Source organism: Molothrus aeneus, chromosome 3, assembly GCF_037042795.1.
Source record: "Molothrus aeneus isolate 106 chromosome 3, BPBGC_Maene_1.0, whole genome shotgun sequence".
NCBI lineage: Eukaryota > Metazoa > Chordata > Aves > Passeriformes > Icteridae > Molothrus > Molothrus aeneus.
The window spans coordinates 64518107-64662285 of record NC_089648.1 but is presented as its reverse complement, the minus strand read 5'-3'; the positions used below and the strand labels follow the sequence as shown (position 1 = coordinate 64662285).

The following is a 144179-nucleotide window of genomic DNA, read 5'->3' as shown; positions in this document are numbered from 1 at the left end:
TGTATTTCTGTGGCCATGGGGAGACCATTATTTCTATATTCAGTTATGTAGTTAATTAACAGAAGTGTTAAAGAATTTGCACTCTGGTGGTGGAAACTCTTTTTGTTTATTCTGTTTGAGCTTTATTGTGATTCTTTAATGATTGAACTCACAGCAGCATGAGAAGAACTGTTTTACAGTGGGTTGTAATTTGATATTATTTGGTGGTAAAGGCTTTGAAGTGTGTCTTGCCTCACACTCAGCTGTTTCAGAAAAGAAGGAATTAATTGTCAGCTCTATGGATAGTCAAAGCTCAGCTCTTACCTAAGACATGAGCATTTGTTATGAGGCATGTTTGCCTAATCAAAACTGCCTGAGGCTGCTTTGAGATTATTGAAGGTGCTGGAGAAAGCTGTCTGAGGCTGGCAGGCACAGGAGATACAGATCCTTTCCTGAAGCACTAGTGTGTCAGGTCGTCAAAAACATCTTTAGATTAATACTGGAAAAAGTTATGGATTGGATTGAATGTGCCACTGAGGGAGATGTGCATGTGCACTCACTCCTGATGTATATTGCTGAAGTAGACTAGAGCTAAAGAGGGAGGAATTAGAGTTGTGATTTTTTTTTTCCCTTTCTTTACCATCATCTTATCATCTGACAAAAAGGCTGGTACCCCAAAATCTGTATCTCCATCCCCTTTCATCTTTGGGTGGTGGTCCCCCTCTTCCCCAGCCCAGGTATCCAAGCCATTTTCTTACCACTGAGTAATCCTATACATAAGGGGGATTTTGGCATTAGCCTGTTTACCTTTTTCTCACTCAGCCCTACACTGGAAGGATTAGAGTGAAAATGAACTGCGAGTGCAAAGTGACAAAATGGGTCTCTGGCTTACAGTTTCAGGCTGTAGCTCAGGCTCAGCACACACAATGCAGTCCATTGGGTATGTTTTTGTTTTCTTTTTACTTTTTTTTTTTTTTTGCTCACAGACAGCACAAGAATTTTAAGAATATGTAGAATGTCAAAATTGGCACCTCTAAGCCTTCTCAGACAAGGGAAATGGTTTTTCTGCAGCTCCCCATCCTCCTCTGCCTGGATTAACCACGGACAAACAAAAGCAGTGGATTTTCTCCAAGGCTGGATGCCTAAAACAGGGTGGGTCACACACAAGACAGGCCAGGTGAGTTTAATGTTTTGTCTATTGATGCCACTGTATCTTCAAAGGCACCATGTCACTCAGCCCTCAGAGGGCTCAGTGTTCTAAAGATCTGTAAGTAGTTTTAAGTTAAAATAAGACCACATTGACAAAGAATATGTGTTTCACAACAGCCTTGATCCCCCTCTCCTCTGTCAGAGTGTGTGAGGATTTCAGACCTACACAGCTCTTTTCAAAGATGTGCCCAACTCAAGCTGGGTGCTTGGAAGCTTTTCATCTCAGAAGTTCATAACCGTAGTTGGGAACCATTTTTCCCTTCTGCATCTTGTGCTTATCTGGGACAACATCAGCTGATACAGCAGCAAGAACCACTTGACAGCCACCATGACCAACAGGACTCAGCCATGGCTTTCCATGTCTTCCCTGCATCACATGGAGCTTTCCACCTCTTGTGTTCTCATATGAGTAAAACTGCACATTATGATATTCCCAAATATTTTTATTAGCAGGTGTCTTCATTGCAGGTATTCAGCAGCTTTTCTCAGGGTGGACAGAGGACAAGGACTTGATCCAGCAAGGAGAATGTGTGCCCTCATTTCCCAGGCTCAGAGTGGCTGCAGTGCCTGAGAGTGATAACAATTAAAGCTGTTATGGAGTAATTAAACTGTCTCATATCTGAGAGATATGCCAACCCACTGTCAGGTCTGCAATTTGGTGCCAAAACACAAAAGCATTTTTTGTGCCAGTGATATACTCTGGGTGAGTTCAGAAACAGAGAACATTGCTGGTAAATTCTTTTGAGGAACTCAGAAATGACTGTGGAAGTACCAGATTAGCTGAGTGCTTGCTGTATCTCTTGTACTTGGACAGCTGTACACAGCCTCCTGGTGACAGAAAAGCTCCCAGCCTTGGTTATTATAAATCTATTGATTTATAATATATAATTTATCATTTATAGATTATATATTTATAATTTATATTATATTATATTAATGTATAATTTTACCTTCCAGAGGTACTGGTACACCAAGATACCACAGAACTGAAAGTGGCAGGACACTTAAGGACTTAATTTTAAACCTTTTTTTTTTTTTAAACCACTCAAGTTGCAGTGGTTCTATTCTTTTTGCATACATCAACCAGTTTTAGGACAATTACAGCAAAGTTTATCTTAGGCAGCCATCTCAATTGCACATATAATACTTTTACCTTGACTATCATGACCAAAAAAGAATTAGATTTTTAAGAGATCTTTAATGAGAGCCACATTTTACCAATGGAAAACAGCACTAAAATGTAAAATCAGTTGCCCAGTAAAATATTTTTTGATTAGAATAGAGAAATGAGAAAAGACAGGGCATCTTTTAGGTACAGGATTAAACAAACAGAAAAGCTGAATGCATATCTGTATATATATATATTTGTATGCATATTTGCATAAATTAAAGACTTTAAAAAGAACAGTTATTTATAGAGAAAAACAAACTAAAAACTGCACAAAAATTGTGATTTCTTCATTTTTTAACCACAGTTCTTCATTATGTCTCTATTAAAAACAGTCACCGATAAGCACAAGTAAGTAATATGGTCCACTGCCTGTAATGTGAGTGAAAAATCAATATTTTTTTCCTTATTCTTCAAAGACTTTATATGAAGATGATGAATCAGTGTCTGATGTTAAAGGTTTTGCCATTTTACTGCCTGATTGTGAAGTATTACAACAAGTAGAACTAAACTGCAGTTGTCCAGCTGCATCAACATAGAACATTTTGGGATGTGCTATTCTTGTTTTCTAATTATCATAATTGGCCAGAAGCCAGAGTTTTGCAGGTTGTTAGGCACTAGTCCTCTGAAAGTCCTGGATTTTAGGAACCTACATCAGTAAAATATGTCAAGGAAAGAGAGGGCATACAAATATATATTTTGAAATCTGGAACTAATTGATTTCTAAGTTTTCTCCACACAGTGTCTTCTAAATGCAGAGAACATCTACATAGCCAGAACATTAGGGCCTGTGCTCAGCAACCTGCCTGTGCACTGGGTCAGTCCCTTTGCAATAACATCCAGGAAAGTTCTGGGAAGATGCAAGGCTTGCATCTGTCATACCAGTCTCCAGATCAGCTTCACAAGCTGCCTTGTCTCTGGGCATAAGAACAATTCCTGATGAACGTGGACCAAGTCTGCCTTTGCACTTGGACACATAAAACTGTCCTTGCTCAAGTCATAGTCACTTAGCTTGTTTGCACAAAACCAGGGTCAGTGCTCACAGGTAAGCAAAGCACTGAAGATGCTCTTGAAAAGGCTGAAGGGCTTAAGAACTTGTGGTTAAACCTCTGAACTGTCACAGAGGATGCTTGGTTTCATTTCTTATCATACACTGAGCTGCTTGATATTGAACAAGTGACTTTATTTTGCTATGCGTCTACCTGTAAATCAGAAATAACATCCATGGTCTTCAACCCAACAAGCTTTAGGCATGATCTCTGCAGAGGCAGGAAAATCTTTGTGCTGAGTATTTGAATACACCCTTGACTTTTTTCTAATGGAAGAGACAGACTTAATAGGTGGGGCTGGGAAATGACCCAAGACACACCTCACACAGCAGGGGAAACCATGTATCTTCACTTAACTCACTTTCACACCTGTCTCCCCTATTCTTTAGGCTCTTCTATGTGTAAGCAGTAAATTGGGGATGATTGGAGCCAGTAATATTTAACCTTCCCATGGCAGTTTGTGAAACAGCTTTCCAGGGTGCCACCTCTTGCAGTTCATCCCCTAGAGTGTGCATTTGACACATATTTGTTTTGAGGGGTTTTAAGCTGTGAAGATGTATGAATACTTGCCATCCACTTAATCTTGCTTGTCAGAGATGAGTTACCAGGCAGGAGGGATCTTGGGCTCTGCCCTACTAAGGCTGGCCAGACTTGCAACTTAATTGAATAGACCTGAGAAATGAAACAGCTTCTGTGAGTCACATGGAACACTGCATTTAGTCAAAAGAGGGGGAAAAAAACCCGGGAAGAGAGAAAATGTATCTGGTGATTATATTTAGGGGAGCAAGGAGCAAAGGGAAGAGACAGAGGACAAGAAAGGGGCAAGTGAAAAGCCATTGCTTCCTTCAGGATGCACAGTAATGTTTGCTGTAGAGGCAGGAACCAAATTCTTCTTTTTATAATCAGCATAATCCACCAGAAATAATATATAATTCCTTGTAACTGAACGGCTGTCTCACAGATGGATGGTGTAATATGTCCCTTGCTTCCCTCGCTTCCCTCCCTTCCTTTCTTTCCTTCACTGGAAGTTCCTGTAATTGTCACTTTGTAATGTATATTCCAGCACATGGACATGCAGAATGAAGTCTACATGCTCATTTTGCACCATAAATGATGTGTACTGCCTTGTGTCACAAACAGTAAACCCTTTATACCAAAAGTCTGTTCATTTTCACACCATTCACTTGTTCAGTAACAGTTGTCCAGATTTTTTAATTCAGCTCCTTCCACTAATCCAGCAACTGCTGGTCTTAGACAGGTGCAGGGATCAAACAGGCTCAATAAACTGAAACATCTGGCCTGGAAATGATAATAGGCCCTTTTACTTTCTAAAGCAGAGAAGGAATGCAAAGTTTTCAAATGTTAAATCATGCAATTAGCCCTTGTAATATACTTTTTTTAAAAATTGAAACAATAGTGTTTTCTATTCAGGGTTCCATCATTACTTATGTCCCCCTTTCCTCTCTGCTGCAGAAGATGCCAGGCCAAAGGGGTAAAAACATCATCTACTACTAATAAATTTTTTAAAAACCCAAACAAACCAGACCTGCTTCTCTCCCTTCACAATCAGTCATTTTAAGAGGCCCATCCATGCAATAAGCCAAAACCTTCAGCAGTGTTTGGGAAGACCTATGCCCCAGAGAATGGAAAAATCCCTGTACAAGCCCAGTTTCATGGAGATGAGTGATCTCCAGGGTGTGAAGGCTGCTAAGAGAACAAAGCTAGTTGCAGACAATCACCTCATTATCTGGATGACACTGGGAGACAGTTGTCCTCATACTCTTCTAGTGCTGAGACTAATATCAGAGCTAGACAAAACCTTTCAAACTCTGAAAATGCCACAGGAGTATTTCTGTTCAAGGCTGTCCAATTTTGGAGCAGCTCCTGCCACGCTGCTGCCTGGGTTTGGTTAGGCTGAGCCCATGGTAAGAAGGCTCATCTTGCTTTCTTCCAGGCATTGTTCCCAGGTGTCCCTGGCTTATATGTGGCTGCCTTTGTGCCCCATAGACCAGAATCAAAACCTTCTGCAGGAAAGAAGAGTTGTCAGAAATTTTTATGGTTATGACTAAGAGGATGTTGTCTTCTGGTAGACCCTGTATGTGACCAAGTATTAGGGACAGGTATGTCCCTTTACCTGTATTAGAAAATAAGTTTCTATTTCTTGTTCAGAAAGTTCTCTATCTTCTTGATTAAAATGCTTTGGCTTGACTAAATAAAATCATTTTTTACGAAGTTTCAAACAGGCCTCACCTTGACTACTGGCACTCATTAAATCTCATGTGAAGAGTTGGTATTTTAATCCAGCACCATTGCAAAGTACTTTGGTAACTTTGCACTGACCAAATTTTCCTTTACACTTGGAGCTTGACATGGCATGGTCTCTTGAGTAAACTGGAATGTTCATCTTGGGCCAGGGAAACTTGGAAGCCAGTCCTGGGTCCCACTCCAGCCTTTGCCTCAAGTTTCCTCTGAGGTCTGAATGCTGGACTTTCACAAGTGCCGCAAGCCTGGCTACAATTTGTTCGACACATTTGGGCCCAAGATTCCAAATGTATGTTCAGTTCTTCTTACACACAATCTAGCCTTATAAACCCTATTTGTGAATAGACTTCTCTTGAAAATACTGTCTTTAGACTCTCATAACTTCTGCTTTCAGGAAAGCTGGAATTGTAGCAGAAACAGAACATACAGGCTCTAGATTGCCTACAATACTGATCTCTTCTGTAAGGCAATGGTGTATACACAACCAATGTAGTGAAAACAGAGTGTTCCTCCTTATTTATGCAGGAAGAGATGTTGCAGTGTTCCTACACTGCTGGCTGTGGAGGTGCAGCCATAGGGCCAGAGGCTGAATGCATTTCACAGTCCATGCCATGGTCTGCATTTCACTGCATGACTTTCCTCAAAGGTCATGGGCCTTCAGCTAAAAACACCCTACATCACTGTAATGTGGATGAGCATATAGATTTCCCTCAGTCACTGTATGTTGACAGTCTCTGGCAGCTGTTGCAGATCTGTGTTCTCATCCTGGAGTCGGTAAAAGGGGGTCATGAGCCAGGCAACTCCTCAGTTTTCCTGAGTTCCTGCACAGATTTTCCTTAAGGGCACAAGGCTGTGACTACAGGCATCTCTAAACACATGCTAAGTGACTGTTCACCTGTGTTAATGGCGCCCATGTGATGTAAACTGTGAGACAGAAATTAAAACAGAGTTAAGTGAGTACCAACCTTGATTAGCAGTGTCCCAAGGTCAGGCTTAAAGTAGAGAGAGCAAGAGACTTTAGCTCAGACCAGGGCTCCTAAATGCTGAGTTCTTCTTTCATGATAGACCTTGCACAGTGAGGTTCACCGAGAAGAGAGAGGTGCTGTGCAAGAGTCTCCATGAGCCCCCCAAAGGCAACATCCCCACCTTGCTGCAATGGATATGTCAGACCCAGAAGCAGTTACTGCAGCTGAGGGAGTTTGAGTTAAACTCTAAAGGGCAGGATGGCAAAAGGCACCTCTCCCACCAGAGCAACAGGAGAATATGGTAGGCAGATATCAACCAGCTTCCTGTTGTACTCCATCCCTTAGGAATCAGAGGACCAGGAGCTTCTGACCTTAGAAAATAAGCTGGACTGAGATTTCTTTGCACAGGGCAGATGGTACATCCCTGTGGCACCTTTGCTATTCCCGGAAGCTAAAAAAATCATAATGATTTTTGAAGGAATGATGCAAGTAAGAGAAAAATTATGTATTGGTACACATACAGCTGATCTCTCAAAATATTCTACCTATAGAGTTGCTGATTAGAATTTTAAAAGTTTCTTAACTTGGTTCACAGTTACAATGTAATGATTTGTTTTAGAAACACATACAGATGAATAAGTCAGAATTGTGTATACCTTTTGTTTTCTGATTTTGAGATGTTTTAGCTTCCTGTAAGGAAGAGAGAAGTAGTCTCTAAAAAAACATCTTCTCCTACCAGAAAACGGAGACCAAGTCTAGTGACCATGGCTCCTACTGGCATGTACCAGCACTTGTACATAATTCTGTAATTTGCCACATGAACACAGCTTATGCACTGAGAATTTACTTGATTTCACTTCACTTGCATGGATGCAAAAAACTCACTCACCAAAAATAGCAAGATCAAGGTCATATTTATTATTGACTACTAAGTTTAGGTGTAAAATGAAACCAAGACAGAGATGTTTTTTGTTAGTATAGTAAAAAGCAGCTAAATTTGAGTGTATTTCATTAATTCAGTATTCTTTTTGACAGGTTAGATACTCTGGTTTTTTGAGCTCTACCCCAATGTCCTTACAAGTCATCAGTTCACATGCTCACTTCTGGTACACTAAATCCATCCTATATGTCTGTTATAAATAGGGTACTGCACATACAGCAAATGCAGCCCCCACTACACACCCTTGCATGATCTCTTCAAATAGCACACATATTCTCACGCTATATTTAGTGCTACATCCACGGTAACATATCACCACATCATTATATACAAAATGTCTTCATAAAAACAAACATTGGACCAGAGAAATGTGTCTCTTCAGCCTGCATTGAAGTCTGCCAAGCCACAAAGTCCTACCAAAACTTTTATTTTACTTAGTTTAATTCTGATTACATAAATTTCTAAAGCTTTCCTAGTTTTTGAAGCTCCCAAACAAATTCAAATGACAATTATCTGATGATATCAGTCCAGATAGTGCTTCTACAAGTGAGTCTAGCAACATTAATAAGCTGTTCAGATAATTTTTATGGCTGCATATTGCCTTCTGGTTTGAAATTTGGACTGTTGTGTGGATCAACATACTGGCAACTTGCTCATCTAGTAAAGATGGAGCAGTCCATAAAAATGGAGCAGTAACCTCCTTCCAACCCCCAAGTAAGAAATCCAGACCAAGGTGCTGCTCTTAGATATTGCATCAACATAAATTAAGTATTGAAAAAGATATGAGCATGAGAGGATGTACAGCAATGCTGGCTGACACAATAGTCTACAGGCTGAGCACACCAGCAATTTGTCATCTTTCTCTTTTTTTCCTGTTGTAGGTATCACAGAATAAAGGAATCTTAAGAGGAGGTCTCAGGGGAGATAATAGCAGTGATATGTAGAACGTGGATAACTGTGGTCAAGAGCATCTTGAAACTGAGCATGTGATGGCAGCAGGATACAAATGGAGAAGGAAGTTAATACTTGAGGGATTGATTAAGTTGTGATTATGAGTGATTAAGATCTGTTGAGGCAGGAAAAAAATGCCCAGGAAGGGCCCTGAGTTTGAGGCACTTAATGCAGCAGAAAACATGGGGAATTGTTGGAGGCTTCATAGGGAAGTGCTGTCCAGGGAACTTGACATGCCAAGGAATGGTCATTACAGCAACACTGATGAGACAGGACGGTCTCTCTTGGAGACCAGCTGTCCTGGTTCTGGCCAGGACTGGGTTCAGTTTTTGCAGTAGCCAGGAGGGGGCATGGCCAGGACACAGAGGCTACTCATGTCACACAGAAGAGTCACACAGCACAGGAGAAGAAGTAGTCAGCCTTTGTTGAGTGTTTTCCTTGGGATGTGAGCAATCTTGTTTGAATCACTCACTTTTTTTTCCATCTACACTCTGTCATTAGGATTGATACTGTTTCTGCTCATTTTTTCTTTTTATTTGCTGTTTCCAGTAAATCATTCTTATCTCAAGCCATGATCTTTCCCCTTTATGCCTCCAATATTCCTCTCCAGCCTGCTGCAGTGGGAGGAGGGAATGAGTGAACAGTGCATGCTTTGGAGAGGTTCAGTGGGAACACTAAATTGGGGAACACCATTCCTAAACAACGACACCAGCTAAGATAATTTTGCAGTAACAAACATTGCATTGTGAACAGGAAAGGGTACATTTTTGATGAATCATACAACAAATGCCATCAGCTAAGGTACCCCTCTGTAGCACCCTAACCCAGCTGAAGCCCTGATGCTCTCTTCCCGCAGATTGACACTGCAGTCCCTGAAACCTCATACTGAGGTTCTTCAGGGAACATACATAGCTGAAAACCAAATCTTCCAAAAACATCAGTTTTGTCTTGAAGCAGCAGAACTCACTGATGTGCCTGACACATTGCACCAAGCACAAACAGAGTAAGAGAGGGAGAAAGGACATGGAACTGGCATCAGGGTGGGCACACAGCTACCAGGAGACTCAGGGTGTGTCACCTTGAATTCACTCCTCTGCTAAAAGCTGAGAGAATGGAAGGCTGAGAATGGTTCTGACCAGAGGACAATATGTTGGTACAGTGTTAGAAAAAGGTATAGAAAGTAAAAGAGTCCTTTTTAGCTAAATAAATGCTGAAAGAGTGACTAAACATCCATTAAGTATTATAGGGGAGAGAAGACAATATTTGATTTGGGCAGAAGACAGGTTAAGAATTAAAGGTAGATCTGTATATTATTGTTTAAGATGTTACTGCCCTGAAAGTAACAGTCAGAAAGATGGATTTCTTAGCTCCTACTTGCAGTCCCTTGTCTTTATAACCATAATATTACCTTACCACATCCCATTAGTAATGTTTTCTTTAAAGCCTATTATGGAGAATGAGTTGAAAATCCCAAATTTCCTGTTACTATTGCTGTCATTTCTGCTCTTTGTTTTTTTCAAGAAGCCTGTTTTTTAAAATGCTCCAAAAACAACTTAAACTGGCCTTAAACTCATTCCTTCTGGTAGTTAATTCCACTCAGAGATTTCATCCAGTCATGCTTTTTCCTTAGCTACAAGGAGTTTTATTAGGCACCATTAATTTTGTTGGCTTAAAAGAAACTGCTCCAGCTGAGACAGTTTCTAAAACACTCTAAAGATTTTTCATGGAGGCTGAGATGAGGGCTTTAAATTTGCCTCAGAAACAAGGGAGCAAGTAGTTCTGTGGAATATACACATACTGTGGTCCCACTAAGAAGCCCAGCTGCTGGCTGCTGTGCAGATCATTACTTTGAAAAAATCCCAAGTGACTCTCAAAGTAACCCCCTAAACCAAAAAGTAAGTAAAGAAGAAATTAGATAATATGGGTATGAAGAAGTGTAGTGAGCAAACAGGAGGAATGCTTATAGTCCAAGATTGAAGCCTGATAAATGACTCACATAAACAAGTTTAAATTAAGATAATTGCAATTGCATGGGCTTCAAGATGGTATCTTCCCATCACGACAGAAGACGTTTTCACAATGCTAAATTAAAAGCAAACAAAGAAAACAAAGGCTTTGTAAGTAAAATATTGGAATTCTATTAACCTTTTGTCTTAGAAGAGACACCCACCACAAGCCTCTGACAGAGACGTGCTACTGCCCTGCCAAAGCAGTTCTCAGCCAACTACCCACAGCATAACCCACACACTCAGAGCTGGGCACAACACTTCTGCAGAGGACAGCATCAACCTACTTTGAGGTAGAAATCTTCTCTCACATCCCTCTTGTGACCTAGACTTGGCAGCTGCATCACTGACTTCAGCCCAGGAGGTGACCTCAGCCAAATGCATCTGGAGCAGAAAGCTGGTCTGAGGAAGACAATAGAGGGAAGCTCAACTGTTGGTCTCTGTATCAGCCTATGTGTACACAAAGCACACTGTACAAGCCTTATTTCAGTTTTCAGTAGCTGCACTAGCCCTAAGATGTTATTGCACTCTTGATAATTAGTTGCCATGTTCAATGCTGAGCATGTCTTGTGAAAAATCTGTCCTCTGCTTCAGGTCAAATTCAGCACATTCAGTAAGGATGTAATTAGCTCTTACTGGTGTCCTTCTTTGCAGGAAGAAGCTTGGGGTGCATGTGGTTTACATACAGTTTGGAAAGGGCTGCGATTTAAATTTTTAAAAAAAATCATGTCTAATAGGAAAAGGGCTGTAAGAAAACTGAGATATTCACAGCTTTTTTTTCAAATACATCTGAGTGTATTTTACAGACAAGGTTCTTCTGAACTGTAACAGTTTCTTTCATAAGTATATATTGTCAGACACCTGTACCCTGGCTCATAAGCTACCCTTGATCACCTGAAAAAGCAGTCTTATTAGTGACACATTTTAAGAGCACAGAAACAGATTTGTTTATCAAAAACTGACCTTCAGACCTTCACTCAGTCTATTTTTAGGACAAGGAAAATGCACTATAACTAACCCATTCATGCTGGGGAATAAATTCTGAGATTGTTTCTTGTGCCCTCTGGAAAGTCTTCTTATGTACATGCCTGAAATTGAAAGTAAAAGCTGAGCAGATTTCAGTAGCTGAAATCATGTTAAGAAGCTAGTCTGTTCCCTTTAATATCTGTAATCAATTTCTCCAAACAAAATGTAGAACACACATCACAGTTGTAAGCTTGTATTCAAATCTCAGTCTTTAAAAACTGGACTATCTGGCCACTAGCTCTCATTTATTTCAAGGGCATAATGTGACTTCTTTCCACTTTAGGGTCCCAGTGGACTGGATTATGAACCAGCTGTGCCTGGCAAGCAAGGACCTGGAGCAAAACAAGTGGCCTCAGCATCACCCCTCAGCTGTGGAAAGCACAGAAGTGCATGTGCAGAGAGGTGCTTCCCAGAGTCTCATGTTCAGCTGCAACAATTCCTCACAGCCCCTCTCTCTTTGTGTGTGTGTGTGTGTGTGTGTGTGTGTGTGTGTGTGTGTGTGTGTGTGAGACCTCCATTCCCACACAGCAAAACGCCTTTGCAGCCCGACAACATTAAATCTCTGATCTAACAGTGTCTAGATGGAGGTGGTGCATGAATCTGGCATGTCCTAGGGGGTATCCAAGACAGCTTTGTGGGGCCATCAGATTAAACACAGCATCAAGGCTGAGGACCTCCCAGTGTAAATGATTCTTCATTCTCTTGTTCAGGCTCCTGAGCATACAGGATACTGACCCAAAACCTCATCATCAGTAACTCCTGGAAAAATATTTTCTCTGGTTAAAAATTCAAATTCAGACTATCGTTTCACTTACCTTTTTCTTTTTCTTTTTTTTTCTTTTAACCTGAAGACAGGCTGGATGGGGAAGGAGAAGTGCCACGTGAAGAGACAGGCCATATTATCATCCTGGTGCAGGCATTGGAACATCCAGCCATGAGAAACAAAGTCCTATAAAATCAAACTTTATGATCTTGTCAGCTAAACATTTTACTCCAAGACTGAATCTAAAAGAGAAAAGTTTTGTTTTGCACTTACTATTACTACTTAGTGGGCCAGCATTCCCAATATAATTAATAATTTGACTTCTTCAATTTCAGGCCTCCAAATCAACCCCTGGAACCCTTCCTAGGGCTTTTCTTGACATGGACACTTGGAGTTTTGCTTCTTGACCATGATAACAAGCCACAGAGCACAGAGGGATGCTTTGTGCTCTATGATTTTGGGACCAAAGCGACGCATTCAGACTGCCTGCTGAGGCAGTCAGATTCATAAGGACTATTTCAGCTGCCAACTGTCTAAAGCTGCTGGGTGCTGGATGAAGAAAGAGGGAAACACCTCACATGAGTTACACATACAGAAATATGACCTTCAGGTACAGCCTGTCTCTTGCCACCAGTAACTGTGGTAGCCAGCCCACAGTGCTGGGCAGCTAGGTTTGTCTGCACATATGGTTGTCTCTCCTTGACTGGAGGCACATTTCTGGCCATTCCATTGTCTGTGTTAGGATGTCCATGGACAGCTACAGCAATTTTGGTAAAGTCACTCCTTGTCTCTATCCCTCATTCACATAACTCATGTCAAATATTCTTGGACCTGCAAATATAAGTAATGATTAATTAATTAATGAAAGCATTGTAGATCTTCAGTGAGAAGGAGCTGAGGGAGTCCAGCAGGATCATTATTATTACCACAAAGTCAACATCACATATTCAGTGATGAAAGCCTCTCCGAGGAGTATTGCAAACCTATTGCTGGAATTAACACTCCCGCTCAAATTTGATAGTACCCTTTGTAGAGGATTTTCATTTGTATTCACAGAAAAACATAAATAAGTGCTCAGGCTGGCCAATCTATTTCCTCTGTCACTGGCAGCATTCACAGTCACTTTATTGTATGAAATAATGTCTTGGGTTTTCCTCCCTCTATCTTGCTTGTGCCTGACCTTCCATTAAAAGTTGCTTGGAAACTGCTTAGAGAATAGTCAGTGGTGCTTCTTATTGATATCTTCCTTTTGTGGTTTCTTTGCTATTCTATCCTTTTGTATTCCTTCCCTGAAGCTTTTTATGCTAGATGAAGATGAAAAGAAACCCGAGAATCAAAGCCTAACATTTTTCTTTTTAAAAGGAACAGGAAAACCATCCTCCCTGTATACATTGACATGCTGAAGAATAAAGAAATGCTCTTCTAATAAATGCTCCAGCCAGTTTTTAACACACATGTTATTATCAAGCAGTTTACACATTCTTTTTAGCATCTTGGTAATTAGAAACAGGACATATAAATATGTTGTGCCCCTAAATACACCCTGCAATTGCCATTGTACAGAAATGATGGAAAGTGGGCACCACTATGAGAGCCATTTTACCAGGGAGGCTTTGTAAGGGTAGTTAGAGCTGTCTCCTAAAAGAAGGCTGGAGAAGTGGCTCAGAGGATTAGACACTGGACACCAGAGATCATGGTGGATAGTAGCAGCAGACCGTGGGAAGGAACTATTCTCCTCTGCTCATGGGAGTGTAGATATGGAATTGTCAGGGACCTCCTCTGGAACCAGGAGCAGTGAGGGCTCTCCTAAGGTGACAGGGAAGGACCTGGCAGCCAAAGCTGTTCCACAACCCCAGCCAGGAGCAGAGCAGCCTGGGAGTGGTTGGGTGCAGCCAGTCTGCAAATAGTCCAGCAAATAACTAGCAGAACAGTTAGGTGTATGGAGCATCCAAGAAAAAAGGAAAAACTGAGGGAGATGTGTTTTTCTGGCCTGGAGAAGACAAAGCAAGAGGTGAATCTAACAGCAGTCTTCTAGCATTGTATCTACAGTGGGCTGTGGAGATGATAGAGGCAGAGATAAAAGTGAAAGGACAAGAGGCGGCAGTCACCAGTCTTAGTGACAGAAGTGCTGGGTGGACTTGAGGAAAGTATCTTTTATGACAAGCACTGACATACTTGTCCAGAAAAGCTGGTGAACCTCCATTCTTGAAAATTTGGCTTGATAAATCTTGGGAAAGCTGTCCACACATGTGTTTAGGGACAAATCTTGAGAGTCATTTGAGAGAAAGTGAAGTTTTTGCATAGCAGTGTATTTCACTGTGCTTTGCATAAACTTTCAGCCTTCAGCTTTTGGCCACATGCTTGCACAATACTTCTACACTAGGCCCCAAAATATCTCCATACAGGGCTGAAAATAGTTTTTCAGGTCTAAATAGTTAAATAACAGGTCTAGGTAGTTTTTCTCCCATAAACATTTTGTTTTATTCACACTGAACTACATCAGAGGCAGGTTGGTGCTAGGGCTTGTGACTGTCTTAGGCAAATAGCATGGTATTGGAAAGAAGACACAGTAAAGCCTGAATCTGACTTTATTAAAATCCATGGAAAAATTCCACGTTTTGTCTAAACAACATTTCTGACCTTGGTCCCTAACTTCCATGTATAACTATTACTGGAAAGGGTAACACCAATGAAAATACCTAGACTTAATAAATTCAGAGGAAGTACTTATTCTTGAAGATCTGTTCCAATTTTCTCTATGAAGAGCAGTGATAATATAACTTTTATTAGTATAGTATTCTTCAAAATCACAGGATTTTAAAACTTTGATACCATGCCCATATTTCTTCATTTTCCTCATTTTCAAGGAAAAAGTGTCAAATATGATGTATTTGTAAATGACTCTGTTTTTTCCACACGCTTTTACTTTTTGGAACCATAGATACTGCTTTCTTGAAGATTTCTGACCAGTATACACATTTTAATATGATTTATCATTTAGAAATAAGACAGTAAATTTAACCAGGCAGCAGTCCTTCTGTAAAGGAGTCTGCAAATACCACTTCAATATATGTGAAACTTAAGTCAGATTTTTTTACTTCTTTTTCCCAAATTTAACTCATTGAATCCTTTATCTAAGGCTTTTGATCATGGTTCTTTGTTGATCACAGTCTGATCAGTTTGCAAACAAAAGGTTACATCAATTCACAGATGTCAACATGCAGCTCTTATCTGTTTCAGTCCAGAAATTCCAGGAAATTATCACATGGAGTTCTCTGCGTGCCCTTCCAGAGCACAATATTTCAGGCTAATCTGTAAGATAGTGGTTGGAGTCAGATCTACCTGTTCCACAGGTTATGGGACTCGTGTGCTTCCACGCAGCCACCCTTTCCCTGTGGGTGAACAATTTCTGTCCTCTAGGCCTTGTTTCCTTGGCTTGCTCAAGGTTCTTCAAACTTCAGATTTAGATATCCCTCCTAATTAATGATCATTTCATGCTGTCTTCAAAAGCCATTGGATTTTGATTAGCCAGCAAATAAAAATGGCTTCATTTTGTCCTCTGGGTACATGTTTCCTCTGTCTCCTTGGCAATTAATTGAGTAGGCGAATAATAGGCCGTGTGCTTTAACAGTCCCTGTGAGGAAGGCAATACCAGCCTGGTCACCAGGAGAACTTCACTACTATTAAGCACTTAGAAAATCTGATCCTCCAAAGGGAGAGAGAAGCTAGATCAGTGCACCCTGTTACGTGGAGCCCTGATGGCTCCCGTGCAGCTGGAGCATGGAAAACACACATGCAGCCTGCCTTTGTTGTGGATACTCACTCCTCCATGGAGATGTCAGTCTGGAGGCTGACAGGGGAATAAGAGGGAAACAGAAAACATATTCTTGTTTCTACTTAACCAAATGTGAAAATACTAACCTTTGGAGAAGTCTAGACTAATTCCGCTGAAAATGATGAAGTGCTTCTAGCATAGTTTGCGGACAGAAATCTGCAAATCAATGAGATATTCCTCCTTTTTTTTATTATTGCCCCTAAGATGTTGTGCATGTCAACAGCAAGTTTTTTCCAGGGCAGAATGAGGGCAGAAGAAGTTCCCCAAATGTTTTGCTATTCTCAGCACAGTGTTTAGGCAACACATATGTGAGAACAGTGCATGAATATGCCAACCATCTCATCGCAAATCAGGCAAAATGCAGCATGTGAAATCAAATAGGTATTAAATTTGTCCCGTGATGAAGATATCAAGAACACGGAGTACTGGATAGCCTCCAGTTCATCTTGATACATTGTGCCTTATTGAAATACTGCTAGCACAGAAAACTTGCTGTCATGCTTCCCAATGAGGTGCTGAGTTCAGAGAAACAAGCTGGAGGAAAGAAACCTTTCATCAAGTCCCGTTTTGTGAATTCTCTTGGCCTTGGAGTGTATTAAGGCATTGTATATATTAAGTGTAAGCAGATCCATGTGCATATAATCAAATTGACATCAAGAGGTGCTGAACTTGTTTCCACAGCACTTAAAGCAGGTCTTCAGCTTTCACAGGGATGAGAGGTGTTTCTGTCATTAGCTTCAGGCAAGACCTGAATACCAAACTCTCTGAATGCTGCAAAGTGTGTGCAATGATTCAACAAGCAGAAGTATTTTTAAACACATTCTGGAATCCTTTTTATTGTCCAGTCCTATTTGTTGGATTATAGTAGGAAACACCTAGAGTTTTCATGGGAGGTCAACAATCAGGAGATGCTTTGTTGCCAGTGACAGTTGTGCATCTCTTCAGATATATTAAAATACTAGAAACAAAATGCAGTGAAGATGCAGCCACCAGGATACAAGATTAATTGACACCCACTGGCATATCATGAGCATAGCCATGAACATTTCCCTTTCACATAGGCTCCCATCCGTACATAGGTGGGCACAGAAATCAGCACTTGCGTTTTTCCTCTCTTCTGAGAAAGGATCCCTGCAACATAAACTATTTATCTTCTCTGTAGCAGTGTAAAACTAATTAGTAACTTTTGCTTTTAAAAGTGTTGGCATTATGAAATTGATCTGGCAACACTGGTCTGCTTTCTACTTCATTTTTCTTCATAGAAACCTGAGTATATAATGAAATTAGAAGGTGACTCTAACCTTTTGAAAATTTTAGTTCAGAAGTTTTCACATGATGAACATAGCCAAGAAAATATTTAAGACCCTGATCAAACAAAATGTTTACCTCCTAGAGTTACAGTCTAAGTTGAATTCTTAAATACATTGTGGGCTAAACATGGAAGTGCTGAAAGCTATTTACAAGATGAAGCAAGGCCACAATGTTGCTGTTCAACATCCCAAACCCCACCAAGACTTTCTCTGGTTTTCAAGCTACTTTGTTGTGCCACAGAACTGTACCACAAAAATCAAAACAAGTAACCTAATACTGGTGGGTAGAAAAATAAGTAAAAAAATGAAAATTATCCCGATCGGTAGAAACTTTTTGTCACGATCTTTCTTGACAGAGTAACTGTAGTTGAAAAGTAGGAGACTTACTTGACATACACTCAAGTAAGTCTCTACCAGTTATGTCCATGAAAAAAACCTGCTCATGCATGTTGCCAGTCTCAGGACCTACCCTGTATTATCAATCCTTCAGGAGAAAGGCAGGCTTCCCTTTGTTTTGTGTTCGTCCCTAGCTGTATTACTAACAGCAGAAATTCAAACATAACCACACTCTGCAGCCAGTGAAAAATAGCTAGGAAGGTTTCAGCAGAAAAGTCACTGCTTTGTGCAGTCAACTCACCATGTTTGCCACAAGTGACATTTTTCTTCTGTATAATTAATTCAGCATCACAAGTTGCTCAATACTGAACAGTTCTGTGTTTTCACGCAGCACTGCTTTTAATTATGACCCCATAACTAAACTGGAGGTCTGAGAAGCTCAAACTGAGACAGAGGCCTCATATCTAGTCAATGGAGGTTGATGTTGATGAGAAAAGAAGGCACAGAGAAGGCAAACAAAGAGTTTAAAAGTTTAAATGATTTCTTTAGGGATATGCAGGAAGCATAGGTGTGTCACAGAGCAAAAATAAAATTAGCTGTCACCTGATGCCATGCTCTAATGGGACAAAGCAATACTGACTTTAGGAGGCAAGTGCAATCCTAGAGCATCATGGTTTTTATAGTTTAAAGGATTCATTTTTCATTAATTTCTGAACAATGCTGACTCAGTCCAAAAGTTCTGTATAAAGGCAAAAAGCTCAAGTATTAACTCTTTCAGCCCCATATTTTATCGCAATTGTGTGATCTCACCTGCAGAAATACATAATCTCTACCTTCTTCAACAACTACCATAACTTTTTTCCCTGAAAAATTTACTCCAGTGGATGATTCCTTATTTCCATATTACTGCTAATCTGAGAAAGGCAGCTGTAGGTGCTAACAGATCAGTGTAACTAGGACTGCCTTCTTTTCCCCAAGGCTATCTGAGACAAACCTTTGCTGACACACCCAACACTTTAGTCCAACAAAGGCATAGGGAATTCTTGTTGCTCTTCTATCACTGGGGTGACACCTTGCTTTGGTTTGAAATATTTGTTAGCATTGCTCACAGGTAAACAAGTAGATGATCATCTTGGCAATGGCTTCATTGCCTCAAGATTTGAAAAGATGAGAGGTGATTTTTTCCCAAAGTTTATTGACAGTACTATTTTTGGGAGTGCTTTCCATTAGGAAAAGACAAGAAGAAAGCAAAACTGTGACATGGCAAGATAAACTTATGTCCTGTGCTAAAGAGTTATCTTTACTTATTCTCATTACTAGTGGGCTCTTTCCCATTTTTTTTCCCTAGTATCATCATGTTCAGCCCCCATTGAGCTCTCCTGCAGCCTTACAGTTTTCCCTCCCCACCACGAGGCCGTGCTCCAGCGCCCAGCAGGCTGCTCTGTCCCAGTCCCCTGCCTGCCTGCTGGGAGCAGCTGTTGGGCCAGCAGATGCCTCTCAGACCTCTGAAAGCCTCCTCCCAGGCCCCAGCCACCCTGGCCAGGGGCCAGGAGCTGCTGTCACCACCAGACCCATGGGAAAGGAGGTATGTTCCCTGCTCGGCACACTGCCCAGCTCTGCACCAGGTGGGGCAACTGGGAAGGGGATGTCACAGAGGCAGGAGCTGGCTCCTCACTCTGCCAGCAGCAGAGCAGCCTTCCCCAGAGAAAATTTCATCCAGATTGTCCTATTTACCTATAAAATGTCACCAGATGCAGGGATGGGATGATAGATGCTTTTAAGGCAGAAGGTCTCAAAGTGTGTGTGCTGTTGCTGTTACCACTGCTGTTGCTGCTACCAGCTGAAGAAAGGGACATTGAGTCCTCAATACTGCCAGCTGCCAACAGGGCTGGGAGAGGAAAAGAACTGGAAGAATACCTGAAAGGAATGCAAGGAACACATAACAAGAGACTTGCCAAAATACAGGATGCATCACTGCCAGTAGCACTGCAGTAGATGCTTATGCATTTTTTTTGAGATAGAGTATGGGAAGCATTAAAAGGGACCGGGGTGCCATAATTAAAGTGTTCAGTTTGTATTTGTTTCATTGTAGAAACAGTGAGCAGCACCCTTCTTCAGCCTTTTATTAATGAATGGGCAAGAGCATCAACCATACAATACCCAGTTGTTAGAAGCAACTTAAAAGATGCTCATGAGAAAACTAGAAGAAAGTCTCAAAAAGCAGTCTCTGTTAAAACAAAAGTAATGGATCATTTAAAAAATAAAAAAGAAGGTTCTACTTTGTTGTAATTTATTCATCCATCTAAGGATTCTATGCCAACAGGGTAACAGATTTTGCTTGTGCCTGTGAAGGCAGTATCCAAATGGTTTGAAAAGAATGCCTGATCAGCTTCTGTTCCATTCACTGCTTTTATTGCTTTTTATGCTGGGAGCTGTCATGCCAGGACCTCACTCCATACCAGGGGTCGCATCAGCACTCGTGTCCAGCACCCGCGGTTATGGAGCTGAGACGTGACTGTGGTGCTGTGATACTGCAGGTGCAGCTCCCTGGGCCCTTCCAAGCATGGATCCTGAAACCAGTCACAACACACACCTGGGGCAGGAGCAGACAGATAGGAGCAGTGGGGTGCTGCAGCTTCTCTGATTTGTCCCAGTTTCCCTGCAGGTGGATGTAACCCTCATGGTTGGGGTGGTGAGAGGTGTAGACTGAGAAGCCAGGTTTGGGGGAAAGGAGAACACCTAAGTGTTTTGCTGAACTGAAGCATTAGGACTGTCAGGCAATGGAGAACATGTATGCTGCCTGAGTGTCTACAGGGCACACTGGAAGGAGGAACACCTGTGACTAAATTAGTGCTGTGGCCAATTGCCTGCCAGAGATGTAACGGGGGAGCTGGGAGGTGGCAAAGGATAGTGACAAGTGTGCACAGGTTTGCCCATTCATTGCAGAGAGCCTGCTCCCCATCCTCACTCCCCATCTTGCCTCTGCCAGCTCAGCGCATCCTGGGCACGCAAAGGCAAAGGTGCTGCCCAGAACCCAGAGCAGCCCCTTGTTAGCCCATTGGTTTCTCCACCTTTCCCGTGGGGAAGATCACATCCCTAGCTCCCACTGTCGCAGCCACATGCCCACTGGCACCAGGCTGGGCGCTGCCCAAGGCCTGCGCTGTAGCCGGCCCCCCACTGCTGGGGCTCGCTGCCTGCTGCTCAGCTGTCCCGTGCAGCAGCCCCAGGGCTTGGGTTACAGGACAGTTTCTAACTTTGTGCCTGTCCCAAGGCATCAGGGCAGAGGCACATGATTTTTAATTTATGAGGACACCCATAGAGCTGTCACTTTCAAGGCAGGTGTTGAGAAACTGGCAGGGGGCCCGAGCAAAGAAAAAGACTGACCTCACCCTGAAATAATGGTGGCCAACATGGTCATAGGACAGAGAGTATTGACATAAGCAGGCTTTAAAAATAACTAGGTCATCCCGCTAGACTAGCTCACTGTCTTATACAAAGAAGCCATGAGGTATCAATTTATAGTAAAAGTAGGAGTGTAAACAGCTATTCAAGGGGTTGAACAAATGTGTAGCATTTTGAGTCATTATTTTATTTAGCTTTTTCAATTCTCCTACCCAAATTGAGTGCTAAGTCACCACTAGACACAGCATCAGAATAAGGCAAGCTTTTGGGGCCCATGCGTGGTAGTAGCACCGGACAGCGGGCAGCTGTGGTTGTACGGTGGTCACTGTTCTGTGCTGTGGCTGCAGCCACCTCACTTCAGATCCAAGTCAAGGCAAAAATCTAAAATGGCTGTTGGACTAGATAATCCTCATAGGCCTCTTCCAGCTGAACTATTCCAGTCTGAAAATGAAGCAAAGGTCACAAACAAATAAACATTTTGTTGCAGAGGAAAGTCGGTGAATATGTGTTAATAGAACCTGGCCTTAGGAAAAAAGGAGAGGAAATCCAGAGAGGAAATTACTATTTCTTTACCTAATCCAAGCTTTGGAAAAAATCTTAAAGCAGACTGTTCTCCATTCAGATTTGAGGTGGGGCTGAGTGCTTTCAGACAAATGCTGGTTTGCAAAACACACTTCACACCTCCTGCGATCAGGGTATTTCACTGCAATTCCTAAGAGGGGAGGAACAAGATTTGGCTTAGACAGAAACCTCAAATAGTTCCAGTAATTATGAGAGTAACAAGGCCAATAGTGCCTTAGGTTTTGACATCTGCATCCACAATCACCTATTCCTGGATTTCTGGCACCCATTTAATTCCACACACAGTTGAAGAGTGCTGCTGCTCCTGCCCTCTTCATCTCTGTCCGTCATTGGAGAGAAAGTGTGATTTTCTTGTAGAAAACTCTTTTACAATAACTCTTTCATACCACCTGAACAGTGCAAAGGGAGAGGACAAGAACAGATTAGATACTTGGACTGCAGCTCTGTGAGAATACAGGCACCACATACTCAGGAACACAAAAATTAAATTCATGTACTGGTTAACATTATTGCTTTCATCAGCAGTATAAGTTGACAGCAAACTCTTCTCAGTCTTTTTTTCCCTAAAGGAAAACTGCTCCTCAGCAAGAGCTTACAGCACCCTTGCATTCAGCCAAACTGTTTTTCTCTGCCAGGAAAAGAGAAACAAATAATTACAACATGGAAAACACTTGCTTTTGCTTTGACCAAACATGCCTTTGAGTCAGCTGTTAAAGGTTTGTCACATGGTGACTGTTCCTCATCTGGGTAACTAGCGCGCTACCATAAAAAGTCCAGTGTCGTTGGCATTAGGTTGTTTGTCAAGCTGGTAAGGCGGTTTTCTAAATCAAGACATCATATTACCAGAGGTCAATAGATTGCAATTTCACGCTTGATTATTTTCCATGCTCCTTCTAAAAAGTACTTGTTAATTTTCAATTTCTCAACTAAGCCTTAAAGATATCAAAAATATTCTTGTTCCAGTAGGACACCTATTCTGCTGCTTTGCTTGCTCAGCTTTAGCATTATCAGCTCGTCACCCCAGGAAAGGGCAACACTCTGCCCCCTGTACCATGTTCAATTTAAATCTAATTTTTCCATTGCAACTTGGATCACAAGTGTAACTCCTATCTTTTCAGTTGTGGAAAACTTCTGTAGCTCAGCTCTGAATAGTGCAAATATTTAAGATTAACTGGGGGAATAAAAACAAGCATGTATTTTAATGCCTTTTTAAAAATCTTTTTTGGCACCCATTTTATAAGACAGACTGAGAACGGGCCCTAAGGAGTTTGCAGCATTTCATGACAAATTGTAATTGACAGGCCAATTAAAGAAGAAACACCCTCAACAAAGCAGAATCTGTGAGCCCAAACATCTTATTAAAGTGACAGGCCACGTAATTATCTTCAAATGGAATTAGGAGCTTGTTCCGTGTTTCTTTTCCAGTAACATGGCTCTCCCAATTATCTGTATCCTGTTTCATTCATTTTGACTGTAAACACCTTTCCAATATAACAGATCCTTTCTTAATCAGTGTACTGCAGATGAGATTTGACGAAGCCATGGTGCTGCTGTTCTCAGTTGGGGTATCCCTCTTTGGTGTTTTCCATGCTGCAGCACAGCTGAGAATTATGTTGACCAGCCAAATGACTATAATTTCTGGAAAAGTAATTGGGAAAAAAATGGCCATATAAAAATGGCATTACTAGGCATGTCAAGGAGCTATTATAGGCTGCCACAGAGCAACAGTAGAGTCTACAAAGGTGGAGACAATGTAAACTCTGAGATAGCTGTAATTTACCAATTCAGCCCTACCAGCCCTACTTTTCATAGTATCTGTTCCAGAAAGATATATATTTCAAATGATCTTTTAGTGGCTTGGTTTGCATGTGATTACATTCAGAGAAAGGAGACTAAGCTGGGCTTTGAGAGCTCAGCTGAAATAACCCCTGGTAAGTGTTTTTGACCCTGCAGCGAGAAACAAGTAAACAAGATATACAGAGTATATTAAAGTCTTGACTCTTCAAGTTACTGACACATTTGGTGGTGATGACAGTCTAAGGACAGGAAGATCAAATCTTGTACTTAATACTCATTAGTTCAAGGCTCCATGACAATCTTTTACCAAGCAGAAATGATATTATCTCTAGATAATATCCATCTGACTGCTAATTATACCACGTGGTCTGGTATTAACCTTACAAATATTGGATAAAAACAATATAAATGTTTTTAAATTCCAATATTTGGCTTACATCTGGTTGTGTAGTTTTCCCATGTATGTGTACTTAATAGGTTCTATACTCTTAGTTAAAGTAGAAGAATGAGCAGCCTGAGCCTCTCTAGACTTGTGCTGCTAAATTTCCTAGCAAAAGGTGAAATTAGCTATTTAGAATTTTGGGAGTAGGAAAAACTTTTCAAAATCATTTTCCTAAAATGCACAAGGGAGGGGTCAGTTAAGTAGTTCTCATAATAATGATCCATAGCTAGGAAAGCAACCCTGGGTCAGTGGGGACACAGGCTCTTTCCAGGCTCAACTTCATAATTTACTTATCAAGTCCTTAAGGAGAGAAGGACAGAATTCAGTGCTTCCAGTACTTAGTGAGACTTTCTTTACCTCATGTCCAGGGAGGAGGATAGCAGGGGTGTGAAATTTGGTTTGAACTGCTTTCTTAAATGGCCAAAAATTATTTCTGGGCAAATTCACTAAAAACCATACAAATAATAGCTCATTTTTGTTAAACACAGTTGGGAGTCAACAATAAGCCAACCAGACAAGTGGAAGCATTGCATTTTGGAGTTTTGTATCAGACTACCTAAACATAAATAAACAAGCAAACAATAGCCAGAGTTGCTGGGTAGCCACTTGATTCTTCAGTTATTCTCATTATGTTACAGGTTAAGCAGGTTACATGTTCAGAGGTAACCTACCAGCAGACATCTTGATTAGCTATTTCCAGGCTGAAATCACCCACACAGTTCACCTCTTGGTAATTAATTCTGTGCACCACATGCATTGTTGCAGTCACAGAAAAGTGGTTGTTATGATCCTGACACACTTGTTAAGATTATACCAAAATTTGTATGAAAGGAAGGATTCCATCTCTTTCTATTTTTATTGATAATATACATTTGCTACTCAAAGAGCAAGATATTTAATTTTGGAAGGGCATGGTATTCCCAAGCAAAGACGATAATCGTGTTGTTTGGTGGAAACACTAATATACCTCCAAGACTGTGTCAGGCATAAGAGCATCTGAATTATTTTACACATCTGCCATTTTCTAACTGCATGAGGACATAATGTTTATATATTGTGGGTATGTTGATTAAAATCTGTTGTACAAAAGTGAAAACCTACAGTAGCCCATGCTTATTTTTGCCTTCCACATCTAATTGACTGGCAGTGGAGAGATGAGAACAGGGCTACTGATTTAAAGAAAATTTTCCTACTTGCTCTTAAACATCTTTCCTTGCTATGAATGCAGTCGATGAAACAGTAATACTGTGTTTGAACCCAGTACAGGCTGCAAGTGTTCTGCTTGGAACCACAGATCCAGCTTCCCTAGTAGTGCTCCCAGTTTGCATTTAAGACTTCCCAGTGTATCCAATTCCCTGGTTGCTCCTGTAGTCACTGAAGCAACTTAGTCACTAAGGAAGAATTTTATGGAAGTGCTTTTCATAGTGAAAATTCCTTTGCTGGTATATCATATTTTTTTCCATACTCTTTCTTTTCTTCCCCTTATCTCTGCAATCAGGGATATATTCAGCTCAGATTATTATGAGGAGAAGGATAAAACATAAATATCAAAGGTGCTGTTTACCAAACTAGGTCCAGAAGATTTCTCCCTACCATGAGAGACACCTTCCAGACAATTGGGTGGCCAAGAAAATAATCAATCTGATCCATGAAAAGTAGATGGCCTGGAATGCCTCATTACTCACAGGTGAGTGTGGAATTCACTAAATCCTCATGACATCCCAGGAAACTGCTTTTCTCCATAGTCTTCACTCATAAAACTTTGAAGCCTTTCTATGGAGTGTCTTTTTTTTTTTCTATTCCTTCTCCTTTTCCTCTAGCACTCTGAAGTAAAAATATAATTTTTTTTCTTCTTTTCTTTTTTTCTTTCTTTTTTTTTTTTTTTTTTTTTTTTGCCAGCCCAGGAGATTCCTTTGTCCTGTCTGCTTTCTGAGGCTACTTTTTCCCTTTCAGCACATTCATGGTCCTCTGTGTCTGGAGCTGCATGGTGCTCAGTAACCTAAATTAGGCTGGCACTGTTGCAGTTGTCAAGCTGAGCTTGACAAAAAAGATACACTGGTACTAACAAAGTAATAAAGCTAATTTCCAATTATTAGAGGTGGCTGATTACACCAATTTCAAAATTTGAATTTTGACCAGGAAGAACATACAGAAGTGTTTCTACCTGATATCCCCAATGCATAAAATGTTCAGATGTTCAAAGTGTTCATATGGTAGAGTGTTCAAATGGTACAGTGTTCAATGTTCAATACAGAATTAGTTCAGGTATTCAGAATTAGAAACCTGCAGTGCATGCTCATATGCAGATATTTTCCTTCATTAAAATATTCTCTCTTTCATTAACTGCAGTAATCTGTGCTGTTCTTTTACAGAAAGGTTTGCTCAAGGTGCTGTTAGTCTTTAACATCTCCTATGTCCCTAAGGGTTACGTAAACTGTTGCCAACTGTATTATTATCTATTATTAAAATTCTTTTCATTGAGGAAACATAATCAAAAGTTGTTTTGTTTTCTGTGGGAATCAAATCAAGGTCAGAGATCCATTCACTACCTTGGGTAGCAAAAGAAACAGCATGCTGCCTCAGAAATTTAGCAGCCTAAAGTGTTAGAAACTCTATTTGGAAAGATTTCTGGTATTTCAAGAAAACAATTCCTTTAAAAAGAAATCACTGTGGTACTGCTCTTTCTCATAAACACGTGAATTGATTGAAAAAAAAAAGCAGCATACATCTCTGGGAAGTAAGGCTTGGAAGGATGAAGTGGAATGGATACCTCTCAGTGGACAGAGCCTACTCTTGTAGGCTCACATTTCACAACCCTGTCTGTTCCCATCAGTTCCAGTTGCTAGATTAGTTCCTTTTAAGTGTTCCATTTAACTCCTTCCCCTGTACCTTTTATGCCACACTGCTCCTCAGAGGACAACTTGATCTGAAACAAATATGACTTGCATACAAGTCTGTGTTTTGACATAGCCACATAAAAGGTTTTTTGCATGTTACAATGAGAAGACCAGTGGTGAAGGTCTCACAAATTAGTACCATCCATAAGATAAAAGATGTTAAAAAAAGTTCATCTGGGGAATTAATATGACAGTTTTTTGGAAATAGGAACAGCTATAGATGTGAAATGACATATATGGAAGTACTTATTATTTCTTTAAATTAAAGTATAAGTGGCTTTTTTATTTGGTGAAATACATTGCACCATTTAAATAAGGGCACAAAGTTACACATTCCCTGGCTCTGTGCACTACAATCTTCACTACTAGAAGCATTTAACCAGGTGTTCAGGTCCCTGCCTATTCAAGAGCCCTTCCTTAAATGCAGATGTATATAGCATTACTTAAACATAGGTTAGGTCCTTTTCTCGACTGCCATTCAGCTTTTTAAACTTAAAATACCTGGTTTTTTTGTGCAGAAGCAATTAGCTGTCATCACCTCTTGTGACCTAATGAAAAGATAGGATTCAGTTTGGTTGAGGCCAAAGCTGCTGAGGGCAACCATGTTGGCACATTCTAGTAGGGAATAAACCATCCTGGTCTCAGCATTTCCCTGGAAGCCTTTCACCTGTAAATCCCAAGGTGAGGTCAGCCTTGGCAGCAGTGAGCACTTGTTGCCTCTCTGGACTGCAGCCCAGCAGGGAAAATGAGTCGGTGGTCTCAGCCCAGGTGGTTGTTCATGGCAAAAATCCCCAGCATAAGAGATATCCTTGATGGCAGAGGTCACATCAGAAAGAGCCAGGACAAAATTAAGCAGGAAAACACACAGGCCAGCACAGAATCCCACTCTCGTCTAAACAGGAGGGAGAGAAGCAAAGGGAAAAGTTTCTGTAGCGAGTCATACAAACAAGCAAGCATGGTAGGAATGAGTGACAGTGTTCAGGCTGTAATTTTTAGATGCACAATGTCCAGAGAAAATCTGAGACACTTCTCTAGAGAAAGTTAAATTTTACACAAGGAGAGAAACAGAACACAGCACACTATATGGGCATTCTGGAAATATTAAGCATTCTCTAATAAATTCTGAGGTACAGTTGCAAAGGAAAAAACTGGTCCTGTGTTCCTGTGGGACAGATGGGGAGCTAGTCCCTACATCACCTAGAAAATCTTCATCACAAATTAAAGCAAAAGTTCAGGACTGCCAACTTTCATCCCCACTGAAGTCTTATCAGCAAATGCATAAGTACTGCAAGGGCTAACTCACAGTCAATTTTTATTTAATTCACTAGATGGCAAAGATACAGAAGGAAGAAGCAGCAGAAAATTTCCTTTCCCCACCTCTGGGGGAGAAGGGAAAGTGGTTTCTTTTATCAGAAAGATACAAAATGGTTATGGCTGATTATGGAGGGACACTCAAAAAATGAAAAGCACCAGCTATTAGATAACCCTCCAGCTCCTCTCCTCTAGCTGAAGCACAGGTTCCCACATCATCTCATGCACATTCCCAGCCACCAATAACTAATTACTGTCAGACCTGCCTCCTTTCCCTAAAAATGACAGATGGTGGTGGTCTAGCACAGGTCTGCCTGGATTCATCCCCCTGCTGTCCCAGCCTCTGCCTGGCCGCCCCTGCAGGAGGCTGGCCAGCATGGTGAGTTAAGCCTAAGATTCTCAGGATTCCCCACAACATAACAGCAATGCTTCAGAGAGTTTCTGCAGCTTGTTATGGGGGATGCCGTGCATGGTTACCAGAGGGTATATTTTCATTTAGTCTGAATGCTTGGCACCCTCGGACCGTAAACAGAAGCCTAGGTAGAAATAGATGGAATTATTTACTTACACTTCCAGTGATGAAAATGATTAGTCAATTAACTTTACTAATATACAGTGTCTTGTGAGAAGATAAGGTGTCAACAGGCAAAACTAGCTTCCAGGTCATGTCAAAAAGAACAAGCCCTCTGATATTTACACCGATTTACGATGAAGTATTACAAGTATGAAAATTATGAGAGTTGCCTTTTATGTTTACATTTGTGCATTTTTCTTTGGCTATTTCTGATGATAAGCAGATTAGTGCAGCTACTTATAATTTGTTATCACTGGCAGGAAAGCATTCAGCCTGGACAGATATCCTGCAGCCCAAACTTCCTGTACTACAAGAGGCTGAGGGCACCATGTTGGTAAATACCTTCGAGGGGAAAATGACAGCTAAAATTGGCCACAATGACATTACAGGGGTGTAATGAAAAAAAAAAAGTCCAGATGAAAAAAGTTTATAACATGATGTCGATTCACTTAGTTATTCAGTTCATTTAAGTAGTCCCGCTGGACAATTATAGGTGGCTACCAATTCCATTACATAACCATGAAGAAATGTGTCCATCAGCTTCTATTTGTGCTACTGTATCCACCTGGGTTGTCTAAATCTCTTTTCAGCTCATTTGCACATGAGAGTTACTGGGCTATGGTCCTGCATGTGTTATGCACACCACACCCCATAATTTCTTAGTGTCTCAAACCATGGAGGTGCTTCAAGCTGCCTCCAACTGATTGGCCAGCTCAGGAAGTGAACATGGATAGCCTTGACCAAAGTTTTACATTCATTCATTGCAAATGCAACTTCACCTTCTCACTGTGCACTTCCACCCTTCCACCATCCTTAGTCTAATCTGCTTCTCTAATTCTACCAAAAGAAATAGAGCCCTAGAAATTACAATCAAGCAACAGGGTTCCCTCACACACATCTATCTGAGTGAAAATGTTTAAGGAATTAATTTTGCAAATGTTTTTTGGATCAAAACTGTCCCAAATTCTCAGTTTGGCAAAAGTCATCTGACGAGTTCTGCCACTGGAACTCTGTGAACTGTCCATGTCTTTGATTTCAGTGGGCTGTTCTGGTGAAGAGTAAATCCAAGTATTATGCTCTCCAGAGATCCTCCTTTAGAGATTTCCTTTGAACATTCAGATTCCATCTTTGGTGACTCAAAACAATTTGGACTCTCTAGAACATCAAAAATCCTTTCAGAAACTAAGGTTATTCACTCCAGCTGATGGCAACACACAGTCCAGAACATGAGGAGCAACATGCCTATGCTTGTCCATATGACCATAAACCCAAACCCCACCTGCATCTTTCTGGCCAGTTCTGTGCATCCAGACATCTTTTTTGCTGTAGCACCAACAACTCTGGCTTAGAGTCAGCAGCAAGCTGATTCTACTTGGACCTGATTTTACCCTGAACTTTTCTCACATGTCTGTTAAAACGTTAGAAGAAGGTTCAAAGCACAGTCTACCTTAGCACAGACAGAGCTGCCTTCTGTAATTTAATTATTTCCATTGGAGGCTACTTACAAAGCTATCCAGCCCCTGGCATCCCCAGATATCAGCTGTGAAGAAAACAACACATCTCAACACTCCCAAAGTTTGAATTCAGATCTAAACTTTGAGCAGGTTCACAAATATAAAGATCATGCAGAAAAACTCTCACCTGAGTGAATCCTGAACATTAGCCAAGCACAGTCGCAGTATCTTCAGGGTACAGGAGTATTTCTACAGCAGCTTTCAGAGGAGTGAAGGGGAAGAGGCAAGGCTACACCATTGTTTTTTCCCTTCTCTTACAGCTACCACATGTTCTATCCAGTGACATCCTCTCTGCCAACAACTTCACAGAGGTATGGCACAACAGTTGGGCCCTTTTAGGCTGCTGAAATATCTGAGGTTCTGGGAGAAAACTTGGAAACTACAAGGGGAAAAAAAAGCTATTTTATTCACCTTTACTTTTTTTTCTGTGAATGTCTGCCAAAAGAAATTGGAAAGATTTGAAAAAAATTTGAAGGAAACATTTTTCACATAGAAAAGGCAATTTCTCTTGGAAGAAACAGTAAGAGAACCTCCAGTGTCTTTTTCTTTAAGGATATAGCTGCTGAACTTTAAGTAATCAATAATCTATCTATAAAATTAAGCCTTCCACATGATGTTACTCCACTGAAAAACTTGCAGCTTTGAGTTATTAAAATTCTTCTATTCCTTAGGACAAATGGCTTAGTCTTATGTAGTGTTAGCAATACAAAAACATCCCCACATACAAGTTCATGAAATAAAGCTGAGTATTAGCTATTAGATCAATTTTCATTATCTAAACCCAAAGAACACATATACAAACACAAAGTTCTTAGGAAGGAGTGATGTAGTTAGACAAGCAAATAAAAGAGATTGCTATTCTTGCAAAACTTTAATCTCTTGTATTCTTAAACCAGCCAGGATAAAGCACTTGTATTTCCACTGCTTCCAGTAGAAACATACACTTGTTCTTTTAACTAAACTTAACTTGTTCTTTTAACCAAACAGTATAACTGACATTCTCAAAATTAGGAAAATTTTCTTTTAGTAACAAGTAGGTAGCCCACCTATTTGTGGTATTTCAAACTTCAGTTATTAAAAAATAAATAGCTTCAAGAAAACCTGAAAAACCTTGTGGAGGAATGCTTCTTCCTGGGGCTTCAAAACTTACAGAAACTTTGCACCTCCAACTCTAACTAGAAGCCAAAAGAAATTGCCCAGGGCATCAAAAAATACATTTAATAATCTGCTGAACAAATAAGCTGTTTTGACCTCTTTGTTTAACCATGGGTATAAGAGGGAGATGTCCTATTTTATTAAGCAGAGACTATCTGAGAAGTTGAAATGAAAGAAGACTCAAAGATTCCTGTTCTGTAAGAAAAGCAACCATTGCCAGGATAATAGAACTTAGAAATGTCCCTCCTTTTCTTGATAGAAAGGAAGAAAACAAGAACTTAAGTCAATGATTCCAAGAAGCACTAGGCCTGATTTGTTGCCAGGAATATCTACACAAATCACTTGGTGGCAGGTCACTGTGTTCTGCCAAATTGCAAATAACAGAAATAATGTAAAATAAAAAGTGAGCTCATCATGTGAAGTCACTTATCCTACTGGGTCCTGAGAGCAGTAACTTGGAATAGGAATAAGGGCTGGGGTAGTACCCATCCTTGGGTATAGTCACAGTCTTGTTAAACACCCAGTTCTCATCCGCTCCATGTATAAGTCACACATGATTAGTCAAGGGGTAAAAAAACCCAGCACCAATATGAACAAAAACCAAACAATATTAATCTCGTCACATATTTTGGTAGAGACCAGATTGATGGTTATTCATTTTAAAAGCCAAAGTATGACATGTAGTCTTATGTTTTACAGAGCCAGCTCAGCAAAATGTCTTATCTTTAAACACAGGCTTCAACCCCAAGAAACAGTTTGCTGTTTGAAAGCCTGGCACAATTAGTGTCAGAAATGAGAGTGTTTCAGAAGCATGAGATGCATACTACTATAAAAGTGTAACTTTGCAGGACAGCAACAGGCACCTCTCCTCTTACACAGGGCAGCTGCTCCAGAAATACTCCCCTGTTTACTGCGGGCAGCGCGCACATAGAGCGCACGCCTCCGCTCCTGCGTCGCGTGTAACGAGGGGGTGCGTGCCTGCCCAATCCTCCTGTCAGCAGATCTTCTCGGCTTTCACTTCTTCTTTGCTACTTTGCAAACTCTCAGCTATTTTTTCCTGAGCCGTAACACGGGGGCTATTAGAGATTATTGCCATTCTCCCCCTGCCTGTCATACACCTTGTTTCCAAGTATGGTCACTATGAGGGGACTGTCGCTTGGAGCCTTTGTGGAAAATTAATGGCAGACAGGAAAGGGCAAAAAAGACAGGACAGATGGCTCTGTCACCACCACCAGCCTGATGCCATGAGGGCTCTTCAGTGCCTTTGCAAATGCCACTCTGTTCTACAGACTTACTCTGAAGTTGATCCAATTGCACCCTTGGCAGCTGTCTTTCTTCTTTTTTATAAGATTTTTCCTTGTCCTTTGACTTCGCAGGCTCATCCACGTGGTAAATTCAAAAGGTCAGTTTTTAAATTAGTGACTGGGTGCTGATGGTCTGAAATACTGTTTAACTATAAACCTATTGGCATCTTGCTAGAAGTAGTGTTGAATAGTGTTGTTAATAGGGCTTGTTTACTTGTTGGTTAAAATCCAAATCGGGTCAGCTGAGACTTGAATATGCAGTGAGTAATCTTCTAATTCAAGTAAGCAAATGGAGTGATGTCACCTCATTTTATTCTTTAAAAGGCATTCTGTCTAGTTTCACTTTCACAGTGAAACACACACCCATAGTATATTGGGTGCACACTGGAAGCACAAAGAGATGCTTCTCCTTATGTGAGCAGTCCCAGACAAATTGTGGTTTGGTTTGTGCACATACTTGAGGGAAGATATGCTTAGAATTTTATGTGTTTAAAACACGATGAACAGGGTGAATAAATTGTGATGTGACACCAGGACATACAGTCAGAGTCTCCAGAGAGAAAGCTAATCCCTCTGGAGGACTGGGGTTAAAATCTCTAGTTATGTAGTTTCAACCTATATAATTGTATTTATAGGAGAAATTCTACATTGGATACATCCCAACTCAGTTTGCTCTTAGACAAGAACAATTCATGTCTTTGCAAAGCCTAGCATGTTTGTACAATTTTGTTGCCCTTTCCTTGTTAGTTTGGGGAAAACATTTCCAGGTTTGGTCAAAAATTTAAAAAAGGGAGAGCTAGCCTGGTGACCAGAAGTGCAAGTCCTATGGTGTGATTCAGGGTGGAACCTTTTGTCTAAGTGTGAAAATGTATAACAGTCCCAAATTTACAGACAGTATTTAACTGTAGTCACTTGATGTGAGGGAATACCTGAGGTCTTGAATATTGTGGGAACATTAACGGGAATTTTGAGGCAGGAGCAAACAAACCATCTCTCACAAGGGATTCTTGCCATTCCTGTATCTCTGAAGGTAGAGGCGTTTTCCCCAATACCAGGTATAGCTCAGGCTTGATGCCAGCTTCTCCCATGGGGGTTTTGTGTTGCTCATCAACACTACTGAGTACTGGAAAGTTCTTTGCTGGAAACCTAGTGACAGATTGCTTTCAGCTGACAACCACCTACTGCAGTGGAAAGAGCTTTCTCTATTACTGTGAGTCTGGAGGGAGGTGGATTGCCATCATACCACTATATCATGCGTGGTCAATAACGTCATTCCTTATGAAAAAGCCTGCTATTTCACATGCTCAAATTTTGCTTGCCTAATCAAACTCATCTTCAAGACTGATTCAATGAAAGGTTACAATGTTGAAGTTTTAATATAAAATGAAGATCCAATCTGGGCAAAAAAATGACTCATTCTGTAGCAACAGGTTACAACTATGCCTTAATATGAAGTATTAAAAAGAATCTACATTATCTGCCTTGAAAATGGACCTGAGATAACTGAGCTTGCTAAGTTGTAGTACAGAAGCTGCCAGTGCCAAGATTTATTACTTGAATGCACATACCAAAGACCACTTTGTGATAGTCTGCAACAGGGGTAAACCCTGTTTTTATGAAAACACAAGCTGAACAAGGTATGTAGCAGCAGGATTTCAGGACTGTTAAGGATAAAGCACTCTTCCTATCATAAAGATGTCATTGATTATTTTTCTAGATTCACCTGAATCATTCAATATTCCTCCTGGTTTTTTGAGCAAGAAGAAGATGTAGCTGAGTTACACTGTTTTCAGCAGACCTTATGTCTTCTTTGTGTTCAGACAGATTAGGACGAGATTGAATTTTGTCATTTGCATTTTATGGGGCAAGACAATGTACAATGACAATGCCACTTATGAAGTTAAACAGGGAAAGGTGCAAGTCATTGTATGCCAATGTGTCTGTTTAACAAAAGATGGTCCCGTCTCGTCTGGGCTTCACTGATATGTCAGTGCTCAATGCCATGAACAGTAAACATGCTGCTCAGATGCAAAGCATGCTGTAGACATCACCACTGAATCTGTTGCAACTGAAACAGGGTCCCATAGTCATCCATTTCCAGGCCTGGAAACACCTGTTGGTGTGTTCTGCGTCCTGACCTAATTTTAGTCAGAGTCTAAAAGCAAAAAAAGATTGCTGAGAAGGGCATAAAAACCTAACTGCTGCCCAATATTCACACTTGGTAGTGGATGTGCTGAATATGGGAGGTGCCCTGATGCAGTCCTTCATGAAAGAACTTTAAATGTGAATGTAGGTGTAATTTCACATCTTATATTGATGAAACAGTCAGCTTCCACACTCCCTAAATTCACTGAGGGTCATCATTGTCTTTTTCAGGATGGAATAGTATATCTACCTTCCTTTCCTGGTATGTCTCACGATCTCTGTTCCTCTTCCTTCTCATTTTTCTTGACACTTTCCCCAACACATTACCCCTACTTCCTTCTTTGACTACTTAAGTATTCTGTCCCTCCTTTGTCCAGCCATATGACTTGGCTCTCTCAACCCTGGCCAAGATTTGGCATTTCTACTTGTTTTCCTTGCAGAATATAAATAAAGTGCTGTCAGTAAAAGACAAGCATGGGACTCTGTTTTTGTACATGGAGGCTTTTGTTCATGTTCCCACCTGCTAGATATCACTTAGACATATCAAAATGCATCAGATAATTTCCTACTATTACATTTCCTTGTCAACAAATGCTATAATCCCCACAGGAAAGTTATGTCATGATGAATGGGAGGGAAGTGTCCTCTGTAATCTTCATGGGAGAACAGACACTGTGCCATTCCTTAGCTTCTCTTTCATGTCTCAGAGGCATGGCCTCCTTGGCAGTGTTTAATTCTTATTTTGTATTCCCTTTTTATATGGCAATAATTATATGCCACCACCATGAGATCTCATGAGATGGTTGCAGAAGGAGTTTAGGAATATCAGGTTCTTAGGCAATCCACAAAGCCTAACATGAGGTTACATTTTCCAGGCTGCAAGCCTGAGTCAGGTGCTTGATGGAGGGTAACCAAATAGCATCTGCCAACTTAGAGAGCACTTTTGAAAAACAAAGGTGTTGTTAGAGTAAGCCCAGAGTTATTTGCACAAAATTGGACTGCACTTCCGCCTCTTGGCAGGAAGCCTTGGTGCTGTGAAGAGCCTACATGAGCCTTAATGAAAGAGCAAGGCAAATAAAACGTACTTGTGATTTTAATAACTTCATTTAACAGAGAGATGAGGAAGGAATATTTTTCCAGAAAGACAGTATCTTTCTGACAGAAATCTCAAATCTAAAGATGAAATTTGAATTTTGGTGGCAATTCCTCAGTGGCAATGCGTGGGTGATAAGCTCAGGATCAAGACTGTCCACTTTAGGAAAAGACAAATCCATTGTGAAGAGGGAGATGGAGACCCTCTACTTAAACAGGTTCAAGTGGGAATAAAGTATGTGCTCCCTGGACTGCAGGATAGAAAGGGGAGTGCTGCCTGGTGATATAGCCAAAGTGGACCAAGAAGAGCCTCAGAAAAAGATGAGAGTAGACACTGTGCCTCTTCCCCTCAGCCATGTCTCCTGCTTTCTCCTATTTCTACTCCACTCAACATTCTGGAAGAGCAATGCAAGGACTGCGAGTGTTGTGGTCAGAGAAAAGAAAGCAAAGATTAAAGAGTGGATTAAGTCTCTCCATGTTCACTATGCCAAAATTTAAAAGTAACACTAATGAGCTACTGCTACAGATTAATTGGAGAGAGAGTGAGATTGCACCATCTCTCTTTCTGCTAACAAAAAATCTGTATTGATAAGCAGAAACCAAAACCCTGCCTTTCACAGAATGCCATCCTGTGGATCAAAAGTGATGTGGAGACAGGGACAGTCAAGTCACGGTGACAGTGGACCCATTTCTGTGCCCACCTGACAAACAACTTCCTTGCACTCTTTGTAGTCTGGGGGACGCAGAAAAGACAAGGGTTGCTCAACACAGCGACTTGCCAATCTTCTCACCAGGTACACTGTGTTGCAGCAAGAGCTGAAAATAAGGTCATGCACAGTGACTCAGAAGTCATGTTCAGGGTAAGCAAATATCAGAGAAGAGGGGGAGAAGAATGAGGCTGCTGCATGGGCCTGGCAGAGCCATTAGACATGAGGGCTATATGAACATGACATGCATATGCCATTAGGAAGAGAGGAAGCTTAGGATAGACAGGATGCCTAGGAGGACAGAAGCAAGGTGTTAGGTAACAAGTTATTAAATGTCAGGTGAATGAAAGTGTCTTCTACACCAGGTCAGGTGAGTGCTAGTTAATTCTGCCTGTGGGTAAGGGGTAAGAACTTGCAGCTGCTCTTGAAAAGCAGTTCCATGAGGTTGAACAAGATGAATGTATTGCCTGGACATTTAGAGCAAGAGACATGGTTTGCATAATGTAATGGTTACAATGCCTTTCTGAGGCACATTTAGGCCTTATGAACAATAAACAGGGAAAACTTCCCAAAGTGCCCCTGTCCATGGTGGGGTGTTGGGAATGTTGGGACTTGTTGATCTTTAAGATCCTTTAGAATCCAAAACATTCAATTCTATGATTCTAAAACCATGGTCTGTTACTGAAATTGCAGAATAGGAAATCAAAATAGTCACACTATTGACTTGAATGACTTCTGTAATAGATGAAAACTTATCAAAAGGTAAAGCTAATGTAAAATGCAGTGTGTGAGTGCAGCCTAAAGAAAAATTGAACTATGATAATAATTCACAGCAGATTACAGGTGCTGTATTAAAATTGCTTTTCTTTCCTCCATTTCACCAGCTCCCTTTGTCAGGAATTATGCAGGGAAGGGCTTTTTTTCAGGAAAGGGTTCTCCTGATGGCATGTTTGCAGGAGCAAATGTAGACAATGAGCACATTTTTAAAACATTGACTCCATGATAAATATAATATACTGTTCTATTAAACCAATGGAAATAATTTTCCCATATTTCAAAGTGGCTCTGGGAGTTCAGAGTATCACTTGGCCACCATCAACTTTTATTATTTGATCTGACTCTTAAAACACTGGCAGTTGCAATTAGTCAATATATGTGTCCAGAAAGACAAGCATCAATAATGTCAGCCAAAAGAGATATGTGAGTAGCTTCTGTATATAGATGACATTTGTTACTACTGCGGAGACTGAGATGAATTGCTGTGTGTGAGCAGGATCTTCATGCCTGCATGAGAGCACCTTAATGACAGTTTGGCTGTCTACACTGGCAGACATTTTTAAACATTTCAGGGAGCCACAATCAGTGTGCTGCTTAATTCACTGAGCAGACTCAGTCGACATTAAATTCTTGCTATAGGAGAGACAAAAGAAAGCAGGAAACAACTCAGGGGCATCAGGAAACAGCACCTGGGCCAACAACGTTCAGGCCAACTGGTAATAGAAAGTGGGAAAAATGAGACCCAAAAGCAACAAGAATGGATTTTTTAAAATTGTGCAAAGTCCTCCTACTCAATTAAACCCTCTATGTTTGAAATTTAGCATCTCAAAACAAATACTTAATGTGGAGGCTATAGTATTTAAGGAAGAATTAATTTAGTTGGGGAACAAGGATAATGTAGACCCATTGCTAAGGGGAGGGGAGACCCCAGTAACAAGGATGCTGAATAACAATTACTGATGCCTTCTGTGACTCAATCTTCACTGGCAAGACCAGCCCCCCAGGCATCTCTGATTCAGGAAACCAGAGTAAAGGAATGTTGGAAGGAAGACTTTCCCGTGGTCAAGAAGGATTGGTTTGGAGAACATCTAGGCAAATTTTATTTCCACAAGTCCATGGGACCTGATGGAATGCATCCCTGAGTGCTGAGAGAGCTGGCGGACTATAGCCAGGCTGTTCACAATCATCTTTGAAGACTCACAGAGTTCAGGAGAGGTGCTTGAGGACAGGAAGAAAGAAGATGTAATTCTAGCCTTCAAAAAGGGCAAGGAGGATGACCCAGGAGCCTCGCCTCAATCCTTATAAAGGTGATGGAGAACCTCATTCTAGAGGACATCTCCATCCATATGGATGACAATGAATTGATCAAGAGTAGTCAGCATTGGTTCACTAAAGGTAAATCCCTCTTGATCCACCCAATTGCCTGCTGTGATGTGGCAGCTACCTGCATGGACGAGGGGAGAGCAGTGGACACTGTGTACCTTGAGTTTAGAAAGGCTTTTGACACTGTCACAACATTTTCCTAGGCAAACTCAGGAAGTGTGGCCTGGATGAGTGGACAGTGAGAAGGATTGAGAGCTAGCTGAACAGCAGATCCCAGAGGGCTGTGATCAGTGACACAGGGTCTGGTTGGAAGCCTGTCACTGGTGGTGCCCCCAAGGATCAATACTGGGCCCAGTATTGTTTAACTAATCCATCTACTGCTTGGATGAAGGGGAGATGCCTCCTCAGCAAGTTCTCTGAGGACACAATCCTGGAATGGCCGATATTCCAGAGTGCTGGGTAACCCTTCAGCAGTACCTCAACAGGCTGGAGAGATGGGCAGAGAAAAACTGTCTGAAACTCAACAAATACAAAGGCAGGGTCCTGCACTTGAGGAAAAACTACCCCATGCTCCAGTACAGACTGGAGGCTGACCTGCTGAAAGCAGCTCTGAGGAGAAGGACCTGGGGATCCCAGTGGACAACAAGCTGCTCATGAGCCAGCAGTGCGTCTTTGTGGCCAAGAAGGCCAATGGCATCCTGGGCTGCATTATGAAGAGCATTCCTAGCAGGTCAAGGGAGATGAACCTGCCCCTCTACTCAGCCCTGGTGACGGCACATCTGGAGTGCTGTGTGCAGTTCTGAACTCCTTAGTAGGAGAGAGACATGGGGTTCCTGGGGCTGGTCCAGCAGAGAGCTACAAAAGGGACTAGAACATCTCTCTTATTGATAGTGGGGCCCTGGAAAATGTTAAAGATAGTCTCCGAAAATGTTAGGGTTTGTGTTTTGCCAGATCATTGCACCTGCGTAAGCAGTATGATAAATTATATAATTGTTAGATGTGATGATTGTTTAGTATTAAATATAATTATTGTATAATCATAAGAAGAATCATGAGAAACTATGTTAGAAATTTAAAGGTGGGCCATGAGGAGCCATGCTTGGCTGTAATTTATGTATACAATAAAACAATATAAGTTTAATAATTAACATGAAAGTTATATAACGATAGAATATAAAAACATGTTCATCTCGAATGCATATTGGAGTCAGATTTGGGTTGAGCTCTGACACCCAGAGCTCCTCAATAAAAAGCACCTACATATAATCACTCTTGTGATTATGTGTTTCTGAATGCTAACATTAAGAGGAAAGGCTGAGAGAGTTGGGCCTGAGTCTCAAAAAGAGGTGACATAGGGGGCATCATCAATGTCTATCAGTATCTGAAAGGGGTGCCAAGAGGATGGAGCCAGGCTCTGCTGGGTGGTGCCAAGCAACAGGACAAGAGGCAACAGACAGAAACTGATGCACAGGAAGTTCCATGTGAATGTGAGGAAGAACTTCTTTAGTGCAGGTGACTGCATGGTATCAGTTGCTCAGAGAGGTTCTGGAGTCTTTCTCATTGGACATATTCAAGCATCACCTAGACACAATCCTGTTCCATGGGCTCTAGAATGACTCTGCTTGAGTAAGGAGGTTGGACCATATGATTACTGTGGTCCCTTCCAACCATACCCATTTGTACACACTGTTTGAAACTCTATATTCTATTCTATTTAAACATTTTATATGACTTGACTGAAACATACAGAGCAAAATGTTTAAATCTTGAGATGTAACATCTCACCCGTGAGGATGTAATTATAATCACAAACCAACTCTCTCTGTCCTCTAACCCTGCTCCACTTGGTCACAGTCCCTTTGCTAACTGGACAGGTTGTTTTTGCCTTGCCTGGAATTTTCTTGATCTTCTCTTCTGAATGACAGCTGTTGGCACTCTGCAAGCACAGGAATTTGCTGGCATATTGTGGGTCAGGCAGAGAACATGATGGAGAGGAGCAGAAAAGCCAGGTGAGACCCTGCAACTGAGAGTGAAGAGCACAGTAAAGAGAGAGAAGAGGAAGGAGGTTTTTCCACCTGACCTGAAGGTCTAATGTTTTATTTTCTGTACAAATAGTAACCAACCCATGAGCCATTTTCTGTCTGGACCATATTAATGAACCTGACTGCAGTGGCAAGGTGTTAAAACACCCACACATGCGCTGACATTCAGCAATAAGTAAATTCAGGTGCCAACAGTCATAGCCATCATCTCCATGGTGTTAAGTAGAAGGCAGGAATATCCCAGATAATCAAAAAGTCTAAATTACTTCTTGGGGTTATGGCTAGTGCTTTTGTCCCCATATCCTCCCATCTGGCTCTGCCCTGGCTTAGTTAGCATGAGAAGTACACTGGGTGCAGACCTGGAGTCAGGTGCACCTCACTGTGCCCTGAGCCCAAGATAGGGCCGGGAACACTGTCCTGAAGTGTCTGACATGGATCTGCCTCGGCACCCTCCCATCCAAAGGGTAGCACATGTTGTCACCCCTGAGTTGGCACCTGGAGTTTCTCTGCCCCTGTAATGCCACTTTTACCCACTAAGAGTTAGCAGCCCATGAGTAACAGATGCTCTTCCAGAGGACTCAAAGCTTTTGTTAGACCGGAATAATTTAAAATACCAGACTGTTAATAGCAACAAACATTTGCAGAAGCACATTTTGTTACTGTTCTATTCTTTAGTAAGTGTATTTCTTACTAATTCAAGTATCCTGCTTTGTGCTGTAACTGAAGATCTCTTAGAAATTTCTGCTTGAGCAATGTATTGAGGAGAGGAGAGGAGAGGAGAGGAGAGGAGAGGAGAGGAGAGGAGAGGAGAGGAGAGGAGAGGAGAGGAGAGGAGAGGAGAGGAGAGGAGAGGAGAGGAGAGGAGAGGAGAGGAGAGGAGAGGAGAGGAGAGGAGAGGAGAGGAGAGGAGAGGAGAGGAGAGGAGAGGAGAGGAGAGGAGAGGAGAGGAGAGGAGAGGAGAGGAGAGGAGAGGAGAGGAGAGGAGAGGAGAGGAGAGGAGAGGAGAGGAGAGGAGGATGTATTAAATTGAGCTATTCAAAGATTTAAAAGGCTGACTTGATTGGTTAGTTGTGCAATGCAAGGACAGAAGGGCCCTATTACATGACAGAAGGGATCAGTTTGCAGGATATCACCATCAGACTCCTTGGTTCAGTGCTGTTATTGAGCAGCATAGATGTCAAGGGTGATGAAGGAAGGCTACAGTGACTATATGAAAATGCATGTTCAATTCTTAAGCTCTCTACAATTATTAAGACATCAACCACAACCATAGCCTGCTCACCCAGCCTAATTTCTTGGATATACCTCAACATGTAGAAAAGGCTTAGGAAGGGATTTCAAGGAAAGCCAGTCTTCATTAATGGATTCAAGGAGGGTATCTCAGGCTCTAGGGAAGTGCAATAAAGCCCAGAGAACTGTATGAGATCTTGACAGACAGGCTGCCATGACCAATGTCATTGTCCAAGCAGATGAAGGTAGGTGTGATAACAGCAGAAACAAGTGTAATGGCTATAAGAGTATTGAATTCAAGAAAGTCATCCAAATGTGCACAAATTTTTTGACTGACTTGTTTTTGACAAATGGAAAATGCCTCCTTGTTAACCACCTAGTCTGTTGCTGTTTCAATTGGAAATAAACTTTCCCAACAAAAGTATAGGTCTGTGTAAACCAGATGTCCTGGTTTGTTATTCTCAGAAATTTTCCATCATACAACTACATAATGACAGAGTGAGGAGCCAGGGCTATGGATTTCTACCATGAAAAAAATAATGGCATAATCTTCTCTTTAGCAATCATTATAGGAAGTCTTTGGTCAGAAGGAAGCCAGAAAATCCTGCTAAGTCTTCTCCATGAAGTAGATCAGCTGCTATCTGAATTATAGTAGCCCAAACTGATGAATTGCACATGGCGCTGACATTAAATCTTGGTGTGTCTAGCTCTTTTCTGGTTTTTAAATATGTCTACCCTCTGTTGGAGAGTCAACATGTGTTGTCACAGGTCAGTTGCCTAATTTTAACCACTAGTGGGGCTTGCTTATCCTGGGCCAGAAATAGGAAGCCGAGTGATGGTCATATGTCTGACAAGGAGCCGGGCAGTGGGCCAAAACACATTTGAGCTGGATGGAATTTCTTGCCACTGTGAAAATGCAGTGCTAAATCTTCCTCCCCCACTCGCCTCTTTACACACAAGTGGATCCCTCCAGTACAGTGAACTGTCACCCGAAACTAACAAGGAGGATGTGTCTCCCAGCAATCTGAGCTTAGGTCAAAAGTTCACCACTTGCCAGCCCCCTATGCCAACTTGGACCAAGATTTCTGGAATGGTTAGAAAAATATTTTAATGTAATTCACCTTGCTATGCTATTTCATTAATAACCTCTAAAAATGCAAAGAGTGCGGCTTTAAAATTCCTTGACATCCTCAGCATATGACTAATAATAATGAAACTTTCTTGCTGTCGGCAGAGCCACTCTGTGAACGCTCTGTTTTCCCTGGAGTTTCATGGAGCCTTTAGCAAATGCAGTACATTTGCCATGTCCATTTTTTATAGCATAGTAACCGCTGTTCACCCAGGCTTGCCTGAGCTGGCTCTTTGTCCGCCCCACCACACTGCACTCTCCTTCCTCCCTGCTCTGTGCTATTTTTCTCACAAGAATAATTTTTACAGGCATAATTTGGACGTGCGTGAAATACTCTTTTACATGTTATGTCTTTCTTGTTTTCTCTATATTAACTCTGAGTCCAGCCTCTCACTGTCTACCAAAATATGTCATCCATGCAAGGCATGGGGTTGTTACCAGCCTGATACTGTATGTGCTGAGTGAAAAGGGCTCAGTCCTCAGACTGGGACAGACCATGTTTGACATGCCATTATATAACATGAAACCAATGTATACAAGACTGTCTTTAAGAGTACATTTTACAGAGATCCCTATCTCTATGTCTTGCTTCAAGCATTTCTTTCTAAAATAGTCTTTGGGGAGTCAGTGGATGAGACTCTGCTCACTGGGGGTAAATCCAGGGCTGCAGGATTGCTTTCACATCTGCATCCAGGCTTCATAAAACAGGACTTCAAATAGGACCAGGACTTCATAAAACATGGGATGGTATCTGGAATTAATGTAAATCTAGACTGAATTTTTCTCTTTGCTCCTGATTTTGCCCCAATGGCAAAAGCAGAGCCAAGAGTCAAAATGTTTTTATTCTCAACATCTTCAAACCAGTAATGAAACAGAAATCTCCTCATCATATTTTTTTTTAAAACCTGTAGTGAGGCACAATTATGGCCCATACAGTGTATTCCCTATCAATCCTCGATAGGTCTGTCTCCACTGCATATCCAAATCTAACAGGATCATGTTTCTCAGCTTCCAGTTGACATGTGAGTAAAGATGCCATGCTAGATGACTGGAATAGATCCTTTACCCTACCGAAGCCTCCTTCATACCTAGGAGGTCTGCAAAAACATAGTTCTTCTTTGGATCAGATGGTTTTCCCACCATGAGAAGAGGCTGAGATCTAATCAAGAGTGCTACCATAAACCATGAGAGGTTGTAATCCAAACATATTCTCTCCAACAGCTCCCTGAGGGCTGTCCCATGCCAGAACCAATTGCCCAGACACTTTATTTTGCATCCAGAGATCTGTTCATACCACACTCACGGCACACCAGAGGCAAACAGGCAGGTTCAGAGAAGTGGAGTAAGGAGAAGTGACTAAAGACTATTTTTATAACTGGATGACCTTCTACCACATGAACTATAAATTGTCCCTTTCCCAATGAATCCCATTTCTTTCCTAACCTTGTTCCCCTGTGCCTTTCTCAATTAACAGCTCATTTTTAGATTAAGTTGTGCCATATGCAATGAGAGTTTATTTCCAAAAACTTTACACACTAACAGATGTAATCTTCTAGCACAGGTGAGACTGATCAGTGAAAGAGTATTCCAGAGGTGAAATGAGTGTGGAATATTTTTTCCTCAATGTTTCCATATTTGGTCAGTATTTTCCTATTGGTTCAAAAATTTGGCCCAGGAAAAAAACTGGAGCATTCCAATCTGCTCTAAAAGTAAGCAAAAACTAAAGAAAAAGAAACAAAAATTTATCCTGACAGATTACTGACATTTTAAAGTCCAGACTATTCATGAACAGATGCAAATATTTTTAGCCCCAGTTGCCTTGGATTTTCTAATAACAAAAAATTAGATTTTGTGAGTGAATTTTTCATGGCATAGATATCTGATTTGATGTAGAAAACAGACAGAGACTAGGTTTCCTCCAAAGTATGTGCCACTGTTACACTTCTACCAGACATTGCCACATGAACATGAGCAGTGCTTTTGGGTTTTTCCACTCAGATTTTGGCCAAGGTGTCCAATCATCCAGTTGTATGTGGTGCAGGAACAGCTGCAGTCTAAGGGGATTGGAAGTGTTCCCTTGCAGGGGCTTTCTAGGAACACCAACTTTCCATGACCTCTAGGAGAGAAAGAAAGACTTGCTTTTGGCATCTTCTGGTTTCAGAGAAGTGTCAGCTGCTGGCCTGTCCACACTTTTCATGTTGAGGCAGTTCTTCAACTGAATGTTATGTTTCACAATTTTTTAAGAAAAGCACCCCTTTCCCAGTTTTTAGTGAATAATTTCATAGTTCCTGAAAATCCTCATCTTCAGAATTTCATTATGGTTATCAGAGAAGGAAAAATAATATTTCTGTGTGTATCTATTTGTCTCTCTATTATATTTCTATACACATATGTGTGTGCATGTATCTTTGCATACATGAACATGCATGCACTTTTTAACCACTTTTACTGCCTCCTTCACAACCAACTGTCCCTCTGTGACAGCATGTCAGAATATGTTTATCTGGCATATGTTACATCCCATGTGACTGATACACCAGTGGTGTGCCACTCTGAGTAGTCACAAGCCCCATTCATCCAGAATAGCCAAATGTACATGCATTGTATGCAAGCTGATCAGTGGAAAGTAGTCAATACATGTAAACCAGTTAGTAAAACATTTTTTTAAAAGACCGGTGTATATTACAAGTGCTTCTTTAGGCTCATTCTTACGGCACTTGTCCCACAGTGCCAACCCTCAATCAGCATGTTTCTGGAAACTTCTGAAAACCAAGCCTATTCCTGCCCTCATTTTCTTCTCCATTCCCTGCCTATAGCAAAGCATTTCCTTCTTTCCAGCTCTGCTGCTCACTGGGGGTCAGGGAGTCTGTGAAGCTGGAAACCTCAGTGCACATGGGAGCAGGCTGTTAGAAGCATTTTTCACACATCAACAAGACCTGCCCTGTGTAGTTTTACATAGCATGGTGTGAAAAAAGGTTGTAACAGCCAGCTGGCCATCCACACCAGGAATGCTGCTTATGCAGGGCTGAGATGAGGGTGCAGCTTCCTAGGAAAATGTCCAAATCCAAACTGGGCCTGCAGGAGTGAAGTTCACCTGCTGAAGGCATGCACAGAGTGAAGTCTCACCACAGAAACTGAAGGAACCACACTGGGATCACCAGCTGGCTCCAGCAAAAAGGGTGGAAAGGAGGACTCTGGCAGAGAAGGGAGACATAAGCTGAAAGTTCCCTCCTTTGACAGGAGGATCATCACCAAAAAAGCAACAGCATCAGGGAAATCTCTGTTAAAACTACCAAATACACCAGAGCAAAAGGGGGATCAGTCACAGTGCTTATAGTAGTTAACGTGTGATGGGGATTTTTAAGGGTGTTCCAAAAGTTCCAAATACAGGTAGATTTCCAGTCCCTCTTGAACATGAATTTTAAAACAAGAGAAAAGTATTAACTCAGTTGAGCTGTGGAAAATTAGTGTCCTAGGTTTTGATCAAGGACTTCTACAAAAGACAACAGCAACCTGGAAACATTATGAGTCCCCCAAGGAGACTGGAGGTGAATTTTGTCCATGAAACTGCTGCAAATTAGCTTTCAGGCTACCCAATGCCTACAAAAGACAAAATGCTCTTTCCAGTCCTTGATTGAGAATTTTCCCAATCATATCCCTTAGATCTGAAGGCTTGGCTCAGCTTCTCTTTCCATGATATCCCTCTCAAATTTTTTCTGCTTAGGTATTTGATAATTTTCAGAAATGTATATAATAAGCTAGTAGGTAGGTAGTTATTAAATGGATGAATAATCTTGGTAGGAATAGTCTAGCAGACACGTAAACTACACCTTTTAAAATATTTGAAGCTCTTTGGTGTAAAAAACACTATATATCTTGGGCATATTTTCACACATACTTTACATATTTTTTATTCTTTCTTAAAAGCAAAAGTACTGACTCTTTTTGTTGATAAAGAAACTTGTTACTGATTTGCATTTTAGGACAAATTGTGAGTACAGAAGGATAGAGTGGAAGAAATAAATGTGTTGGTAAAGAGATAATTGCCTTTTTACTAAGTCAGTGAGGATGATATTTTTTTCTGCTTAGTGTTTCATTTATGTGCGAAATCTCTACTTTAGCATGTGTTCTCTGAGATGCAGAAGAAAACATAGTGGTGGTTAAAGCTCATAAAACTAGTTGGATAAAAGCATGCAGTGTCAGGATACCCTGAATATCCTTTGGAAAATGCATTTTACCCTTGTGCCAGCTTTCTCTCATCTATGCAAAAGCTGCGAGGCAGCATTACTGATTTAGGAGATTAACACATACAATTCGTGGAGTAGGAGTCATCTTGCTTTTCTCACGTAAGAGGAGCATACAGTAGGATGCCACAAGGCAGTTGCTTTTAGGATCCTGGTGGAAGGATCCCTGAGCAGGGCAAACTGGAGAACACTGAAATGATGGACTCTATTCTCTGAGGAACCTGACTTTTGACATTGTGCCAGGGCAATGCACAAAAGTAACATGAGAGAGAACTTGCAACCAACTTCTGAAGCTTCAGTGAAGAGCAGGACACACACCCCAACCTGGCTGCAAGCAGAAAAGAAGCAGTGTAACCATAATTCTGCACGTGTAGAATGCAGGGCAAGAGAGAAAATAGGAGCAAATAGGTTATATGACATCTTTCCTGACACTGGCCTCAAACACTGTAAATGCACTTGCAGGTGATTGGAGCGTGGCACCTGGTGCATTTTGCTGAATGATAAAATTTGTCCTCCACCATGAGAACACACTTGCCTGGGAAAGAGCACAGTACCCAACAATGGGTGTGTGGTTTGCCCCAGAGCAAGGCAGCAGACTGTGCTCCATGTGGGAAGAGGCAGGAGGGGGTGTCCCATGTGGCAGGAATGTGAGGACTGTGGAGTTTGCTGGTGCTGGAAGGCAAGAGACTGAACTATGGTTTGGCACGTGCCGGCTGGAGCCACACGCTGAAAGACAAGCTCCTGTCCCTGGGACAAGGCACACCACATGTGGGAGAGAAAAGAGCTGTAAGGGGTTCCTGAATGCCCTGATCTTCCTCTGGAGCATGGAGCTGATGGCAGGCTTTCCCCAAGAGCTTTTTCTTGAGTGCTTCTGGTTGCCCTGGAAATCACCCTCGGCCGTGCTTCAGCAAGTACCTGCCTTCCCCAGGAAGGTGTGCAAGGGCTCCTGGAGGCAGCAGCATCCCTGCACAGCAAAACCACTAAAGCCAGGTTCCAGCCTATTCCCAGGCTGGAAATAAAGGAGCAAATCAGGACAAGAGGCACACAGACTGGTAAAATTGTCCCTGTGACCAGCAATAAACAGTATAACAAAAATTGATGCCTTAATGGTGGACAAGCCAATCTGTTTAGTACAGCAGTTGTATTATTTCAACAGACAGGGATGCAGAAACGGCTTTGAGCTACCTTCCTGCTGCCCCCTGCATTTGGCCAGCTCTGCAGCTTTCATACTCTCCTTTACAACAAACCATGCTCCCATCTCACCAGAGAACTGTCTGTATCAATTTCTGAAAAATGTAATTCAAGTATTATGCCAAATTCTGATGCTAAATGAGTCCTGTCTATTAATTTCTTGTGAAACAGCAGCTCCAAGTATGTGCCAAACCATGTGCTTGGCTCTTACCAGCTATATACAGAACCTCAAGAAAAATTGAAAGGCAATTTTTAATGTTTTCCTCAGTTGTGTTATCTTTCAGAAATGAAAATTGCATTCTGTTGCCTTGCTATAAAAACTGGGTCTGCATTTCAAAACCTTGATTTGTTAGAATAGTATCTCCATCAATTTAACTCAGTAGACAAAAAGTTCTTTAATGCACACAAGCTTTCTTCAGCAGAGGTATGAGAATAGCTTACTTCCTCTAAGCTCTTACCTGCTGTGCCAGCTCACTGACTGATTCATATTGTATGTATGTATACACATATGTATGTATGTGTAAAACTCTTGGCAATTCAAGGAAGTGCCTCCCTCAGCATGAGAAGAGATTCTTTATTAAAAAGTAGGGTCATCCTGCATGAAAATCCCAGCACACGAGCCCTGATATGAGCATTATGATTTGTCTTTGAGGGTGTGCTTTTGGTGTGGGATTTCATTTCTTTCATGCTTATTCTAATAATTTTATGTGCAAGCAAGGGCATGGGGCACAAACTTCATGTCCTCAATAGAGTCTGAAGCATTGCTATTTGTTACAAATAAGTCATCTGCATACTAATGTATTTTCATATTAAAAGAGGTAAATCTACACAGATACCAATATGAAACTAAGTCAGAATTTCCATCTGGGCTACAATATGACTATGCATACACTGTTTTTCAGTGGACGGGACTGCAATATCTAGATATTATAAAAATCAAATGACATTCCTTTTGTCCCCTTCTCCCTTACACAGTGTATACTTGTTGTGTCAGTATATTTGTTGATTCTTTTCTTGTTGTTTTCCTCACTCCTTCTTGTTTGTTTTTCAAGCCTCATTTCTGAAGATGGAGTTGGATTTTGCAGCTGTGAGGACTAAATTCTCTATTAAATATAACCATTAAAAAAAATTAAATGCCAGCTCTGTGCAGTTTCATAAAGTCAGGACATTTTCCAGGCCCTGAAATCACCTCTATTTACACTTAACCCAGGAGCTACATTATTTGGGGCAATTCCAGGCAACGAGAACACAATTCCCTGTAGCATGGCTCCACCTCCAGTATTTTACTATGAATTTTCTTTTTATGTTATTTTGCAATTTTGTTGCTAAAGTATAGTCTGTTACCATTTTCTAGTGGGATTCTCTCAAAGCTTAGCCAAATACACACTGAATAAAACAGAAGTGAAGCAGTGAGCCCCTTTTGTATGATATAATATTGCCCACCCTGAGCAATTCAAGTTTCCACTTGAGGAAGACTTAATCACAGAAGTAAATGAGAGCCTTTCTTTTCCTCATCCCAGCTTCATATTGCTGGCAGTACACTACAGTCTACAGACATTAAAAGACACATACCTCACCTGTTTGTGCTCTGCTGAAAACCTGATTTTCTTGCTGCTCCTTGCATCAAGCCACTTACTCTCTCAAGCTGCAGTCTTCCTCTGCCACCTACCTCCCTCTGTCTGAAATATTGTCTAGAAGAGTGGAAAGAAAGATGCTTCTAAAATGAAAGCATTTACAGGAATTAAAGCCCTTATATAAAACCAATTTCTTTTTCAAAACAAAATGCACAAAGGTATTACTGTGCAATCAAAATCACTGAGACTGGACATTGCAGGGGATCTATATATCACTATTACATCAGGAGTTTAGTGCCTGTATTAATAGGGCTGGTGCTTAGGAAACCTCAAAAGAGTGCAGACACAGCCTTTTTCTGCTTTCACAGGAAGGAATTTTTTAAAAAAGTAAAATAAAACATAAATCCCCCCTATTTTGTGTATGGAGGTGATTGTTAAGGAAATTTTTCACTGAACTTACCTTCCTGCTCTGAGCAGAGAAAAAATATGTGTTGTAGATATTACACACAAATACAAAAAATATACATCTTGGTGAGTGAATTTCAGAACAAGCCAGATTCATCTTCTGGTGGGTCAGTGCTGAGAGGGGGAAAGAGGTGCATACTGATTCAGCTCAGATCTGAATGTGCCAGAACACCTGCACCAGAAAAGCTGCTGCCTCTGCCTCTGAGGGCAAAGCAGAGTCTATTCCTGTGCTGACTTGGGAAAAAACTTCCATGAACTTTCCTGTCACAAAATCAAGCCCTAAATTCAATGCATTCAGTATGTTCTCACGCGTGTGAATGTATTCCCTCATGACAGCTCTGGATTTCCCTTCCAGCCCTGCACAATGATCTCTTCATCTGCCGCCATCAGTAGAGGAGAGACAGGTGATGCCTCTGGCCCGTCAGGGCTGGGCAGGACGGGTGAGTGACATGTGCCAGATGCTGCACCCTGGGCTGGGCTGCAGCTCCCCTGGAAATACATCATGGAGTAAAAATCACGGCGTGCATTCCAGCTGCTGCACAGCGTGTCACTGGAGCAGACGTGCTGTCACATGCACAAACGCACACCAAACAGGATCCGAGCCTGGGGATAATGAGCAGCTAACAGTTAGTTCTTAGAGGAGAAGGGGAAAAATAGGAAAAGGGGGAAAAAAAAATCATACCTTCAAAGGAAGATCAAAATTAACTATACAAGCTCTCTGAGATTGAAACATGGGTTTTTCAGGACAGTGAAAGAGACAATGAAATCAGTGATATGCATCCCCTGATTTTTACTTTGTGTTTTACTATATTTATAATACTGACTTTTCATCTTTAATGTCAGTTATCCTCAAAAACTACCAAGCCAGAAGCTCTTGAGCCTAAAGTCATCTGCATTAATCCAGACTCAGAGGCTGGACCTCAAAAACATCCCTGAGAACACCGTGGTAACAGTTGCCAAGCCCTAAAAAACAAAAAGCTTTTAGGGATGTGGAGCACAAAGACTGACAAGATAAGAAAGAGGAACAGCATTATCTATCTTAATTCATTTCAGCCAAATTTGACCCATCTAATCTCACAAGTAGTGCATTCAGCTGTAAGTTAAGTATGTGCTGAGTCCTACAGGCAGATTGAGGCATTAGAGAGTAAAGTAGAGAGGAGGAATAGGAAGATTAGTGAAACTGAGCTTATCATCCCATGGAGGAGGCACTGCTCAATATAGGTGATACAGCAAATAGACAAAAAATACAAGAAACAAGTCAACACACAGTCTTCAGTATTTAGAAATAAGACTACTGTCACATAGGAGTACAGTATATGAGCACCGTATAGGAATATTTGTATTAGTTTGTTTGTGGACTGTGCAAGAAGATCATCAGTAAATTGAAAGCTGAAATGAAATCACACAAATAAATTTAGCAGGCAACATAGTAACAAGAAGGCTGGTGAGTAAAGTGAGAACTGGGACATTTGTCAATACCTGAGCCCATTGCTGAACCTCTTGGCATTCTCAAGAGCAAACAGCACATGAATGGAGCTGTTTGGAGAGTTGCACATCTACAACCAGAGAAGACAAGTGATGGAAAATGTCTTAGAAAGGATGACTACACAAGGCATCATGAGCAGGTGTCATAGGCTCACATGGGACCCTCACAGTTTTCAGCCTAGTTACTTGCAATCTCAGTCAGATATGTAAGAGTTTAGAAGAAATTCCAGGAGGTTCCCAATGCGGTCGGCTCCTCATCACCAAGCAGTCCATGTCTTTTATGTACTTGTAGTATCAAAACTGAAAATACAGTGGTCATCACAGTGGGAGAGCACATCAGTGTCATGTCTTTAAATTTGTGTTATGGCAAAAAAACCCAATAGTTATAATCATCAGTTGCAAAGAGGGTATTTCTCAGCAAGACAAACACTAGAAAGATAACAAACTATTGCCTCAATATTTTTAGAACAATGTTGAAAAATTACATAGGTTGCAAATAAATGGTACAAAAACTATTAGAGGAATTGCAGTAGAAAGTTAAGAAGCTCCATCTATTTTGGCAGGAAAAAATATTATATGGAATAAAATCAATTTCATAAGAGAAAATATTACTTACAAAAGGGTTGTTTAGATAAGTGAACTAAGGCATTACATGAACCAACAGCTGGAGGCTGAAGCCAAGCCAACCCAAGAGCTGGAAGAGAAAAACACTGAAGGCTGCTAAGCAGAGTGGCAAATTGCTGCAGCTAGGGCTGGATTCTCTACTCACCTCATGGTATCTTCTACTTGGAAAAGCATTACTGGAAACAGTGACAGTCTCCCTGAGCTTCTAAAGTATATTATGAACAGCAAGAATGATATATCAGAAATGTCCCTTCTGGATGATAAACAATTAATCCCTTAATTTAACGTGATACTCAGTGCTCAAACCTTCACACATCAGGGGCTGGCAGGCTGGCACTGGATGTAGGATTTCCAGGGAAGGTGAGCAACTAATGTGGTCAGTGCTACCATGTTTTTGTCCCAGTCTCTCTGAACGTTGATGTTTTGTTTCATGGTCTGTTTGCTTGTCTGGTGAACCATTCACGGTAGTACCCAATTCTTGTTTCGTAAAAAGTTCTAGCTTAGCTAGAAGATAACACTGACTTGCTTTATATAGGAATGTTTTCTGAGGCAAGTTTCTGCATCTCGCTGTTTATCAGAACCTATCATTCTTTATTCCGAACAAGATTTCCTTTTCATATTTCTGCTGTGAAATATTTACCAGTGTATGGCTTAGGAGTAGGCCCATGCCAGTGCTGTGATGGGACACAGCCAGTTCTTAACCCATGTCCTTTCTAAAATTGTGCTTTCCTTTACTGCTGTCATAATTTTCTCTCTGAGGCAACTCAGCTGTTTCTTTCCAAGTTTTTGTAATTCCTTATGTGACTCAACCCACCTAAAATTCTTTAGTTAAGACCAAGGAAGATTGTTTTTATATAATTGTAAGTGCACAGTGAGATCATTAGTGAATATAGTTTCTGACCCTGGGTTCCCAGGATAATTTCCTATACCAGGACTAATTTCATTGACTCACCAAAGAGGCAAAATACTGCCTGCATTTTTGCATGAATGTTTTTATTTCTCTGCATTAAGACATTGAGGTTTACTTGTGTCTTACACTGCATAGTTTTACAGCCAAATAACTGTCTGTAAAAGAGATCTAATTCATACCAAGCCACATCAGACCCGATTCCCTTAGTATATACTTGAGTGTGAGGTAAAACCCCTGAATTCAGCCCCCAAGGAGAGATTCTCCAGGGGGAGATCATCTGTCACATCACAGCACCCAGTCACACATGTTGCTCTTACACTGTGGGTTTTCCCACACAAGTGAGTGCTCAGCCTTGGCCAGTGTCAGGTCTTACCTTTGCTATGGCACAGAGTCCCGGTGAGGGGCTGGTCTGAAGAGCAGGAGGGCATTCTCTGTCTTTGGAGCAGGTGTTCATTGGACTTAACCTCTGAGAAATTGGCCTTTTTTGGTATCATGCTCAGCACATTATTACCTTTGAAACAGGCACAGGTCTGTGTGTGTTGGGAAAGCTTCCTACCTCTCACAAGCAGGGACACAGAGGAGAAGTGAGATCCCGTTGTCCCAAGAGAGATCCTTTGGTCTCTCGCCGTGAGGAGGGAAGGGCTGTTCTTTAGCTGACTGCTTTAATTTAGACACCAGCCACAGACTGAGTCCTTACCTCTACCATGATTATTTGCTTATTGCTCAGGATAAATAAAAGTATAGACTATAAGGTACATTTCTTATTTTAAAGCCTCATTTTCTTGACCATTCCCTCATTTTCTTGACCACCAACACAAAATTGGCTCTGATGGGGGAAGGAACAACACTGAGGCAGAAGTCACAGCCACAGTGTTTCAGGCTGCACTGCAGTATGAAAAACAAATTTCCCAAACTCCCAAGAATACAGAGAAAGAAATTTGTTTAAATATGAATTTTAAACCCTGCACCTGGTGCAGAAAACATTGAAACATGATCATCAGGCACTGAAATATGATTTTGGTGAACAGCGGGCATTCAAAACAATTTCTAACACTTGGAATGTAAAAATTGCATTTTGAAGAAAACAAAATAGAGTCAATGCTTTGTTTTACATATGATGTTTTTCTACTAAAATTAGTTTAAATATTTCCAGGTCTTCAAAATTCATAGTGTTCATTCTTTTCAGATTTCCCCCAATACTTTTGTAACCAATCAGCATTTGAAAACTGAGTAATATTATTTCCCTTGCATTTCTTATATTTCTTCTGCTTTATTACAGGTGCTTGAAAGAAAACAAGATGAGTCTCTTCTCACATTAGTTGTGACCCGTACCATGAAGCTGAACATTTCAAAGAGTTGATATTGAAACGAGAACTTACATCTCTGTTAAAAAATAATCTGCCTCCTATGCAACTCCTTTAAAATGAGAAGTGAAGATACATTCACCTATTTACAACTTTGCGTGTCACACTCAGCAGAAAGCCAGGGAGTAAATCCAGTTTACCTTCACGATAATTTGTTGTTTTGACGCGACTTTGCCCCCGGCGTTGTTTTAGTTTCTATTAAATGCAAAAGCATCGCCGTTTCCGGGATTTGTAATGATTTAAAAGTTTCTAGGGAGAATCCTCCTCGGGAGCAACTGGTTCATCCTCCTTCGGTTTATCAGACCTCTCAACTCCTGTGGCTTTGGAGGTGGCATTTTCCAGCGAACGCTGGACTTGGTGGAATTTGGATGGGGTCATCCAGATCCCCGCCTTTCCCGGAGTTCCACTTCGCCCGGGCCAGGAGCGAGGGCCGACGGGCGGCAGGGGCATCCACCCCGGGGGCAGCGGGGCAGCACCCGGCACAGGAGGCACGTGGAATGTAATGAAAGAAATGAAATAAAACCAAAAGCAGCGGGGGATGGGTTGACCCGCTGGGTAAGCCCTCATCTTCCGCCGACCCCCGGTTCCCCCCGCACCTCGCCAGCCTCCTGCGTGGCCGGAGCTCCCCCTGCGCCTCCAGCCCCGCTGCTCCCGGGCAGTCCCGGCTGCGGAACCGGGGTCTCCCTGCTCCCTCCGCCTCTGCCACCCGCCCGCACCGGGGCTGAAATCCCCCGGCAGCCCGGGAGCCCCTCCAGTCCCGGCGTATTTGCGGGAGGGAGCCACGCTATAGGAAGGGAGGAAGGCAGGGAAAGAAGGCAGGGAGGGGGTGTCAGCACAGCCCAGCGCGGCCTCATCCCCCCTCACTCCTCCCACCAGAGCGTGGTGCCTCTTAACCCCCGGGAACCTCCCTCCCCCGAAGCATTACTCCACTTTGCAGAACACGAGTTGATGAGAAAAAAAATACTTCTCGGCCGCGGCCAGCCATGAGCTGTCTGGATGTTATGTACCAAGTCTACGGTCCTTCCCAGCCCTACTTCGCGGCAGCCTACAGCCCCTACCACCAGGTACGTGTAGGGGACAGCGGTGAAGAGGCAGAAGGTGGGAGGGGTATCGTCTGGAGGATGGCCATCTGGGGCCTCACCAAAGGGAAAAAGGGAAAAGGAGAAGGGGAGGGGAAAGGGAGGGCGGGAGGGGGGAAGATCTGGGAGCCTGCGATGGTGAGCGGAGCAGAACCGCATCCCACCTTGGCGCGGGGCTCGGCAGGGTACGTACGCCGGCGGCAAACGACGGACTACGGGATGCCTTTGGAGAGAGGGGACGATTTTAACCCCCAGAAGGATTTTTAGGGGGTTTGTTTGCTTGTTCGTTTGTTTTAAAATGTTTGCTTGTTTGTTTTATTTACCGGGGCGGGCTACTTCCGAGCGCGGCGGGTCGGGGTAGCGACGTGTGTGGGGACCGTCGGGGGCTGCGAGGTCGGGCTTCCCGGGGCATCGCTCACCCCGGCGCGCCGCATCCCGGCCGCTGCCACGGAAGCCTCTTGGTGCACAGATTTTGCAGCCGCATCGGAGGGGTGCTCCGGAGTTCCTCTCTGGAAGCGGGGTAGGCGAGAGAGACGCGAGGTTGCGGGGTTTGCCCGGTTTGGCGTTGGCGGAGGAAACCGCGGCCGCGAAGGGGAGCAAGGGGCTACAGGATGCTTCCGTGTCCCGGGGCGCTCTCGGCGGCGGCGGGACCCCGGGACGTCCGCCGGGCTCCCCGGGCTGCCGGCAAGACCCGCGGGGGCTTGGTGAGCTGCAGCCACGTCCCGCCCTGCGTGCAGCTCCGCCCGGGAGGTCGCGGGTATCAGCTAATGCCGAGGTTTCAAGGAAAGGATGGCTCCGGCCTCGGGGATGTTCCGGGCACGCAGGGCCCGTGCTGCGCGGGGATCTGCTGGCGCCGGGACGCGCACGGTCCCGCGTGGGTCAGGCTCGGCTCCCCCGGCTGCACCTGCTGCGCGCCGCTTTCCTTTCAACCCCTCTGCATTCCCAGGTTTTCCCTCGCCCTTACCCCTTCCAGAAATTAATTCCTTCCTCCCCCAGCATAACGAAAAAGGGGATGGACGTAGAGAACGGCGCCCCGGGCCCGAGGCGGGTGCAGCCCCGGCCGTGCAGCGGTCCCTGTGCCCCCTCCAGCGCCCGGCAGCGGGGCTCAGGACCCGTCGCAAATAGCAGATAATGTCTTTACCCACCTTGCCTTCCCTCCCACCACTCTCTCAACCCCGGCTTATGACATTATTAAGGGGGATGATCATTACCTCAATGGCCGAACAGGGAGCCAAGAGGAAAGGCGGTCGTCGCGACGAGTGACATTATCAAATATACCGCGTGTCTTGGCCCAAGACTGTGCCCCGTCCTCTCGGTTCTTCCCCCGCTGGCCGCCCTAAGGCTCTGCTGGCGGCGGCCAAGCCCGGGCTCCGCGTCCCAGCGCTTATTGCTAAGAAACTCCCAGCAGCTGCAGACACGCTAACGCGCATGAAGACGGGAAACATCCGGAAAACTTCACAACGCCCGCTGTTTTCGCACTCGACGGAATACAATAAAAGGAGATTAATCTTGTAGCAAATACCTGGAGCTTCTTGGTGTCCAGGGAAATGCTGAGTTTTGCCCTGAAGTGTGTTTAAGACTGTCAGTCTTTTTTCCCCCCCTCTTTGCTTCTGACCTCGCCGCTGCGAGCTACAGGACACTCTTTGCAGATAGATTCTCGGAGCCGGGGACCGAGGGGCTCTCGCGTTGTCCCAGCTGCCGGCGCTGCTCCGTGGGTGCTCGGCCGTCGCCCGCCCGTGCCCCGGCATTGCAGCCCTTTGGCGGCCGCCGTCCGCTCCGAATCCAGCTGCAAAGAGCCTTTTTTGGGGGGGGCTTGGTGCGGAGGACCTGGCGGTGTGACCCCCGCCCGGCCGCGCCTTCCCCACCCGGCGGCTGTCTTGCTCCATCCCTTTCGGCACCCGTGGGTTTCGGTCCCCCGGCCCTATTTGCAGTCCCTTCGCTGCCCCCGGACTAGAGAGGGCGATATGGGGGTGTGGGGATTGTGGTGTATGCTGAGGGAACGGCGGGCAGCCGAGGAGCAGACTTTGGCATCCTCTCGGGAAGACCGCGGGAGAGGGCTCGGCGCTGCACGCCGGATGGCACAGGGCGGGCCAGCGCACCTTGGTGTGCTGCGTGACCGGCTCCGTTTTCTTTCCTTCCCTGCAGAAACTCGCCTTTTACTCCAAAATGCAGGAAGCCCCGGAGAGCGGCAGCAGCGCCAGCGCCGGCAGCTCCTTCTCCAGCCACGCCGCGGCCAGCATCAAGGAGGAGGACTGCAGCCCCGAGAAGGAGCGACCCCCCGAGGCCGAGTACATCAGCTCCCGCTGTGTCCTCTTCACCTACTTCCAGGGGGACATCAGCGCCGTGGTGGATGAGCACTTCAGCCGGGCGCTCAGCCAGCCCAGCAGCTTCTCCCTGGGCAGCGCGAAGGCGGCGCGGAACGCGGGCTCCTGGCGGGGTGAGCGCTCAGCGCAGGGGGCGCGGGGGATGCGGGGTCGCCGGGGATGCGGGGGGTGCGGGGCCCCCTCTGGGCCGGTACCTCGTCCTCGCCTCGGCTCCGCATCCGGCTCCCTCCTCCCTCCCATCAGCGGCTGGTGCCCGGCGAGCATCCCCTGGGATCCGAGGCTAGGAGCTGTCAGCTGTTTGGCCCTTTTAGGGTAAAAAGGAAAGAAAAAATCCCTTCAGATTATGCAGAGGGGCATGGCCCGGGGGAAAGCAGTCTGAGAGGCTGTTGGGGGAAACAAATTGTCTTTTCACTGCAGGTGCTGTACCTGGAGAGGGCTACAGAACAACTACCCACGGAGTGACCTGTGTATTCCCTGTTGACCCTAGCTTTCAGTTTAGAGTGGTCATAGTGATGGGAGCAAAGTAAAAAACAAATGTGGGAACAATCTGATCAGCTTCCCACCTCTAAAAGAAAATGATTGTGTGTGTCCACGTATCTTGCCCTGTGTGTATCACCACCCTGATTGTTGCTGGAGTGCTGACAGGACTCTTAAGTTTTGGAAAACAAGGGCTTGCAGACTTGGCCATGGCCATGTGCTGTCAAGACCAAGGCTGTGGCTTATGCACAGCTCTCTGTATCCACACCTGATTCACACTGGACAGGCCCATGAGAGTAGTCAGGGCAGAGGGGAATAATCTTCTCCACACTCCATCTGCCAGAGAGTTAGGGCTGGCACTTCCTTGTGGGCAGTCTTAGTAACCCTCCCTCACAGGGTCACCAGCTCAGCCAGGGCTGCTTTCCCAGACCTTGCATGGATTGCTGTCTGTAATGTCCAAAAATATTTCACGGGTGAGAGATATTCAGTGCTGGAATTGATGGCAGTAGAGGAGGTTTTTTTGCTCATCATGGACTGCTTCCCCTTCTCCTAAGCAATGCCAAGGCTCAGAGCTGACATACTTCCCTGGCAAAGAAGTATTAGGAACATAGTTTTATTTCTTTCACGAACAGTGTGCATTCCTAATTAATCATACATAACATCTATTTGTGATATTAATAATCACCAGTCCATCTTGCATGTTGCTAACTGGGCTAAGAAAATTTAGGGTCTTTGTCTTTGCCCTGCCAATCTCCAAAGTTCTGCTGAGGGCTTCCCAAACAGGCCGACAATATAACTAAGAAACATATGGCTGTAATAGATGGAGAATTGCCCCAGATATTTGAGTAATTCAAACTTGCCTTTTGTCACATCTCTCACTGTTCCTGCCCACTTTGCTACTGCATTGAGGCAGCAGCTTCTTTCCAGGAAACATTGGGCATAAATGTTTAGACAAGGAGATTATCACAAAAACAAACAAGAAAAACCCAAACCTGAAAATTTAAGTGGTGTATAGTAGCTCTCAGTTTCCACTACTGAAGGAAAGAGATGTTTCTCCGGCCTTAGGTAACAACATTTTGCCCATCTGCATAGTAAGAAAAAGCTGGAGGACATAGTTGCAGCTTCATGGATAAGCCATAGGACAGGTGTGTTGGGTGTTTAGTCAGAGAGGAATTCATATTTGTTTGGAGCAAGTTCTTATCCTTGACAGATTTTTGTGGAATAAAGGGAATGAAAGGACTGGTTTGGGTGGATCAGGAAGGGACAAAGCCCTAGGGAAAGGAGATCAAGTCTTGTGTGTGCTCATCGCTGACCTTCTTTCCCACTTCCTTCACTCAGATGGATCCTTTCCAATGAGCCAGCGCATCTTCCCGCCGTCCTTCTGGAACAGCACGTACCAGCCCTCCTCGGTGCCAGCCAGCCTGAGCAGCCCCCTGGCAGCTGCCGCCCACAGCGAGCTGCCCTTCGCTGCCACCACCGACCCCTATGCGCCCGCCTCCCTGCACGGCCACCTGCACCAGGGGGGCCCCGAGCCCTGGCACCATGCCCACCACCACCACCACCACCACCACCACCACCACCCCTACATCGGCACACAGAGCACCGCCTACCCCCGCCCCGCCGCCATGCACGAGGTCTATGGGCCCCACTTTGACCCACGCTACGGCTCGCTCCTGGTGCCCACGGCCTCCGTCCGCCCCCACCGCCTCACGCCCGCCTCCGTGTCCGCACCCGTCAGCCCCCCCTGCGAACTGGGCAAGAGTGAAGCGGGCGCTGCTGCGGCCTGGACGACGCCGGGCCCCTTCCCCAATGCAACAGGAGACATGGCACAGAGCATTGGCCTCAATGTGGACACAGGTAATGAGCTGCCCTCGGCCCCTCCAGCTCCCTTGGCTCAGCTGCAACCCTGCTCCCTATTCCACACCGTCCATAGCAGTAGGGAAGGACTCAGGAGGGGTGGCTGAGGTTCTGCTGTAGGGAAATGAAGTGAGGGTGGAAGCCCCATGTGTGACACCTGAGCTCTGCCCTGGGTGCTCTTCTTGGGGCTCTCAGGCCAGGCAAGTGAAGAACGGAGAGGAAGGATGGGACAGGCCAACATATCACATCTCCACAACACTGTTTGAATTTCTGATGCCCACAAACATTTCCTGAGGCTACAGGTTGCTTTGAGGTACCTTTGTCCTGGCCCTGGTCTTGTTCCTGCATTGAGCAGCAAGAGCTAGGAGCAGAATGGAGCAGCCCCAAAAGTCACTGCTTGGCCCCATCCATGTGCTGCCCTGAGGGGTCATTTCTAGACACCATGCAGGTTCATGAACTAGCCCCTCTCCTTAATTACCTTCTCCTTCCAGTTTTTGAGATGAAAGCACAATTGCATTTGGTGAGAAAAAAGGCAGTGGTCTTCCCCTGGTGAAGGGGGAACCCTGGTGAAGGGGGAACCCTGGTGGTGCCTGTTGGGGTGTCGGAACGAAGGTGTGGCTGTAGTGCTGACAAAAATGGGTGCGCAGGCACAGTCAGCAGTGACAGATCCTGAGTCAGTGGTTGTGAGGGGAAGGAAAGTCTGCTCCATGCTGGTTTCGTTATTGCAGCCACTAATGGCTCCTTAGGGTGTCCTCACTTTAAATAGGAGAGACTTTCTCCAGTCTGGCTTGGGCTCTTCTCCTTGTTTCACAGCCTTCTGGGGCTCTGGAGATCCCGTGCTTTAGACTGATCTCACCTGGCAAGAAATGCAATTTGTTTTCCTCTGTTCTTAAATGCCTGTACCTATTTTTCTTCTTCCTTTTTTTTTTCTTCTCTCCATTCTCAGGTTTGCAACCTCAGGATAAAAGCAAGGATCTGTACTGGTTTTAGAGCTGTCCTTCACTCTTCTTCCCCTGGCTCTTCCCTGTAGCTCTCTACCCATTAGACATGGTGGCATTCAGAGCTGAAATCGGGTCAGTTTGTAACAGCTTCTGGTCTTGGTTTGCAGCTCGCCGTTACTCCTTCTGTGGTGGATCCCTTCTGAGCTGATGTGCTGACTCAAAGACTCTCAGATCCCCCCTTGCCCTTTTCCAAGCCCACCGTGGCCCTGCTGCTCGGGGAAAGACAACAGGATTTAAAAGGACCTGGCATTGCAAGGGTGATACTTGAGACTTATTTCGGAGACGAAAGTTGTTCTGTTGCAAGAAGAGAGCCAAAGACATTGAACTTCTATTTAAGCAGACCCCACACCCAGACCTGCAGCCAGAATACTCTGAGTCAAATGACATCATGGATGGTGATGCAAAACCACTGGCCTTCATACAGGCAACAGAGGAAATTATGGGGGTTTTTTAGTGGTGTGAATATTTTTTTATGGCAGTGAAAGTTATTTCTTGAATGCAACTATGGGAAAGATACTCAGCAGTTTTGAACTGGATTTTTATTTTGCATTATAGAAAAGTAAAAGGAGAAGAAACTGGAACTCATTAACTTTTTCAGACTATCAAGGAACTGGTCAGATTTTTCAGCTTTGTGATTGTGAGTGGCAAGCGTCTGACTGGGCCACCTGCCCTGGACTTACAGATATGCAGCTGTTCCCCTCACAACTGCTTAAATCCCAGAAAGACGAAAACCAAGGTGGCACCTCTCAGACTTTGGCGCATTGCATTGGCTGTATAACAGTTGTTTGGTTGGGGGTGGGGTTGTTTGGTTGGTTTTGGTTGTTTTTTTGGTGTTTTCTTTTTATTTTTCTTTTTTTTCTTTTTACAATAAACATTTTCTGGTGAAAGTTAAACCTTCTTAAGGCAGGGGGAGAAAGGAATCCGATGAAGAATGGCTCACCTCCAACCCAACAGCCTTTAAAGGGAACACCAGAACAAAAAGCACTTGGTGGACATTAGTTCTGAGTTGCCTCAAACACTTCCCTTTGTCTACTTGTTGCTGTCATTTTGCCACTTTAGTAGTTTTGTTTGGGGTTTTTTGAAAGGGGCAAATAGATATTTAACAGTAGCAAAGCTGTATTAAAGGTGTCTCCTTCATTCATCCTGTGTACTTTAATGAAGAATTAAAGCTAAATAAGAGAAATGAGGCAAACTGAAAACTTCAGGGTGAACCAGAAACCGTATCTCTGACATGGATGAAGTGAGTTATTTTATTATTTTGCATGAAAGATAAATAGAAATCCTAACAGCTGAAAATATTTTCTTGGTGAGTAAAATACACAGAGATAAATACAAAATATAAGAAAATATGAGACCATTGCAGTGCTACATTTTAGAGTATGGTGTGGCTGTAAGATTTGTTAAAGTAAGGGAGCAGGTCCATATTTCTTCGGCTAACAGAGGGGACTGTAGTATATAGAACAGCTATTGAAGTGGTAAATTAAAGTGTTACTACCAGGTAATGAATAATTAATGAAACAGGGCAGAAATGGAACTTACCCTATACCTAAAAGCTGACTTTTTTTATAGACAAATATCTGTTCCCAACACTACTGTGTTTTGCATTTTTTCTGTTTTGTTTTTTTTTTTTTCCTTAATGTAATGTCTTTGAAGCTGACAAATTTTAAAGCATATAGTAAGAAATTCCTAACATTACCCCCTGACACTGGGAGAAGCAGTAGAAAATGAACTTTTGTGCTGAGATCAGAGCTTTTACCTTTCAAACTCTCACAAAATTTGGCATAATGTCCACCGTGTGTCAGGAGTGGAGTTATGAATAACCCAAACTTGCTTCTCCTAGGTTTGGTGATAGCTCAATTTCTGGGAAAGAATAGGAATCCTAACAGAAAGAGTTTAACAAAGCAGTGTGAGTATACTGTGAGAAGCTGACCAGGAGCAGCTCCAGCCAGAGCTTAGCAAATGGCAGGGGGGACTTGCCGTGGTTCCCTCAGCCAGACAAACCGGTGGGTGTTTTTCCCTCAGCCTCCAAATATCCACAGCCCAGACGAGCTGCAAAGGGCAAGGGAATTACCCCAGAATTTACATTATTTGTTAAACCAAAAGCATTCCAAGGTGTTTATCAAGGAAGAAGGCACAAGCCTTTTGCAGCAGAAAAGTAATTAAAAGGACTGGTTTGACTGCAGAAACTTAAAGTTAGCAGGATCATTTTGTGAGCATTTTCCTGAGAGCTTTCTCAGGCTGTTTTTTAAGTTTGTTTTATTTTTAAAGATAAATCTGAGTCTATGACTGGTCGTGCTTCACCACAATTATTTCTTTTTCCTTTCTTTTTTTCTCTCCTCTTCTCTGCAATTCTTAATAAGGAGGGCTGAGTGACACAGCCCAAATACATTTGGAAATATTCATGTAAGCATAAATGAGTCATTTGCTACATTGGCATTTACAATTCATTTTGACTGTGAATATATTCAAGCACGAGAATTTATGCAATGAATCCATGTATATTGGTTTTGCCATTTGTTCTGTGAGTACATTTTTTACTGCTTTATCATGAAAACATCTAAACACAAAAGCCAAGACAGAGGCTCAAGGTGCTAAAAGTACAAACAACTTTTTTAAAACAGTCCTACTCTGGGTGTACTGCAGCCTGAAAGCACACATGCCCTGTTTTGGCTAATCCTTGCAGTTTTGCTCACTCTGTGTTATTCTGACTTCTGAAGGATCACCAACCTTTAAGGTTTGGGCATTAGTCTTTGCAGGACTGGGGCCACAGCTCCTAATGCAGTAACAGTGCACGTGACCTCCATGCCATTTCTCAAGCCTGTTTCATTCCTCTTTGCATCATAGGTCACTACTCCTTTAGTCATGAATGCTTGTAGAAAATCTGGAATTAAAAAAGAAACCCTTCTTAGATGTTACGTAAATATTACCTGTCACATGCTTGTCATGCACCGAAGGGGATGTGAGTCCCCATCTCTGCAGCCTGGACAGCAGATCCTCCCGCTGTCCCCTTCTGAATGTCATGCACCCCACCATGCTCTCTAGCTGCCCACCTGACAAACAGACTAGCCCAGCTGGGACGGACAAACAGACACAAACAGCTTCAGACCCATTCGTGCGGAGTCCAGCGAAGAAGGCAGAGGGAAAGCATCTGCTGCAGAGCATGGCAGCGCTGGACACAGCAAGGGTACCTGCTGTTGCCCAATAGCAAGAATGTCCTCTTCATAAGGAGTTTCCAAAGTGAGCTCTGGATGTGTTCACCACAGGTATTTATTTCCCTTTCTGAAATTAGCTGAAAATCAGCAAAGCATGAAGGAGTATACTGTTTTGATTATCTCTGAGGTTAAAAGTGATCTGTCAAGGGAAGGATGGAGGTGGGGATAGCGCATGGTATTTGTGGGAGCAGTCTCTATTTTAATGAGGTCTTTGCTTCAGTATGGCTGCAGTTGCAAGAGTGAAGCATGAAACTCTTAAATGCATATATGTGCCTCTCCACTTAGAGTCTAATGTTGGAGAGATTTAGGGTAGTGTTGCTTATTTCTTACCTACTTTTCCAGTGTGTTTGCCATAGGAGCCCCCAGCAGAGGAGGAGGAAGGGAGGGGACAGAGGGTGAAAGAGAGGCTGAATAATCCCATTTGCGTCCCCTAGACTGTGTGCTGCTGCCTCTGGGGAAATGTATCTGCCCTGTGTCCTCCTTGGGCCAGGAGCTGCCGACCCTTCTCACCTTCCCTTTGAAGTCATATTTAGGCTCACAAGACAAGTTCTAGCTAGGGCTTAAATGTTGGGCCCTTCTTGGAAGGGAGGAAAATGCTGCTGGTGGCTTTGGATGCAGCAGCGTTCTCTAACTGACAGTTGCTGTGCATCTTTTTCTGGGCAAGTGTTGTAATTAACGTGCCCTTTTGATTACAGAAGGATGAGCCAGCTCCTGTGGAGGATTGTAGTGTCTTGGCTGTCTTCCCGGGCCTGCCACCCAGAGGAGCAGTTGCAGCAGGGAGAGGAGAGAGTCCTATGGTTATTTTCAGGAGTGAGACATTGATTTTGTATGCTAGGCAATTTTGCATAGGGAAATGCAAGTAGCAAGATCATTTTAAAAAAAAGAAATAGGGGAAAAAGAAGACAAAAAAAGAAGAAAAAGAAAAAAGAAAAAGAGAAAAAGAAAAAGAAAAAGAAAAAGAAAAAGAAAAAGAAAAAGAAAAAGAAAAAGAAAAGGAAAAAGAAAAAGAAAAAGAAAAAGGAAAAGGAAAAAGAAAAGGAAAAGAAAAAGGAAAAAAAAAGATAAAAAAAAAGAAAAAAGAGAGAAAGAAAAGTTTTCCTTTAGTCACTTCCCAAGCTTTGGGACTACAGCTTAGGGAACCATGCTGTAATTTAGTTGCCAGCATGGTAGCACTATTATCTAATCTGAAGGTAGTGACAAGCAACTCAGTCTGGGTTCGTCATGTCCATTTCTAGTCTTAAAGGAGGAGTTACTTTTGCAGTACACCTTCTACTGCCTCCTTAGCCAGGTATAACCCAGGAATAATGTGCATCAAAGCTGTAAGTGCAAATTACAGCAGAGAGGCCCTGGGGTGCTATGTCCCATCCTCCTGCCCCTGCCCTCTCTGCACCAGGTCCCCCAAGAGATAGGGAAGGTGCTGGAAGAGCCCATGCAGGAGTGCAGAAGTGCAGGGATGCAGAGAGTGCAAATGCAGATGTGCAGGGTGCAAGACTGTAGGAGTGTAAGAGTGCAGAGTGCAGGGATGCAGGGTGCAGGTGTGCAGGGGTGCAGGGTACAGGAGTGTAGGCATGCAGCTGTGCAGGGGTGCAGAGGTGCAGGAGCACTGGGCTGCAGGGTGCAGGTGTGCGCTCTCCTGGCCCCCAGTCTCATGCATGGGCACTTCATTTGTCAGCTGCAGCCCACAAAAACACAGGCTGGCCAAGGACAGTAGCATTTCTTTAGGTATGTGCCAGTTGCTTATTCATTCATGGTAAAGGCAGGGTAAATGCCTGGCAGGAGTGCTGTCCCATTAGGAGATGTAATAGCACATTAGATATTATTGAGGGTACTCCATATCCCTGTGGCATGACACATTTCCTTCTGCCCTACCTGGCCTGGGTACAGCTGCAAGATGCTCCTCCTCCCTCATCATACCCACCACAACTTCTCCACTTCTCCTCTCCTTGACTTCTATCCTCAGCCTGAACCCTGCATCTCATTTCCTCTCTGTTCTCCTGCCTCACCCAGGCTCTTCCCTCCTGCACTTAGTACACTGGCCCCACACCACAGCAGCAAGGAGCAAAGGAACAGTGTGAGGAGGGACACAAACTTTCCTGCCAATGTTGTTTGCATGGAGTCAGAATGTACATGATAAACAGAGTTGGACAAACATGGGCCTTTTCAGGAAGAGCCAATGCAATTGGTCTCAATCCTGCAGTGAACCTCTGTGGTAGGAACCAACCCTAACCCCTGACTCTGATCCAGTGGAACAACTCCTTTTTTCCAGAAGCTGGTTCCTAAAGAATTATGACAGCCCCGGTTGCACAGAGACACAAATGATTATTCTCTCTTGACAGACCTACACAGCTCCCTCCTTGTATTTAACTGCAGTCCAAGTGAGCTGGATCAGGAAAGAGACACTTGATAGCTGCTGTTTCCGTGGTTGAAATATTTGTGAAGTTAGCGCATAATCTGAAAGCAGAAGCTAATAAATTATAGGGTGCTAATTGGGGCCGGAGTGGAGCCGTCAATCATATTATCCTAAACACACAGAGACCCTCATAACCTAAAAAGGCAAGAAAGCCTCCAGGAACAGCTCCCAGTTGTCACTAGCCATGACCTCCACTTCAGTGAGTGCACAGAGAGTCAAGGCAGAGAGTTTATTCTGCTAAGAAAATGCAAATCCTGTATTTAAGACAGCACTTTTATTTGATTTTGTTTACACTCTTTGGGAGTGTATTTCCCAGAGAATGTTATTGTTTTCATTTGCCACTTAACTTGACACTTTTGCCATTAAAAAAAAAGTAGATCAGATAAGAATTTGCAATTTTTATATTTGTTTAGTCCTTTGAGTAACAGTCATAAGACAATTCACAGTCCAACCTCCTTGCACACAGACTTGTTTTTTAAAAGCCATCCTATAACTCGTATATCTTTTATTGCTACCCATGCCCCAGTGACATATATTTAAGTCCTGCACTTAGGACCTGCAGGACTCTGTGATCTGAGCCAAAATACAGCTGTGCAGACATGGTAACTATAGGGTGTTTGCAGCTATAGTCACTTTTTCACTACTTTTTCTTATCTTGCTTCCATCAAGATTGAGTATTTTACTCACAATATAAAACTGAATTAAATAATTCTAAAGAGATTTTTAGTAACACTTTTCCCCAGAAATTTATTTCTGTTTGTAGATAGGTAGGCATCCCAGAAAGCATTCCCTGAAGAAAAGATGTGAATGGATCAGATCACCTTGAGGGCCATCACACAGCACATGCAGGAAAATCAGGGGATCAGGCTCAGGCTTACAAAAGGCAGGTCTTGATTGACTAACCTGATCTCCTTCTATGGCAAGATGCCCCACTCAGTGGATGAGGAAAAGACTGGATATTGTTTATCTGGGCTTCAGCAAAGCCTGATTCCCACAGCATTATCCTGTTTCCCACAGCATTATCCTGAAGAATCTGGCTGCTCATGGCTTGGCTGGGGTTTTACCCAGCTCACTGGGTGAAAAGCTGGCTGGATGGCCAGGCCCATAGAGCAGCATCAGTGGGGTTACATCCAGTGGGCAACAGACACAAGTGGTGTCCTCCAGGGCTCAGTACTGGGTCCAGTCCTGTTTAATATCTTTATCAGTGATATGAACGAGGGAACTGAGTGTTGCCTCAGTCACTTTGCAGGTAATACCAAGCTGGGCGGGAGTGTTGATCTGTTGGAGGGCAAGAAGGCTCTGTGGAGGGATCTGGACAGGCTGGATCCATGGGCCAAGGCCAGTGGGATGAGGCTTACTTCAACAAGGCCAAGCAGCATGCCCTGCCCTTGGGTCACAACAACCCCAGGCAGCGTTACAGTTTGGGAGAAGAGTGGCTGGAAAACTGCCCAGAGGAAAAGGACCTGGGAGTGCTAGTTGGCATCCAACTGAGCACGATCCAGCTGTGCCCAGGTGGCCAAGAAGGCCAATGGCATCCTGACTTGTGTCAGAAACTGTGTGGCCAGCAGCACCAGGGAAGAGATTGTCCCTCTGTACCCAGCACTGGTGAGGCCACACCTGGAATCCTACCTCCAGTTCTGGGCCCCTCACCACAAGAAGGACATTGAAGCGCTGGAGTGTGACTAGAGAAGGGCAACAGAGCTGGTGAAGGGTCTGGAGCACAAGTCTTATAAGAAGCAGCTGAGGGAGCTGGGATTGCTTAGACTGGAGAAAAGGAGACTCAGAGGAGACTTTATCACTCTCTACAACTGCCTGAAAGGAAGCTGTAGTGAAGTGCCAGGAAACAAGCGGCAGGACAAGGGGACATATCTTCAAACTGTGCAAGGTTCAGGTTGGATATTAGGAAGAATTTCTTCATGGAAAGGGTTGTCAAGCACTGGAATGGATTGCTGAGATAGCAGAGTCACTGTCCCTGGAAGTGTCCAAGAAATGACTGGACATGGTACTTTGTGCTATGGTTTAGTTGACAAAGTGGTAGTTGGTCAAAAGTTGGACTTCATTGTAGGGGGATAGAATATAAGTAAATAAAGGTAGTATAGAAAGTAATCTTACCCCCTAAAGCATTACAGGTGGGTTAATTATTAAAGATTAGGAACCGGCTTGATTTTAACAGGCCACACCTGTAGCCAATCAGAAGAGTGTTATAAAAGAGTGGATTGGTTGGTTGAGGGAAATTGGAGTCAGTTGGCTGTTGTGAGAAGAAGGGAGAGTCAGTGCCTAGAGGAGCTGCCTACAAGAAACATCAAGGAGGTATGAAACTCTAGCAATGTGAAATCCTTTCAATAACAATAGAACTCTTGTGCTATAATGACAACACTTCATGATCTTGGAGATAATTTCCAACCTTGATTCTGTGAAGGGCATCAGAGCTAGTGAAGGGTCTTGAGCACAAATTTTATGTGAAGCAGCTGAGGGAACTGGGGTTACTTAGCCTGGAGAAAAGGAGGTTCAGAGTAATCTTATCACTCCCTATGACTACCTGAAAGGAGGCTGTAAGAAGGTGGAGGTCTGTTTCTTCTCGTAAGTAACAAGCGACAGAATGCGAGGAAATAGCCTCAAGTTGTACCGGGGGGTTTAGGTGGGGTTTTATGGGACATTTCTTCTCCAAAAAGGCTGTCAAGAATTGGAACAGTCTGCCCAGGGAACTGATGGACTCACCATCCCTGGAAGTACTTAAAAGACTTGTAGATGTGGTGCTTAGGGACATGGTGCATTTGGAAGCGCTGGGCTGATGGTTGAAATTAATGGTCTTAGAAGTCTTTTCCAACCTAGATGATTCTATTCCATTCCAGAAAGAAAATCCAGCTATGTCAACAGAATTACAAAAGGAATTAAAATCCAAACAGGGAGTGGTTATTTTACATCTCTGTTCTTACAGTGAAAGATAGAAGGCAGTGATGAACATCCTCCAAACTGAGGATGTCATACAAAGAAGTTAACACATCATAAAAAAGGTTATTTATACAGCAGTATCAGTTATGTCACTAGCAATAGGAACAATATTTTTGGCATCTTCACTTTGCTTTGATACCCTGTGTTTCTGGCTATTTTTTAGAGTTAAAACATAATCAGTTAGAGTTGCTAAATGTCATTATAAATAGAGCCATAATTGTTTGAAAAATCCAGCTGATTTGCAAGCTTCTGCAACTAGAAGTGTGTGTGTAACCGATTTTCAAGAATTAATTAAATGAAACTGAGTTAGAATTTTTTAACCATTAGCAGACCTGCCAGCCTATCTTACAGACATTATTTTCTGCAACATCCTTTTTCAGGTCTAGCTGAATAATATCAACTTTCTGTAGAAAGAGGTAAATTTGAATCTAAAGCTTGCCTTCACCACTAAAATGCATAGTCCTAAACCCAAATTAAAGAGGATCAATTTCACCTGGTTATGCTCAGTAAAGCCACACTTAAGGACTCAAATCATCACAGACACCATGCCACAGATGGCAAAGAAAATTTTTAAAAAAGAGGAAATTACCTGGAGACATCAGCCAATTCAAATAGATGGTAAAACTTTCTTTGCTGAAAACCATCATGGAAAGCAAGGGTGCAGTGACTCTGCTGTCAGGATATTTGTGCCCTTCTATACAAGTGTAAGAGAAGCAAATTTTGAGGGACATTGTGATCCAGAGAGCATTACTAGGCTCTGTTCTCTAGGGTACCAGGAAAGCTGAGGAACAACAACTTTAATCTCAGTGCTGGACCCTGGCTTGATGTTCTCAGGCAAGTTAGGCTGAGGTGAACTTAGACCTTGATTTTCTTGCTCTCACCACTTATGAGTTTCTGCAGGTAACAAAGACTAACAGAAAAAAACTTGTGTTAGCAGTATAGCTACAAAACCTTCTGCTTTCTGGTGCTCATTCTTAAGTTTCCCAAATCATGTGATGATGCCATTGAATGAATGACAGTAAAGTCTCCTGGAGAAGATGAGACCTGAATGTTAAATATAAAAAAGGCAAAGAAATCGTCTTGATACCCCAAGTTTTTCTGTCTAATGTGATAAAACCAAGGATGTCTTTTGCCTTTCATATCTCAACAAATCATCCTTTCAAGCTGTATAAATTTTCCCTTCAGATCTCTTGACAGCCACATTCCCATAGCTTATGTCACTGGGCACTCCCTCTGTGGCACATGGGAATCAGAGAATGATCCTGCTAGAGCCTGGCATATCTCTCAGCTACATGGACATTTCCATAATTTTATCTTTGATCTAATAAGAACTCAATATTCTTGTCATAAAAAATTGGTTTTCCTTCATAGTATCCTGATCATGGATCCCAAATAGAAAGCATGAGATACACAGGTTTTGGATAGCCCTGGTCATCAGTCTGTGCTAGCTCAAAAGCTCTTGCAATCAACCCTGTCTGAAAGAGAGAAATGCACGGATGGCTGAGTGCTACCACCTGCTGTAGACCTGAAAAGAGATGACTTAAAATTCAGAAGACTGAAAATTCTGCCTTAGTAAATCAGTAACATCTGCCATGGCCCTTCACACTTACAAAAGAATTTGCAAACATTAATTAATCACCACAGCATTTGTAGTGGGTTGTAGGAAATTCTAATTACAGCCAGAAGTAGAATATTTTTCACCTATTCATATGCATGTCAGAGACAAACCAGCTACAGACACGTGATATATCTATCCATGTCTATCCAAGCACAGCTCAGAGCTCAGCCATGGCCATTTGGGAGCCCAGCACTCGCGGGCTGTGTGTGTGGCATCATTTGGGCAGTGTGCTCAGCATTGCTGCTCAGTGTTTGTGCTGGCATCAAGGAACACCAAAGAGCCTGAGACAGGAACTGGCTGTGGCCCAGAGACTCACCTGGGGCATCTCCTGGTGAGATCAGGAGATCACCCCAACTCAGTGCCTGAGAGCACATCTCTTTTGCCCAGCAGCTTAGAGACTGTACTGGCTTGGAGTTTATTCACAGCAGGTCATCTTGTGTTATATATTAGATTTGCAGCCAAAACAATACTGATAACACAGTAATATTTTAGAAACTGCTGAGAAGTGCCTGAATCAAAGCCTTCTCTGCTTCTCACTCTGTGCCCCCTCCCCAGTGAATAGACTGAGGGTGCTCAAGACATTGGGAGGGGACACAACCAGGCAGATGACTCAAATTAACCAAAGAGATATTGCATGCCATGAAATGTCATGCTCAGCAATAAAATGGAGGAGACTTAAAGAGATTAGTCCACTTTTTTTTTTTTTTTTTTTTTTTTTTTTTTTTTTTTTAGGAACTGGCTGGGCATAGGTCTACCTGTCTCAGGACAAATTTAAGCTAAATGCTTGGAGACAGATTTTATACTGCTGTACATCAGCTTAGCTTAACATATCTAACCTGATTTACAGCATGGTCCACAGCATGACCTTATACTACTCTTATCTCACATATAATCTTTCTGATAAACATTTATTTTCTTTAAATGATGTTATCACCTTTAAATCCATCTATATTTATTTAAAATCTGTAGCCATGGAAGTCAAGACATTTGAACTCAAGGGTTCCTTGACTCTTTCCCTTGATCTGTGATAAGTGGAGGTAAAAATAGAGGCAAACACAGGCCAGGTAGTACCCATTTCCCTGCCCAAGAAAGAATGTGTTTAAGAGGTCTTTCATTCTCATTCCTACTCTGTCAAAAAGCAGCATGAAAACTGCGATCAGACCTTTCTGCTGGAAGGCATGAGGTGACCTCCTGATAGTGACTAAGTGTTGCTGAGAAAGATATGAATAATCAAGAAGAGTTTGAATGAAGAGAGGAAGCAACACTTCAATAAGACAGAGAAGATGAAATCATAAAGATTTGTAAGGAGAAGGGTGATACAGACGTATGAGGGATTAAGAAACTCTCTTCAAGTAGAATCATGGGTGGAAGCAAGTGAGGCTAAGTTTGCCAGCATCAAATTCAGCTCTACCATAACTCAATGGAATAGTTGCATTTGCATACTTACTTCTCTAAGGCAGGAAAATGAAGGGGGGGACAATGGAGTTTTGGCCAGTGTAAGGGTAGGGCCATGCTCAGAGCTCACACTGTATCACTGAGCATGACTCAGATGACTGCAATAACTGGGAAGGGTAGGTATTGTGTCTTCCACTGAATTCAACAAGTTATAGATCAGGATCCTCAAATTTGGATCAAGTTAATTTTTTATCCTGTCCAATATGTTTTTCATATTATCAGGTACAAAAGGCATAGATCACTGGTCAATATCCTAAGGTTTCATTTATTGGCAGTGTGTTAAACGTGACACATTTTTTTCTCATCATACTGTGCTAATTTTTGCATTAAAACTAGGCTGGCCTTACAACACTTACAAAATGTGAACACAAGAATTACCTTCCCCTTTTTCCTTCTGTACTGTTTTGTGTATTTGTGATTGATTCAAGACTTGGAGGGCATTACTCCTGGCTTCTCTCTGTCCCTGATGCTCATCTTTCCCACTAACCCAGTTTACACGCATTGGTTAGGCTCTTCCATGATTCTTTTTTAATGCAGACCTACACAAAACTGAATTGACTTGGGATATCACATCACAGGTTCTCACGAGGCCTGTGAAGGGTATTGTCTTGACAAAATTTTGGGAGGATTGAAGGTTTCTCCTGCTAAAGAAAAAGCTATTGTACAGAGTCCTGCTGTTCAAAACCTTTGTCTGAGGCTTGCTGACTGAGCAGTCTTCTTGACTTAAGTCAAACTATGCACACAGAGCATGTTCAGGTGTGGTGGCTACAGCAAAGGGATCCTCCTGGTTTCTGGCCACCGCATGCCATAGGTTAGCAAACGTTAGTAATTTTTAAATTACTGAAATGGAAGGAATCACTGTACAACCAATCAAGCAGCACTCAAAGAGGAAGGAAACATAATACAGTATTTATTTGTTTATCCATTGCTCACGGTCTGGTGAGCATAGTGAAGTGCTGCAATTGTATTTATTAGCAAATCTGTCTTTTACACTGATTTGTAGATGAAGAAAAATATTTATATAATGCTTGAAAGAGCTTTTTCAGGGACTTTGAAGAATCCTAAATCAAAATTAGGAATTTCTATTTCATTTTAGTAAAATGTTGAGACTCCAAATTTTTTTTCATCTGTGTTGAATCTCCATTTAAGAAACTTTTGAAGTTTGATTGCAGTGAAGTTGCTTCTCACAAATGTATACATTCTGACATCCGATAGAACCTTTACTACTCTCCAGTGTGCCCCATTATAAAATATTTGCATAAAATTACAGCATGTTTCTAGCTTCCTGAAAGATGTCAGTGAATAGCTCTGTATAATTTGCAATCTACTGTTCATGATGAAAGGTTAGAAAAAAGCTTATTGCTGTCTTTCATTGAATAATTATTTGTATAAAAATTTTTAATATACTTTGAGTTGATCTCCAAACACACCAAAACGAAAGGAGAAGAAATGTAAGAAAACAGGACTGTCCAGACTGTCAGATCAATTGCTGTGCAACTTAAAATGCAAGATGATTGCAAACATTTGTTTAAATAATTAGGGAAACAGACCACCTGCAGCAGTGGACAACCTGGTCACCTTTCTTCAGCTGCTTTCCGATTTGGAGTTCAGTATTTATGGGGTTTTTTTCAGTTTGTAAAATCCTGTTTGTGCACAATGAAACTAGACTTCAACTGTTTGGTTTTCTTCACAAAAAAAGCTGGTCTGTTTTTTGAAGCAACATACCAGTATTCCCTTTTTGGAAGGGCTGCTGTGTGCCTGAGGCACATGTGAGTGCATAAACTTAATACCACAGTAAAATCCCTTACTGTGTGATACAAGTTTTTTTGCTTTAAACTATCTCCTGTGAAGCACCCAAATCATAACATGTAGAAAATCTAAGGCTATGTAATTGGTGTCTTATCCTGATCACAACATTCAGTACCTCATTATGTTTTCTGGTAGTTTTATTAAAGAATTGATTTTTTTTTTCCAGACACCTATATAAGTATTTTATGCAGAATATTTTCCTTGGATTATGTCTTCTTTGAGGAGTTTTTTCTCTTTCACTCTCTTAAACAGTGGTAACCAGACTTAACTAATCTCAGCAGAATTGATGCTTTCTTCATCTGGGTTGCCTTCTTTGACTAGTACCAAATAATTTAAGCCCTCTTGATTCCTTGTTTCCATTAGTGTGGCTGAAAGAATGCTGTCTGAATCTGCACATGGGATATCATTATCTGCATTAAAAGAAAAAAAGGTAAGAGAAAATAAAATAAAATGGAAAAATATTTTAAAAACTTAATTTAAAAAAGAGAAAATACAACACTTAGTAATACACATGCAGTATTAGAAAGCGAACAAAATCAGCTGCTGGAGAAAGTTGGTCTAGTGACCTCATAAGCATGATGATTCAAATTTATTTTCTGCTATTGTCTGTGTGGACCAGAACTTTAGGTAAATCATTTGGGAAAGGTTACTTATCAGTGTTCATACCTCCAGAGGCAACAATACTGTCATGAATGCATGACTTGCTTCTTTTCCTTGTAAAGAAGCATAAAGCAAAAATTATTTTAATCTGAACCTTTGTAGTAACCCTGTTAATAATACTGCTAAAGAGTCCTGTAGCATTGGCAGTTTTCTACCTACAAAATCATTATATACTGTCTCTCTAGAGGACTAGTCTAGACTTCTGTCTCTGTAGTATTCTGCTCTTCCAGAAGCTTAAACTTGGCAATCCACTGTGTTTTTCACATTTTAAAAAACTTTCCATTTTTTCTTAATTTGATGCAGTTTATCTATACATAGTTGCTTGAGATTTATTGCAGGGGATACAAATTTTTAAAAATATAAAAATTGTTAACCAAGCACTCCAGTTATAATTGCTACTATTTTTTGCATTTAGTTTTGTAACATGTACCTTCTTTTATTATGCTCCCTCCTTGTTTTACTTCATAACTGAAAAATTAAGCATATGACATTCAGGGTTATCTGTTCAAAGGAATCACAAGCATTGTGCTATTCCACCAGGCAACACACAATTTATTATGTCACTATAATCACACATCTCCCCAAGCTATGAAGTCAGAAATTTATTCCACATGCTAGAGTCCATTAGCATAGGAAATATTATCAGGAAAAGCCTGAAAGAGAATTTTGATTTTAGAAACCTGTTAGCAAGATGGGGTTTGGGACACAGAGCAAACTGTGGTCACATACCACAGTGACTGACAGCAATGAGAAATCATTTGATACTTTGTCAGTTCAGGGCTATTATGGCCATATTTAGTATTTCAGCTCCAACTAAGCCTTTACCAACCAGTTCAGCTCTTCTCTGTAGCTGTTTTTTTTTTTTTTGTTTAACTTAATGGCAATCTTCAGGGACAATTTGCTTTGGAAAAGGCACAGAGGCAAATGCTGAGGGCACGTTTGCAGCAAACTCTTAAGAGGGAAACCTTAAAATAAGGACCCAAGTAAAACTGGGTATTTACAGACCAGACATATGCCGGCTGACCTGCCTAAGTATAGAACACTAGAGGAGCATTCAGATTTGTTTCCTGTATAAGTATCTGGAACTGATGAGGTGATGTTTACACAAATGTGAGTATGAGGTCACTGAGATATTTTTACCAGATATATAGATACATTACTAATTCTTTCCCCAACAGGTCTGAAGAACTAGAGAATATATAAAATTTTATAATCCTCTTTCAGCTTATGCGCCACTGTGTTTCTCATTAAGAAAAAAAGAGCTAAAAAATCAAACACCTTGCCTTGGTTTTACATTTTGAGCTGTGGGAATGCGATAAGGAAGAAATACTGTTTTTGCAAAATATTCTTATCACATCCAATGATGGAGGAAGAATATAATATTGATGACCTTTCTCCTATGACATGACATGTGTAAGATACATTGCCACTTTGACTGTCACATTTTTGACTGTAAGTGCGCTTTCCTTCACTGTTGAGTCATCTCTCAGTGCAGCGTTCAGCACTGATGAAAGTTCAGAACCATTCTGCTCTACAAGGCAAAGCTACACAAAGATCTCAAGTTATATAGTACAACGCTCGACTGTTATGTAAGTCAGCAAAGCAAGCAAATTGTTTTTGCTCATTTAGTTGGAGCAGAAGAATGGACAGAGACACAAAATACTAAAAATGAGCGATTGAAGAAAAAATTCATTATATATTGTAAAATTTCCCCAGAAATGTGCAGACTAGAAGCCCTACCAGCACCCTGGGAAGCTGTAAGTCAAGTCAGGGAATTCTGAATAATCTTTGGAAGGCCCTCCCAAAAACTGTTAAGAAATTGAAGGAGGATAGAGAGAAACCGGAGTGGAGAGGCAGGTTGGTATATTTATAAGATATCACTATTTTCTTTTCAGTTTTAACATCGCTAAAATTAGTTGATTGATGTACAGTCATGCTGGGTTATACGTGAGTAAATGCAGGATAAACCATGTGATGTGATCCCCTCAGATTTCACAAGCAAAGCTGGACTGAGTCAACAAAACACCCCAAGAGGAGACGTCCAAGGAGCACCTTCATAAAATCTGCAGTCATGCTGGGGAGTCAGCTCTACAGGCTTGAATTCTGAGGGGTTGTCCACACTGCAAACTGCTGCATAGTGTAGAGTTACCTAGGTTTGCTTTAAACAACCTATCTCAGGGCATGAGGCAGGCTTGCCCTGTCAGTCCAGAACTTTGTACAGGCTGAGGAGTACCCCACTGAGAAGCAGGATCCCGCTGAGCTCTGTGCTGTCCCAGGCTGCTTCCTACAGCTAAAATGGCAAGGTCAAAGCTCAGCATTGCACAGACACGTCTCAGGTCCTAAATGCATGTGGCTTTGACCTTGCTGGACATTTTTCCTAGTAGAGCTGTGCTTAAAGCTTAAAGGCTGTGCTTAGAACTTGCACATAAAGCACATCTGAGCCAAACTGCAGGTAAATGAATTACAACCCCTCTCTCTGGGGATCGGCAGAAGTTTACTCCAGAGAGCCCCTACATTAACTGACACACGAAACAATGATCTCCTGACTCATACTATAGAGGAGTAGAGTTTGCTTGCTTAGCCTCCTCTGAGAAGACCAGCCCTGAGCTGATAAAATCTGTGCTTTTCCCTTCCCCATCCCAGCACCCCAGTCAGCTGCTTCCTGTCACAGGGCAGCCGCAGAGCCGAGCCAGGCCATGGGTCCTGCCTCACGGTCACAGAGTGCCTGTCCTTGCCTGCTTGGTAAACTCTGGGGGCTCACAACATGTTTTGAAGTCCTGCCTAGAAGGGTGCAAATTTTTGTGGTGTCTTGATAAGCAGACGAGGGGGTTTTGGTGTTTAAATTCAAGAAGGTGACAAAATTTAAGAAGAGAAAGAATGTCAGTAGAAAAACTGATTGGTTGAGACTGAATAAACTGATCTACAGATGCTGATCTTATATTACAGCTATTTCAGGGCCAGACCCTCAGCTAGCATAAATTAATGAAGTTCCATTGAAACCTGTGGGGTGCCACCAATTTACACCAGCTAAGTAGCCAGCCTGAGACGTTACTAATTCCGGGTGACATAATCCCATATGATGCTTAGCACCTTCAGTATGGTAAGGTATTTAGAAGTCCAGCCACATTTCCTGTTCCTCTTTTTCTGTCCTTTGTCACTGCTGCACAATGTATGTGGCAGTAAACAAGAGACTGGCTGACTTACTGGCATGGATGAAAGATATACCCCCCAGCAAACACATTTGAGAGAAACATCTGATGACATATCTTTGTTAAGGGTGAAAACGGTGGCTATTGAACCTTGACTTCTTTACTCCAGCCACCTTGGTTAGCTCAAGGAGACAGCTCCTGTGTAGAGAGTATTTTCCTGATACCTGATGGCCACCTGGAGCAGGAGGAGCTGTGTTTCAGTTTCTGCACATAGCCAGTAAGAATATAAATAGAACAAATATATATCCGTTTTAATACTCCACTCTGTATTATGTATCAGTGGAGATATATCGGTGTTTCCTGCCTAATGAAGCATATGATCTTGCATGGTTTGAGGGTGACTCACTGAGCTTTGCTATTCTGTCAGACACTAAAGGTGCTAAAAGTGAGAATTTTGTTCACCCTACATTTCCCCTGCACTAATCTGCTTGAAGCATTGTGTCTCTTTTTATTTTAATGTATTTTTTAGAGAACTGTGTACTTAAATCTTTGTGTCCTAGTAATTACATACATAAACCTGCTTCTTACCTAGTTTATTAAAATTTATAATAGAAATGCACAAAAAATACACCACTTCTACATTTTCTGCAATGCAATAAAACTTTCTCCATGTTACAAATCAAGATTCATTTTACCAAGTTTTAACCACCCAGGTCTTTCATGCCCAGTTTAAGCTCCTTGCCTAGGCTGTCTTTACAGTCAACAGGGAAAGAAGGAATGAATCACTTTGTGGAGATGCTTAATCCACATCCTTGCCTTTACACATTAACATCCCCTAAATCTGTCTAGGAGTCTCTGGTGACAGCCTAGACACCCAGTGTAAAGGCAGTTTTTATGTTTTAGTTGCCTATATCTATCCACATCTGTCTACACATCTATCTTACAGTCTCACACCATCTGGTTTTTTCCTTCAGTCTACAGCAAAGTATTGGTGTGATTTCACTTGCAGCATCATATGGCTCATGTGCACTCTCTGGAATCAAACGCCATTTGTCTGGAGTACAAATAAGAAACTATTACACCACCAAGTTCGCCTTTTCTTGCAGTGCTGTAACCACTCACTCTTTTTTGGAAACAGGCTTTTCTCTGACCTCTGCAGGCTTTGGGTCAGCCGCTCACTAAGCTAAGAGGGGAAGAGGATTACTGAATTTCAGAAAAACACAAAGGAGACTAGATACAAGGTTCTAAAAATGTTCCTTATCAACACATCTGCTTTAGAAAAGCTTCCATTTGCCCAAGTGATTATTTTACGTTCAGAGAGGTGTGGAGTAGTTTTTAAAAGGCAGTTGGGTTTAGGAAAATAAACTGATAACTCTTACATAAGGAACAGAAAACAGGTACTCAGCCAGTACAGAGAGCAAACATATAATTAATTATGAAATTGCTGATTCTAGCTTTAATATCAAGTCCTCTCAGTGCAAAATTTTGCACTGAGATTTAAAAAAATTCAGATGACAGTTTTAGCAAGTACTTGAACTGCTGAAGAAATAAATACACTGCCTTTGGAAAGAAAAATGAAAAAAAGAAACATTACTAAATTCTAACTCTTGTATCTTGCCACATTTTTCAAGCAATATCTCCAGTTTAGAATTTAAAAATCATGGTTTTGAGGCCAAATAAGTTTCCTTTCAGTCTTTAGTCTTTTATCCTGGATTTTCTCCAAATGCCTGGCATCTCCTCTTGCCAGAGGAGCCTCTTTTTCTAAGCAATTAGACATCTTTTCCATAAAGGTCCAAAAGCCATAGTAAGGAGTAGCCCTGATAAGAATAGTCCTTCTAGGTCATAAAGGCAAGAAGTCTCTCCAGCTGCTTAATGCCCAGTTGTCTGATGTCAGAAAAGGCGTTTGCCAAATCAAACAGGTGTTTCCATCTGTAAAGGGGCACTCACAGGACCTGAAAAGCTATAGTGCTGTCTTATATGTGCAAATGTAAAAACTGATGTCTGAAAATAGATGGTCCAGTTATTTTTACAGCAATGCAGGGCTGTCCTTCTAGCATGCTGCGCTTCTTGGAACTGGGGGAAGAACAGACTATGTTTCAGCAATGAATGGGAACTCTGGTGACAGGGCCTGTGCTCAGGAAATTCCCACTGAATTCAAAAGCCACTGGTGTCTCAGTCCTCTGGCTGGATAGTGCTGCCCTCACTCAAATAAATATTGTTACTGCTACTTTAAGCCCAAAATCAATGTCTTGGGGAAGCCTGTCAGAGCAAGAAGGAAAAGCTCTAAACTGGTAGACCCTGGTCCTGAGTTTACCTACCTCCCTTCCAATGCAGCAGCACCAGGAGGTGCTGGTATTGCTCAGGCGTGTTTATGGACACTTGATGCCTGCTTTAGAAGGGTAAATCTTGCAATCACAGCATGTGCCCCTTTTGCCATGCCCATGCTCTCCGTTCTAGCATGCTGTCCACTAGCAGCCTGTCTGCATTGGTTTACCCACACTTGCCATCTCTATGTCACACTGCACTGGCATTAAGGTTATTGAGAAAATCTAATGTTTTTCAGCTCTCCCACCTATGAAAATCACCGACAGCCTGCATGGACCTGCTAGAAGTGTGGCCGGGTAAGACTCAACAGAATTTGGAAGATGTAAGGCTAAGTATCTTAGCTATTTTGAGGCATGTAATTTCACTTTGCTTGACATTTGTCTCTTTCTTTTGAAACTAGGTCACCTGGTGAGAGCAAGCATTTCTTGGCTGGACGCTCGTGGCTGGGGTTTCATAACACACAAAGGCCAGTGACTGTGTAACATTTTTGGAAAATATTGTCGAGGACAATCCATCATGGAACAGATTTTGGATTATTTGTTTTGGCTGTCATCTTTCTACTACTACTAGGAACACAAGGAATACTTCACTTAGTCCCAGCTAGAAATGAATACAAATTTTAAAAATCACTAACTTATTATACAATGTGTTACAAATTACAGTCTGAGACATATTCCATGCCCCAAACTGTTTTTGACAGGGTCATAGTGGAGTACACATTTTAGTCTGGAAACTCAAGTAGAACCTGAATGGCCTTTTCTTGCTTAAATCAATCTCACTTCTGGAGCCCACGTCTTACTGAATTCTGCTGCATGAGATTTACATGGCAGGCAGAAAAACTGTCAAATTAATTCAAGGCTGGAGAGCTATAGAAAATTGACATGCATGTGTCCTTGATCAGAAAATCCAGCAACAATAAGACATCACAAGGACTCTAGAGCTTCAATCAAGTAAACAGCATGACATTTTAATGGGCTTATTAAGACTGTGCTTGGGGAAAGAGGGAGATAGCCTACAGGTCAATTATAGATATACAGGAAAATTACTATGGCATTATACATGTAAAGAGCTAGTCAAGTGTTTTGTCTTTTAAAATCCATTTAAATGGAAGGATGATATGCAGATGAATAAAATTCAAGCTACCCTATTTCCTAAAGGGTATTTCCTATATGAGAATCACCAAATGAACCTGAGGAGAAGTTAAGAAGGACTTTTGAGAACTGAAGCATGAAAACATTGAATAGAAGCATGAAAACAGTTGCTTTGTCTTCTTCTCCCAATGCAGATCCAGCAATAGGTCTAAGGCACCACCAGCTGGGCAGAACCTATGGAAAGGGAAGAATGAGAGGAAGCCAGAAGAGGGAACATGACAGCTGGTGGGGAAAGGTCCAAGGCTCAGGAAGATTGTGCCAAGTAGAAGTTCTGACAGCCAAAGCTCTGCCTACACTCAATTATCCTGATTACCACAGTGGGCCAGATTTTACCAACTAAGTTATTATAAACAGGTTTAATGGAGTCTGATTTTAAAAGTGACTCCTCTCAACAGATTCTCTGACTAAAATTACATTATGGAGTACAGAGCTATTATTAAGACCACCCTTAAAGTCCATTATACTACCATATTTTCTGCACTAAACTGATTTTTTTCAAGTTTTTATCCTTCAAACTGACACTTCATGGAAGCCTCAATCCATGTTTTCCTTTGTATCTTGGTAATTTCTAAGAATGCAACTTTTGCTCCTGGCAAATAAGCAAAACAATGGGGTTTTTCTGTGACCTTTTGTGTGACAGAACCTGAAATTTTGGCAAAATAAGGTTTCTTACATTAAGAATGTGTATTTGTCATCCCAGTGAAAGTAATTATTTGCTTAAATTGAGCAAGTTAACAGCTGGAGAAAGATCAGGCTTATCTGACACATACTAAGCAGAGACTTGCACTGAAATTAAAACTCTTTCATGTTACATCTGTGCCAGGTCTATTCCACCACAAACATGGTAACCAACCTTCCAGCCCCTTTCCCCAGTTCCAAGCAGCAGAAAGGTAGGTTTCTCCAGAAATTTCAGCCCTACTAAAGATCTTGACAGATATTGATGTAATGCCACAGGAACTTCTTAACTCTGTTAGTTTTCATGTCTCTGTTGCCTGTGGAGTTAGGGAACACAGAGATGTCTAAGCCAGGAAACCAAACTAGCTCAGGAGTGGGTGCAAGCCCTGTGTCCAGTGGATGCTGTGCTCCTATAGCCATCTGAAAATTAAACATCTAGTCTGAGATACTATAGTTGAGATGATGTATTTTGGACACTATCCTGAGCACTGTGTTTGGGGGGACCCTGCTTGAGCAGGGATGTTGGACTGGGTGACTTCCAGTGGTCCCTTGCAGTCTCACCCACCCTGTGATGCTACGTGAACCAAATTAAATATGGCAAGTCACCTGGATGCCAGCCATCATCAGTGAAGAGTAATGCAAAAGGTGACCCCTTTCCTGCTGTGATACATGCCCAAAAAACAGGAGCTGTCACTTTCTGCTTCTGACTGCAGAGCTACCTAGAAGGGTATCCTAGATGAGGCTCCTAGCCTGTAGACAGCTGCATTTAGGTGAGATAAAGTCCATCCAAAATGTAAGGCCTATTAGCTTGGGCATAGTGCCTAATTAATTGGCTGTAGTCCTTTCCTGAGCCAATGCCAGGCTTACATTTGTGCCAGACTAAGTATCTCTTTTCTGAATGTTGTTATTGAGAGCTAAGATACACTTAAAGAAACTAAAGAATTACACTATATGCAAATTGTTTCTAATTATAACATAAGGGTGCAAAATCAGCTGTTAAAAAAGCATGAAATGATAGATTATCTGTGCTGGTCCCTTCCTGTCTTTATAAAGTTTTTAGTTTGTAATGTAAACATGCCATGAACAGGCATGATTTGACATAAAGAGGAACCACAGTGGAAATAAACTGACATTTTTAAAGCTTCATCAAATTATAAAGATTAGCAAAATATCAAATTAAGTGACAATTTAACAATACCAGTGATTTGAATATAGATAGTATCCTGAAGAAGAATGTCTATGTAGTTGTGTAATTGAATACTATGTCATTCCTGGGATGGATCAGGAAGTTTTTAGGAAAACACGAAGTACTGAAATATCAAAACTGTTTGTGAATCAGGGTGAGTTCCTAGTTCGGTAACCATTTGTGAAGGGAAAAAAAAAAAAAAATCACCTCCAATATGAAGCCTTTAGATATTTTAGAAATAGGTTTGGTTTTTCTAGAGCGGAAAGTAGTTCTTTCACCATTCAATATTTTTCATTATAAAACAATAGCATGCAAACAGATTAAACAGATTTCCACATGGAAGCCTTCTAAGGCTCCCCTGGCTCTGCAAGGAATTTAGGCATCTATTTTAGCAGAACAGGGTTGTGAACTACTAAGAATTCAGATGTAAATTGGATATCTCTGTGAGTCAGGCTTAATTACAACCTCATCTGGGTCTTTTTGCTTGGTAATCTTACACAACCTTCATCTAGTTCATTGTATCTTGCAAGCGCAGAAGGAACCTTTACATGTTCACTATGACAGAGGTAAATCTTTGCTGTTTCCATGCAACAGCCAGAGAATTTGAGGCAGTGACAAATGCAGGGCAGAGGCCACAAGAAGAGCGGGTGCTGGCCCAGACTCACCTTCAAAAGCTTCATTGATGACTCCAGCTGATGCCTCTCTGTTTTCAAGGCAGCAGATGAAGGACAGTGGAGATTGTTTTATCTCTTGCAGTTTGTCATGAATACAAGAAAAAGTAGGTCTGTTGTGAGGTTCTTGGGACCAGCATCTTGTCATTAAATGACATCTGGAAAAAAATGTAAATGCAAACAAAAATTATAATAGAGTCATTCATCTCAATACTTACTATTAAACATCTGGGAAGCAAGTTTGGCCTGAAAACTTTCTGTGTGGTACAAATATCATCATCAGCTGCTGAGGCAATGAAAAACAAATTAAAGATCAAATTAAAGTCGAGGATAATTACTATAAAACATTTTAATTCTTCAACAATGGATATTTTTGAGATTGGAAGCAGATATAACATTTTTTTTAAAAGACACGTTTGCTATGAACATCTACTCTCCCTGAAGAAGTCAGGAATACTTTGTAAGAAAGCAGACAAGGAGGAAATTCTCTCAGAGAAAAAAAAATTTTAAAAAAAAGGAAGTGTAAAATCAGAAATTAACCTGATGTTTTCAACTTATTTAATCCTCTTTCAACTCAAGCTAGCTCACATTCAGGAGAAGTTCAAGGCAAACCCTCCAGCACAGGGAGAGTTAATTTCAACTTCTACCTCCAGATCAAAACAAATAGGAATAAGCTTTCCAAAGGCAAACATGGTATGAGTTTCCTCTGGGTGCAGGGATTCCAGCCCACCTTGGACAATACTATTGTTACCATTTAGTGGAAAATTTACCTCCTGTTTGTCTAAATGATAGGGTTGGTTTTTATTCCTTGCTCAAGGTGAGTTTATGCTACACAAAACCAAATCCTACAAAAGCCAGGGACAGACAGACTGAAAACCAAAACACAGCCAGCACCTGGACATGCTAAGTGTTGGGAGTGGAAAGAGGTCTCAGAGTCTCAAAACCACAGATAACCAGTGAAAGGCTGGTTCAGGAAGCTGCATCTGGAATGTGGAGCATTTACCTCTAAGCCTTAAGTTCAAACCCTCCCCTGACAAACATCTTCCCAGACCTGCTGCTATGTGACACCAGGCGTTAATCTGTTATGTGAAATGAATTGCCTTGCTCAGATCCTCACTTATCCATCTTAAAAAGATGACTGCTGTCCTTCACCACAACTGCGCATCTTAAAAAGCCCTTGGTGACAGCTGGGCAGAATCGCTTGGCTTCTGATTTTCCAATGGTATTTTTCATTAAAATATTAGTGTCAAGTGAGAATGTGAGTAGAAAAATTGTTTCAAAGCCACTTGTCATCAACCTGTATTCTTGTGGTTTTCAAGTTGAACAGAGTAATTATGTTTTTTCAAGAGGATTCCATGAAATTTTGAAAATCTGTTTTAGGAATCTAAAAAGTGGTATTGGCTTCCTAACACTCCGAATCAATTCATCTGCTTACTTTCAGGTGTACTGGTTATTACTGATGACACTGGAAATACAGAAAGAAAAGAACTGAATAGGTCTCAAAAAAAGGTTAAATAACTGGTTTTCCTTCTGCCGCCAGCAAAGTGTCAGTCACACTGAATTCCAGCCTTAGATGCTGGAAGCCAAACAATCTTCTTTCTGGTCATGCTTGTTGGTAGGATATCCAGGCAAAAAACCATGAGCTCAGGTGCTGTGCTTCATCAGGTTCACACTTGGGCTCTCATGAGCAGAGCCTTGTGGAAGAAACAGCCAGCCACTGACCAAGAAAGAAACAGGATGTGATGCAGAAGTCATAGACTCTGAGAATGTTTGGGGTTGGAAGGGACCTTCAAGGATCATCTTGTCCGACCCACCAGCCATGTGCAGGGACATCTTCCACTACATCAGGTTGCTCAATGCCCCACCCAACCTGGCCTTGAACAGCTCCAGGGATGGGGTATCCACAGCTTCTCTGGGCAATCTTTTTCAGTGTTTCACCACCCTTATTGTAAAATAATTCTTTCTTATATACAATCTAAATTTACCCTCTTTTCATTTATGAAACAAGAACATTGCAAGTGTGAAATATGACTTTTCTGTTTTGTTTCCTGTGACCAATCTCTGCCTCTCTAAATAACTATTTTTATTGGACAATCTGCTTTATAAAGCCGTTCAGTTTTGCTATGGAGTAAGGATATTAACTTCTGCCAAAACTGTAATTCAGTACTGTAATTTTCTCATTTTAATTATATTCCATGTTTTTATTTCCTAAATCAAATTACTTGGTGATTGGCTTAAAGTATCAGTACTGGTATTTTTCACTAAGTGTTTAATTCAGATAGGCTTTAGGTTTCTAATGACAAAAACTTTCATGCTCTCTCAGAATATATCTGCAAATTTTACATGTATAGCTATTTCTGGCATGACATTTAGCTTTTGAGGCATGCTGTGACATCCAAAGTTTTAAATCATATGGCACAAACTTTCTTTAGTTCAGAAATGCATGAGTATGAGACCAGTGCAGAGAGAGAAAGACAGCTTAACGTGCCAAGACACACGTTAAGTGGCAGATTGAACATATTCCTATATTCCTGGGGAACCAAACATGGGCTAGCAAATAGTGCATCACTTCATGGGAAAGAGATCCAGAGGATTCCCCTACTTCATAGGGAAAGCCTGTCAGGAAGAAATGAAAAATGACAGTTCCAAACACAACATTAGCTAAAGGTTTATGTTAGGTTCAAGAGCTAACCTTTACACTAGATGTACATGTACAAACCCACACTTCACACCTGTGTTTTATCAGGGGGCAACAACCAAATGTCCAACAGAGCTGCTTACGTGGGGCTAGTTAGAATTTGAGAGCCTGGAAAAGTAAAGAACTAATATTCCGTATCGGATATTGGAGGCAGAATGTGAACATTCCTGAAATGCACTATAGTGCACAGAAGCTACAAGCATTACCAATTATTCTCACATGAAATGGGAAACACAATTGATGTGTGATTTTCTTAGAAAATGAGAAAATTTATCATGATAAAAAGCCCCTGATTTCATCTGATGCATTCTGTGCAAGGCCTTCATCTCTCTCACTCTCTTAATCCTTCCAGGGGATCATTGCCAGAAACAAATTGTAAAAAGCTTTTAGTTACCAAATAAAAAATTTTTATCAAAGTCACTTATGTAAGTTTGCAAAGGACTGAGCATTCCTGAAACTGCAACTTCAAGTCAGCAAATGTCCTGGTGCTTGTACAAATTCTCTAGACTGCAATCCACAGCCTTTAAGGATTTGTTAAATTATAAAGTTCTGACTCAGTTCAGTCCAAACCTTGGCATTCTCTTGCATGCAAGCCTCATACCCATGTGGCTGTGCCAGATGTGGATTTCTGACTGAAAATGTACTTACATTCATAGATCCAATTCATGTTTCAATATCTGTGTCTCATTTATACATCCCCAAGACCCTTTTTCAATTCTTTACCAAGATTTACCTAGCCACAGTTCTCTGGGGAAAAGTAGTTCCTGGAGTAGCAACTTATGGAGGCAAGGGGAAGAAATTTTCCCCCCTTCCAAATAAAAAACCAAACAAACAACCCACTTCCTTCATGCTTTTGCACCCTAAGGTTTCTGTGCCTGCCCTACTTGCACTTGCAGTGTAAGCCCATCACAGATTCCTAAACACTTCTCAGCTGAAGTACTTTGGCCTTTGAACTCTCTTCCTATCAGCGATGGTTTGTTTTGTCAAATGACAATGAGCAAGTCAAAGTGCTGAGGAGACAATTACTGACTGCTGATGTCCTGATGCAGGTTCAAAACCACAAGGAGGGAAGCAGGAATGTCAAGAATCCCGGCATGCCATTAATGACCTAGCAAAGCAGCAAAAAGCTGTTTGTGCTACTGACAGAAGCTGCATGCAGGTGCTGAGTGTTCACCAAATGAGATAAAAGATGGTACAAGAGTCTAAGCTCATCAGCTCTTTGGCTTTCAAAAACTACTATTAGGCACTGATTCTACAAGTTGCAACAGGCAGACCAGTATGTGGGACCTATCTGCTATGCTAAATTTAAGATCTGGGACCTTAAAAATTATTTCAAGCAAAAGTTTCTTGATTTTTCTGAAGATCTAGTCACTTGTTTTAGGGCAATTTATCAGCCTTTGCTTAAGTTTGAATGTCAGAATAATACATGGATATAGCTGCCTCCTGTGCTTTTTTATTCACAGGACAGATGTACGAAAGTTTTTGAGGAAACCTTTCTCAGGGAATATTACAATTAAAATTTCTTTGGGCTTTCATTTGTTCTGTGACTTCCAGTTCTCCCTCTGTTATTAAAGTAAAATTCTAATCTCTTCAGTTCTTCAGTTCCTCCAAGCGCTAAAGCTTGGTTTGGGGTTTTTCTGGGTTTTTTATTCCTAACCTGGTATTTCAGCTATATGTACATAATGATAAATAATCACCTTCTCTTAAGCTCAGAACATGGTTACTGGTGTAAGATCTAGCATGGAGATATTGGCTTGCCAAACACAGAATTATTCTCAAGTCTTTTCCTCAGCCCTGGGAGTAAGAATTGTTCACTCCAGTAGGCTCTCCTTTTTGTACAACCAGCTGTCAAGTGCATTGCTGTGACTGCTTTTGCTGAGTGGGTGATAAAGAAATTGAGAGTCATGAAATTAGATAATATTGAATGATTGTTAAGCTCATGTTCTGCCTTCCTCCTTCATACACCTCTGGACAGTATGGGTTTGATCCACTTGATGTATTTATTTTATTCTGTTAATTGCAAGAACTTTGCAGTTAAACCTGCTCAAGACACAAACAGAAATTGAAGGATTTACTCATCCGGTTCAGATAAAGACTAACCAGAGGTGCAGACTTCCTTTTTCCTGTAGTGCTTCAGCTTTTCTTTTTGGCTTTTTTGAGTTCTCTCTACAAAAGGTAGAGTTTATTTTTTCACTTTTGTTCTAATATTAGCCTGTTCCTGCACTTACCATTAAGAAAGAGTTTTCTCTAAAGTCACAGACACATGATGTACAAAGACCAGTAAAGTCTTTCTTAGAACCATCTTAACTTCTAACCAATATCTTCAGGTACTCTCAGCCTGTTCTCACGCTACTAGCAGACCTATGCCCTGAATTCTCATTTACAGGCTGGTCTACTGGATGAATTAGTAGCAGGTTGGCCAGTTTTATTGGAAACAAAAGAGGATGTTGGGGTCTTCATGGGTATGACCAACTTTCACAATGATAACCAACTGGCAAAAAGCCTCTTGCTTCTTACAAATATTAGCAGCAACATTTAAACAAAATTAACTTACAGGTCATCAGGACAATTGTTTGGAGATTCCAGCCTTCCTCCTGATCGTACATGGTGTAAAACCTCTGTATTGGAGAAACCTGGATATGGCTGTTGACCCAAAGTCAATGTTTCCCACACTAGTACTCCAAAAGCCCTGAGAAGCACCATGAAAAAAAGAAAAAGAGAAAATTAATAACCATAGCCATCCTGAAATCTCCCTATTAACAGTTAGATTGTGTCTAACTTAAGAATAAGACTCAGAAAAATTAGGAGTAAAAAGACATAATTCAGATTTGTCCCTAAGCCAGCTTTGGAATAGCTAAAATAAATGTGTAGAACTGAGATGCTTTCCCAGACTCACTGAGATGCAGCTCAGAAGACATTGAGTGCGCACATCTTCCCCAGGAAACACTCAGGTTGAGCATGTTCTCATATAAACAAGTGTTCTGAAATCTCTAGAGGTGTGGTTTAAAATGGAGAAAGACAAGTTCTTCCAAGCACCACTTGTGGAGCAATCAGCATCTCATTTGGTTTGGCACAGAGTACTAAACTACTTTCTTAGATAAGAGCAAGAGTAGCAGTCAAATAGATATGTGCAGGCACTGGGGACTTGGACAAGACCCATGGGCTGAGTACATGTGGCCACCTAAATCTGAACTTGTGTGAATACCAGATGTCATGGATCTGGCTTAGTCTGGGTGGGGTTTTTTTGTCATGTCTCCCGACAGTGGGTCTCTGCTTCTTCACAATAAACTCAAAGCCACTCAAATGCACACTTCTAACTAACCTCCACAGAAAAAAAGTACCGTGACCTTCCCCTGACAATGCTGCAAAGTCTGGTCTTCAAAATAAAAAAGTCACTAGAAGAGGGTGAAACAGTAAGGACAAAGTATTTGGCTGTTGGAAGGAAATGTCAATAAACCTAATGGAAAACAAAATGGAACAGCATGCAGGCAGTCAATTCATTGCCCAATCAAGCAAAAACCACATTGTGGGCCTGGTACAACTGTAAAATTATTTGAGTGACACTAGTTCCTTCCAGGCAAAATCCAAAGATCTTAAAGCATAAAGAAATTTATCCATGAAATATACTGTCATGGTATCAAATATTTCATTATATCCTTAAAATTTCACTTAGGAGGAAGTCTTCCCAAGCCTAAAAATTATAAGAGATGACAACATACAACCCTGTAATTCCTCCTCTAAACCAATATTTTCTTGCTGCAGAATTTAGTATGGTTATTGCCACAGCTTTGTGGCTGTTGTAACTCACCAGACATCAGAGCGACTTGTAAAGACACCATCAATAAGGCTTTCAGGAGCCATCCATCTGACAGGGAGTAGACCTTCTCCTCTTTTTCTGTAATAATCATTTTTATAGACATCTCTGGCAAGCCCAAAATCTCCTATCTTCACTATCCGGGATGAACGCTCATATTCCTTCTCAGACACAAGGCAGTTGCGAGCAGCCAAGTCCCTGATTTGTAAGGCAGAGAAAAGAGGATGGAGTTAGCATTGCAGAAAAACTCATGTCTGTAAGTCATCTGGCTCAACATTGTTTTCAGAGCAGTGTGAGTCCCAAGGCTGGATTGAGTGATTTAGGGCCTCACCCAGTTAAGTTTGGCATATCCTCAGAACTGGAGATGACACAGCCCTTCTGAACAACCTGTTTCAGTGATTGTTCTGGGATGTTGTGAACAATATTATCTAATTTCCTTTGCTGTAATTTGTGCCTGTTGCTTCTTATCTTTTCCTGTACCTTTCTGAGAAAAGTCTGGCTCTGTGTCCTCTAAAGCTACCCACTAGGCAGACAAAGACACTACATGGATCTTCCACTCGTCCTTCTCTCTGTTGCATAGGATATGATTCTTGCCTAGGGTGCAGTAAGTCCTTGGTTCAGATCTTAGAGTAGCCCACCATTTTTGGAAGAGAACTCTGAGTGATATTTAGCAGAAAACATAGTGTTAGATTTTACTTCAGTACTCTCTCCTGTTGTGTTACATTGTGACATCTTTCTAGACATTTTTTCCTGGGTGAGATAATGAGTCCCAATACTGTGGGTAAACCTGGGAAGACTAAGGAAGTATGTTCTGTACCTGTGTATAAAATGCATTTTCTCTAAATAGACACAGCCTTTGCAAACATCCAAACATATATCCAAGAGGTCAGTGACATTCAGTAAAGGGCTCTGGAGCTACAAGAAACAAAGACAGAAGTTAGCTATTTCTTCTACCTTTACCAACTCAGAATGACAAACTCCCCATGCAAGATTTCCTCACTGAAATGTATTTCCCCATTTGAAATGTATAGCTGTATTAATCAGCGTAATAATTTTTTCTGGTAGAACACATGTATATGCATTTCAGTAGAATTCAACACTGACTGCAGATTTGATCTGATTATGTAAATTAACTATGCTAATTGCTATGCTGCTATAAAATTTTGTTTTGACCTCACATCATACCACGCATATTCCCAATCCACACACTAATGGGAGAAGAATTTACTTGAAATTGTTTATCCTTTATTCTTTTCTTTCCTGCTAAAGAATTTGAGGACATAGGCACAGGGACAGTATATTCTTATATGCTTGGACCATGCTTCTCACATTAAGGATACTGTTGTTATTCAAAGACAAAAAAAACCCCTCTATGATTCCTAATAAACCACATACATGACCACCATTATTTATTATCACTTTCAAAAGGACAGTTTATGATTTTCACAGCGAGAAATAAGCAGATATCTCATGACTGAAACCACAATTTTGGTAAGTGATCTAATGACATTCAATCTTCTTCACAGCATCACTGATTGCAAGGTCAGCACTGAGTCCCAGGGTGTTTAGGAAAAGTCAGACCAGACCTTGCAAGTACAGAAACAGCTGAACATCAGTATGGACTTTTAGAAAAGGAAAAACTGAGAAACTGTGGGCAGTTACAGGTTAAAAATATGATTCTTATGGTCTTCACCTTTTTCTTTCTGGCTCCTCGTAAATAGCTAAGTAGATCCCCTCCTTCCATCAGCTCCAGGATAAGATACTGAGGTTCATTTAACAGACACACACCAAGTAACTTCAGAATGTGGGGATGATCAAATTTGCTAAACAGAAGGAAACAAGTGTAAGATGACATATGAGAAATTCAGCTGGTTGATAGCTAACAGAGTGTTTATATTTGCAAGCAATGAATGAGCAGTTTGGCCTTTACAATCCTGCTTCTATGAACATGATTCAGTAGCTCTCTGTGCCTGGATTTGCTCAGCCATGGGGAGAGTTCAGGGACATCCTTCCAAAACACAGGCTTACACTGTCTTTGCCAGGCACTCTAATGCATGCACACATATTAAAAAGCACACTTCATTGTGTTTCCAGGAAGCAAAGAAAAGTAGCCAAATGGCATTTTCTTCTAGGAATATGATTCATCACCTGTACATTAAAGGTGTCTACATTCTTTTAATAGAGTATTTTTACTACTATATTCACAGTAGAACTGCTGATTCAGAGAAATACACAAAAGTAAAAGCACAAGGTGCAATATATTATTTTCACAGTTCAGCAGGGGACAGTTTTTCACAGTACATTTGCAAGAGGAACAAAATACATATGAGTAATACTTCTAAGTATACTAGCAATTGTTTGTGTGTGTGTCTAAGATAGGGATTACCACAGAGCAATCAGTACTCTCAGTACTGCCAGTATTCTTCAAAGAATGAAGAATATTTATTGCCTCTGACAGTTCCTGCGTTTTTTCAAACACTTCACTTGTGTTAGTAAATGCTTTTCCTCTCTCACACTGCGTGAAAGCACTTGCACAAGCAGTCAGAGAAACTTGACTCTATTGGGAGAATTGATGGTGTCCAAAATGCTGTCAAATGCAGCAGTGTAAACAAACAAGAGAGGGACATTTTCCTTCTAATCTCTTTCAATTCACCTAATCTCAGGTGTGGGCAAAACTCTTGCAAAAAGTGTGATTTAGAATTTGACAGTTCCCCCTGGCCCCTAGCACATACCTCTCAATCAGACAAACTTTGGCACTTTCAGGAACAAAAAGAGGGGAAGGAACACCTGGCACTTTCCTCTGCACCCAGTGCAGACCTTTCTCCACTGAACTATTATGCCTTACTTCCCAAGGGATAGGACAGACACAAGAATTTTCTACATGTATTTGCACACAAATGACTCACCAATAACCAACAACAAATGACTTTTTGAAATAGAAGCAACTCAATTTTCTCTTTGCTGCATAGCAATAAAAAGGAACATATAGTTCTGGCTTAACTGAGCCAACATGCATTACAAGCCAAATTTTAATGAACATCCAAAAAGGCAAGCATAATAAAAGTTGCACCTACATATCTTGCAACTTGCATCTTATATACCTTATCTGTTTGTTAGCACTCAGATGCACTTGTTTTTCCTTTCTATCCTTGGTTTAATTTATGAGACCTCACAGATGAACGTCAAATGAAATCATTAAACCTTCCATGATGGAATAAAATAATTATTATTATTAGTAGTAGTTTTGTCATTGCTGCTGCTGGTGGTGGTTTTTAATGACTATGGGGATTATATAATACTTAAACTTTTCTATTCTCTTCATTTCTATTAATTGTATTGGTATTTATATATGGGCTCATGGTAATGTTTACATTTAAATGCAGAAAATTTTCAATTATATACTCCTCCAGGATTCCTGGGTTTGGATTATTATCTGCAACAAGAATTGAGAGAACCTCAGAAACTTTAACTATGGGTTAATATAATTTCTGTACTACACAGGATAAAAGACCTTAACTGTGTTTATGACTGCTAGGTAGACTGAAAATGGATTATGAGGAGTTTATACACAACTCTTACTCTTTATCATTAATTTGCACTTTAATGACATGGTCAAATTTTGATTTTAACAAGCCTTTTACCTTATTCAGTTACAGCGTGTCATAAAAGGCCAAAAATGCAACCTATATTTTTTAAGCATGTAACCACAAAAAATTGGAATGCTGTGAAAATCAATTTCCAGTTTAATAACACCACATTTCTGCACAGAAATAAATCCTCCATTGTTTAAAAATTACTTTTACTTCTGCACAGATGAAATAAGTCAAAGAAGTGTAAAAGTGCATCTGAAAACTAAACTACACTCTCAGTCTTATAGTACCAGTTGAAAACTACAGTTGAACTCCTTGTTTCTGGGGACAGTCTAGAAAACAAGATTTCCAGCTGAAACACAAAGCTTGCTATGTGAAATTCTTGAAGTGGTGACAGATGCATAATTTAACACTATCTCAATAGAAGGGGTATGTGGCAGCCCCTAGTGGCACATTTTTAAAAATATTTTCCACTGAAAATTACAACTTCAAGGCATCAGTTTATTCTGATTTGTTTCCTTCAGTAAAATGGGATAAGTTGAATTCTGACCCTTACCTTTGGCAAGTAACTTGGATTAGGGGAGCAAGGATACTGAAATACACCAGTACAATCCCAAATAAATCCATGATATGAACGTGTCGAACTTGTAGTATATTGCTTAAATTTTGCTTATCAGATTTATAGCTTTAGTCACATGATATTCATCAGTAGTGATTTACTAGTTTGGCAGAAACACGAAAATGCCAAATAACCTGTTTAGAGGAAAGTGCTGCTTTTACTCCCCTGGAAAGCCACCACCCTCAGATGATACCAGCTTTGAAGGGTGCCCAGGGACAAAGCTGTCCCTACCTCATTAAGTGTGCCTCCTTCAAGAATTCGCTCTTCTCATGGTCTGTCGCACCCTTCTTCAAAGTCTGCTCCACAGAAAGCAGAAGTGTAGAAACATTTGGTCATCATCGCTGTTACTACATGGTGCTTAAGTAAAACAATCAGACATAGATGTGGCCTTAAATACACATTATTTTCCAGAAATCATTACAAGGCTGAGCTTTAAGAGATTTGCAAGAAACACTGCAAGAAAACACCCAGATCAGCCCAACACCCATTTCTCAGGTAAAACCTCTGAGACAGATCTGTCTGCCCATCCCATTCTGCTGCAAGAGAACAGATTGTTGCGATTACCTTGACTGCTACTTTGGATTCTCCACTTCCATCTGCCAGGATATCTACTGCAGTCCCTTCATATACCTCTCCAAAGGCTCCACTTCCTAAAAATTTGTGTAAGTTGAGTTTGTCCCGAGGGAAAGCTGGCAGTGATTCAATCTCTGCTTGAGAAGGAAGAGTGCTACAAAACAGCAATACTAGTCACTTGTTCATACCTAAGGATGTCTGAAATTCTAAAAAAATTCAAATGAAGCTGGTACTATTTGTCTCATCAGGTATATTTAAGGGGAGCTCAGGTGCAGCCTGGATGTTTTAGAAGTTACTGGAAAGAACCAGGTCTTCTTCCTTCCCTGTGCACTTGTGTTTCTTGCCAGAGTGACATGAAGGATGGGCTGGGGGGGATCCAGCCTGGGCTGTGTGCCAGAGGGGCAGCATGGCAGGGCATCATTTGGAGCAGACCTGCCCTGCAGCAAACATGCAGCTCTTAACTCTCTTAACCTTGAGGTTTCAGGGATCAGTGCCCTGATGTAAACTGGTCCAGGGAAGACATCTTTGATGTTTTTGTCCTTAAAATACATTTGCTCTGAGGACATACCGTATGGCATAGCAGGCATTGGCTAGTCCCACTGTCTCAGCCATTCCTCTGAGTTGAGCTAGTTCTTTATCTTCCTTGATAAACACTATCTGTCCAGGCAAGGCTGGTTTTCTGGATTTCAATCTTTGTTTCCATACTGGAATAGAAAAGGAGATCATTAAGTGTTTCACTCTGGAAGGAAGGTCAAGTTTTTGTAAGGACACACCCAAGTATTAGAGTTCCTTAAGCACTCCTGTGCTCTCCGGGGCAGGTAACAAACAGCAAGAAATGCCTGAGGATGGAGTGAACTTCTATCCTGTCCTTCATACCAAAAATATAATAAGCCATCTCTAGGGCCTCAAGTAATGAGAAAATACAACTTCCTCCCAGCTCCCAACCTAGGGAGGGAGCATTTCCCTAAATCTGAAGGTCAATCATTTCCCACCACCTGAACTGCCTTTCACCAAGGCTTGGCAAACCAAGGGTAAACAAAATACTTAATCACATACCAAAACCAAATACCATGACCACAGCCAAACACAGCACAACGACTCCAACCACAGAAGCAATGGCAATGATGGTGCCCATGGACATCATGTTATCTGTTAAAGAGAAAAGGAAATTTGTTTAATTATTGTGTATGCATGCAATGTCAATCCTATGCAGCGGAGCACACCTGAGAGAACCCTTCAGCTCCCTGCTATGTAAAAGTCTTTCACTGCACAAAGTTCTCTTGTAGGCTCTATGTGGATGTGTATTTGGTCAGACTAATCCTTCTCCCCCAGACTTGGGCCATTCCTGCAACCTAATGTGTACGCAGAAATAGAAAATGCTGAACTGTTTGACTACTCAAGGTGGGATTTCCAAAAGCACACACAAAGTGTAAGTCTAACATTCTGGCTGAAGGCAAGAAGTAATTCTGATATTTTTACCCAGTGGGTGAGCTTGCCTTTTTTTCAAGAATCACATCATAAAGCAGAGTGGCAGAGCCACAGAGACAAAGTGCTATAAATGAGGAGAGGCAGTTTTCAGGCCCACTGTTCTGAGCAAAGGAGCCTGGATGAGCACTGGCAGCAGGGGTCACAATAAAAACATATCATTTATTACCTATTAGAGACATTATCTTTGCAGGATTATTGTTATTAAAATAGCCAGTCTCTGCTCCTAAATTGGTATGACTATTTAGAATAACAAAAAAAGGATTAACATAATACAGAAGTACAAGACATACCTTCACTCAAAATTATATCCACACTAACATCACTGTATTCACCAAGTCCCAGCACATTTGCAGCTGCTGCTCTGAACTGGAAAGTTCCTTCCAAGTTCTTGGCCTTCCATGTGCAAATACTGCCACAGGAGCCATTGTAAACCACCTCCCACGTGGACTTCACATTGCTGCTGTTGCCAGACTGTTTCCTGCAGCATGCACAGCACAACACAGGAATGTCGTTAATGCCACAAGGGCAGTTTACTGCTTCACCCCCAGCCCATTCTTTGCTTCAGTTCCATGGTTTTCACAGCATTTCTCTCTCTGCATAAAAGCTCAGTCTGGTCATGGGATTCTGGCTACAGAGAAGAAAATTCTGGCATGCCATTTCAGCTATGCTAGGAACCAAACATCTTTATCTTGGGATTGGAAATTAAATACTAGAACACTTTAGACATGAAAAACTGTTCAATATATGCCTGATTCATCTGTTTCAGTATATGCCTCACAGCCAAGATTTCAAAATGTTCTTATTTTGCTTTCTGGCAAAAAAAAACCAAAAAAACAAAAACAAATCTACTGTGCTAGAGCTTTTTTCCCTTCCAGACCCAAGGTAATTCAGTATCTCTTGTGCATCAGGTTTCACAAGCTAAATGGGAAGCAAGTCATTGGCAGTGGAGATACCATTCTTTAGCTAACCACTTTCCCATAGTATCTGCTGACTGCTGGGTGTCTTTTTTCCTTTCCCCATTGGACTGAGATTGATTGCTCACAATAAATTCAGAGCTGATTATTCACCAAGCAAAAGAAGACCACATACCTAAACTTGAAAGGCCATATCTGAAATATCATTTCATGTCACACAACACCGTAATACATCATGTGAAAAGACCTTCATGAGCGAGTCACTCATTCTCCCAACACACTTTAATGAAGAAAAAAGGCCAAACACTTCTAAACCAGAAAGACATGGGAAAACTTACGCCCTTGGTGTGTACATGTTGCCACTAGAGCTATACGAAAAACAGAGGTTGATTAAAAGGGTTAGGCAAACATTTTCTAGAATGCTATGTAAGTGGCCTAACATTTTTCTACCTGGTGTGAAATTCAGTCAAAACCATCAGCCTGTGTACATTCAAACTGCAAGGGAAAAGCTGACTACATTAAAAGACCATCTCAGTGAAGCATTATGATTCCAGAGATAAGTAAGCTGGAGTCTGGAGACCACAGCAGCTAATGCACAGCCCTGGCACAGACCAAGGGACTGACCTTTCCTTACCCATCTGCAGAAAATCAGGTACAGAATATCTCCTGGCATATCAAAATTATTGTTTTCTCAGAGCATGCAGATCAATGCTCCTGCATGCTCATGGAACTGTAGGAAGCTTACAGCACCAGGAAAATATGTCTGGGTGAAAACTTATATAGGTAAAGCATTTCCAGCTCAGAGTGCTGTCAGTGCTTAACTTTCATAAGCACAGAGAAAGAAATAATGGCTGAGTTTAGAAAATTGCTTCCCTCCATCAGTAATGACTTCAAACAATCACTGGAATATTTCAGAGGATATATTCTCCTAGTTTTAAAATAATGCATTAATTAAACTTTGCACTGACTGCTTTAAAGGAATCTCTCCAGAGTCATGGTCAAAAAATTAGAAATTCAAAGTCACTGCCTACAGCAATATACTCTAACCTGCTCAATCAGCCCTTCCAATGCCAGTGCAGGAATAAGAGTGAGCTGGCACTCTAGTGTGACATCAGTAGCCCAGGCAATTGGAATTTGATCACAGAGCACTTTAAAAATTATGCAGTCATCCCACATGGGTAGGAAGACTTTCTTTCTAGCAATATTCTTTCAGTCCTCTGAACACTAATATATTTATGCATATATATTAGCCAAAAATACATACTACATGTAAGATTTGTGATTTGAAATTCTCTCCAAATCTTCTAGTTCACTGACATAGATCTAAATATATAATTGTATTTCAAGATTACTCTGAAAATGTTGTTCTGTGTTTTCTAGAAATTTTCTGGAAATTATGGGTTCTTGGTTTATCTAAGAAAGAGATCCCAATGGGAAGAGCCTTTCTGATTATATACATTTCATTCTTCCCATCAGAGCCAACCTGAAAAGCCCAGCACACCCAGATTTGTTCTGGGCTGTTACCTATGGGAAGAGTGCTTCATGCATTGCTTACCTGCCCTCTAAGATATAGTATATCAGTTTGCTTCCATTGTCCTCAGCCTTTTCCCACTGTAGAGAGTTTTTGGAGTCTTCGGCTTTTTTAGGAACTCCTGGCTTACTGGGAACACCAGCTTAAGCCAAACAGAGAAGAAACAGAATCCTTAAAACGTGTTTGTAGCATGACAAAGGGCCAACAGGCACAGAGAAAAATCTGATGCACACATGAGTGTTTAGACATACAAAAGGAAAGAGGTTCTATATTAATAATCCTCAGAGAGAATGAATCCTTGGCTTTCTCTTTGTGATGGATGAATTGTAAAATTTTTACCCACATACAGCCTTTCACCAGTAATGAGTTCACTTGCATTATAGACATTTCATTTCAGTTCCCCTCACTCTTTCCTCTGCTCCACTTGGAAATGAATCTCATTTCTTTCCCCCTATTACATCTGAATGTATGGTATTGTGTTATTCATTTTTCAAACAAACAGAACTATTGGGTCTTAGTATAAGAAAATTCACTGCTAAATTTTTGAAAATATTATGTTTAATGTTCACATCCTGTAAAGTCTTAAAATCTTGCTATGCTATGTTAAGTGCTTACCTGTAGTTTTAAAGCTTGTGGAAGAAGAAGTGCTTTTCACTCCTGTGTCATAAACTACTGTGACTCTTACAAAGTAGTTGGTCCAAGGAAGAGTTCCTGTGAGGTTGCATTTGTAAACAAGATTTCCTATGCATGTAGTGTTCACAGGAGAAAACCAGTCACTTTTTGTTGGCCACTAGAGAAATAAAATATCATTATGGTCAACTTTCTGCTGAAAGTGTGTCACAGTTCTATTCCTGGGTAGATCAACTACTTTGCCACCTCTTAATATCATAGTGGAAATATGACGCAGGTGCTCTTTCAACCATGGGACTTTGTCCTCTCAGAGACCAAGGACACAAACCCTAATTTTCTTCTTTGTTTTCAGAAGACCTACAAGTCTTGGCAGTAACAAAGAATAACAGATTAAGTGCCTGCTTTACACAGCCAAAAGGAGCCTTCCCCTTATATTTCTGGATCATTGTGCCCATGAGTTCAGCTTGACATGATACAATTGAAAGGAGGTGGTGGGTTAGTGGAATTGTGATGTGACATTTATTTTAGGGCAGGGAAATGTTTGGTGTAGGTCTATTGAATGTGATTCTCTATAGTAAAGAATCTGCATGATCCAGTTTAGGACATGAATTTTTCTGTGTCCAGTGGTTCAGGTGTTGAAGTTTGAAGTTTCCATGCATGCTGCTCTCACTGCAGCCCTTACTCCTTACTTCTTGGACCTGGTCTTCTCTCTGGCATTTTCTCCTAACCTCTGTCACAGGAAAATAAATCCAGATACTAGGTTGTAGCTAATATTTACTGCTGAAAAACCTTTTCTTCTTTTTCTTGTGCAGGGCAGACATAGGATTTGCAACTGCAAACCCAGTTGGGGCAGGGCAGTGAGGAAACAGGGATAGGACTGCTGAAACAGGAGACTCAAAAGGAATTCTGGTGAGGTCATCCAGGATGTCCTTTGGCACTATAGAGCACTAAATGCTACAGCTGCACTCCTCCTTGTTCCTGGCAAATGCTGACTCCATCCTGCCCCTGCTGAGCAGCTAAGACTGACATCACCATGCCCAAATTATCCACTGAGACTCATCATGTACATCCTGCCACCCACCCTGTCCTGCTTACCAGGGCAGAGTAGGTTAAATTTTCTCTGATCTGAAAACCCCAAAACTTAGAGGTATTTTTACCTTATGCAGCTCAAACCAGAAGCTGTTTTCACTGATGTGCAGAGGAGCTCTCCATTCTAGCTGGAAACTGGTGTTTCTGGGGACTATGATGATAGGTGCAGCTGGAGTCTCAAATGTTTTTGCAATGATTGGGACACTTTCAGAAAACCAGTTCTCATCAGGATGAAAAGCAAGAACCTAGTAAGGCAATGGATGAACTGTACAATACCAGAGCAGTTGGAAAGGTAGCTTTGCTTTAGCAGCACCAAGTGTTTGGAAGACTAACATTTCAAACAAGACAGTATTCAGGCAATAGAGATTAAGGTGTAGAAAGATTCTGCCCCTCATAGCTGCAAGGTTATATACCTTCAGGCTGAAAGTTCATGTCCAGGAGTACCCTTCCTCAGAGACTTCTTAGTTTCCCATCTCAGATTTCTACCAAGTCCCTTCTCTTTCTAGATCTTTCTTAAATGCCACACGCTCTTACACAGCCATGCAGATGTCTCATCACATATGAGGCAGTGTTTTAGAACCACAGAAACACAAAGTCAAGAAGTGCCTTAGCACATTGCTTTTCACTAAGCCACAGGCATATATGAACAGTTAGGTATGCATACTTGCATACACACATACAGGTATTTAGGTATGTGTGTGTATATATTTCCCATTATATTATCCAAATCATTTACAAAAGCCCAAAATCAAATTAGGACCTACAGATCCCCTCCTGCCATCATCTGAATGTTCTCCCAACTGTGTAAATCACTCTATTTGTGATACCCAGTGCACATTCTGCAGACAACACGTTTACTTGGTTACTTTTGAAAATGTCACTCTGATCATAGACCTGCTGTCCAGATTAACTGTATTTTTCAGCTTTCATCTGTAAAGGGAGAAGTAGCAAATTTTGTTCTTATGAATCCATGTTGCATACTTTTATTTGTCTACTTTGCAGAAGAGAAGTCTAAAGATTTGCAGGTTGAACAGACTAGTAAAACTACTTGCAATGATACCTTGAAGGAATTATTTGTTCCAGGTTGGAGCCCACTGACAGACCAGGCAAGCACCTCATTTGAAAATTCACTTTTTCGCAATGGTGTCGCTGGGACAGGAGGCAACAAATTGACAGAGATCTGATAGCGGATGGATTCAAGAGGTCCATTTGGCTTCAGAGGTTCACTCCAGGATATGTTGATGGTGGTGTCAGACAAAACTAATATTTTAATAGTGCTAACTGCCTCTGGTACTGAAACAGAAAGAAAAATTAGTCTCCCTTTTACAGTAGTCAAGAAATGTCACCAAGGAAAGAAAAGAAAGGATGTATGTGTTTCATTCACAGGACTGAAACTCCACATATGTAAACACTCATATTCTGGTATAGTCAGTCAGCTGAAGACAATTTCAAAATATTTTGAGGGACTTTTAGTATTTTCTTGGCTATCTCAATACCCAAGCAGACAAAAAACCAAAAAACCTGAACAACAGGAAAACATATATATATATATATATATACATACACACCTTTATATTTATAGTCACATCACTGAATTCATGTTCCCTCTTAGCTTCCTAATCAGGGTCTCAGATGTGAGTTTAATATGGTGTTTACTTGAATATGCACACACACACGCACAAAAAAAAAACAAAACTGTGCACTATTTCAATTGGAAAGTCTTTTCTTGAATGGAAACTTATGAGGGAAGAAAATCCATTATTTCACATAATTTAAATTTTTTTCTCAGAAACAGAGTCTGGCTGAGCTGTGTAAGGAAGAAATTGAGTTGCTGATCAGATGTCCATACCAGCTGGTTACTCACTAATTGTTCTGGAAAAATCAACCCTTCCTTTGAAGCTTTAAGATCACAGACTTTGTAATGGTATATGGTATGCCCCTACTCTGTATAAAATATTCTTTATTTCCTATTGAGCTGTCCAGAGAGGTAAAAAGTTAACAAGTCATTACACTATTTATGTTCCCAACATATCAAAATGATGAGTCCATATGTTTTAATTCATATCCTAGTAGCAAGACTAGAGATTATTTAATGAAATATACAGAAACTAGACTAGGAAAGGACAAATTTCTTATTTGTCTAGCTAAAACATATGTGGAGTAAGAGTGACACTCTGTGGTAAGAGCAATGCATTGTCTTCCTCTTTTTTCATTCCCTCTACCTTGCTATTTGATGGAAAGCACAAATTATTCCAAGCTTCTTTCACTTCATTAGAGAATTGAGAAAAAGGCATTGAGGGAATTCGCACAGCTTCAGAGGTGTTAAATAGTGTACACACTTCAAGAGGCTCTAGCAGCATCTGATTACAATTTAAACTGGCAGTTACATTCATGAAATTGAGAACATAAGTGTCAGGACACATATAGCTTCTATTTACAGCTGGCTGGAAGTTTTTCAACAAATTTGAAAAGCTCTGAATGCTGATACAAATATCTATTCAAAATACTCAGGGTTTGTAAGCTGGGGTGGGGTGAAGGTTTTTTTGTTGGTTTGCTTTGCTTTTTGTCTAAGACTTGATTTTCATCCAGATTTTTCATTTTGTCCCAACTAGAGAAACCTGTTCTGAGTTTCATATTTCATTTTAACACGAGACTAAAAAATTCCATTTGAGTGGAGCAATCCAGTCTCCCATTTTATAATCTACCTTTATGTTTCATCACTGAAAGGATGTACATTGCTGCAGCATAGCACAGTTTCCCATACAAAAAAAATAATTATGTCAATCCTTTCCACATCCAAATAATATATAATGTTATTAAATCTATTAAATCACACAAACTTTATATTACAGATGTGGAATCCCATGCAAAGAATTGAAATCTACTGATAGAAGGCTAGAATTGTTGGGTGTTTGGGGGTGTTTGTTTTACTCCATAGGAAGATTGAATCATCAAGGTTGGAAGAGACTTTTCAGATCATTAAGCCCAACTGTCAACCAGAACTACCACTGTAACCCCTAAACCACTAAACCACATCACCCAACACCAGGTGCCTCTTAAACACCTCCAGGGATGGTGACTCCACCACCACTCCCTGGGAAACATATTCCAGTGCCTGACCACCTGAACAGTGTGAACATTTTTTCTGATATCTAATCTGAATCTCCCATCTCAGATAAAGGCCATTGCCTCCAGTCCTCTCACTGCAGGCAAGGTAGAAGAGACCAGCTCACAATATTCAGGAGATCCACATAGGGTGGGAGCATATTTGCTTGATGTTGCAGGTGCTAAGGGATCTGACTGTTAAGAGAAAAATACTCAGCATAGTTGAACTAGAGAACTCTGAAAGTGTAGCATGTCTGGATTCCATGAGAAGGGTTGTAATATGCCTGCACCTCTTGTTTCACTTCCATTTGAAAGATGAAAAGAAGCTCACCCTAAACAGAGGGTTTTTAAGGGGAAAAATGTGACTGCTCCCAGGATAAAAACCAGGGAATGATCTGTGCATAAGAGAAGCCACTGGCGGCTCACAGGTGATGCTCTTCTTTGGACAATGGTGGCAAAAAGAGAGGCTGATTATTCTATGAATGAGCCCTTAAAGAAACCTTTAAAGAGTGCATCCCTAAGGAAAGAAAAAGGGAAATCAGGACTCCTGGCATGTACTTGTTGCCAGGTATTCTGGATAAAATGTTTTCTTGGGCACAGCTGATCGCTGGGGAAAGAGACATTGAGGAAAGTAAGAAAAATGCAGTGGCGGCTGTCCATACTTTAATTCCAGTTATTCCATCAACTTCTGAAGCAGCCAAAATGCACAGAGAGGTAAAAAGAAGTAAAGGGAAACTTTAGGAGTCCTGCTGTGGCTCCCTCACTGCATGTCACAGCAATATTCACATGCACAGCTGTGCAGCACGGCTCTGTGCCAGCCACAGCCAGCCCTGATGCAGCCAGGCTAAGGGAGCCAGTGCCCAAGGGCTCTGTGCCTCTCAGTTTCACTCCCTTACCCTCTCTAAAAAAAAAAGAACTGCTCCAACTCTGCAGAACAAAACCCAGGCAAAAAAACTCATGAAGATGGGGGCCACAGTATCACCATATCCCAGTGAGTTCCACACCAAGTGTCCCTAGGTACCACCTCCGCAGTCTTTCAGCAAAACACAGATACGCTGTAGACTTGGCTATAATTCTGACTTGCTGACTTAGGAATTAAGAGAGGTGCCTGATGGCTCTGCAAATGAAGAGTTTATGTGGATCAAGCTGACACTGGCTGCTGACACCAGGCACAACAGAGCAAAACTGACACAACAGAAGAGCAAGCACTACATACACCATGGGGGATAGCTACCCCTCAGAATGGCTTTCCATGTTTTCAGCAAGGGACTTCAGTAAAAGCACAGAGAAAGTTATCTGCAGAGGAGCACAAAGACAGCTCCTCATAAAGACAAATGTGCATGTACAGAATTGCACATGCAAAACAAGCAAAAGTGCTGAGCAAGATAGTTCTATTGGGCTGGGCTGCAACACATGCAAAAGCATAACATGAACCTTTTGCATGATCCTTCTCTTTCTGGAAAACATCAAGAGCTTCAAGAAAACTGGCACAGCAGCTGCCCCACAGCTGCAAACATGTAGGGTGAAGCAAGGAATGAGTAGAATCATCTTCCTGCCCTAACTGAGGTATTTACAAGCACAGGAGACATCCAGCTCAGACTGTAGTATTCCCACAGAACAAGGACTGAAAGGGCACATCAAAATTCTTGAAATCAACTGAAAATGAGCTGTTTTCATTCAGGCCAAAAGTAAAAATGAAGTGTTGCCTTTTCAGCCTGGTTCACAACAAAACAAATCTGCATTACCCTTAGAAACAGCAATCATGAGAGCAACATCAAGCCAAGGGAAACAATCTTAATGCTGAATGAATACATAACACAGATATTTAAACATACATAATCACACCTACATTCAAACACAACTTACTTAAAGATGCGGTTCAAGGCAGAAACTGCAACTGTTTAGCCACTTTTAACCATAATTTTTCTTTCCTCAGGAAGCAAATAAGCCAAAGCATTGAAGAATAGATACAAATATATTGAATGAATCTTACAAATTCATCAAGTCTGTTTGCCAAAACCTTGTGAAGATCTACCTAGGTTATATTTTAATCAGACTGTTTGTCCACTTTCTGATTTTCAGCCCAAACCTGCATACATCTTCCTCTGAGATGAGAACTCAGTTCAAATTCAGAATAAAATATGAAACAAACCTCCATATAGAGTTGTGCCAACTGTGCCTTCTCCCACAGGCAGCACTTCCTCTTCTGAATAGTAGTTTTTCACTGCAACTTGTATGGCATAACTCGAAAATGGCTGTAGGTTCTCTAAGACAGCAATAGGACCCTGATATTCCTGTAAGTCCAAATCAGATAATAAACATGCAATCTTAGAAAAGAGAGACATATGTCAACCCAATCATCTGTCAATGAAATGTGTGGTTAAAAAGTAATACAGTGGTGTTTTTGCATTGTAAAACACTTTAGTGTTAAAAAAAATGTTTGAATCACAGTTTTGGTAATAGGTCCCTACAGAAAGAAAGTACATACCAAAAAACAAGACAAAAAGAAGGGGGGCTCTTGCACATAGGAAAAACTAAGGTATCTACCACTTACTAAATACCATAGAGAAAGGACAATTACTGTTGGGATGCAGAAATGGACAAACTCGCTGACAGAAAGCTACAGAATGGTTCATAAAGTCACTAGAAGCGACATCACATTCCCTGTTTATAGATGGTATCACATGCATTTCTGTGTGAAGTAGCCATACCAATATTTTTTGCTGTGGAGTAGACAAACATTGCCTTGAGTTCCTGCAGATGTTTGTCATTTGTCTGGAAAATACCAGGTATGTTGGCGTAGGCTGGGATATGCCAGGGCAGAGCTGCTGTGGTGTGAGAGATGGCAAGCTTAATGTAAAACTGGTGTTAGTTGTAGCAAGGATAGTAGGTTTCTCAGTGTCTGGCAAGAGAATCAGGCATCTTTTATCTAGGAAAGACATTAAAAGATTAAAAGTTAAAATTATGGCTGGACCAATGCAAACTTGCATGGGATTCTGCCACCATTCATATGAGAAAGCACAACTACAAAGTATTCTTTCTGCTCTCACAAAGAGAAACAGAAGAAAATTCTGCCTGAAACAACTTTATTTGATTACTTTCATGGACACAAAAATAGTGATCCTCAGAGAAACTCTTATTTATCTTTGACAAGATACAATTTTAATAAAGAATTTAGGTTCTTCTTGAAGTAGAAGACGTAGATGTACAATTTGCTACTTCTTTGTAGGAGGTGTAGCAAATTGCAGTTGCTGTGTTGTTAGGGCAGCACATATTGATGAGCCCAAACTTGCCTGTAACAGGAAAGACAGATACACTGCATAGACATTGCCTTTCTCTAGCAATTAAATGTTATCTGCTTTTTCTTCCAGACAGTTTTCCATGTGTAATGTAACAACAGATAATGAGAGACATATGTGGGAAGTAGAAAAGGAGTCTGGAGGAGAAAACAGTATAAAACTACACTGACAGTTACTGAAAAGTAACAAAAGAAAATTGATGTCTTTTCTAAAACAAAATAAAAATATACTAAATGGACTTCCTGCTAAGAAGTAAGAAATTTAGGTATGTGCACAGGGAAGAAGGTACAAGGACCAATTCTTGCCCTTAGGCCACAACAACTGACCTCATAGTTAAGATCTTTTGTCCCAAAGCGAGCAACCCTGCCATAGCTATCAAAGTCAGGTTCATGCATATTCCTCCAAATGTATTTGCAGCTGTCAATGTAAATTAGAAAATCTCTGTGGGGATCTCTGGATAGGAATAATCTATTTGGACTGAAATTTTGTTCTTCCCTTTCTGCACCAGCCAAGCCTGGGGCTCTTGCACGAAACCCTGTCCCTGGGGATAGGGATTGGCACATTCTGTACCAGGGCCAAACCAGGCTCCTACATCAAAGCCAAGCCCACACAGATCTCATGAGAACAAACATGCCCGAAGTGTTGGCAAGAATGGCCTGAGCATTGGTCAGAGCAGCCACAAGCAGGCATGACTGTGCCAGCTACTCAAAAGAATTTGAAATTTTTTTTATTCCAAAGAAGTTCATATTATTAAAATATTCATTCATATATTTGCCAGGGTTTTTATGTAAAATTGGAGTTCAATAATTATTTTGAATATATTCATCATGCTAGTAGCTTCTATACCTCCTGCATTTATGAAGATAATCACTATAGGTATCATGAATCCTGTTTTTTCTATTAAAACTAATGTTTTATTTATTTCATTATCATTCTACAATGGTTTGTTTAAAATATCAGGAGTTCTAAGTGATGCCTGGGTCTGCTATAATGTAACCTGTAGTTGTCTCTTGGGTACTTCATTATGAATTGCTTTAATAAGCAGAGTTCTTATCTCTTTATCTTTGAAAGGACAGACCTTTATTTTAGTTTTATACATTTGTGAACAAACTCAGAAATCTGTGTCACAACAGGGATCACTATCAAACTCTGGCTACAACACTGTGCAACATATTTTCTCTTTTTCTGTGCTGTAATGTGCACCACCTTTTCTAAATCTCCATGTCTGACACAACTTTGAAAATAGGCATAGTTTGGCATTAACAAACAGGTGAAATATTCATCATCGTGACCTTCCATTGTATTCAACACAAGACCAGTCCTTATATTCTTCCTTTTTAAAAAGTCCAAATTGTTTCTGTCTAGAAGGTACCTGAATCCATGAAGCATACTTCACATAAATACACATCTGCAACTTAAATACATGCTCTGACAGAAACTGGTTACATTCACAAAAGAACCCAAATCCCCTTTACCTGGATATGATTGTGCTGCTGAGCTGTAAGCTAAGATTTTCAGCGACTGGTTTGCTCTCTTGTGAAGAAAGTGACTTCTGTTTTCTTTATCTGCTAGCCAAATTTCAGTGTATTCCTTTGTTTCAGCAGTCCAGTATATAAATTTCTTATCTGCAGTCAAGCTGCCAATTTTAATACCTGTAGGAAAACATTGCAGGAATAAGTTTTATAGTCAACCCTGAGCAGATGATTTTACAAGAGCAGAAGGGTGCTTCTTTTCACAGTGAGTCAATACAGCCATTTTGGCCATACTGTATCCCCAGTGACCTCCCCTTGACAAGAGATTTCTGATATTTCCCAGCAGGTCTCATGAAGCTAAGACACTGCTATTCCAGTTTACAGGTGTAGATTTGAAGGTGTTTAATTACCCATAATTATGAGAACTGCTATTCAATTAACAAACACAAGAAATGAAACATGAAAGCAAGAGCTGTCTAAAGAAACTTTGCTCTTTTTTCCAAGATGAAAACCACCATGATCTGCCATCTCTCAGGAACAACTAAGACAGCTCCTCTGGTAACAGAGCAGCTTTACCAGCACACCTCCACAACTGAGCAACCAAGAGTAAGTGTTATTATCACAAGAAGTGAAACATGGATCATTTGTCACACAAGACAAATTATCTACCTGCGTGAAGTACCTTCCCCACACGATGAAGTCTGCAATGCCATTTTCAGGCATGAGTTGTTACTGTATCTTTTCATTGAGATTAACTGCAATAGATGTAGCTAATACAAAACGCTAGTAAATAATGTGTTAATATTCTAAGTGAAATCTATTGACAAGTAGCACTTGAGGCCATAGCATTCCTTTTACATCTTGCTAGAATACACACTTGCATCAGTAAACATCTTCACACTGCTCTTCTAGTTTGTATGAATAAAGTTTACAACTGGAAACACAGAACACAAACATTTGACTATAGATGAATCAGTTCTATAATCAGTGCTTCATGAATGCTATTTTCTGAAATGAAAGTTGTTTGAAGTAAGAGACAGCAAGAATCACAAACTACCTAGAAAAATAAAAGACACTCAGACCTTGAATATTTGGTATTTTGATAGTTCTCCAGCAGTGGCAACCATCCATATCTGAGGCCCATATTTCATCTCTTCCTCTGATGAAAAGCAGCTGGGGATTTTTGGAGTCAGACAGATCTATACTCATAGGCCTTCCCAGCTCTGCTTCTGTGACATTACATGTGCAGTAGCTCCTCATCTGTTTTTCTATCAATCCATGTCCCAGGATGTGGTGCACAGTGTTGTTCAGAATATCATAATAAAACACGCGGCTGCCATTATCAAACTCTTCCAGCCAGTACAAGCGGCTACCAAAGAAAATGCACTGCTTTCAGTAGGAAAACTTCAACCTGACCAACCTAAAGGCAATCCTAGTCTGACACAATAACTGGCTGTTCTGGATAAAATGGTTACTGCAAAAAAATGTTATCTGTGCTTACTTGCATTTGCATTACACATATAGAAGTATCTATCAGTATTTAAGCATAATTTAAAATTGTTACTCAAACACAAACATCTTTATGAAATTAGGTATGTCCAAGCTCAACTAGCAGTACTTAAGTGGCACTACATTCAAAAATTTCTGAGATTTACATAATGCCAAAACTCATCCACTATAAAAAGTCCTTTTTGGTCCTTAATAGTTCAAGTTTTAGTGAAAATCATGTCTAAAATTTGCTCTTAAAAAAGTTATTACTAGCATGTGCCTTACCTTAAGAAAGGATTTGACAACAGAGATGATACAGTTGAATTACTTTTGCTGAGCTGCTTGTTCAAGGCTTGTAAAGATTTTTTTTTGAGCTCAAGATCAATAAAAAATATTTGAGTTTCATTCTGTGGTGTTTTCAGGGCAACAAAGAGATGCCTTGCAATCCAGTCAACTGTGATGGCTGTGACATTGTGAAGATGCGCATCTTTGAAAAACTTAAGAAAAAAATTAAAAGGACAGAATTTTCCTACCTGATGCTAAGACATTATGAAAACCAATTTGTTTCTAAAAGAAAAATGCCTGCTTGGGAAGTAGAAGCCAAAATACAAAGACGTGTCATGGACTGGAAATATTTTTAGAAGAATCAAAACTATTGTTTCACAAATATCAATTGTTGCTTCCCTATTCTTGAAATTAGAATGATGTCAATAAAATAAAATTAAATTAAATGCGATACAAAATATTAATTTCTTATATTTACTAGTATGAATTTTAAACTGAACATCTAATAAAAATATCAACAAAGCAGATGTCAGTAAACCATTTATGATAAATAGGACAACTTTAACAATGGCATACTCTGGTCATTTTTACTTTTTCAAAAACACAGTTGGCCATAAAATAATGGCAATAATGGTCAAGTAATGATAATTTTTCTAGATTCTCTCAAGTAAAGGAGTGACCAAAGGAGTACCTGAAACATTGAAGCATTCTGTATATCGAGAATAAAAAGAGAATCTTCAGTGATATGGTATGCTTTGTCATCATTAGCAATATAACAGATGTCCTTTACATCAGTCTTGGCTGAAAGTTCCCAGATGGTATGACCACTATCTATGTCAGTAAGAAACAACTTGCTGGCAGAAATAGTTATTAGAGTTGGGATAGGGAAAAGATCTGGAAGGAAAAGGGCACAGCACAATTAACAAAAAAAATCCCATCCTAGATAAACACAGTCATTCATAAGGAAAGCAAGTACAAGATACAAATAAATGTTGGGTCTGAACTTATTGTATTTGCAACAGAAAATAAATAAAGTAATGAGATGCCCTCTTGTCATCACAGTCAAACTACTAAGATATTTTCAGTGGCATTGTGAATGCTTACCTAACAAATTTAAGCACAGCAAAACAGATTTGCTCATTTAATTACCTTTAACAGCCAAACTAGAAGTATATTATGATCTCTAGCAGTAAACAGGTTACAGGTGAAAACCTACTGTTCCATGCTAACCTGGAGTTGCACAAAAAAGCTAATTTAGCATAGTTTTGAGGAAAGGCTTGAAATTCCCAAAATTTAGTCAAATGATAAGGAATGTGTTAATCTTTCATATCAGAGGAGGTAACCATTTCCTCTGTTGTGTTTGCTGTATGCTACATAACATGTTGGAGGCTATTTATCAGATTGCCAAATTCTTGTACTGTCATTTCACCAGCTATTGCACACAAACCATGAGATGGCAACTAAATCATCCATACCTGATGAATTCCTCTCTGCCATGTCAGACAAAGGTCCTGGACCTACAGAGGTGGAGGCCTGCACCTGTGGGACAAGAGATTGATACTTATGTTAACTAACAGCAGAAATGACTGCATTATAGAGCCTGTAGAGCCAACAGAGACAAAACCCCAGTCTGTTCATCTAGGAACATAAGTGTGTGCTCTGTTTGACACAAGGCTATGCTGGTCAGTTCAAAGGCTGCATTCAAGTTGGGACTGTTGCTATGAAGAGAACTTTAACCAGTGGCCCAGAGATTGACAATCCATGCTGCATCTACCAGTTAGAGCTCAAAGGACTCCAGACCGTCTTTTTGTTTCCTTTCCCAGCCTGGAACAATTCCTACTATTTGTTGACCTTGCAACCCACATGGTGTTCTCTCTCATTAGTCCCTGGTCTATGACATGCTCTCTTGCTTTTAACTGGTGTTTCAAGTACACATTCAGTCTGTTCCAAAACTCATCCCAATGAAAAAATGACTTCTTGACAAGTTTTGAACTGGAAGTCTCTTTCATGGAAGCCACATGAATCCTTGACTTTCTCAAACTGTGGCTCTGTTCAAAAGGCCTGTCACTCTCTACCACATCAGTTGAATCTGTGTTCAACTTGCAGTTTCTAGCAGTGGCTTGGAGAAACCTCTAGAAAAGTTTCTTTTGGGCTTCACCATTGAGTGAACAACATGATACAAAAAGAAGTTAAGCCAGGTAGGATGCATGGGTGAGTCAGCAAATCAGCGGTTCTACAAGCAGAAACCACAAGCTCTTGCCCCAAGCCAAAAAACATCTCCCAGGCAAACAGATCAGACTGCACAGATAACATCTACCATCTAGCACGAGACAAGCTTAGAAATTTTTCATACCTGAAACCTTACTGTGAGGCTGGGAAGCACATCCTTGAGAGAAAACTGCATCTGGGTGGGTTTAACATTGCCTTCAATCCACTCCATGAAAGTGCCAGCAGTGCTGCTCTGATTCAGTAGCTGATAGTAAACCCTGAACTGCATTAATATTCCATTATCCCTTTCAGGTCTGTCCCACCTGAACTCCACAAGGACTTTTCCATCACTTCCACGTAGGTTATTCTGTAACACATATATTCTAGGGTTCCTAGGGGCTGAAGGAACTGTATAAAAAATAAAGATAAAATACACAGAACAAAAAACTCCTGTTAAAACACAAACTCAAACCTCATAACTAACTCTAAAGAAGATTATCTAAAACTTAATGGTTATTCCTTTCTGTTTTTCATTGATGTGAAGCTATCTGATTTTAACTTACCTAGCCAAAAGAAAAAGCTGTATAAACAGGAAAAAAATTGCACTCCTGCACTGAGATTGGGACAGATCTTTTTAGCCAAGTCCTGTATGTAACTATGGGGCTGTAAAAATTTTCACAACACAAAGCATATTCTATTTCCTCTTCTATTCACTTCAAAATCTACTGCATCTCATAAGCTTTCTCAGTGCTTCAGTCACTCAACACTATATTTCAGCTAACTTAATTTTGACATGCATAAGAGCAAAAATAAACACCAAAGCAAGAGTAAAATGTGCATAACATTTTTTTAAAATCTACTAAGTGATTAAGATATTGCATGCAGCTTTTCATGTTCATTGTAATGAATTCAGTTTCTCTTTCTTGCTCATAGTCACAGGCACATGCTGGATATATTGCCCTGCATTTTCTGTTCTGAATTCAATTACTTCAATTGTCTGCATTTACGTATGCAATAGATGACTGCCAAAGATCCTCAGAAACATGTCCTTGCAACTCTGCCTGCAGCTAACTAGCTCTGAAAGCTGCTCATCCTTCACCAGGGTTTCACTTGCTGACACTGAGCTTCTCCCAGTACCCATTACACATGAGGAACAGGATGTAAAATTTTAGTACCTCCTTCAGGAGCCCGAAGGGATACAGATGTCATTGGTGCCTTGCCCCAGTATGTGTATGGAGTGACAGTAAAATCAAAGAGTGCAAATGGTTCCAGCCAATCTACTTGGTAGGATGGCACTGTCAGATTATGGGGGTGAAGGCATCCTTCATTCTCCAGAGGCTGCAAATGAAATTAAACAGAACAAAATAAAGCAAGACATTTTTCCTTTTCAAAAGGCCTTCAGTTTTCCAGAATTCCCTCACCAAACTGGTCACCTAAATCAAAACACAGCTTCTCTTCCTGTGAGTGGTCATTGTTTCACCAGCTCCTGTGGCACTGGTGGGTAGTGATGTGCCAGCAATCTGCCCTTTGAATTTAAAGTAAAGCTTGCCAAATGTACTAAAGGGGGGATGGAGGCTACATTTCACATTCAGGCAAAGCCTGTCCCACTGTTATCTCAGAGAGCACTTCTTTCTCTGAGTTACTGTAAGAGGCTTTCTCATGAATTTTTGATCATTGTGTTCTCCTTGCCTGACTACTGCCATCCCAGCCACTAGCCCAGAGCCACTGCTGGCTGCAGTGGTGGAGAAACTGGGCAACTTGCACTGTGTTTGTAATTTAGTTTAGTTCTTGACCAATTTTTAAATGCCAGAAAAGAAACAAACTCAATTTCTTTGTAAAAATAGCAAGTAGATGCAGTAATACATGTAGATAATAGGTAGGGATTGCATCAATATTCTCACTTGTAGAGATTTTGATCCCACGCAGTAAAAGACAGTTCCCCATTCCACCTTTGTGGAGGGACTCCAAGTGATGTGGAAACTTGTGGAATTTCCTTTAATTCTGAAAGAAGACTCTGGCACTGAATCTGGAATCACTTTTGGCGTAGAAGAAAAGTTTCCTATCCATAAACAGAAGAAATAATAATAATCTAAGGAATGTGAGGAATAGGTAGACTATTCAAACATGACTTAGAACATGGAAGTAAATCCTGTAAGCCAACATTAAATAGAAACAATAAATAGCAACAGCACATATTCTTTTTATCCATATGCTTACCCATCAGCTTTTATAATTGCACATCATCCTGATATATTTATCAGGTGACATATATACACACATATATCAGGCATATCCTGATATATTTATTAATGAGTTATTAATATATTTATTAATAATTTGCTCTTATCCTTCTCTTTTGTCAAATGGGCAAAGAATTTCAAGAATGAAGAATTGCAGGCTGACAGTGAATACCTTTATTGAGGCATTTAGATAAAGAAAATAATGTACCTGGCAAAGGTTTAAGTGATGCCTGAACAAGGGTGAAGGCTGTAAACTCTGCTGGTTGTGAGAAGGGAATGCTAAGGCTCTGATTGACTTCCTGGACTGTAATGAACTGAAGCCTATTAATCCAGAACAGACGACCACTATAGTATTCCAGTGAACCCGGAGATATTTCTGAAGTACTCCATGCTGCAAATTCCGTGATGATGGCATTACAACAACTGCGGAAACATGTATGAAATTAGCAAACTGATAGCCCACATGTAGAGGGAACAGCTTTATACAAGGTTTGACATGTTGTAAAGTTTTTTATAATTCAAGTTCTTAATACTTATAATTCAAATTCTAAAATGTAGGAGGCAGGAAGTCAAATTAAAAATTTTTCTTTAAGCTCTTTAAAGAGGAACACTTTTCAGAACATGAGACATCGCAGAAAGAACAAAAAGACCTTCATTCCCTTTATTTCATTGGAAAACAGTTATAAAATGGTTGAAAATTCTGCTGCATAGATGCAGAAAAATGAGTATTTTGAAAAATCAGCCCACCTTCTCTCAGCAATTCCACTGAAACAGTGAAGTGTACCTCAGAGCATGAGATTCATTCTACTTCACTAGATCAGGAACCCAGATTTATTTGACTGTTAGTTTTCTTCAATTATTTACTAAGATCTATTAACATTTTTCTTTGCTGGGATCACCTGTGATTTAATCAGCCTTGTATATCGTACATCAAAACTTACAGGCCTTTTTAGGTCCCAATTTATCTTGGTAAGAGATTAAATATGTTGTAAGAGCTGTCATTTTGCCATCTCAGAAATGTCTTTGAGCTTAGACACGTGCCATCCAAATAAATCTGGAAAAGCTTTGACACACCATCCAGGTCCATTAGGCTGGATCACTTCTAATCTCTGCATTCTGGCATACCAGGGACAATGATTTATGACTGCCAATTGATTCATAATGGAGCTGTATGTTCCAGCTAAAACTAATCAACATATTTTGATTCTTTAAGTGTTTACTATTAATCATAGAAAGTCTAAAGTCTGTCAGAAAATTCATTTGATTCCACACAAAGCCAGCCTGCAAGATTATGGGCACATGTAAATACAGATGCTGCTCAATTAAGTTTAAGCAATCTAATCTGATGCTTGAAAAAAAAAATTAAGATAATCACATTCTCCACATGGAAGGGAGCAAAAACATAGTTTCACAATTACTATGCATTATACACTTTGCACTTAGAGAAAACCACCATTTTTCTCAAGGCTTTAGTACATAATCAAGCTAACTCATAAACAGTGTTCTTTATGTTTTGTGTTAATAAACTTTGCCTTTCTGGAGTTATGCAGCCATTTCACATTCAGGATGATCAAGAAGAAAGCCTGCTGGGTACTGTTTGCTCAGGTGAGAAAGTGGTGTCAGTTCAAGTCCTGAGATTCATGAAAGATGAGCCAGTTACAGAGCTCCAGGCACTTGGAAGCTGTCAAGCATTGTAAATGCCAAGATAAAACAGACAATAAGCAGCAATTATTTCCTTAAGCTAAGTCTAAAAATTGATGAGCATGACCTCAGTTCAGCTGAGGTTCTGTACATTGTTCCTCTCCCTGTAAAACTGTTACTAACCACCACAACATGTAGTTTGCCATCAGCTAGCCATGATCATTAGCTCTTGGTTTTGTTTATTATTAAATTAGTAAATAGTGTGCCCTGGACTGGACTGTGGCATTCACATTCTCTAAAAAAATCCCTTCACCCAGGATTTTTCTCCTGGGAAGCTGAGAAACCTCAGAGAAAAGGAAAACAATTCTTATCTCATTTGCTTCTCCTGTGTTATGCATGTGTAAAATGTGTTTGGAGATTGTTTCATTGGATTCTGGTGAATTGTTTTGACTCATTGGCCAATCAGGGCCAAGCTGTGTTGAGACTCTGGAAAGAGTCACGAGTTTTCATTATTATCTTTTTAGCATTAAGCAAGTATCCTTTCTGTATTCTTTAGTTAGTATAGTATAGTATTCTTCAACATAATATAGTATTATAAACTAATAAATTAGCCTTCTGAGAACATGGAGTCAGATTCATCATTCCTGCCTTTGCCAGGGCATTTCCCAGCAAATACAAAACTGGACAACATTTTTTTCTTAAAGAGTATGAGAAAAACTAGAGAATGCAGACTTTCTTATCTCTGCAATATATATTACTTACCCTTCTTTGCAGAGAGAAGCTCTGTATAGGTTTAGATATAGACTATCTCGCACAAGCCAGTACAGAAAACCATAGGTGAGATCCAAAGTTACACCAACCACCTAAAAAAAACAGTCCAACTAGGAATTGGAACACATCTTCACTTCTGAGATAAGCACCCTTAGGCATAACTGTTGTCTAGACAACATCATGAGTTCCTCTTTATTGGCAAAAATAGCATTACTATCATGAATGTTTATTCTAACACAAAAAGAGACAGCACTAGAAAATAATCATTTCCTTGGTGGACTCCTATTTATAGCAGCTGATAATTTTCCAGATAACATTTTTTTAACACCTGTCACAGTGTTCATCCCTGGAGTATCTGAGTACCTCCGATATGATGGCAATAGCATATCAAATGCTTAGTGGAAGTACCTGTCAAAATCTCCAAAACACCTCTGGTATTTTAACATTCTTTGTCTGAAACAGGTGGGTGATATCCAGCTTGAAAGTCAGAATCACCTTTTGAAAAAAGCATTTCAGGTTTTTTGTCTTTGTTTTCCAGCTTTGATTTTACACATAAACAGTTAAAATATTGCATTACTTATGGAAAATAGATGCAAAATTTTAATTCATTTATTTGATTAAGCAGGAAATTTGAATATTTAAATTTTTGTAAATAATTTATTATTAAATAAAGTGGGGGAGGAAACCAAACAATCTTCCTGTTCATTACTTCAATGCTTCATCTTCCTTTAAGGGACATGAAAGATTTGTTATTTCTTTTTAATAGGTTCTAATATTCAAAATAGAGTTTTCTTGTTTCTGCAGTAAACAACAGATCCAATGCCATATGCAGCAGTAATAAAAATCAGATCTTTAATAATCTGTTGTGTGAATAAAAAAGAATTTGCTTCCATAAGTTAGTCTGCTAAATGTTACCAAGTTTAGTCTATTTTATATCATTAGCACAGCTAACAAGTTGTTTGGGGCCTCTCTGAACATGTTTTCCAGCAGCTCTCAAACTTCTCATGCAAACACTAGTCATAACTATTCTCTTATAAGCTTAAATTTCCATTATGTATGTAAGTGGAACAGCCTTTTTTTTCCCTAACTCTTCATTAATAAACTGCAGAAGATGATGACAGGAAAGCAAATGCTATATCACTTAGTTGTCTGTTGCTCCTTATGTAATCACATTCTTGACATATTTCTGTTGACATTGTATGTCAGAAAATCAAGGTTTGAATGATTGCTCCTGTAGGTTGTCCTGTTAAAAATATCTCACAGCGTGTATGTGCCCAAGTGTATATTTAGTCAGTCGTGCTATATTTTATCCCATTTACCTATTCTCCCTCCCATGCTCCACACTAAATGACATCTTCCTGAATTTATGTTGCTTTTTTGAACCTTTGGGTCCCTTCTTCCTTGCCCCATTTTTTTTTCTGCGGCTATTACATTTTCCTATAGATGTGTCCATCTTCTTTATCCTGACCCCTGTATAATCATTATTAAAAGGCAAATAAATATTTGTACTATTCATTTTCAGGAGTTAGGCAGCAGTTTAACACCTCCTTTCTGTGATGCTTCAAAAACAGGCAAGCACCTTCCCAGCTCATGAGAGGTACTAGTTTCTGGGCACAACATGTGTTTGTGATGGTGCAGTGTAACTGAACATCATGAGATGCAGGATAAACTTGGCTATTTGAAATACCCTTTGACTAAAAATATTGAAAACATACCTAAAGGGTCCTGGCCCCACTTCCATATACTGCACTTTGCTGCTCCCCTATAAAATTACTTTTGTTCTATCATACTGTACAGTGTAAACAACTTACTAAGAGCTTTGGAAAGTCTATGCCAGATCCTAAGTTGGGATAAATCAGAGGAGCTCTGCTCAAATCAATCAAGCTCTGCCAATACACACCAGCTGAGCTAAACAACTGATCAGAAAACAAAATAATTGCCATAGAAGGATTTAGTTCCTGCCAAAGAAATTAGACTTTCAAAGCTCTGCCTTTGTATTTGTTTAGGAAACCTGCCATTTTTACAGTAGGCTCTTCTATTCCTATTCCTAGCATTCAGATTTCAAGCAAAAAGGAAGTACAGCTACAAACTGCTGAAGATCCAGCTGAACAGCAATTCTTTATCAGAAAAACAGATGGTGAATACCAGTAAGAATCACTTACATGGAGAACATACTTTAACTGTTGGATAACAGCAATTAACTGTTACATCTATGCTTTAATACTGAGGTAAGACATGCCCTTTTCACATAAAGAACTTCATTGTGCAAAGAAAATACATATTAGTACCTGTGCAAACATGTATTTACCTCTTGATATTGAAACAGTAACAACCAGCTCAACAATTCCACCATTAAAGAATGTTGTGCTGTCCTTTTTTTTCTGATAGTTTTATTCTGAGATTTATTTTAATAAAGAAACACCTGTCAGCTACAACTGGTCACTTCTCAATCTAGACATTTCTATTTGGCTTTTTGCCTGTGTGCATCACAGCAGGAGGCTGAGTTCAGAAGTCAGTGCACAGATTAGGGCAACAGAGAAGCAGGAGAGGAGATGTTTGTTTGTAGGAGGTGTGAATAAGTGAATGGTTGAAGGCTGGTATCACTGACATAGAGAAAGGTGCAGAAAAAAAAAAATGACAGGACCAGACAAGCAGTCCTACTGCTGCCAAGGTTCCTGAAGCAAGAACAAGAAATTTGAGGTTAGCATGAGGCGATCCAGAGAAGCAAGTAGAGAATCAAAAGAGAAGGGCAAGGAAGTTGAGGTTTGCCACTTAGAACATTTAAGTGGAACATGTCAGTCCTGTGCCACAGATCATCCAGAAGACATGTCCAAGTGTGCCGCTGAGCTTGGACAACATATACCTTCCCATGGAGACAGTCCACACCAGCCAGCTTCCAGAGAGGTAGGGAGGCTAGTACTGGGAGAGAGATTGGCCCTTTGCAGCACAGACTTTTCTCTCATGTACAAAAGTTTTACAGTTCCTCTGTATGCAGGATTACAAGTATAGCAGGTGGCACACCAGAACCTGCCTTCCTTCTTACCAAGCCCTCATGAAAGTAAAATACCTGTGAGCTTAGCTGGCCTTTTGGAATATTAATTCCCTTTCATGGACTAAACCAGGCCTGGCTTTGTTTTATGATCAGAGAAACACCAAATTCTTTTCTTTTAGTAAAAGAAAGTTAAATATTCTGGGGGATGATACAAAGCTAACTAAGAGAGATAGATCTCTAAAACTGGAGAGAGGCTTCAATGGACAATCTGGCTTCAGGTTAAATGGGAGTACAATTTGTATAACAGGTGGAATAAAAACAAAGACTGGGCTTTAAAGGAAGGAAGAAAGTGAGGGAGGCAGGGAGTAAAGAATATGCTAAGACCTTGGCAGATCTTTTCATGAGAAGAATACTCAGCATCAGAGTTCTTCCATTGTGTCGGCAAGACCAAATTCCACCTACAAAGAATGAGGTCAAATCTCACATGGTGGCAGAGGCAGGGTGGATTTGGAGAAGCTCACAATGATCTATGAGGAGCCAGCAGTGAACCAAGTTTTTAAGAGACTTGATAGGACATCAGAGAGGGGTGAATGTAGAAGAAAGGCAGAGGAGAAGTCAGCAGAGATATGGAGGTTGTGCAGGCCTCAGAGCATAACAAAGTGTCTCCAGGTAGGAAAAGGGAGCTAATGATCCACATATTACAGGATCTTTGGTGAGCTATTGGTGGAACTAGCATCTCTATTTTCCCTCTCCTTTCTACTTCTGCATGGGACCTGTTCTCCACCCTAATACAGCTAAAACAACAATTCCCTCTCCCTTTTTTCCTCTGACTGGAGGCAGATGTGGCATCCTCACCAGCACTGTGGCAGCAGCAGCAAGCTGTGCCAGGCTGCAGCAGGGGCAGATGCCATTCCCCCTCTCTCATCATCACAGGTAAAACCTGTTTCTGTAACAGCACTTCTGCAACCCTGGTATCCCTGCCAAGTGCTAAGCCCCAAAACTGGCCCTGTCAGGTCCTGCAAGCTGAGGAACATCACAAAAGAGGCAGAATGCTATGAATCTCTGGATCCATATTTTGATATGAAAGCCAGACATGACCATTAGACTTAAACCATTTGGAAAAAAAAGAACCTTTCACATGTGAGAAGGAGCAGCATTGCAACCACAATTTTGACAGCTATGAACACTGACTATATTCAAGAGATCTAAATACTAAAACACACACCACCCCTCCACCCCATCTCTCATAGAGAGAAAGAGAAGTAAAAAATCAATCACCTGTTTACCAGAAAACTGTAGCTGCTCTTGTAACATGAAGTACTCCTCTCCATTCAATCTTGTGCTCTCCACTGAATACATTGTGGCCCAGTACAAATAGCCATTTACTGAATCCACAACTAGATCCTTCACTGGGAATACAACATGAGCTACAACATCTATATGGCCTCCCAACAGTGATTTTCTGTAGATCTAGGGACAAAAGAATTGACTTTAGCATCACATCAGCTATGATCAGCTTAGTGTACATTAGTGACTTTTCCACAGCTGTTTATCAAAAGACTGTGCGAGCCTTCAGCTTTCAAAGCCTAAACCTTTTGCATTCAAAGTAAAAGGATGAAGAATAATGCAAAATTATTAGTTCATTTTTGCCAGAAAGTAACAAAAGAAAAAAGCTGAAATAGCTTTTTCCCTTCGCTTTCCCAGTTTTGGCAGCCTTCTGTCTGACAGAACTTCTCACCCACTTCATATTCACTATTCACAAGTGTAAATGAGGGTGCAAGGCAGTGTGAAATCTGGCCTTCTAGCTCCAGTTTTTAAAACAGCTTCTGACTTTGCACTTACAAGGAATGAAAGGCATAATTTGACAGCACTGCATAAATTAGCACTACAATTTTGAAGTCAGATACCTTTTAAATAATTCACATGTCAGTGTTCCTGATATGAGAGTGTACAAAGTGCAATTGTAATTATTTTTTAACTGCAGTGATCTGCAAAATATCACAGAGCAGAGGTCAACCTTGAAAATCTCTGTGTAAACAAATAGTGCCAAATTTGATTAAAATAAAGTCCATCTACTTCTTGGCTGAGATCAACAGGGCAGTCTCCATTTTCACTATCTTCATTAATTTTCACAATGTTGAATCGAACAAAACTGTTGATAATATGTTTGATTTGCCTGTTTTGCACCTGGTGAATTCAGTATCCTGCATTAGTGAATGTTAGTGTATATTTTACCCCAAACTTCTGTATAACTGTGGAAAATCACTTAAGTAAAGAAAGGCCTCCTTGTTCTACATTATAATAGCAAAGGTCCAACTGTATCTCAGGTTGCAAGAAGTAGGGATTATTTTCCCAAATACAGCCTTACAATCTTTATTGTTGACTTAAGGTTTTTTTTTTTTCTTTTAAGAAATGCAGCTGTACCTACCATATTTGCTTTGCCAGCCCAATACAAGCACTGACCCAACCAATCAAAGGCCAACATCCTTGCATTTCTGACATCAGACACATAAGTGTTCTCATTGGTACCCTTTCTTTTGTTCAATGTCCAGGTCTGAACTTGCCCCATGGAATTAATCCAATAAAGAGTGTTATTATACCAGTCGAGGTCTTGAAGAAAAAAAAGATGTTAAGCATTACACAAACATGTAAATTAAAAAAAAACCTCCATTGTTTTAAAGAATAAAAAGCAGTCATGCACTTCAGCTTTTTTAAAATCAATACAAATGCACAGTTAGGCTCAGCTAATGTGAAGGTAAATGCTTCCTTACAGGAAATAATGTACATGTATTGTACATATATAGCCCTGATTATTATAAATGTATGACATATATTGGGATGCTGGAGACAGACCTATTTAGTTCAGAGGGTTGATTTTAGCTCTGCTGTAACTGTGGTGATGTCAGAAGGGTTTCACTAAGGATTAATTTGACTCGTAAAATAGAAGGGGATGAACCCAAAGTGTTGGATCAGCGAAGCCGCTGTACTGCTCTGCACAACATTCAAGTCTAGAGAACTCTTGTCTTTCAGTGCTGTTGGTGAAATTTATGGAGAGCTAAGAAATGCCAAAAAGCCTGTAGCAGCAGCGTGCAAATTGTTTAGTATGTACCTGAAACATTTCTTATATGAGGATGGATGAGTTCTCCTTGTCTGTAGCTATCCAATCGCTGCTTCCAGAGACCCTCAGGCCCCACAGCCAATATATATGGTTCTTCTTCAGCTACAAAGGAAGAAAACTGCAGTTGTGCACACCAACAAGCAATTTATCTTAATATTTGTATTTCAATAGCAGAGGTTCCTGTTCCTGGAAAGTTACAAAAGCACCTTTAAAGCTGCCCCTGTCCTAAGGAATAAAGGACAAAGAAGAAATACATGAAAATATCATAATTTGGGGAATTCAGAGATTCAGGGCAGCTTCAGATCCAGAACAATAAGGCAATTTGGAATCCTATTAGATGCTGAAAAATCACTGTGGGTTTGGAACTGTCTTTACCAAAGTCAGGTAAAAGTCACCCCTAAGACAGTCCAGCCCCTTAAACTGGAAGCTATTTTCCCCTCAGACTTAGGTTAATTTGGGTGAACGAGGTTTCAAAAAAACATTCCAAAGACATGGAAATCTCAGACATTTTGCACACGTCCATTTTCCCTGATTATCTATGCTCAAATCAAGGATTTTCAGCATTTGGTGAGCTGCACTTTTCCATGAATTGTCATTAATCCTCAGGGCATTGCACAAACCACTTCATCATATAAAGTTCTTTACAGAGCAATGAAAAGGGATAACACCTCTTTTACTGTATCAAATAATATTTTGATAGAGTATTTGCATTAGAAAAATGAAGATAAGTACCAACTGTTAATGCATAAATAATATTTAATATCATTATTCTAGTTTGAAAATCTTACTACTTTAAATAAAAGCAAATTTACTTATCCTGTATTCTTTAATTCTAAGAAAAACCTTTTTGTGCTCCTTATTTTGCAGTCTTTGCCAAAAGTGTGTGCCTCACTAGGTGGAAAGATTTATACACAATTTGTTCTTCATTTTTCCTGTGTGACAAAGCAATTCTCACCTTCTTCTAAAGTTGTACCTCTAAATGACTCTGACCATGGCCCTGCACCAGCAGGAGACACAGCTCTGACTGACACCTCGTATGCTGTGAAGCTGGCTAACCCTTTCACTGTAAGCCTTGTGCTACTAATATTTGAGACAAGCCATTCCTCCTCAAATGGGAGCTGAGGCGACACTTTCACATCGTAGGTCCAGTTCTGCCAAGCAGATAAACCTGTGTGAAGCAAATAATTGTGTGAGTACAGAGTTAATTGTTGTAACTGTTGATACACATCCTTTAAGAAAAATGTACATTGAAGACTCCTTTCAAAAATGCCAATACCAGTGGAATTAGGAAAGGGATACATTAAAAATTTACACTCTTGCCCTCTGGCCCTATGCTTCAATCCCCCATGAAGAATGAAATTAGAACAAAAATTTTCCCTGGCCAGGTGATTTTCTGGTATTCAAAGACACATGTGCAGAGGGTAGAAACCATAGCACAGTCACTGATCAAAAGTCATTACATCTCTGCCATCCATTTCCTATGTGATACCAGTACCCAGCATTACTGCTACTCCATAACATACTTAAGATCAAGTTTTGCTTAAAATCTTCGCAGGGGGCATATGAATTGCCAACACACACTTGTGTTAATTTAGACAATTTAGCTCTTTTACTGGCAAATTATGGGCTAAATTTTTGAAGCAGAAGTAATTCCATAACTTCCATCACTATCTTCTATTGAAGTCACTAAAGCCCAAGTCAAGAAAAGGGAAACCAGAAAGTTATTTCTGTAGAAAGAAAATAAGTGGACCTTCAGGGATAATTAGCTGAACTTACTGCTTCCAATGGTGTGTTCAGGTGGTCTCCAGCTGATCACAGCTTGGTCCAATCCAAACAGAGCCATGACAAGACAAGGAGCAGTTGGTAAAGGAAAAGGCTGAGTTGACGGCCCATAGAAAACCAAGTTGCCAATGCCAAAGTACTCTGGGTATGCCAAATTGCAGTCCACAATATACTCATTGAAGCTAGAACTTCCCACTGGAGAGACCTCCTCGTGGAAAACTGCCGAGCCATCTGTGACTGTAAATGTGTTATCCTCATAAACGAAGCTCTCCATGTCATTAAATGGCACGTGTGATCGCAGCGTGTGAAACTCTGAACCATCAAGAAAACCTGACACAAAGGCCTGGTCTGTTTTGTTGAAGAAAATGAGTCTCTTAGATTGGAAGTTGATTGTGAAAGTTCTCAGAGCACTGGATCTCACCACTGGTGAAGCTGCAGAGGCAGTGCCAGGAAAGATTGGAAGATTTGCTCTGTATATGCCATCCTCCAGGAGACAGAAGATATAACTGGCCACAGAGCAAAATAAACCCAAATAACTACAGTGCAAGAAGTCTGCTGAGCCACAAATATTTCAGCATCTAAGACATGTCCCTGTCTCTATGCACAATAGAAAAATGCTTTTGGCACTATCAGTATATATATATATATATATATATATATATATATATATATATATATATACACTGGGGAAGTAGACACATCAGTTTTTACCTTCTGGGAATCTGCATAGCAGATTATTGGAAAATATTTTCTTCTATAATACTTTAAATGCTAAGCATGAACATTTAAAATTCATTGAGCTTCATATTCATAAAAGCATGACATCTCTGAAACTCAAATTTCTGGTTTGGAAAAGCTTTATCTCTTCTGCTAATGCCCTAAAGAAGAAAATGCATGAAACAATACTGCATGGCATCTCTCTCGTTCCAGTTGTTTTGTAGCTTGTTATTTGTTACCCTTCTGTTTTGTTAACTTAAGTGCTTGAAACAGGAACCTAGATGACTAATGAAGTGGAGAAAATTAGAGTGGAGCTTTATAGCACCTTTGGCACCAAGTGCTCAAAGGAATTCGCTTACCCATTATAGGGATCAGCTATAACCTTCCTAGGGGATGTCATGTAAAGAGGAGTGACGTCTTCAGCTACCGTGCAGTTCTCTAAGTGGCAGAAATGTATCTGGGAAACGAGAAGAAAAATGGGTGATGCATTCATAGGGTGTTTGCTAATGAGCAGACAAGCTGACCAAAGAATCCTTCAGGGGATGAAGAGAGTAAAACACCTCTCTCACAGTCCTAGGTCCTTCTGGGATCCTGAGCGTTCAGTCAGCCAAGGATAACCCTTGTACGCAAAGCCAGGACAGCTTACCCTGAAGCTGTCACTCATATCTCTAAGCTGGAGGGAAAATTGGTTATCAACTGCCTATACTCAATTTGGAGGGTATAGGCAACCTGTACTTTGAAAATGATCTGGCAGGAAAGGGAAGTGCTTTTCTGGTCCTGGAAGCGATACCTTGGAATTCAGACATCTCTGCCATCGATCTGTTCGTCTACAGCTCATTTGTATCTTTTCATCACTACTGCTTTTCCTGCTCCCTGTTCAGTAAGCAAAAGATCAAACATGGCAAGAGGATTAAAAAATAAAAATCCCCCACTAACCATTATGGGCAGGTTTCTAGTCCTTTGTACATTAGAGGATTACATGGGTACACGCAAAGTCTGACCATTAGTGTAACTGATGTTTTATGAGTAGGAAATCCAGTGCAGGGTTAATCTCCATTTTCATTTCAAACTGAAGTAGCTGTAATCTGAGCTGTTGCTATTGTATGAAACACTTAACATATTTTGTCAATTATGACAGACAGCAAAAAATCACTATCTAGTTATCTGACCACCTTCCTGAGGCAGAGTAGGAAATGAACAGAGTAGATGGGTAACCAAGAGAAACAGTGCACCAATACTGGATATGAGGAGGGTGTGAAGGCAGTCTCAAAAACGAATTAAAACCAAAACAGCTATGTACTAAGGAGAAAAATAAGGCAAGGAGCCAGAGTTCCCTGTTGAGTGTCTACTTTAAATATGACCTGATAGTTAAGCCTTTCTTTATTAAATTACTAAATATGTGAATATTAATGTTATATTAAAATATATTTTTGTAATTATATTTTGTGCATATATATCTATACATAAATAATATTTTTCTCATGTAAAATTAATCATGTAATAGTTCAAATTAAGCACTAGAGCATTACCTTTTCATTCATGACAAAGTATATCCTCTGGTAAAGCCAGTCTACTGAGATGGACACAATATTCCCCCAGCCAGCATAAAAGAGCATTAGGTCGGATACATCAGACATATTTGCAATGCCTTTCACCCAGATAGAATTCCCTTCAGAAAAATAGACAACTTGCTGATAAATATTCACAGAAATACCTAAAAATAGAAAGATATGTGCACACAGATAATATAAGAAAGTTTCCATTTTTCAGTTAATTTTTCTACTTGCCTTGAAAATACATATTTTTCAGTCTGCAACCCACCATCATCATCATCAGAGAAAAGTTAACTGTTTTTTCTCCTCACTTCTAGTCTTCTTCCAGATAATAAGGAAACATTCCCATTTGCTTTGTAAGTGACATTATTATAGAGAATTGCCCTTCAGAAAGGTAATCAAAGAGAGGACATGTAATATGCAAACCGACACTGATTGCTCCTCTACAGGTCAAACAGATGCAGCTGGCATCTCCTCACAAAGCACCACTCACTCTAGAATTCAAACTTGAGATAATCTGTGCCACCTCTGCACTATCCAAGGCTATTTAGTCAGGGGCAACATTCTTTCTCTGGAGCCTTTATGGCTCTGAGAAATTTGGTAGATAAACTCAGATTTCCACACTGTCACCAAGGATCACTGTAGGTAAGAAACATTGGAGTGGTGAGTAATTTGAGATAACATGGTTATCTGGTGACTCTGGCTGCTAAATGCCTCATTAGTATGCTAACACACTAACACTATATTTTAGAACTTGGCATTATTTTATTCAGAAGTCTGAATCACTTCATTTCTCCATATTCACGTTGAGAAAAAGTAGATATTAATCGCAGGGAAACATGGATTCATCTTACTTCAATTTAGATACCTACAATGTAAAAAAATGCACCAGGTGCCTAGATACAGTGGAGAAACAGTTACACTGGGGAGAACCATTTATCGCTTCCTAATGCCTGTCACCTCAAATCACATCCTGAAAGCTTCTATTTCTCCTCATAGACTATAAAGGGAGACTAGATACTGTCTCAAGCTATGTGAGGTGCATTCTGTCCTTAGTGAAAAGAGGTCTTAGTGGCACTTGACAGAAAAGTAGAGAGCCCGGTCTGATTTTACCTGTGATGTTGTGGTGTATAACACCATTTGTCAGGCACTGAGCAGCTTCAAGGAAACGCCCTGTGTGTCTCTTCCTTAATGACTCTTTTCTGGATAGAAAGAGCCATGCTGCTTTTTCCTTAACTGGCAAACAGAGAAATTCAGAATTAAGATGACCACAGCACATGGCTAACTCAGATACATCCTTAATAGCCATGCATATGCATGTGTGCCCAAAGGTACGTATGTCTGTAGGTATGAATACATCCTTACATTAGCAGTGACAGACCAAAGCCTAAACCCTTTGAGTGCTGAAAGTATATGGAGTTATTCACCATTACAGTTGATTCTGGCTCCTCACACAGGGTGAGAACAGGCCATGTGAATTTCCCACCATCATTCCTGCAACAATAGTCAGTCCCTAGGGAGGGAAAGTCAGCTGGAGCAAATGAAGCCTTACTGACTCAAGGAAATAAAGGCACTAAGACACCCATGTGACTTCAAGATCCAGCAGAAATAGGACATTTAACCTCTCTGGACTTCTTTGGAAACCCCAGTCAAACTAAAATATTATCCCACAGAGCTAGAGAAAAGCAAGGCAAGCATGTTTATTTCAGGTGTTTTATTGTAATGATTAGTGATTTATTCAAAAAACAAGTACCTATTACAGATGATAATGGGATAATATCATCTGTTTCAAAGGTGATAAACTTTCTAATTTTTTTTCTAATAAAGTCACAGAATTTAAAGTCAACAAAGATAGTTTTGGTCAAATAAACTGATTTCATGCTTATAAAGGCCCATGTAATTCACATCAAAACCTCTCCAGTAAATCTGCACCTTCTGCCTGGTCTATACATAGGCCTGGGGAAGATAGCTTGCTTTGCTTCTGAATCTCAGATCCTTGGAAAGCTAGCACACACCTTGTTAAATTGATTGTTACCTTCATTTTTAAAGATGGTGTATTATTTCAAGTATGATTTTGGCTAATTTCCATCAGCAAACAATCCTTCCCTTTTTTTTCTCCTCTCCAGCTTAAGCAGCTGTCTGCAATCAGATATCATTTCCTCATATGGATATCACAAAACTGTGATCAAATGCTGTCTTAATGTATTCTGATAATCTGCATAGATTGAGCTGTGTGTATTTCTCACATGATGCACTGTGAGTAGTTTCAATAATGATGCTTTCAGAGCAAAGTACAAGAGGCCAATATCACCTCTTTATCTCTTTTCAAGCAATGTTTCTTGCAATCTACAGCAGAAATCAGATTCTTTCCCTGACCCTTGTCAGGGCTCAGATCTACACAGCTTAGTGACTGATGCAGTAGCACCATTTCTGGACATGATGCATGACAAAACACTGTTCCTGTTCATGTTAGCACAGAGAGAAAGCACATGCCTGTGCAATTCAGGGGGAAACAACTGAAATTTTATGTGGTGACTAGTAAGGGGGGTGGGGTGGCTCCCCACCCCCATCAGGTGGGGGTTTCAGGGGCTATGGAGTTTGTTTTCTGGTTTGTTTTCTACCTTAAATTAATTGACAATTGGATTGACATAGTGAACACAGTCTGGACTTTTCAAAAATGATACAAATATTTATAACTCAGGGTCAGCCAGCCCTAGAGCAAACCTCTGTGGAGCTGTAAGTAAGGAAACATCAGTGTGTCTGAGCTAATACAGACAAAAAACCCCCCAATATTTTAAAAAGCACTAGAGAAGCAAGTTCAGTGTCTCTAACCAATGGCAATTCAGAGACAGTCTTGAAGTGTTTTCATAAAGCTGAAGCATTTCCAGGTGTTTGACAACTGAATCTTTTCATGAGAAGGGAAGTCTTTTATTTTCTTTCCTAAAAGAACATTTTGATAACATCGATTTCATTGATTTCACTCTTATTTGTGTTCTATCTCAATGTATATCTATCTTTCTCTGCCAATTAATTGATAATTCTGCAATTCTTTGAGTAATAGCTATAGTGCATCATCACCTTCAATATTAATTAGTTGATGCAATAAAACAAATACCTCCATGAAAAAGCAAAAAAAGAAGTTGGTATGATTTCACATACTTGGCTTGAGATGATTGAGAATTTTTGACAAAAGAGTTTCACATTAAGTGATAATTTCCATGCTGTGATGCCTTATGTCCACAGCTGGAGAGCAGGACCTCCTCTGATGTGCTATTGACTCCCCAGTGTTCAACTCCTTGACATGTTCATAGTCTAAATATTTGTACTCCTGCCAGGAATGTGGCAGGCCAGGGGACATGAGTTTGTCCCTAGGAAGAGACAGTGGTAAGGACTCTGCTGCTCTTGTACCTTCAGATGCCGGGGTTGTGATGTTGGCTTCGGCAGGGGGTCCAGCACCGACCTCATTAACTGCCACAATACTGAACCTATGGCACACCAAAGAGACAGGTTTTGGTTGGCAGGTTCCTTTTAAAAGATGGCCTGAGAAACATTTTATCCAGCTGGGAAGCTGCTACAGAAGTGCTTGACTTTCAGAAAATGCCTGTTTAAATATAATGCCCTGGGGAAATTCAGAATAAAAAACAAAACCAACCAAAGTCTGAATTGCACAAAGGCCAAAAAACAATAGAATCTTCTAAATTTCAATTCAAAATAAATTTTCAGACTCAGAAGAGCAACTCAACTTCATTTCCAAGGAAGATCTGTATTTACCAGTGCAAGCAGAATGCAGACATTTGCGTTTAATAAAAATAAAGGAATTTTTCCAGATGCTTACAGGACTAGAGAAGACCCCTCCTGTCTTTCTCCCTCTGTACTAAAAACATGCCACACAAGCCTAAAAAATTAAAAACATTAGCTAAGAAAATGGAGCTTCCCAGCCCTATATCCAGGTGCTTTTCCTTCCTCACCATCTGACTTCTGCAAAAGCAGCCAAGCTACCTGGGGTAACTCTGTTACCTCAAGGAAGGTGCCCTTGCTTTTGGCAAGGATGTAAGTAAACAGCACAGTTGTGCAGAAGTGGCATTAAGGCCTACTTGGTGCTATCTGGGCAAGAAGCATGACCTCATACCTGGCCATGTTGGTATCTTTTCTTTTTGTACCTGTAAGTGGTGTTTGGGAAGGTGGAGTAGAACTGAAAGCTGTGCCCTCTTGAGGCTCTCAGCAATTCATGATTCTCACTGGTCAGGAGCAAGTTATATCCAATAATCAATCCATTCGGAAAAAGTGGTGGAGACCAACTAACTTCAACAGTGTTTGGACTTGAACTCTGAATGTCTTTAATGACAGGAGCTGTTGCAGGAACTGCAAGACAGAAATAACTGACTCCAGTATTTGATGAAGACATTAACTGATTTTGGTTTTTAAATACATTTTTAGGTTTCACACCTGTTTATTCACTTACACACCAACAAATATTAGTAGGGACAGTTAGCATTCCAGCAGCATTTCAGCTTTTTTTTAATGTTCAGAAAAACAGGACTGTGTTTCAATCAAATACATGCATAATTATGTACAAAAGTATCCCATGTACCCTCACAATTTTGGCCATGTACTTTTCTGTGCTTGCTTTTAAAACCAAAAGCAGGGAGAAGCCCTAAATCTTCTCAGTCAAACAAAAAGAACTTATTGGTTTTTTAGTTTGGTCTTCTGCAGCTACCCAAGAAACGACACACACATGGTTCAAAAGATTAGGCACCAATGTCTGCTGCCAAAGAAACAACAGTGAAACTCAAATGTTTCTGTTAAGGTCCTGAAAGATGGAATTAATAGTGCAATTCATTACCTCCAAAAGCATGTGTCCGGTAGCTGGGGCTAGGTGGAGAATGGAGCTGCAGTTGAGACGTAATGATCCAAACCACTTGAAACACATATTCTGTGAAGGCCTGAAGGTCTTTGATGGTATATGAAGTTTCAGATACTACCTAGATTAATGCACAAACACAATTGGGCTTTTCCTTCCTCCAGCTGCAGCTACTTTTATGAGGGCAAAAGAGGTCTCATACAACAATATACATTATTTCAGGATAAAAAAGGGCAGCATCATAAGTTTAATTAAGAGGAAATTCTGACGGTTATTTTCAGCATAGACATTGATTTTCCATCTCTTCAGAACATTTTCTCTTGTCTTTCCTCAGAACACAGCACCAAATCCCAACAATAAGCAGGTAGATCAAAGGATTGATGCAATATTAATGCAATATGTAATTAATTGATGCAATATGTAAATTTTAAGAAAAAAGTAAAAAAAACTGAAATAGTAGCATGTAACAAGCAATGTATTTTAAACGTATACCACAGGTTTCAGATACAAAGGATCCTAGTTACACTGAAATATTTATTGTCTGAAGTAATTGCTCCCTATTATTTCATCAATGATTCATTCAGAATAACTTCCTGCTTAGCAAATTATCTTTACCTTTGATTTCTGGCACCAACTTGTCATGCCCTGTAAATTGATCCAATAGAGATGATGGCAAGATAACAAGTGTACAGCTGACGCAAAAGAACAAATTATGAGAATAACTCTACTGAGTCAGAACAAAGGTCTTTCTAGCCAAGTTTTGTGCTTTGACAAGAAACAAAAAAATTTCTCTAGGGAAAGGTATTAAAAAAAAAACAAAAAAAACAGGACAAAGCCTACAGCTATATTTCTCCTGAATATTCTCATTGGCTTTTCACAAGCATGACTCAACATGAAAGAATGGGAATATTTGCATTTATTAGAACTCGATTTTTCCTTCTGCTAATTTTTCCAGTCACTTCTCAAACCCAATTTAGTAATTTTAGCAATTTTAATATTCAGGAGTTTAAATTTAGCAATTTAACATCCACACATGCCAGGAAGTAGCGGAACATTTCAACTACCCATTCAGTGGGGAAATACATCTTGCTAGTTTTGAACCTGCTGCCGGCTAGTTTCCATCAAGGTCCCTAGTTCCTGTGCTAGAGGAAATGGGGAATAATCCCCAGTTTCTCAGCTTCCCCCTGCCACCCATGATTTTGAAAATCTCTTTCATGTACCTAACATATTATCCAATATCTTTCTAAAAATAAAAAATAAAAAAGAGCAGAGAAGAGCCAATTTCCTTGCAAAGTAAAAAGAGGTGTTCTCCCTTACTTCTGTGTACCTCCAGTCACCAGGGAGCTTGTTGAACTTCCACTGGATAACATATTTCACCCCAGAGATGTTAGCTGCCTTCCACCCTAATGTGACACTGTGGTTTCCAATGACAGATGCAAATGGAGCACTAGGTTTGTTCAAGTAGCCTGAGGGGAAAATACAATATAACAGTAAGAAATAATCTTTCATGGCAATCCCTGCATCTCAAAGGTAAAAACCTTTTACCTCACCCACTAAAAGCTGCAAAGCCCATAAAAACACATAAAAGAATATATTGAAAGTGTTGCTGAGTAACTTGCATGGCATTTTAAAGACAAAGACAGTTTGATAAGTCAGACAGAAACAGGCCAGGTTCAATGTGAGCAGTTGTGACTACTACCCCATATTTGTGTAAGTGCATTTTTAGTTACAGCTACTTAGTAAGATTTTTCTGAATAGAAACAGAGAAGGCATAAGAGACTTCTGAAAATGTTTTCAAGGGGACTATTTCAATAGCACTGTATTGGCCCAAGGTATCATCTTAAACAGTTGAAACTGGCTTCAAAACATCTCATGTCCATGAAAGGGAGGGAAAAATGTTTTACTCCAAGATAAACTTCAGTGTATTTAAAGTTAAAAGAAAAAAAAAATAGTGGGAGTTTTCTGATTAATGAAAATACTCAAGACTTTCCTATTTTTTAAATAAATCCAGACCATAGAACAAGACTACAAATTTATCAGACTGTCAATTGGACACAGGACTCTATTCAGACTTACTTAGTGCTTCATCTCCATATGCATCCTCTGCACAGCTACAGCCAAACTTACAGGAAACTGTCTGTGTAGGGCACAGAACTCACTGGTTAGCTTTGTGTGAAGGCAAACTTCCTTCCAGAATCATGCAGACACATTTTAAATACATACAAATTCTGTGGACATTTTGCATATGCACAAACCCAGTGGAAATAATTATATTAAATCTAAAAAATAGCACTACCATGAACTCACTCCAAAGATTTTCTTGAGGGACTTTCCATCAATTCACTGGGCCCTGAATTAAAGGATTCCTCCTTACACACTGTCCCTTTGTGGAAAGCATGAACTTGGGGCTACATTACAGCTGGAAATAGACTTCAGTGATGACCATGGAGTTAGGAAGACAAGGTTTTTGACTAGTTAGTAATATATTCCACATGTTGCATTTCACCCTTTCCTGCTTCATGTATTCCCTATGAATGAGGCACATTCTTACAATGTATTACCAGTGAATTTTCAAAATAGCTGAAATCAGCAATTTTTTATAACAGCCATGCCTAATTCACACTTCCTTTTCAGCAGCTACTCCTTCTGTTACAGTTGTGCCTACAAGCTGCAAATATAACAAATACCCCAGGGCAGTGAGCTCCACACTGACATCCTAAGAACAGAAAATTCCTGAGTTTTCAGTTCAAGTAGGGAAGATAAATATAGTGTCATCCTGCTTTTTATGTAGAGAACTTAAAAAGTAGAAATGTGTTCTAGGTGGGTCTCAGTAGCTTTAAAATTACATGCAAGACTGAATCTCCTGGAAATCCAAACTTTTTGAGAAGTGGTTATTTGAGCTTTTCTAGGCAGGAGGTTTATTTGGGCTCATTTTATTCTGCAAGTTCATTCAGCCTTTAAAGTCTTGAAGTTTGCCCCACACAGCAGCAATCTTTCAAGTGATAATCAACCTTAAGATCATTCAGAAGCAATTCATTATGGCAAGTGAGGGAAGTTTTTTAATTGCTCTTCCTATGATTTGGGGAAACACGCTTCCAGCACCCTATGGAAACTGATAAGACATGTTATTTCAGACAACACAGTTGCAACCAAGACAGATTTGAAAACTTGCTTAGCTTTATATTCCTATATACATTATGTCACATCTAGACATTTAGTGCCAAGTGCAACCACTTATATTTTTTCCAATATTTTCATATTCAGAGAAATAAAATAATTCCAGGTAAATTATCACCACTGTTAGTAGGTGAAAATTCAGGTATTAGTAGCTATCAAGTGTACAGTGCAGCATTAATTTATGACTAATATTTGTTTTAAGGGGTAGTGTCCCCAGATTTCATGCCGATTCATAGTGCCTTCTGCCTCATTGAACACAGCTATTTCTGAACATTTGTTATTTGTTGTGTTAGTCTTTCTTCTGATTTTTGTCTGAACCTGAACCATAAATCCAGTTTTTGCTTGAGGTAAGAGGATTGCTAAGGCTCCTAACCTTAAATTTTAAGGGAAATTTGCCAGCTGCTCTACTTGTGAACAATAAATCCTCATATTTTCTCCATCCATCAGCAATGTTCTTATATAAGCCACAGTCTGATGTCTTTTCTTGTGACTGTTCTCATGAAATTCAGTGGCAATCCCCTGTTCCTAGATGGAATGAGAAATACTACCAGATTTCAGTCACAAGGTGTATTCAGACAACAGAACTGAGCTAATACCAAAGAAAAAGTCCCACTCTTACTCCCACTCCTTTGCTCTGCAGGCTGCAATGACCTGATCCTTTGGATGCAGTGACACAGTGTGTGCCTGACATGTGGGTAGTCAAGTCAGTCAGCTGATCCAGTGGAAAGATAATCTCAAAAAAGCCCCTGCAGAGTCAGAACATTTCAGTAGCATATTGTGTGACCAGACAGGCAAAGAAGAAAACCCCAACACAAAAGGAACAAAACCCCCACACTCATTTTATGTCTCTACAAAAGTAATTTGGTTACTTCTTGGACTTGTCATACACTCCAAAACCACCATTTCATGCATTAGTAAACCTTTGTCATCATCACAATTGGACTAAAAAAAAAAAAAATCCTTTTGATCAAATTCCCAGGTCTACAATGGGTTTGTATTCTACTCATGATTCTCCAACTCCTCCATCACCTTCTTGAAATATATTCCTTCCATCTGGGATCAACCTTCATCCTGAGGTCTCAGCAGTGCCAAACACAATCTTTCATCCCCATCATCTCATCCCCATCCTATCCTCTATGTTAATGCTGAAAGCACCCATCTCTTTACCAGCACTTTGTTGATCCAAACTCATCACTATGAACACCAGTCCATCCACAGAACTCCCCACTTGAGGTCTCTTTCTAAGGGGCCATATGTTGCCCCTTACTGAATTGCATTTTATTTCATTTAGGTTCTATCCAGGCAAGAGTTTTGTCTTCCAGCTCCCAAAGAGCTCTTCTAGCTCTTGGTTTTCACTTCTCACCAAGCTGGTATCATACCAGCCTTAACAAGCATTCTCTCTGGATAGTCTTTGATGGAATTAATGGAAAATTGGATGAACAACACTCTTGGGAGAGCCTAGAACATGGTTTACATAGGTCTGTCCTGTTTCATAATAGTGAGATTTGTCTGCTTTCTTAATGTAAGCCTGTCCTTGGTCACCATGCTGAAAAGGTACGTAACACATTCTTCACCTTTAGGGAGTACAAAACAATGATACCTGAATTGATAAGTTTGTGTATCTACATTGTATTTCTTAGCACTGTGAGGACATAGCAATCACTGAAATAGTGATTTTTTTTTTTGTATTGCTCTGATGGCATTTAACTTACCTCACATGTTCTAGTGTATGTCTCATTCTGCCAAGAAACAAATTAATAAAATGTGGGGTTAGCAAAATATAATCAGAGAGTATTTCAAACAGATAATACCAATTTATTAGAATTACTTACAGTGAAAGTACATTACAAAACTTTATCACTGGCAAATAATGAAAGAAGGAAAACCCACACTTGAAAAACAGAAAGTCAACATTAGAGTGATGCTAAGGTTGAATAAGATTCAGGTGTTCAAGATATGCAGAAAAAATAGAAGTTTGAAAGCTATCATGGCAGTTTTCCCAGACCAAAGCTAGTTCTCAGCCACCTGGTTTAGTATAAACAAGAACTCAATCTACTGAGGGCCTAAAATCTGCTTCATTTACATCTGCATGCGACTCTGAAACAGGTCCAATAGAGTAAAATCCTGAAAAGCACTAGTGCATTCTCACTGTCTAAAAACCTGCATTAAGCTTAATGAACTGCAAAATACATATATTCTGACAAACTAATTGAAAACCTTTGATATTAGATTCTTGTTATTCTTGTTGCTATGCAACTTGCATAACAAGAACTATTAATTTTCCAAAACAGAATTTATAAGGAACAGAGAAAAAAAATGTAGGCATTACATCTTTTTACAGAAACATTGCTGTGATTGGATTTTGAACATCGGCCATTGGATACAATGCTTGACAGGCTGGAGACAAGTGCTCTAGAGCCAAAGCTCAGGTAATACACTCAGGTAATACTCACACATTTCAGTGGACAGTCAGTTCTCACGGTTGCATTCCAAAACTGACATCCCTGTGTACACTGCAAAGACAGAGGATGGCTTTAAAAATGACTTTGAAAGCAGAATTCTGAAGGCAAGGGTTACTCCAGCATTAGCAACACATTAAAGGTATACATGGGTATTATAAGTACTCAGATCCTACAGTAAGAGACTTGTGTCGTATAGTGCCCTTCTCCATCCAAAATCAAATACAAAGCAAAATAAATTTAGTCTTGTTGTGGGAATGAGTTTACTCAGCCAGCTATGATGTAGTCAGTGCTCCCACCATCCCAGCTTTGTTTTAGCACTGTGTTTTACTCTGTGCAGAAGCAGCAAATATGTTGTGTGCAGGACAGCAAAGCACAGAGGAAAGCTGTTCAGCACAAGTCCTTCCATGTGCATGCCAATAGGCATTGGCTTTAAAACCATGAGTTTTCAGAGAAGTAATAAATATTATGTTTTTCAGTTTTGATATTGGACCTCTCTTGTTTATGCTGTCCCATCTACTTCTTAGTGATTGTGAAGGTTTTTCTTTTTAAAGGGAAGCTGGAACAACTTTAGAAGCAGAAGACTGATACTGAGTGTTGAAAAGCCTCATGAAAATTATAGTGAAAACTTGATAACACTGAGCAAAGATACTCAGTAAATTAAATAGGTGAGTCAACCTTGCTATGTATTGTCACTGACAACACAGACTTTTATAGTCCCAGTATCATAAATGGCCCAGCCTCATTAGATATCAGGTGCTGAGAGGCTGCTTGCTACTAGTCTGTGGCAAATACTGAAGGACTGAATTCTCCACCACTCTTCAAAGAACATGTATAATCACTGATACTGAAAGTGGCAGGAAAAAACTTTCTAACAGAATCTGAGCCATTAGAAAGCAGGCATTCTTTATCTGTACAAGACACACAGAAGGACATCTAATTTCTGTGTGTGTTGTGAGACTTTTCAAAAAAATATTTATCTACTATAATCATACCTATAAATTGTGTTTTATAGGTATTATAAAATTATCTAATACATGAACATCACTTTCCTAGAACTAATTTCCAAGTATCTGCCTCCTATTGGAAGTCCTGTTATGGTCCTGGAGGTTTATCAAGAGAGGTCTCTGGTGGCCATATTCACTGAATGCTTCAATATTAAAGGTGGCCCTTCCTTGAACTTTTTCTTTGGGCGTGCACTGTTGCTTCTTGTTACATAATTTGCAAAAACCCCACTGTAGACCTCATCTCCCCTGGTTCCAACCATGCTTATCATCCTGTATGCATCCCTTTACATCCTTTTTTTTTTTTGCCAGTTAGTCTTTAAGCTTTATTCAGCAACTTCATGGGAGCTGAAAAGTTTTATTCTCTATGTTACCTATCACCACCAGCTTGAACTGCATTTGCAATCTGAACTAGGAAATCAGCTGAAGTCCTCCAAGAACACTCCTATGGAAAGCTCACATTAAACCCCCATGATGAACACAACCATTTGAAGTCCTAGAGAACTTTAAATGTTCAACAATTAAGTTTTCTTACTCTGAATCACTGAGGAAATTAAATAAACTACTTGACTGTACAGAGGTAACTGAATAAGACAGTCTTAATGATTTGCATGTTGGATGCAACACTAGTTTTGACTCGTCTCAAAAATGAGAGGTTATAAACTTTGTAGATCACAACTGTGAACATAACTCACAGCAGAGATCATCACCCTTTACACATTTTCTTTAAATAAAAATTATAGCCATGTCTCCAATAATTTGAACCAAATCTACCCACTCAACTTAGTGACTTATGCTAGACAGGCACCTGTGCACATTTTCATGCATTCTTTGAAAATATGATCATTGTACCCATTGTATTCAAATACCAGGAACATAAAATGTCAGTAATTAAAAAAGTAAACCATTACTCACTGCTCCAGTGATGTCACTAACATTGCAAAGGTTAGTAATTCCAAGTTCTCCTTCCTGTAGGAAAATATATAATTTTTTAAAAGTACCAAAATATTTCCCCAAAATTCTTTGATTAAAACACACTAAGTCATCGGCTTCTTGTAAACTGAATTTTCTTCGGCTGATGTTTGCTCATCTGGAGAAATTTACTGTTGAGAAGTAGCTTCTCACTTGATTTCCCAGATACCATCAAACAAAGACATTGGCGGAATCAGTTGGTGTTTGTCAAACTGTCTGAGGTAGGAATTTGGCTCTTAACTCCCCATTCTGGTTCACTGAGTTAATAACAAATCCTTCACAAATATGTTGGGCTTAAATGACAAAGCCAAGTGGCTTTGACCTCCTGGGAGCGGAAAGACCTTCCTTCAAGCTAAATGCCTTTTGTCTGGGCACCTTTTGAAGGGGTTTTACGCAGCCATATGGTGATCGCCACCACCCTTCCTCTCCTGCCAAAAGTGCCTGCTTTTTCACGTCATTCAGAGTGTGCAAAACCTATATCACTGTCACTCAAGTGCAAATGATTTGAGGATGTATGCAACAACCTTAGAGAAGCTGAATAGCAGCTCTTAAATTTTTGACCTGAAACCAGGTAAGAGCAGCCTTTAAAAACAATTCTAGGAAGAAATTTTCAGCGCACTGGGTACACCGTGATAATAGTGAGAATCAAAGCTGTCACAAAATAAAAAAAAAATAAAAATCGAACACAACAAGTAGATCAGAGGAGAAAAATAAGATCTACAACTCTCAGACTCAAAGATTACATTTTTCACACCTGAATCAATACATTCACTGAACATAAATGTGATTTTCCTGTCTTTCAAAGCTGAAAGGAAGAGCAGCTTATTCCTTATTCTGAATTAATTTAAACTCAAATGAAAGGATCCCCATTAAAGTTATCACTGCATGATAGGTTTCCATCAGGGAAGGCAATTAACTCTTTCACTGGTGAAAGAGCTCCAAATAGTTTTAAAGGAACTGTCAGGGAAGTGTATGAAATAAAATAGAGCAGGTGATAGCTCTCTGCAGCAGGTTTCCACAATTAGCACCAAGTCACAAAATGTCCTTTTTACAAAGCAAAGATACACAGTGCTCTAAAACACATCAAAACATTTCTGGCAAATAGAGGCAAGGAGGTAACTCCTGAAGGCAGAATAATTATCTAGATTTCAGAGGTTTTGCTTATCTTTGTCTTGTGGTTGTAGAATGTATTGCACACTATTCCAAGGAATATTAAGAAAGTATAAAACTAAGGATCTGACCACTAATTTTAATACTTACAGAATTACCCACAATTTAAACCAGATAACTTGAAAATTAAGCTGCAGCTAGGTTCAGGATATTGCTGTGTGTCACAGACAGAAAACTTATTGTGACTTTACAGTTTTCCTCGATTATATAACAAAAGCCCTGGACTAGCCTAAAATGAATAAGTAAAAGGAATAAACTGAAAGAATAAAAGTTTATCTTCCCCACCATCCAGGGTCTTTAGCATTTATAGTAATTGCATGCAGTCAGAGTAGTGGGATTTGTTCCTTACCAGATTCCACAAATTCAAATATTAAACATTAATTCTCAAACTCTGCTCTTCATAAAAAACATTCTTTAGAGAAATTTTGCAAACACTAATATGCAATATGAAGTTTTTACAGTGCAAACAACAATCTGTATTTCAAAAGATTAGGTACAGGTTTTGAAAACTTACCAGGTTACTTGTACATAAGTTTTGACAGTTCCTTGAGAAAGCACAGTACACTGCAGAGATCCATAGACAGCAAAGAGCAACAAGCCTTTTTAGGGGGAAAACCCACAGGCAAGTGTTCTTCATAACTTAAACAATTTCATCTGGTAATCTGCCTCTTCCCTTGACTCAGCCATACAAACTCCTTCTAGTTTAGGGGATGGAGATACAACTGAAATTTCTGCATGTCAGATCACTAAAATATTTTCTGAATCCTAGTTTACACTCCGCTCCTTCAACAACTTCTCAGCTTCCTGGAGCACTTGTCTTGAGGTTACGCAACCTCTATTTCATAGTTTCTTATTAAGCCACTGAAACAAAAGAGCTGACAAATGAAAGTCAGTGTATCGACTTACACAAACATCATTAACGTAAAAAGGAAACCAAGGGCAATGCTTGATCAGGTGCTCCAAGCCACATAGAAACAGGGAAACGGTGGGAAAAAAAAACAGTCTAATGTTAAATTTGACTAGATCAAGATATTTCTAAGTATTTGTACATGGATGCAACTAAGAAAATCTGTTGTTGATGATGAATAACATTGTTAGAACACCATTGGTCATATCGGACATGGCAAAAATTTTAATTAACCTTTTTTTGAATGACTGTTTCCAAATGTTCTGTTTGCACACCAGAATATCATGCAGAACAGACCAGTGCCTGCCTTCAGATGCAATCTAGACACAAACTAACCAGAGCCAATTTGCTAGAGGCTCCGTAGATGAGGAGGCTCAATTGTACAAGTAAGTTTAAATCCATATCATGGAAGAAAGAAAAAGCTGATAGATAAACCATGTGTCTGATTTAAAGAGTGGTTGAAGTTGAAAGTTGAAGACTCACATTAAAGAGGTCCATGGAAAGTCAAGCTTAAGACACATCCAGGCTCTGGTCTGTGGCACATCTGTGCTGTACCAGCAGAGATATCCAGAGTAATTCCGCAGTAGAAGATCAATCCAGTTTACATACGCACACACACACATTTAGATGTATATTTAAACAAATGCTATGTCATTTTGTGCATGTGTATTATTCATTATAGATCAAATGTGCTACTTTATGAATAACCCAGCATTTTGATGATCAGTTGAGGCTGGCACATCCTGTTATTGCTGCTTAGAAAGGGTACCTGCTTTCCCACCATACCTTTCCAAGCCCCATTGACTTGCCAAGGAAACATTTCTGCAGCCATGCAATAAAACAGGCTGGGAACCTGGTTAACAGTAACCCAGCAGCAGCAGAGGTGAATTGGTTGGCATTAACCTGATGCTGTTTTTTTCTG

General features: G+C 40.8%; 2 protein-coding genes across 3 annotated transcripts; one reads left to right on the top strand and one right to left on the bottom strand.

Annotated features, from left to right (window-relative positions):
• Positions 1 to 56062: 56062 nt before the first annotated feature.
• On the top strand, positions 56063 to 61992 carry VGLL2 (vestigial like family member 2). 2 transcript variants are annotated; one of them, XM_066545789.1, is made up of 4 exons: positions 56063 to 56143; positions 58304 to 58595; positions 60298 to 60816; positions 61925 to 61992. In XM_066545789.1, exons 1-4 carry the CDS (start codon positions 56063 to 56065, stop codon positions 61963 to 61965), a joined length of 933 nt encoding a protein of 310 aa, XP_066401886.1. In that variant the 3' UTR covers positions 61966 to 61992. The 2 variants fall into 2 exon arrangements, with proteins under 2 accessions (XP_066401886.1, XP_066401887.1); XM_066545790.1 differs by lacking the exon at positions 60298 to 60816 and having other exon boundaries at positions 61925 to 61965.
• Positions 61993 to 75537: 13545 nt separating this feature from the next.
• Positions 75538 to 142987, bottom strand: ROS1 (ROS proto-oncogene 1, receptor tyrosine kinase). The gene is made up of 44 exons (XM_066545788.1): positions 142865 to 142987; positions 141124 to 141177; positions 139199 to 139258; positions 138458 to 138484; positions 135645 to 135705; positions 134886 to 135034; positions 133551 to 133689; positions 132868 to 133069; positions 132116 to 132192; positions 129821 to 129943; positions 128684 to 128868; positions 127514 to 127611; positions 126432 to 126943; positions 125611 to 125823; positions 124647 to 124757; positions 123966 to 124147; positions 122816 to 123007; positions 118537 to 118637; positions 116342 to 116556; positions 115795 to 115952; positions 115069 to 115231; positions 114039 to 114301; positions 113161 to 113224; positions 112377 to 112579; positions 111686 to 111897; positions 110995 to 111281; positions 109916 to 110092; positions 107853 to 108070; positions 107294 to 107435; positions 103097 to 103329; positions 102105 to 102281; positions 100933 to 101107; positions 100342 to 100459; positions 98163 to 98350; positions 97441 to 97533; positions 96953 to 97088; positions 96376 to 96538; positions 96043 to 96107; positions 93296 to 93425; positions 92420 to 92517; positions 91597 to 91800; positions 90343 to 90477; positions 85085 to 85248; positions 75538 to 75683 (listed from the first exon to the last, which is right to left on the bottom strand). Exons 1-44 carry the CDS (start codon positions 142985 to 142987, stop codon positions 75538 to 75540), a joined length of 6936 nt encoding a protein of 2311 aa, XP_066401885.1.
• Positions 142988 to 144179: the final 1192 nt, after the last annotated feature.

Coding starts and splice junctions, on each gene's coding strand:
- VGLL2 (XM_066545789.1), top strand. CDS start 56,063: ATGAGCTGTCTGGATGTTATGTACCAAGTCTACGGTCCTTCCCAGCCC. Junction 58,596..60,297: donor GAACGCGGGCTCCTGGCGGG/GTGAGCGCTCAG, acceptor TCCTTCACTCAG/ATGGATCCTTTCCAATGAGC. Junction 60,817..61,924: donor TGGCCTCAATGTGGACACAG/GTAATGAGCTGC, acceptor CTTGGTTTGCAG/CTCGCCGTTACTCCTTCTGT.
- ROS1 (XM_066545788.1), bottom strand. CDS start 142,987: ATGAAGAACACTTGCCTGTGGGTTTTCCCCCTAAAAAGGCTTGTTGCT. Junction 127,612..128,683: donor ACTTTGTCATGAATGAAAAG/GTAATGCTCTAG, acceptor CTCGTTTCCCAG/ATACATTTCTGCCACTTAGA. Junction 124,148..124,646: donor TCATATAAGAAATGTTTCAG/GTACATACTAAA, acceptor TTTTTCTTCAAG/ACCTCGACTGGTATAATAAC.